General features: G+C 43.5%; 6 protein-coding genes and 1 long non-coding RNA gene across 9 annotated transcripts; 4 read left to right on the top strand and 3 right to left on the bottom strand.

The window, feature by feature from the left end:
• The first annotated feature begins 969 nt into the window (after positions 1 to 969).
• Lrr1 (leucine rich repeat protein 1) lies at positions 970 to 10,772 on the top strand. The gene is made up of 4 exons (XM_021179591.2): positions 970 to 1,189; positions 3,635 to 3,733; positions 6,366 to 7,087; positions 10,445 to 10,772. Exons 1-4 carry the CDS (start codon positions 983 to 985, stop codon positions 10,683 to 10,685), a joined length of 1,269 nt encoding a protein of 422 aa, XP_021035250.1. The 5' UTR covers positions 970 to 982; the 3' UTR covers positions 10,686 to 10,772.
• Positions 10,773 to 14,371: 3,599 nt separating this feature from the next.
• Rpl36al (ribosomal protein L36a like) lies at positions 14,372 to 15,786 on the bottom strand. Its single transcript, XM_021178730.3, has 2 exons — positions 15,617 to 15,786; positions 14,372 to 14,799 (listed from the first exon to the last, which is right to left on the bottom strand). The coding sequence occupies exon 2, from the start codon at positions 14,768 to 14,770 to the stop codon at positions 14,450 to 14,452; it is 321 nt and encodes a 106-aa protein (XP_021034389.1). The 5' UTR covers positions 14,771 to 14,799; positions 15,617 to 15,786; the 3' UTR covers positions 14,372 to 14,449.
• Positions 15,787 to 15,826: 40 nt separating this feature from the next.
• On the top strand, positions 15,827 to 18,403 carry Mgat2 (alpha-1,6-mannosyl-glycoprotein 2-beta-N-acetylglucosaminyltransferase). Its single transcript, XM_021178729.3, has one exon. It carries the CDS (start codon positions 16,288 to 16,290, stop codon positions 17,614 to 17,616), a length of 1,329 nt encoding a protein of 442 aa, XP_021034388.1. The 5' UTR covers positions 15,827 to 16,287; the 3' UTR covers positions 17,617 to 18,403.
• Positions 18,404 to 20,200: 1,797 nt separating this feature from the next.
• On the bottom strand, positions 20,201 to 29,672 carry Dnaaf2 (dynein axonemal assembly factor 2). Its single transcript, XM_021178728.3, has 3 exons — positions 27,879 to 29,672; positions 24,504 to 24,647; positions 20,201 to 22,345 (listed from the first exon to the last, which is right to left on the bottom strand). Exons 1-3 carry the CDS (start codon positions 29,670 to 29,672, stop codon positions 21,854 to 21,856), a joined length of 2,430 nt encoding a protein of 809 aa, XP_021034387.1. The 3' UTR covers positions 20,201 to 21,853.
• LOC147001251 (uncharacterized) lies at positions 29,355 to 33,802 on the top strand. Of its 2 annotated transcripts, XR_015045225.1 has the most exons (4): positions 29,355 to 29,750; positions 30,739 to 30,844; positions 31,042 to 31,119; positions 32,939 to 33,802. It is a non-coding gene; the product is annotated as an uncharacterized LOC147001251 (long non-coding RNA). The 2 variants fall into 2 exon arrangements; XR_015045224.1 differs by having other exon boundaries at positions 29,355 to 30,844.
• A 1,839-nt stretch (positions 33,803 to 35,641) lies between these two features.
• Pole2 (DNA polymerase epsilon 2, accessory subunit) lies at positions 35,642 to 62,572 on the bottom strand. The gene is made up of 19 exons (XM_085830140.1): positions 62,499 to 62,572; positions 60,570 to 60,670; positions 57,329 to 57,404; positions 56,628 to 56,705; positions 56,189 to 56,282; positions 49,371 to 49,445; positions 47,770 to 47,853; positions 46,925 to 46,981; positions 46,179 to 46,227; positions 45,332 to 45,404; positions 43,763 to 43,935; positions 43,258 to 43,347; positions 42,870 to 42,924; positions 41,933 to 41,992; positions 41,770 to 41,847; positions 40,326 to 40,434; positions 38,113 to 38,289; positions 36,895 to 36,962; positions 35,642 to 35,744 (listed from the first exon to the last, which is right to left on the bottom strand). Exons 1-19 carry the CDS (start codon positions 62,564 to 62,566, stop codon positions 35,726 to 35,728), a joined length of 1,584 nt encoding a protein of 527 aa, XP_085686266.1. The 5' UTR covers positions 62,567 to 62,572; the 3' UTR covers positions 35,642 to 35,725.
• Positions 62,573 to 77,610: 15,038 nt separating this feature from the next.
• On the top strand, positions 77,611 to 121,028 carry Klhdc1 (kelch domain containing 1). Of its 2 annotated transcripts, XM_021179040.3 has the most exons (13): positions 77,616 to 77,798; positions 85,860 to 85,930; positions 86,462 to 86,579; positions 87,017 to 87,135; positions 88,801 to 88,879; positions 91,263 to 91,346; positions 93,185 to 93,268; positions 93,730 to 93,788; positions 94,672 to 94,784; positions 98,459 to 98,531; positions 103,274 to 103,358; positions 104,660 to 104,712; positions 119,558 to 121,028. In XM_021179040.3, the coding sequence occupies exons 1-13, from the start codon at positions 77,703 to 77,705 to the stop codon at positions 119,742 to 119,744; spliced, it is 1,221 nt and encodes a 406-aa protein (XP_021034699.1). In that variant the 5' UTR covers positions 77,616 to 77,702; the 3' UTR covers positions 119,745 to 121,028. The 2 variants fall into 2 exon arrangements, with proteins under 2 accessions (XP_085686519.1, XP_021034699.1); XM_085830393.1 differs by lacking the exon at positions 93,185 to 93,268 and having other exon boundaries at positions 77,611 to 77,798.
• Positions 121,029 to 130,561: the final 9,533 nt, after the last annotated feature.

Below are 130,561 nucleotides of genomic sequence, written 5' to 3' on the forward strand. Positions count from 1 at the left end.
ACGGCAAAGGGGGTTCTAATGCACCACTTCACCTTCCCTAGCCCGGGCTAGATAGATAGATAGACAGACAAATAAACAAACAAACAAGTAAGTGTCGCTGAGCAATTTTGTAGCTTTTACTTGAAAGTTGATACCGAGCACATTGAAGGTAAGACAACCAGATGTGTGCAGTGTTGTTTTTGTTTGTTTGTTTTTTGCTTTTAACAAGACTGAACATCCTTTATATATTTCTGATATACATTAATAATCTTATACATTTAACTAAATCTAACAGTGGCAAAGTGTTTTTTTGTTTTGTTTTATTTTTTTATTTCTTTTGTGTTTTTTTTTAATCGTTTTTTTTAACATATTCACTTACATATTACATCCCGCTCACCCCTCCCACAACTCTTCCCCCATCCCCTCACTCCCCTTCTCCTCTGACCCGGTGTGGGGGCCCCCTGGGTATCTCCCACCGCCTCGGGGCTCAGTAAATGAGGCGTGAATGTGGGTCTCCGCCGTCTTTCCAAGGCTGACCATGGCTGCAAAGTAAAGTTTGCAATGCCCAGCAAGAATGCTTTCTCGCTGGGGTGTGGGTCTATAAACAAGGTGACACCAGCCTTCCAGCTATCCCCATCCCCGGGTCCGCTGGCCTCTAGCAGAGGGCGCGGGAAACACCAGGACCAGCAGCACACACCCGCACCTACCACGCCCCCAGCTAAGGACATGGTACCCTCGGCGGCCGCCTGTCCGAAAACAGAGGACAAATCCTCCAGGCGCGACCGAGTACGCAGAGGTTCTGTCATTAAAAGTTAAATAATGCTAAAAAATGGGCATTCCACCATTCTTCGTGGAAACTGGAGTGGGACTCCGAGAGGCCACAAAGCCGATGGGTTTAGGCGCACCATGGACACCTCTATCGCGAGGACCCCCCCGGCAGTCCTGACAGGCGGGAGGCGCCAAGTTTTAAAGCCTGCGGGCCAGCGGGCGACTTAGCTGCAAGATGAGGCTGCCCTGCGAGGTGGAGGTCCGTAGCTGTCATTTGCCAACCTTAGGGCTCAAGAGCCGAGGCAAGGGCGTGCGAGCGGTGGTGAGCCTGTGCCAGGCCCCGGGCAGGAATGAGTTGCAGCCTGAGGCAAGGACAGAGTCCGACAGCCGCGCCTGCCTGCTGGTCTCCACCATGAAGGACAGGCAGGGAACCAGCTACAAGGTAAGCGTCCCCAGCGTCTTGAGCATCCACGCCTCCTTACTTTAGCTGCTGGCTTCTGCGGGTATGAGTTGGTAGACAGCGATCCCGCCGGGGTACAAGCCTCCGACACTGAAGCAGAGCAGCATATGAGGCTTTTGGTTAAATCTCCAGCACACAGAAAATGCATGTAACAATGAATACTATCCAAACTTGAGTTGTTGTTGTTGAAGAGGTTTGCCACATGTATCCTCTCTGTTACTTGTTTAGAAAATGCTTGACCTTCTGGGCGTGGTGGCGCACACCTTTAATCCCAGCACTCGGGAGGCAGAGGCAGGAGGATTTCTGAGTTCGAGGCCAGCCTGGTCTACAAAGTGAGTTCCAGGACAGCCAAGGCTATACAGAGAAACCCTGTCTCAAAAAAAAAAAAAAAAAATGCTTGACCCGACTTAGAGATTTTTTTGTGCCTGTAGTACACGGGTGGCCAACTCCAGTCTAGTCTGTCTGAACCGGAGGTTTGAAAATAAGGTTTATAAAATCCATTTTCCTCCATTACCAGGCACTGCTATTTGGTCAAAACAAGATGTCTTTGTGTCAACTATGAATGGAGATAAGGGAATGAGTCCCTCACCCTGCATCTGATATTTTTTTTAGCGGATGTTATGTTTTCGGGATTCTTTACCTTACATATTATAATTCACAACAAATGCTTAGTTGAGAGAAGAGAGTATTATCTTATTCAAGTTACTTATTTTTATTTATTCATTCATCCATTTAATTTTGGAGTGCTGGGGATGGAGCCCAGGACCTTGTGCATGTTAGGCTAGTAGTGGTAAGGAGGACCTTGACTTCCTGATCCACATGCCTCTACCACCCGCCCAAGTTCTGGGGTTACCACTACACACCTGGTTTGTACTGCTGTGTTGAGGGCAGAACCTAGGGTTTTATGCATGATAGGCAAGATAGGCAAAGATTCTACCATTTTAACAACATCTTCCATCCAGGCATTATCTAAATCCTGCCTGTCTAGGCTATTAAGGAGTCTGGTTCTATGTTGTCTTTTATCCTGTCCTTCTGTCCTTCAGCTAAGTTCAGCTAAGACTTTACACTGCAGTTCTAGGAGAAAAAAAAATTAAATGCATACATGTATGTATTGAGACAAGGTCTTGCTCTGTAACTATGGCTGGTCTGGAACTCACTGTAGACCAGGCAGGCTTCAAACTCATAAATTTCTGCTGTTTCTGTCCCATCTGTCCCAGTTGCTGGGATTAAAGGCATACGCCAGTTCCAAGAGCCAGTTGTTGTTGTTGTTTGTTTTGTTTTTTTTTTTAAAGATTTATTTATTTTTATTATATGTAAGTACACTGTAGCTGTCTTCAGACACACCAGAAGAGACACACACATAGATCTCATTACAGATGGTTGTGAGCCACCATGTGGTTGCTGGGATTTGAACTTCAGACCTTCCGAAGAGCAGTCGGGTGCTCTTACCCACTGAGCCATCTCACCAGCCCTGTTGTTGTTTTTAAAACAGGTTCTTACTATGTGTAGCTCAACTGTCCTGGAACTCTGTAGATCTAGCCTGGAATTCACAAAGATTCATATGGCTGTGAATTCCTGAGTGCTGGGATTAAAAGTGTGAGCTACCACACCTAGCTTTCCAGGAAGAATTTAATGCAGATCTAATTGTTTCTTCAATCCTGTAATGAATTTCACGGTTCTTAAATCTTTTATTTGGTTTTGTTTTGTTTGGTTTGGTTTTTTTTTTTTTTTGGTTTTTTGAGACATGTTTTCTCTGTATAGCCTTGGCTGTCCTGGAACTCACTTTGTAGACCAGGCTGGCCTCAAACTCAGAAATCTACCTGCCTCTGCCTCCCAAGTGCTGGGATTAAAGGCATGTGCCACCACTGCCTGGCCACCATACCATTCTTATTAAATACCGCTCCAAAGTTCTCATTATGCCTGGTACATAACTGCCTCTCAGTAAAGAGTTGTTGAAGTCTAAAGCAGAAAACATGTGTTATGAAAAGTGTTGAGATCAGTTATGCCAGCTGTTGATGTCGTACAGAGGTTAACATGGCAACAAGACAAGCTTTCTGCTCTGGTGGAGCTTGCAGATAATCTAGTGGCAGGCATGGTCTGAGGGACTGAGAGGAAGGTAGGGAGCTACTGCTGGCACTTGTGACCATGGCCATATGACTGGGTTGGAAAAGAGGAAAACATTCTCTAAACAATGAAGGAAAGTCTCTCAGCAGACACAGCAGTAATGCCCAGTGTCGGCTGGCTGGAAGATGTAACTATTCATCTGCTTAAAAAAACAAAAACTTCATAAAACACTGAGACATGGGACTAAAAGCTAAACTAAAACCTGGAAGAAGATTGGCACATTCTACTCTCAGCGAGTGTTACTGAATAGTAATTCTCCTTTTGTGTCCCTCCCTCAACCCCTTCCCCTCTGATTCTAATTAGCTAAGAGAGAACATTGAGCAGCTCTTCACCAAATTTGTGGATGAGGGGAAAGCCACTGTCCGGCTAAAGGAGCCTCCTGTGGACATCTGTCTGAGTAAGGTATGATATTGGAAATAGTAACAAATATGCAAGCCAGGTGCAGCATCAAATGCGTGTGATCCCAACACTCAGAAACCAAAGGCAGGAGGGTTTTTGTAAGCCCAAGGCTAATGTAATCTACAAGTCAAGTTCTTGGCCATCCAGGGATATACAGGGAGACTATATCCCAAAACAAAGATTGTTTGGCTGTTAAAAGCATCTTGACAGGCTGTAGAGATGAGCTTGGGCTACACTGCTGCACGCATGCACCGGCCCAGGAGCTATCTATCTGGATTCGAGAATGGAAGACATGCACACACACACACACACACACACACACACACACACACACACCAGTTAATTTTAAAATGCCTTGGGTACCTCAAAGGCTGGGCACTCCTAAACCTTCCCCTGCTACCTTAGGCCCAATGGGGAAGTGGCCAAATTCTCCCATGGCTAATTTACTTTCTCTCCTGCAGCTCCTGCTTCCCATCCTTGTCCCCCCAAGTCATGGTGATTCTCTGTCTCCCTTTTCCCAGTTCTTAGCCCACTCTAAGGGTCCCGCCCTGTGTCCCTTTGCCCAGCCATTGACTGTTGGCATCTTTATTGATCCCTCAAAAACCAGTTGGGGACAAGGACCTTCAGCATTTGTATGCACTGATTCCCGATTAAATCAAAGCATTAGAACCAATCCCTAACACCTCACCTTTCTGTCCAAAAAAAAAAGGCTCTCAGACATAAACTGAGCATAATTATATATATTCTATATGTATAGGTATATAAATTGTAGAGTATGATATACAATTAACATCCAGCCCATATTTGTCAACTAGATAATGTACTCTACCATCATAACCTAACTAAAGAGCTTAAGCCGCACGGTGGTGGCACATGCCTTTGATCCCAGCACTTGGGAGGCAGGCAGAGGCAGGTGGATTTCTGAGTTCGAAGCCAGCCTGGTCTACACAGTGAGTTCCAGGACAGCCAGGGCTATACAAAGAAACCCTGTCTCGAAAAACAAAACAAAACAAAAAGCTTAAAATTCTATACCTGAATTATGTTTTGATTTTAGCCTGTATTACCATCCGAAAACCATGCTTTCAATTCTATAGCATATCTCTCAATGCTAAACAACTTACATTTGCTTTTTTTGCTGTTTTGGGGTTTTTTTGTTTTGTTTTGTTTTGGTTTGGTTTTTTTTGTTTTGTTTTGTTTTTTTTGTTTTTTGAGACAGGGTTTCTCTGTGCAGCCCTGGCTGTCCTGGAGCTCACTCTGTAGACCAGGCTGGCCTCGAACTCAGAAATCCGCCTGCCTCTGCTTCCCGAGTGCTGGGATTAAAGGTGCGCACCACCATTGCTTGGCTTCTTTTTTTGTTGTTGTTGTTAATGATTTATTTATTTAATGTATATGAGTATACCCTTCAGTGCTTTCTTCAGACACACCAAAAGAGGCCATCAGACCCCATTGCAGATGGTTATGAGCCACTATGTGGTTGCTGGGAACTCAGGACCTCTTGAAGAGCAGTCAGTGCTCTTAACCACTGATCCATCTCTCTGCCCCCCACCCCTAATTTCTTAAAAACATTGGAGCATCTGTCTTCAGTCTTTTGGCCCAGAGCCACCTGGCAGACCCTGAAATGAGACCTGCAATTAGAGACAGATTCTTGCAGGTGTCTATTTTGTTTGCGATAGGATCTGAGACCATGCTGACCTAAAACTGACAGCAATCCTGCCTCAACTTCTCTAGTGCTGGGAAGACAGCCCGAGCCACCACATACTTTCCAAGCTTACACAGCCATCGCTTTCCAAGATTGTTGTTGTTATTGTTATTATTAATGCATTTCAAATTTTATTTTTACGTGTGGCTTAGTCACTGTTCTATTTTCATTAAGAGACACCTTGACCAAGGCAACTTTTATAAAAGAAGTATTTAATTGGGGGCTCCCTTAGTTTCAGAGGCTAGTCTCCATTATCACTGTAGTAAGGAGAAGGGCAACACAAGGATCTGTGCTGGAACAGTGCCTGAGACGTCATTACATCCTTATCTGACCTGTAGGCAGAGACAGACAAACAGACAGTTGTGAGCAGCCTAAGATGGGTGCTGGGACCTGAACCCAGTCCAACCCTTATTGTGTGTATGTGTGTGTGTGTGTGTGTGTACGTGTGTCTGTACATGGGTGGAGGTCTGAGGGAAACCTGCAAGTGTTGGCTCTCTTCTTCCACTCTGTGGGTTCTAGGGATTGAACTCAGGCTGTCATGCTTAGCAACGAGCAGCTTTACCCACCAGCCCTCACAATATCCCCCAAATCTTTCTTTTTTTTTTTTTTTTTTTGTGGTTTTTCGAGACAGGGTTTCTCTGTGTAGCCCTGGCTCTCCTGGAACTCACTTTGTAGACCAGGCTAGCCTCGAACTCAGAAATCCGCCTGCCTCTGCCTCCCGAGTGCTGGGATTAAAGGTGTGCGCCACCACACCCGGCTCCCCCAAATCTTTCAAAGTTGAAATTTAGACCAAATACTAAAATATATTTTACAGTCCATATCAAAACTGATTACATAACCTGTGTGTGAAGCTGTAGGGCTTTAAGGGGAGAACTAGCAAGCATGAAATATTTAAAATGGAATTTATAATTGTGTAACTTGTTTTTATTTATTCAGGCCAATCCTGGCAATTTAAAGACTTTACTTTCAGCTATGAGACTGGCTCATAGAGGCTGTGACGTCAACACACCACTTTCAACACTAAAACCAGTGAAGACTTCAGAATTTGAAAAATATAAAACCAAAATGGTTATCACATCCAAAAAGGATTATCCTCTAAGCAAGAACTTTCCATATTTTCTGGAACACCTTCAGGCTTCTTACTGTAGCCTTGCCCGAGTTGATATGCGTATGCTGTGCTTAAAAAATCTTACGAAGTTAGACCTGAGTCACAACTGTATAAAAAAGCTTCCAGCTACAATTGGAGACCTCACCCACCTTCAAGAGCTTAACCTTAATGACAATCAGCTGGAGACATTTAGTGTGCCCTTGTGTACTTCTACACTCCAGAAGTCACTTCACAGTTTGGATCTCAGCAAGAACAAAATCAAAGCACTCCCTGTGCAGTTTTGTCAATTCCGGGAACTTACTAACTTAAACCTTAATGATAATGAGTTGATTCACCTTCCTTTCAAGATAGGACAGCTAACAAACCTTCGTTTTCTATCAGCAGCTCGAAACAAACTTAGAAATCTCCCTTCTGAATTTAGAATGTTATCCCTGGAGCACTTGGATCTTTTTGGGAATACTTTTGAAAAACCAGAAGTCATTCCAATTATAAAGCTTCAAGTACCATTAACTTTACTGGAATCCTGTGAACAAGCTGTGTTATTCTATAGGTAAGCCCTTCAGTCATGAAGTGTGGTACTTGAATAGCATTCTAACATTCTGAGGAGACTCAGTAATAGTCTGTGGGCTTTTAACCTTTTAGTTATTTAGTGGAATCAGGAATGGTGGGGGCATTTATAATAACAGCATTTGGACAGAGGTCACCTTGTGGGAGTAGGTTCCTTCCTCCCATCATGTTGGTTCTAGGGACTGACCTCAGTTCACCAGGCTTGGCCTCAGCACCTTTACCCAACGAGTTACCTCACCCACTCCAACCGTCAGTCTTAATAACTCCCAATGTTGTGCATAGCCTGACCCTTGCTACAGGGACTTTTTTTTTTTTTTTTTTTTTGGCTTTTCGAGACAGGGTTTCTCTGTGTAGTCGTGGCTGTCCTGGAACTCACTCTGTAGCCCAGGCTGGCCTCGAACTCAGAAATCCGCCTGCCTCTGCCTCCGAGTGCTGGGATTAAAGGCGTGCGCCACCACGCCCGGCCCGCTACAGGGACTTTTAAGAATGGGGACCTGGCTGGGTAGTGGTAGCATACATCCCAGCACTTTGGAGGCAGAGGTAGATGGATCTCTTGAGTTCAAGGGTAGCCTCACAGATGGAGTTCCAGGACAGCCAAGGCTACATAGAAAGACCCGAAAAAAAAAACATAAACAGAGACTGGGATGAGCTGTGTGTTTCAGTTAGATATCTCTGGGTGGTCCTACTGCATGGAGACATTTGATGATTCCAGTCTGGCACAGTGCTGAAGTGTGGTCTGTCAAACCAGGCTTGAATTGGACTACTGGCTTTACCCATTTATATGACTTTAGCATGTTAGTTAACCTCTTAACCTCATTGGAAACTGGGATAATATTTTACAGAATTTTGAGGCAAAATAAGCTAATATCATACCAAAACATTTTGCACATGAAGGACTCAGTAACTGCTGGTTCTCTTGCTCTTAGCTCTGAACACTCCGAGCAGTGGTTTGGTGAGAGTGAGCTCCATTGCCTGGGCTTTGTTTATTCGATAGGTTTTCATTTGATTTTCCTTTATTCATGTTTCTTTCATAGAGATATGGAAGCTAGTAAGTGAACCAGCCTATTAGCATCAACTGTCAACTCGGCAGTCTAGCATTGCCTGGAAAAAAAGTGTCAGTTGACTAATTGTCTTTATCGGGTTGGTCTGTGGCACTGTCTGTGTAGGGTTGTCTTGATTAGCAATTGACACTGGAGGGCCCAGCCCCAATATGGGAACCCCTGTCTCTGAGCAGATAGTCCTAGGCTATATAAGGAAGCTGGCTGAACATTAGCCTGAGCTAGCCACTGAGTAAGTCAACAAGCTGTGTTCGTCTGTGGTTTCTGCTTCCAGCTCAGGCTTGGGTTCCTGCCTGACCTCTCTTACTAATTTGACTATGACCCAGAAGTATAACATAAAATAAACCTGTCTGAGATTAAAGGTGTGTGCCACCACACCCGGTGAAAGATGTTATTTTAAGGAAAAGAGTGTGTATGTATTTATGCTCATACAAGTATTTCTCAAGCATCAAACATCAGCCTCAAGGATTATTCCCTAAGAGCCAACCTTCTTATTAGAGACAGTGTCATTTTATCCTGAACTCATCAAGTAGACTAGGCTGGCCAGCCATAGAGCACATGCAGCTACCCATTTCCGCCTCTTCCACCTTCAGATTACAATGCAGCACTGTCCCGAGACTTTGTATGTGAGTTCTGTGAGTCAAACACAGATCCTCATGCTTACTCCCCAAGGACTTTACCTGCTGGACTTTCTCCCTAACATCTACCTCCCAAAAAGATCATCTTGGTGGATTTGAGACAAATTTTACTATGTAGTTCAGGTTGACCCCAAATGCACAGCCCTCCTGCCTTTACCTCTTTCTTTTTTCGTTTTCTTTTTCTTTTTTTTTTTTTTTTTTTACGATTTATTTATTTATTTAATGTATGTGAGTACAATGTCACTTTCTTCATACACACCAGAAGAGGGCATAAGATCTCATTACAGATGGTTGTGAGCCACCCTGTAGTTGCTGGGAATTGAACTCAGGACCACTGGAAGAGCAGCCAGTGCTGGGATTCATCTGCACATAACTGCACCCACTTCTGCTTTAAAAAAAAAAAAAACTGGAGAGTGAACCTTGGGCTACAATTACCCTTCCGAGGAGTTATATCTTCTACCCAGTCAGACCTTGAATTTAGGATCTTCCTTCTCCAACCTCCAGACTTGAGATTATAAGCCTGTGCCACCAAGGCTTACTTTCTAAGACAGGATTTCATGCATTCAGGTTGACCTCAGCTTGTTTTTGTTTGTTCATGACTTGTCTCCCTGTGTAGGCCTGTCTGGCCTCAACCTCAGTCAGCCTCACCCTCCAGATGTAAGACACCCCCCCCCCCGCCCCCCCCAAGCTGGGCCTCAACTCAAGTACCGCCATGAGCTGGCCAGCACCCCAAGACTCGAGAGAAAACCACACCTGATGCAAACTGCAAGAGGTTTTATTATCAGCTAGCTGAGGATGAAGTCCCTCTGCAGTACAGGGCAGGGGAGTTCAACCGGAGCGGTGACAGTAGGGGGCTTTTAACAGCTAGCTGAGGAATTGGGAGGAGTTGGGAGGAGAGTTCTTCTCTTTCCGATGTCCTTGGTAAAATTACAATTATCGCATCCCTGGCTGTAAGTAAGGCTCAGAAACAAAAAGGCCTTTTTTCTGGCTATAGAGAACAAAGAGCTTCTTTCTGGCTGTATTTTTAGAGATCAGGGAAAACAAGCCAGGGGCTTTACCTTCCAGGGAGAAACACTTTAAGTCAGGTCTCACACAGAGTGCTTCCAGGATTATATACCAAAATCTAGGGGCAGTTTGGTTTGGTTTGGGTTTTGGTTTTTTTTTTCCCATCTATTTGTCTTATTCTTAGCAGTATAAAACAGTTATACTGAGTCCTGAAATAAGAGTAATACTTAATTCTTATTTCATTATACTCTGTGTTCTGATTATTTTGGTTTTTGTTGGTTTCGTTTTGTTTTTCAAGAAGGGGTTTTTCTGTGTAGCCCTGGCTGACCCGGAACTGGATTTGTAGATGAGGCTGGCCTCGACTCACATAGATCTATCTGCCTGCCTCTGTCTCCCAAGTGCTGGGACTAAAGATATGTTCAATGTTCTATTAAGAATCTAGTAGTCCTGCAGTGGTGGCGCACGCCTTTAATCCCAGCACTTGGGAGGCAGAGGCAGGAGGATTTCTGAGTTTGAGGCCAGCCTGGTCTACAGAGTGATCCAGGATATCGAGGGCTATAACAGAGAAACCCTGTCTCGAAAAACCAAAAAAAAAAAACCCAAACCATCTAGTAACAGTGTCTATGTTTTTCCCATTAGGATTCCATATGGCCCTGATATAATTCCTTACCATCTTTGTCAAGATTTGGATACTGCCAAAACCTGTGTCTGTGGAAGATTTTGTCTCCAGTCTTTCATTCAAGGAACGACTACAATGAACCTACACTCTGTTGCGCACACTGTGGTCTTAGTAGATAGTATGGGTAGAACGGAAGCTCCTGTTGTCTCTTACTTTTGTTCTCTCACCTGTTTTGTAAAGTCCTCGGATGTGTTAAACTAGTTAATGTAATAACAGAAAGGTTTCTAGATGTATATCAGTTGAGTATTCATTTGTGCTTTACCAGTAACAAATTAGAGAAAGGAAAGCATTGTATATTTGTATGGCAAGAAAATATATATTATGTTAGCATTTTCAACCTTTGACTCAAATTTTAATTTAATTAAAGCTGAATTTAGTTTTGGAAGTATATCAATGGCTCAGCAGTTAAGAGCACATACCCTCCTGCAGAGGAACAATGCAATGTCTCACAACTGTATGTACCAGGGAATCCAATGCCCTCTTCTGACCTCAGGAACCCCAGACTTGAGTGTGGCACACATACAAATTGCATATGCAGACAAATACTGAATAGATCTTACTGTGAAGTTAACATATGATTGCAGGGTTAGTGTCTGCCCCAAGAATCCAGGATATGGGCTGGAGAGATGGCTCAGTGGTAAAGAGCACGGCTTCCAAAGGTCCTGAGTTCAAATCCCAGCAACCACATGGTGGCTCACAACCATCTGTAAAGAGATCTGATGCCCTCTTCTGGTGTGTGTGTGTCACATACCTCTAATCCTTTCAGATAGGATGACAACAGGTACTTCTCATTGGTTTGGTCTGAAATCTTTGGGGAAACCTTATTTGCATGTGGGAGGTGCCGCTCCTATGTGACTGATGGCCACATACCTCTTGGGGTTGGGGGCTGTGGGAGGCTGTAGTTACATGACAGGAGCCAGGGACCCAGGATATGTAGCTGTCCCGTGCAAGTGGAAGTCACCACCATCGGGTCACTGGGGACCAGGCTGTCTGTGCATAGCCCACTGCTTCACACCACTTTGCTGTTGATGCTTTTGCTTTTTCGAGATGAGTTTCTCTGTTGACTGTCCTGGAACTTGCTTTGTAGAGATCTGCCACATCAGGCCTACATCTTAAATCAAACTAGATACTTATCCTAATCACACAGATGAAAAGAATGTTCTTGGGCTCAGAGGTAAAGGTCCTTCTTGCAAAGCGTGACATCTAAGTACAATTGTTGGCACTCAGGAGGAGAGAACAGATTCTTGCAAGTTGCACACAGGCATACAGAATAACTTTAAAAAAAAATTTAAGAGCACTGGTTGCTCTTGCAGTAGATCCCCAATTCCCAGCACCCATATGGTAGCTCATAACTGCAGTCCCAGGGAATCTGAAACCCTCTTCTGATGCACAGAAATACATTCAGGTAAACACCCATACTCATGTGTAAAATCATTTCTAATGTTATAAAGGCCAGAGAGAGCTTAGTGGTTAGGAGTTAATATTGCTCTTCCGGAGGACCCGAGTTCAGATTGCAGCACCTTTCTTGGGCAGCTTAAAATGCCTGTAACTCTAGCTCTTAAGAGATCCAATCCCTCTTCTGGTCTCCATTCAAAATTCTGAAATCTTTCAAAAACCCAACACTTCTTGCCTTTAATTCCAGCACTTGGAAGGCAGAGGCAGGCGGATTTTTTTTGGGGGGGGTTGTATTTATTGAATTATCTTAAATGCTCCATGTTATGAACATTGTTAAGCTCCACTGTGCTTCTGTTTTGATTCTCCTTGTGGTTTAAGGTAGTGATTGGGTTTTGTCCGTATCAGGACTGGAGGCTTTCTACTGAAGAACATAGAGAGCAACTGAAGGCCAGACCAAGCAAGCAGGGGCTTTGCTTAAACTTCCCATTTTCCCTTAGAACTCTTAGGTTTTACTTCTAAATGTGTATAATCTTTATAAGGTGTTGGTGTTCGTATTTCTCATGTTTATTGCATATTTTGTATGGTGTGTCCACATCAGGAGGACATGCAGTGTTTATCTTGTAAATTCTAAGTTCCCAAATTTACAGTTGTTACAGATGTATGAAGGTGAAGTAGCCGGGCATGGTGGCGCACACCTTTAATCCCAGCACTTGGGAGGCAGGGGCAGGGGGATTTCTGAGTTCAAGGCCAGCCTGGTCTACAAAGTGAGTTCCAGGACAGCCAGGGCTATACAGAGAAACCCTGTACTGATTGTGTTACTTGAGGATCTAGGGGGAAGGAGTATTTGTCACTAAATATTCTAACCGACCCCCCCCCCCCCCACCGCAACCATAAAGTCATGGTGTGATACACATTTAATTCTAGCATTTGGGAGGCAGAGACCGGCAGATCTCTGAGTTCCAGGTCTGAGAGTGAATTGGTTAGGAGGAACAGAGGTGTTAGGGTGTGGCTGTTCAGCCTGGAAAGGAGAACCTCTAGATTTCACCTATAATTCATTTTACTACAACTTTATCATTTGAAACTTTTTTCCTTTTTTAAAGATTCAAATATTTGTATTAAGCATTAGAACACTTTTTTTTTTTTTCTGGTTTTTCAGGACAAGGCTTCTCTGTATAGCATTTAGCACTCCTGGAACTTACTTTCTAGACTAGGCTGGCCTTGAACTCCTGCATCTGCCTCCCAAGTGCTGGGATTATTATGCCACCACTGCCCAGCAGCATTAGAACACTTTTATTAGAACTTTATTCAAGGGGTCAGACATAGTGGTCTACCTTAAAGGAGGCAGAGGGAAGTTAATCTCTGAATTTGAGGCCAGCCTGATCTACATACTTTCAGGACAGCCAAAGCTAGAAACCCTGTCTCCCCAAAATTTTATTTTATTATTTATTTAATGTAAGTACACTGTAGCTGTCTTCAGAAGCACCAGATCTCATTACGGGTGGTTGTGAGCCACCATGTGGTTGCTGGGATTTGAACTTCGGACCTTTGGAAAAGCAGTCGGGTGCTCTTACCCACTGAGCCATCTCACCAGTCCCAAAATTTTATTTCTTAACTAGGTAATGACGGTATAGGTCTGTAATAGAGGACTTCCCTAGTATATACAGGACCCTAAGTTTGACTCCTAGCACCACCACCAATGAAAAAGCTTGCTTCCTTCATTATCTTTACATAGGAGTAAACTTTCTGCCGGGCGTGGTGGCGCACGCCTTTAATCCCAGCACTCGAGGGCAGAGGCAGGCGGATTTCTGAGTTCGAGGCCAGCCTGGTCTACAAAATGAGTGCCAGGACAGCCAAGGCTACACAGAAAAACCCTGTCTCGAAAAACCAAAAAAAAAAAAAAAAAAAAAAGGCAGCCAGGGTTAATAAGCCATCTCTCCAGTCTTAATTGTATTATTTACCCCACCCACCAATGAGTCATTTAAATTCAAATTTTATTCCCCCCTCCCTTTTATGGAATTTTTTTGAATGAGTTACCAAACATGTATCACTGTCCATGGTAAATTAGCCAACATCAACAAGTCTGAAAATACTGGAAAATATCATGAACAATTATTAAATAATAATTTTCATATAAATTGAAAATACCTAATGGAAGATGTGACCAATTTAACGTTAAGTCTCCAAGCCATTCTGAGTGGAAGGATGAGACCTTTGTCACCAGATCTGGGAAATGAATTCTATGACCATCACATATGTTCTGTGCCCATTATTCTGTAGCTATTGGTTATCTGTATAACTTCTGGTAGGGCGCTTAGTATACACTTAGCCTAGCATGCAGAAAGCCCTGGTTCAACCCAACAAAGCACCATAGAAATAGGATATGGTGCAATTCTAATATTTAGGAGGCAGAGATAGACCCAGACTCAAATTATGTTTGAAAACAAAAACCCCTAAATATGCAATGCTACTAAGAATCAAAACACAAGGCTTAGTACCATTAACAGTAACTTTATTCCCTAGCAGGTCATTTCTCTACTGCTTCAGTATTTTCCTCTCAGAGAACACAAGTTTTAGAACTGGATCACTTGGCCCTTCCTCTTCTTGTCGCCTCCCAGTTCAAAATGCTTGCATCTCTTAATGGCCAGCATCCTCTTGGATCTGCAGTTGGGCTCAACACACTCAAGCCTGAGCACAATCTTCTTTGTGGTTTTGGCCTTCTTTCGAAAGATTGGCTTTGTCTGCCCACCATAGCCACTCTGCTTGCGATCGTAGCGCCGCTTTCCTTGGGCGTACAGGGAATCCTTGCCCTTCTTATACTGGGTCACTTTGTGAGGCTGATGCTTGCCACATTTCTTACAGAAAGTCCTTCGGGTTTTTGGTACGTTGACCATGTTTGTAGTAGAAGTGTCTGCGATGAAAACTGTAAGAAAGTTTCAGACATTAAAGAGCTTCAAATTCGAAAGTTTTAAACAGTATACTTTGTAGGAACATATTTAAAAAAACAGTAATGTTCGAAAATTTGTGAACCCACCAAGTACTCATTTCCCACGTGAATAAAAGGCCAACATGCAGCTGAGTGGTTGAGCACTGGTTTAAACACCGGGGTTCAATCCTTATCACTTCAAGCCTATAGAAAAACTGTTTTTTGGTTTTTTAAACTAAAACGAGGCACTAACAGTTAAAAACTCAGACCTGATGGAGTGTATCCTGGGAGGCTGAGGCAGAGGATTGCTAGTTGAGGTCTGCCTTAGCGTCCAAAGGAACTGACACTTGGAGTGGCCATTACAGTTCTCCCCAAACCAGCGTCCAATTTCTTAGGGTTCACTGCAAGGACAACGCAGTGGCGTCCGGGTAGAGTGAAGTTTTGTTCGGACTACCCCGCAGCAATTCGCTCCGTTTTCTAGCTACGAATGGCGTACAACGAAATATAGTCGTTTCTGCAACAACCGGGCTCGTTCCTTCCCCCCAGCCACGTCAGTCTGTTTTGGCTTCACCCTCTCTAAAGCACCGTCACTCGCCAGCGGGCCCGAAGGCTGACGTGTCGTTAGCAGCCAGCACGCCTCGCCGCCCGGTAGCCGCCATGCTGGAGCGGTCTCTTCCAAGAGAGCCGCGGGCTGATCTCAAGCCGCGGCGGGCAGCACCTGCCCCTTTCCCACGCCTCAAAGAGCTCGGTCGGCTCCGGCTTCCAGGCGACCGCGATCCCCAAGGAAGCAGCTACCGGTCTGCTCCAGACTTACCGAGAGGCCGGCCGCCGCGATCCCCGACTCAACCGCACGCGCCGAACAGGAAAGGGATGAACAGAGCGGAAGTCGGAACTGAACCTGAGCGACGGGACTGCGAGCCAATAAGCAGCGGCCTCCTCCGGAGGCTTCTGAGAAGCGCCAATCAGCGCCCGGCGGGGCGGGGCGGGGCGGAGGGTGTGGGCCGAAGGGCCGGGGCGCTCGCAGGCCAGTCGCGGCTTGTCAGAGCGGTCGCTGCCGGAGCGGGGCGAGGCTGCGGCGTACGGTGTCGCCGTTCCGCCGTGCGAGCAAGGATGAGCGCGCAGAGGACGCAGGGCCACGGGGAGCGCAGGTAAAGGAGTCACGGTGTCGGCGACCGCGGCTGGGCTTCTTCCGGGACCCCCGGTTGCTGAATGGAGAGGACTGAGGCGACGCTGAGCCGCGGCTCGTAGCGGCGGGGCGGCTGCCGGAGCTGCAACTGCCAGAGAGGATGCGCGGAGCCCGGGCGGCGCGAGGCAGTTGAGAGCCTTCGGGCCCCAGGACGCCGGAGCCCGGGATGAGTTAGCGAGGGCCGCCGCGGGGGCCAGTTCCTAGGGCTGCAGGCCAAGGCGACGGCGCCGCCCGCCCGCCCCTTCCGTGCAGAGGCCGCCAGCTCCTTTTCCGCGCCCGCGCTCCGGGCCCTGGAGACCATGAGGTTCCGCATCTACAAACGGAAGGTGCTAATCCTGACGCTCGTGGTGGCCGCCTGCGGCTTCGTCCTCTGGAGTAGCAATGGGCGACAAAGGAAGAGCGACGCCCTTGGCCCGCCGCTGCTGGACGCGGATCCCGTACGGGGTGCGGGCCACCTCGCCGTGTCCGTAGGCATCCGCAGGGTCTCAAACGAATCGGCCGCTCCTCTGGTTCCCGCGGTCCCGCGGCCGGAGGTGGACAACCTAACGCTGCGGTACCGGTCCCTGGTGTACCAGTTGAACTTCGATCAGATGCTGAGGAACGTCGGTAATGACGGCACCTGGAGCCCCGGGGAGCTGGTGCTGGTGGTCCAGGTGCATAACAGGCCGGAATACCTCAGGTTGCTGATAGACTCGCTTCGCAAAGCCCAGGGTATTCAGGAAGTCCTAGTCATCTTTAGCCATGACTTCTGGTCCGCAGAGATCAACAGTCTGATCTCCAGGGTGGATTTCTGCCCGGTTCTGCAAGTGTTCTTTCCGTTCAGCATTCAGCTGTACCCGAGTGAGTTTCCGGGTAGTGACCCTAGAGATTGCCCCAGAGACCTAAAGAAGAATGCAGCTCTGAAGTTGGGGTGCATCAATGCCGAATACCCTGACTCCTTCGGCCATTACAGAGAGGCCAAGTTCTCACAAACCAAACACCATTGGTGGTGGAAGCTGCATTTTGTATGGGAAAGAGTCAAAGTTCTTCAAGATTACACTGGCCTTATACTCTTCCTGGAAGAGGACCACTACCTAGCCCCAGACTTTTACCATGTCTTCAAACAGATGTGGAAACTGAAGCAGCAGGAGTGTCCTGGGTGTGACGTCCTCTCTCTAGGGACCTACACCACCATTCGGAGTTTCTATGGCATTGCTGACAAAGTCGATGTGAAAACTTGGAAATCGACAGAGCACAACATGGGGCTAGCCTTGACCCGAGATGCGTATCAGAAGCTTATCGAATGCACGGACACTTTCTGTACTTACGATGATTATAACTGGGACTGGACTCTTCAATATTTGACTCTAGCTTGTCTTCCTAAAATCTGGAAAGTCTTAGTTCCTCAGGCTCCTAGGATTTTTCATGCTGGAGACTGTGGTATGCATCACAAGAAAACATGTAGGCCATCCACCCAGAGTGCCCAAATTGAGTCATTATTAAATAGCAACAAACAATACATGTTTCCGGAAACTCTAGTTATCGGTGAGAAGTTTCCTATGGCAGCCATTTCCCCACCTAGGAAAAACGGAGGGTGGGGAGATATTAGGGACCATGAACTCTGTAAAAGTTATAGAAGACTGCAGTGAGAAAAAAAAATCACAATTGCAAAAGCAAAAGTGACAGTCTTCTATTTTTTATATTTGTCTCAATGGGATATACAATTGAATAAAGGTATAGGAACCGGCCTCTGCTTTAATACATACACTTCTTGTAAAAGGTGTCCAGATACATAGTAACCCTTCAGTTAGGACTGATTAAAATTTCAAACGGAAATTTTCATTTTGGGACTTGGGTTTTAAAATTCAGTCTATCTGCTTAAAAGTAATGATTAGATTATTGATAAAAAAAAGAAAGGGGAAATTTTATTTAAATCACATCTGTTAATCTTTTTATCTAAAACTTTGTAAACTTTTCCACTTTCAAAAGTTATTTTAAGTATATCAAGATTTATTTAAAACTGTCAACAACAGTAAAAAGTATTAAAATGAAATCACTAGAGTATTTCTGGGACAGACCCAGTTTCACTATTGACACAGTTATTAGAAAGGAATCCTTTGGTTCAATAACTCAGAAGTTTTAAGTTTGTTAAGCATCCTGTCGGAAGAGTCATTTTCAGTATTACTGATTCCTGTGCTGTTGTGTTAAGATTTGCCTGTGCTTTCAACATACATATTACATGATTTCCTTTGGAATGTATTTGATTAATAAGGAAGTTGAAGCAATGTTTTCACCTCAATGTAGAAATACAGTGGTTTTGATTTTTTTTCTTCTTAGTGCTGCCAAAATAAAATACTCATTTTTGCATAAAATTCCCTAATCATTTTGCAGAATCTTCTATTTGTATCAATAAAGGCATTCTAGGAGTTTTGAGAATGAGCATCACATCTTAATATTTTCTAGCTATACACTGTATGAGCTTAAAGGAAGCCTGTTCATGACAGTGCATTCTCTTAGGAAGAAATTGTTTGGCTTTCAAATTAGCCAGGCATAGATAATGAGCAGTAAGAAAAGCTGCTGCCTAAGGGAAGTACTGCCTAAATTGTTTTTGAAGGCCAGAAATGATCCAAAGTTCAGTTTTGCCAAAGTACAGCAAAACTGGTGCCAACTGTGACTGAGATACTTTTAAAAGTACAGTCACAGGAGTGAGAAGCAATCTTTAGGCTTACTTTTCCATGATGTATATATAAAAAAAAAAAATTGCAGAGGGCTCATTTCTGTGTGAAGATGACTGTTGATTTTGAACCAGTCTCAAGAATTATTGTTTTCTTCACCACTCTCATACTAGAACTGTGTGTGCATTTTCAAGGGGAAGCACAGTTGCCTGGGTTTTGGCTTTTGAAATGTTTTACCACATTTGTAACCTGTGTGCACATGTGAGTGTGCACGTGTGTTGGTGGTGAATGCTGAAGGTCAGAGGACGTTCAGAGCTCTCTATCCTGTGAGTCTCAGGGACAGAACTCCAGGCACTTTGGTGGCAGGTACCTTTACCACTGAGCTGTCTTACTCTTTGCTTGTTTAAAGATTGGTTTGTGTGCATAGCTCTGGCTGGCCTTGTGTTTATAACCCTTCCACTTCTGCCTTCAGCTGGGATTACAGAGCCCTTTGCATGCAACGCAAGGACTGTACCCCAAGATATATATAGATAGTAGATAGATAGATAGATTCCAAGTGCATAATGTTCAGTGTTGCATAGGGAGAGATGTAAATACCTTCTCCAGGATTCACACCCTGTATAGTATCTTAACCTGATATCACCAGTTCAAAGGACAGAAGAAAGTGGTTTCCAGGAGTGTTCAAAGGCTAGTAGTCATTAGTGGTCTTGTCTGAAACACAACTAGATCAGCTCATGACCTTGGGACTCGTGATGACATCCACAGAGATTTCTTCCATTTATTTATTTATTTATTTATTTATTTTTAAAGAATTATTTATTTATTATATGTAAGTACACTGTAGCTGTCTTCAGACATTCCAGAAGAGGGCGTCAGATCTTGTTGCGGATGGTTGTGAGCCACCATGTGGTTGCTGGGATCCGAACTCTCGACCTTCGGAAGAGCAGTCGGGTGCTCTTACCCACTGAGCCATCTCACCAGCCCCCCATTTATATTTTTTATGTATTTTTTTTTTCATTCTGGTCTAAAATACTTTGTGAGAAAAAAAACCCACAAATCTGTTTGGATCTCCTCTTTGCCTCATTTTAGGAGTTATAAATTGATTTTAAAAATAGTTGGTTTTGATAGAAAAGGCAATTTTTCTGTCAGAACAAAAATGGCCAGGTTTTTTTTTTTTTTTTTTTTTTTTTAAATTCCTGTGCTAAATTTATTGTGTGTGGGCATTTTGTCTGCATGTGTATCTGTGTACCACCTGTGGAGGTCAGAGGGCATTGGCTCCTCTGGGACTGGAGTTAACACATAGTTGTGAGCTGCTAGGTGGGTGCTGGAAATTGAACCAGGATCCTCTCAAAGAGCAGCTACCATTAACTACTGAGCATCTCTCCAACCTCTTTAGAAATTTTAACATTCTTTAAAACCAAAAGATATTTTGGTTTTTTTTTTTCTTTCTTTTTTGTTTTGTTTTTCAAGACAGGATTTCTCTGTATAGCCCTGGCTATCCTGGAACTCACTTTGTAGACCAGGCTGGCCTTGAACTCAGAAATCCGCCTGTCTCTGCCTCCCTCCCGAGTGCTGGGATTAAAGGCGCATGCCACCACGCCCAGCTACCAAAAGATGTTAATACTTTAACTTCCAAGAAATTAGAGTTGGTTTTGAATACTCTTAAAACATTTAAATTTATCTGTATGCATATTGATGTTTTGCCTGCACGTATGCATGCTCACTTGTGCACCTGGTGCCCACGTAGGCTAGAGGGCATCAAATCCTCTGAACCTCGAATTAGGTGGTTATGAGCTATAATGTGGGTGGTAGGGATCGAACCTGGGTCCTCTCAAAAGCAAGGGCTCTGAACTGCTCAGCCACTGTCTCCAGCCCCCAAAAGGGTGAGCGCACTCTCATTTCCCCCAGAGACAGGTTCTCTTTGTAGCCCTAGCTGTCCTGGAACTGTGTAGATCTGGCCTTCAATTTACAGGCCCACCTGCTACTGCAGAGGATTTGGATTAAAGGTATGCACCACCACACCCAACTTGTTAATCTGTGTATGTGTTGTGTGTGTGCACAAGTTTGTGTGCTACCATAGGTGTAGGGGTCAGAAAACACTTGCAGTAGATCCTCTCTTTCCAATGTGTAAGTACCAGGGATTGAACTCAGGTCATCAGGCCTGCCACAGGGACCTTTATTTGCTGAGCTATCCAACTACACCCCAAATTATCTTAAATTATATATGTGACAGACTTTTATGAAAACTGGTGCAAAAGTAGCTAAGTTTCATTTCTACTGGTTTAGATCATTATCTGTTAGGAGAGTTCTTTCCCTTCTTAAAAATGTGAACAAATTTTAGGATTGTATTCCTCCATCATATTCCAGTTAATTGCATTCTTGAGAATGTAGGTAACAAACGTAACTCAGTGAATTTTTATTTTGAAACTTTAATATAAAAACCAAATTGAGCACAAACCCAGGATAAACTTGTAGTACAGCTAAGTATCTTTAACCCAGCATGCTTATGCATGCCTTAGTCCCAGCCTCAGAAACTCAGGCAGGAAGACTTTGAGGGTAGGCCAGGCTACATAGGGAATACAGAACCAACGTAGGTCTCACAAACTAAGGGGCCAGACAGATGGCTTCCCACCAAGGCTGATGACCTGGGTTTAATCCCAGAGACACACTGTCTTCTGCCTTCCATATGCATGTGATGACCCACGTCTCCACATCTCCTTGACCCCAAATAAATGTTTTTTAAGAATACTTTGGCCTTTAATCCCAGCACTCGGGAGGCAGAGGCAGGCGGATTTCTGAGTTCGAGACTAGCCTGGTCTACAGAGTGAGTTCCAGGACAGCCAGGGGTACACAGAGAAACCCTGTCTCAAAAACAAAACAAAACAAAACCAAAGAAAGAATACTTTGAGAAAAATCACAAATATTTTCTCTTATTAAGGAAACTATTCAAGAAAAGTATCTCCAGGGGTTTTTGTTTTTAAAAAGACATGGTCTCATTTAGCCTAGGCTGGCCCCTAATTCATTATGTAGCTGAGCCTGACCTAAACTGCCTGACCATCAGGTTCCCAGTGCTAGGCATTGGGATTGCTGCCAGCTTCCTCACCAAAATCAACTGTAAATGTTTGGTTTTACATCAATTTAAAAAAACAAAGAACCCATCTTAGGTCCCAAATTTTTTTTACTCAATTTTTAAATTTCAAAATTATATACATCAGTCTAAATCATATAGCAAGGGATTCTGAAAGCTGAATGCACAATGAGTCGTGTGGTCTCTAATAACCTGCACACTACCATCCTGCATACTCGTCTCTTTGATAGTGTCAAAGTCAGGTATGTTTTGAACCACAGTTTTGTTCAGTAATAATGAAGATTTTTTCCCCTTAGTTATTACTGGCTCTCCTATAGTTTCCTTTTCCTCAGTCGAGTAGGTAGTACTGCTTTCTCTTATAAACTCAGGATCCATCTTTGCCTCTGGTTGCAGAGGTTTTCCAGACAGTACGTGAGGAACGTCAGGACAGCTGTGTTGCAGGTCCACAGCTGAACCATAAGTGTTTACTTTTAGTGCTTCGACTGCCGCAGCTGAATCAGAAGCAGCTGGAGAGGTAGCGGACTGGTCAGCGGCTTCTGCTTCACTCAGAGGACAGCCTTCTCTGACTCCTTTTCCCTTTGCTTGAAGCCCAGCAGGACCACTACATTCCTGCAACTGTATAAATAGCAAATTAGTAATTGTTTGAAGCAACAGAATTGAATCAACTGAAAAGCAAATGGAATCATAGCGTTTACGTGTGTGTGTGTGTGTGTGTGTGTGTGTGTGTGTGTCGTGGGGAGAGGTGTTCAGAGGTGAGCGTTTTCTGGAGGTAGTTTTCTCTTTCCATGGTTTCAGCAAGCATCTGTATCTACTGAGCCATCTCAACCTCAAACTAAATTCAATTTTCTTTTTTAAAAAAAATTTTTTAAAGATTTATTATGTATATTGATCTGCCTGCATGTATGCCTGCAGGCCAGAAGAGGGCACCAGATCTCAGTATAGATGGTTATAGTGGTATACTATAGTGGTTATACACATAGTGGTTGCTAGGAATTAAACTTAGGAAGGACCTCTAGAAAAGCAGTCAGTGCTCTTAACTTCTGAGCCATCTCTTCAGTCCTTATATTTTGACAGGATCTGGCTTGGAACTAGATCTGCCTGAAATTAAGCCACAATGACTGGTGGCTTTGATTTTCTAATTAAATTTTTTCAGGTAAGACTGGAGAAATGGTTTAGCAGTTAAGAACACCTGCTGGGAAGACCAGGTTCAGTTACTAGCATCCATATGGCAGATTGCTCCGCCCCAGCACACTTATTATAACAACTGTGTATATATACATGCTGACAAAACACTCCTATACACATAAAATAAAAATCTTTAGATGCACATTTCTTTCTCTTCTCTCTGTCTCTCTTTGTCTTTCTCTTTTTAGAATAGAGTTTATTTAGGGCATGGGGAGGGGAGTTAAGAGGGTAGTAGAGACAGAGAAAGGCAGAGAGAAGGAGAGAGTAGAAAAAAAAAAGAAAAATAAAAAAGCTGGGCGTGGTGATGCACGCCTTTAATCCCAGCACTCGGGAGGCAGAGGCAGGTGGATTTCTGAGTTCGAGGCCAGCCTGGTCTACAAAGTGAGTTCCAGGACAGCCAGGGCTACACAGAGAAACCCTGTCTCGAAAATCCAAAAGAAAAAAAAAAAAAGAGAGAGAGAAGTAGAGGCCGGCCATGACGTCGGGGAGAGGGGAAGGGAAGCAGGGAGAGAGCAGGAGGGCTGTCTGTCTGTCTGTCTCTCGAGACAAGGTTTCTCTACAGACCCCTGGCTGTCCTGGAACTCCCTGTGTGTAGATCAGGCTGAGTTTCTCCACTTTCCTTCCCCAGTGTGGAGTGCTAGTTCCTAGGTGGGTTTTGTCCAGTGTTGGCCATGAGCATAACCTAACTTAAGGGTTCAGCTAAAAACAATGAGTAAATTCTATGACATCATTTCTATGGTTGGAAAGCCAAGAGACTTGCTTATCTCTGCAAACTTTCTAAATATATATGCATAACTGGACGAATATTGTGGGATTAAAAAACATCTATCCTTCTAAAAATCAGATTTAAAAATATTTTATTTAGGGGACAGAGAACAGCTCAATGGCTACTCTTCCAGGAGACATGGGCTCAATTCCCAATCCACATGGTGTTCATAGCTGTGTAATTGCACTTCCAAGGGATTTGATGCTCTCTTCTGGCCTCCATGGGCACCAGGCACAAGTGTGGTACACAGACAGACGTGTAGCAAAACACTCATATAAGATAAATGATTTTACTGTCTGTAGGCCCTCATGTGTGACCCGGTACATATACAGAAGTTGCTCTCATATATTTCTTTCTTGGATTATAGCTAACAAAATTGTTCTTTGGTATATTCTTAGCAGTGAGGCCATGATGAATATCTTTTTGCATTGTGTGAGTCTTAAAATGCTTTTGCTGTGGTGCTTTTATAAATGTTACACAGAATATAAGATTCTGGATTTCAAACCACAGCAAGATAAACTGCTAAAATTGTCTAACTGTAAATTTCTGATTCTAAGATTCATTTGCAAGTTCAACTGCTGTTTAGTAACTATTAAATTCATCTGACTTTTTAATCTCTCCGGTGTTTACTCACAGTAAAATGATTTGTAACATGAAAATGAAAATGTATTACACAGTAGACACGCAGACAGAAGTCTTACCACCACACTCGGCCCACCCATTATGTACATGTTATTTCAAATTCTGATGTCAAAAATTGAAGAACTGCAGTCATTTGGCCGTCTGTCAGTCACTATGTTTGACTGCCCTCGAAGCTCTTACCTTTGCATGGATCTGAACCTGCTCATCAGTGGCCTGAAGAACCTCAATCAGCGGTGGGGCCAGAGACCTTGCCTGCTTCAATGGGGAGCAAAGGACCTCTTCAAGAAACCCACTAACATTTTCTTCATTGATAAACAATCTTTCCTAAAGAAGAAGAAGAAAAAAAATCTAGTATTGCCCAGAATATAACTAATATGAAAAACACGTATTCATGAGATCTACCTAAAAAGAGAAAGGAAAGCTGGGCTTGGTGGTGCACACCTTTAATCCCAGCACTCGGGAGGCAGAGTCAGGTGGATTTCTGAATTTGAGGCCAGCCTGGTCTACAGAGTGAGTTCCAGGACAGCCAGGGCTACACAGAGAAACCCTGTCTTGAAAAACCAAAAAAAAAAAAAGAGAGAGAGAGAAAGGAAAAAAGTCTTGGTGCTTTTTCCGAGTTTACTAAAGTAGAGGTGTGCTTTTCCTACGAGGATGAGCTTACAAATAAGCATTTTTCTTTCATTTTTCTCAAATATATAGTGTCAGAGGTAGCCCAGGGGAGCCTCTGTGTACCTGCTGGTGATCCTTCTGTCTCCACCCCCTCTTGCTGGTGCCTCTTGTTATGTCTTAGGAATATTCACTGCAAAGGCTACAAAGGAAACCTAGGTTTTATAGTTCAGTCTTCTATTAATTCCTAATGAACCAGCTAAGAAATATACAGAACTAGATCTGTTCAATATACCTGTTAAAATTCTTGACTGTAAACTGGATGTAGTGGCACAAACCTCTATTCTCTAACACCTGGGAAGTAGAGGCAGGGAGATCGTAAGTTCAGGGTCACTTTCAGTTACACGGGCTAGCTCAGGCTACCTCAGACCTCTGAAACAAAACGAAGTAAAACACAAAGTTCTAAGCCACAAAAGGGCCAATTACAATATTTAAAAGAAATACATTCTATTTATTTTTGATTTTTGAAGCAATGTCAGGGTTTAACAAAAATATTTAGTACTGACTCTAGGAACGCAGATAATGGAAAAATAAGGCACCTCACATCTTTATCACAATACTCAGGAGGCAGAAGACATGGCTAGCCTCGTCTACAAACAGAGTTAGTTCCAGGGCAGCCAAGGGTCTAGAGAGACATTCAGGAAAAGAGCGTGATAACGAAGAGCGGCACTTGGAGAGACACACTCTAGAACATGGGTGTGGGCTTTTCAAAGAAGTCACCATATGTTTTATTTTTAAGAATTGAAATATTTTAGTGTATATAGTTATATAGTATAGAATGAAATATTTTATGTGTATAGATTTATCTAAACTAGTTTTTAAAAAAAATATTTATTTTATTATTATTTTTGAGAATTTCAGAGTTGAATACTGTAATTATATAATTTCCATCCATCCCTCTTTTTTTTTTAAATGGGAACAAGGAAGTCCCCATTGTTTTTGGTTTTGATTTTTAGATTTATTTATTATTATACATAAGTACACTGTAGCTGACTTCAGACTTACCAGAAGAGGGCGTCAAATCTCATTACATGTGGTTGCTGGGATTTGAACCCCGGACTTTCCAAAGAGCAGTCAGTGCTCTTACCCACTGAGCCATCTTGCCAGCCCCCCATCCATCCCTCTTGATCTTCAATTCCCCCTGTGGACACCCCGTTCCTGTAACTTTAATTTTTTTTTAAAGATTTATTTATTTATTATATATAAGTACACTGTAGCTGTCTTCAGACACACCAGAGGAGGGCATCAGATCTCATTACAGATGGTTGTGTGCCACCATGTGGTTGCTGGGATTTGAACGCAGGACCTCTGGAAGAGCAGTCAGTGCTCTTAACCATTGAGCCATCTCTCCAGCCCAACTAAGTAGTTTTAAGACAGTAAAAGATTTCTCAACTATTAATAGAGAATTTAAACATCACTATCACCCAAATCCAAACACCATATAATTTGTTTATATTCAGTCAAGTGAGATTTAGCCATTTAACCATAGTTAAACTAATTTATAAGATTGGTTCAGTGTTACCTCAAATAAAATTATCTTCTGTGCTTCTATTTAAATAATATTGTAATTACAAAGTAAAGATTATTAGGTGGTCCAAAGAGGGGGACAAAAATTAGAGATGTTTCAAGTTATGTTCAATTAAACAATATTTGAATTTGCAAGAGAACAAACGGATTGGAAGAATTTTATATTTAGAGCAATTTGCCTTGCTAACATTTGAGATTCATGGTCTTATATTCATTCATTTATTACCTCTGCTTTATTCTGAAAAAAGATACACCAAATATTTTGAATTCTCAGGAATTCAAGGAAATATCTATATGGAAATGGTAACTACAGAAAATTCATATCTATCCTAATGACTGATTTTATTATAAGAGTGGCTGAATTCACTGGCCCTAAAACTCTTATGAATTCCCCTAGTTACTATTTAGGGTGTAAATATGTATTTAGTACTTTTTATGTGTAAAGTGACAATTCTGGCCTTGAAAGCCACGAGTCTCTCTATGACTAGTTTCATAAAAACATATATAGTAATGAAATTACTGTATGTCTCACTACTCCCAATTTTCTTTTTTTTTTTTTTTTAGGACTGTGTCTCACTATAAAACTGGCCTCAAACTCATAATCCTCCTGCCTCAGGCTCCTGAACGTTAGTTAGTTCAGGTTCGCATCATTATGCCCGATACTTGGGGCTTGATACAGTATAGTATAAAATAAAAGAATGGGTTTTATGATCCCATTAACCCCATCACAGGTGATAATAATTAATGGTATAATTATAATAAATCTACTTAGGTCTTCAAATATGCCTTAATCCCACTGTGATTTAGAAAAACATCTAGAAGAAGTGAACTGTTTTGGCAGGCTGGAGCTCAGGGTCGAATACTCTACAAAGCTATTGTTGTCTATGACAACTTGACTTTCTGGGAGGCTGCAGGCCAGCACTCTGCCACGGAACTACACCTTAGCCTCTTCACTGTTGGAGTTTACATATAACTTTGATATAAACCTCAAACAAAATTACCAAGAGCCCAATCCACACACACATTTGTTTTTTTGAGACAAGATCTTACTAACTATAGTTATAACCTTTTTCTCAGGAGAGACTGAACCCTCAATTTCTTGCATACATTTCCAGAAGTCTAGAAGTCACTAAATCCACTTGTTTTCTAGTCGGTAGACCCCAAGTAAACAGGTGTAATACAGGTCACCCGTGAAGGCTGAAGGGCATCCTTAGGATAGAATATGTGCAATCTTCTCTTTGAGAATGAGCTTAGCCTGCACTACCTGTCATAGTATGAATAGATAGAAAATATCTGTTTATGTGCCTGTAACAAAGAATGTTTAAAGTAAGATACAGTATTTAAAATAGGGAAAACGGCTACCTCCAAAGAATCCTTGTTCAAGCCACAACACCACTCTCGCCAAAGTCCGAGGCTCTCTGGAGATTTTGCCAGTACTATGACTGCATTATTTAAAGAAACGCTAGTCTCGGGTTCTCTGGTACTCAACTTATTCTCTGGAGCAAACTGCAAAGTGCAGGAATAACCCGAGTCTTGCGTAGAGAAGCACAATTCGTAACCGACGGGGCTTAGATTTCCGTGAAGAGTTTGCGGCAGAATCCCAGGCACTTGGATGAGCAAAGTCAAGGAGTCTTCGTCCTGATTACACTGTAAAGGAGGGCACACGGGTGCGATGCTCTCGGTTCCGGGGTCACCCATGGCTGAGCCCGCGGTGTCGTGGCGGGTCCTCTCCTGCTCCTCATTCGTCTGGACACCGGGGTCTCCGCAAAGGGATTCGGCGTCGCCGCCCGGGAAAGCAGAGTAAGGGAGGCTTCGGTCTCCAGGAGGAGTCCCTTTCCCGAGGCCTAGAGGTGCCACCGAGTCCCCTCCGAAGTCCTGCTCCGGCTCGGGAACGAGCTCCCCTTCAGCGTGTGCAGCCCCGGGGTCTGGGGCTCCCACACCGCTCTTCTCCCCGTGGTCAGCTCCGGTTGCATCTGCAAACTCTTCCCGCGCCGCTGCAAAATCGCCCGCGGAAGTGAGGGCTACGTCGTCAGTTCCGGTCTCCTCCGCGGGCTCTTCCGGTGTCGCGGCCGGGGGTTCCTGGCGCGCGTCGGCCAGCGCCACCGGCAGCGTGACCACCAGCTGCCGCCGCGCCTTGTTGTACTGTGCCTTGCCGCGGCCGTCGTCCACCGGGTACGGCAGCGAGAGCCGCAGCCGGTAGTCGGGGTTTCTCGAGTCTAGGCACAGCAGCTTCCCCTTCACCTCCAGCTCCGCCCGCTCGACCGAGCGCAGCAGCGGCAGCTCGATGGTGACCACCAGCTCGTGCGGCACGGTGCTCGGGGCCGCGTCGCGCGAGCAGCGGTAATCCTGGAGGTCTACGTGGTGGCGCTGCACCACGGAGCAGCGCGGCTCCGTGGGCTCTGGGCGCTGCACCGTCTCCGGAGCCCGGGATGCGGGCGAGCGGGCAGTGTTCGCCGCCGCTGCCGCGGGGTAGCGGTATGGGTACGGTGGGTCCGGGAAAAGCCCTGGTGGCTCCCCCTCGGGCTGGGCCGGGACGCCCCCGGGAAGGGGCGTGCGGAGCACTGCGGCCTCGGGCGTCCCCTTGTACTTGATCTTCAGGGTCTTGGCGTTCCTGCGGTCCAGCCTGACGCCGAACTGCTGCTCCACCGCCTCCAGGGCCGTGGCGTCCAGCATTTCGCGGAAGCGCTCGTGGCTCCGGGCCAGCGCCAGCGCATCGGGGTGGAAGACCACGTCGTAGACGGTGTAGCGGGCACCGTTGCGGCCCGCATACTGGCGGCCGGGAGCCAGGCTATAGGGCAGGGACCAGTGGCTGCCAGCTGCCGTGCCGCCGCGCCCCGGGCCCGGCCGGCTGCTGGGTACGCCTACCAGTGAGTTGCTGCACACGTTCACGTAGCAGCGGTGCTCCCCGTCCAGGCTGGTACGCAGCACGTGGCCCGGCTCAGGGTGCACGAACCGCACATCCACACCACGCTCCCGCTCCAGGGCTGTGATCTCCTCCTCGTAGCGCCTCCGGTTCTCGGGGTCCGTGATCTCCGCGGCGTACTCGGAGAACATTCGGCGGAACTCTGGGTCCTGAAAGGCGGAGGTGAACCGCTGCACCTCCTCTCCGCTCAGATCCAAGTCCTCCAGCGCTGAGGACGCCGCCGCCTTGGGCATGGTGACCCACCAGCGTGAATCGAGTGTCTAGGATGCGCTTCAGAGTCTGGCTCATGGAGAACTGACCAGTCCAGGAAGGTAACGGCTGGATTATCAAGGCCCGGCAGCGCGTGCTTTGTTGCCATAGTAACACCTGGGAGGAGGGGCAGTGATCTGGTAGAAAGGCTAGATAGAAATAGGCTCCACTGTTACTTCAAACCAAGTAGACACTACCTGCTACAGGTTTTAAATTACTGTGTCAGGATACTTTGCAGTCTATTGTGGTAACTGTCCTCATTTTCAGCGCTGTGTCTTTCTTATTAACTGTTTAATTTCACGAACAAGAGAGAAGTTTACTAGCTAATTCACAAACCTAACTTTATCTGACTCTCTTTACTTTGTGGAACCAACGTTAGTTAAACCCTTTCCATTTTCAGGTATTCCACCTTATAGTTGTCTCCCAGAAACCCTTGGGGGCAAAAGATGACTCCCCCAAAACAGATCCCAGAGATTAATAAGCACCAAAAAGGTGTTCACTTTTTATAATGTAAATGTAAGCTCTCATAAATCACTTAGCAAAATTACAGCTTGTCCTGATCAATTAATTTCCTTGGGTTGAGAATAGAATTTATAACTGCACTTTTTTTTAAAAGCCAGATATCCTTAGATTGACTCTGTAGTCTCTTAACAGTGCTCCACTAGGAACCAATGCAGCAGATGTAGTAGCTCTATAAGCTTGGTTTTGTTACAGGGCTAGGTGTGGGATCCAGGACTTCCCACCTGTGGCCTGAGCTGTACCACTGAGCCACACCCCCAGGTCTAGGGTGTGGTTATGTATTGATAGCTGGGCAGTCCCAGACCTGTTTTACACGTGCAGCATTTAGCAGTTTATACTGGCATTACTGCAATCACAAGACCTTTCCCGGGCTTCTCTCTTATGCCTCCTTCTTTTGTGGGAGGGAATGTCCACAGAACCACACCCAAGACAAGCATTCTTTCCACCCACCTGCTGAAGTAGACTGTCCCAAGATTGGGATGGCACCTCATCTCCGTTACACCATCTCTTTCACATGCTAAATATATGTAGTCAACTACCATGGTGACTCTTGAGTTCAAGGCCAGCCTGGTCTGCAGAGCAAGTTCCAGAAAAGCCAAGGAACCCAGAGAAGCACTGTCTTGAAAACCCAAAACAAGTAAGTAAATAAAACTCAAATAACCAACTTCTGTTCACATTCTAAGTTTATAGACTCCTCAACTGTCCATCAGATGTCTCCACTTGAGTAATAACTGCCTAAGCCCCAGAGGCCTGAAATGGCTTGACTTCCCTTCCTCTTTCATTTTCAGCATTCCAAATTCTCGTTCTCACCTTTCTTTGCCCTTCCTCTGTCAGCTTCCCTATTCACGGGCTTGCCAGTGCTGCTCATCTTCCCTCTTAAATGTCATCTGTCATTGGATCAGTCTGCGTCAGGTATTTATTGCCTACTCTGCCTGTGTAGAGAAATGATGTACTTTTTGAAATGTTATCATTGTATATGTGCATGCATCCACCATGAACGCATGTGTAGGTCAGAAGTCAACTTCTGGGAGTTCCTCCCTCCCAGTGTGCATCCCAGGAATGGGACTCCGAGGGTTAGGCTTGTGCACAGCAAATGCTTTTATTCACTAAGCCATCCTGCTAACCTGGTAACATAATGTTAAACCACTAGAAGAAAGAAAGAGAGAGAGAGAAACAACTTTGGTAGGGCTGGAGAGATGGCTCAGCAGATAGGAGCAGGCACTGGCTGCTCTCGGAAAGGACCTGGGTTAAATTCCTAGCACCCACATGGCAGGTCAGAACTGTCTGTAACTCCAGTTCCAGGGATCTGACACCCTCACACAGATATACATGCAGGCAAAACACCAACGCACATAAAAACTAAAAATCCTGCTGTAAAGCACACTGGCAGGCACTCCCTTATGTTGGGAAAATATGTTAGAACAATCATTTGGGGAAATTACTGTTGAATATAAACGCATATAATGAAAAAATTCCATTTTGAGGTATACATCCAACAGAAACATCACGTGTGTGCTAGATGTGTTTGTATACACATACACACACTTTAAAGACTTATTGTTAATTGTGTGTATATGTGCACGGGAGTGCAGGTGCCCACCAAGGACAGAGAAGAGTAAGTCATATTCCTTGGTGTTGGATTATAGGTAGTTGTAAGCTATCTACTGTGGTGCTGGGAACTGAACTTGGGTCCTCTGGAAGAGTACTATGCATTCTTATATTTTTGGTTGCGAGCCTAGCCTTTGATGGCTGAGTCATCTCTCTAGCCCGTGTAATATGCATCCTTATCCACTCAACCCCTTAGAGTGTGTATATTTTTAACAGCATTATTGGCAATCCTCAAATACTAGCTAGCTGTCATTCATAGTTAAATGGATAACTAACAGCCTTTGTCCACACATGAGCTATACAGCAACAGTACTAACAAGCACTCCTAATGTAATGTTATAGAGAGGAAACAAGATGCAGGATAGTGAGTATGGTTGGAGTCTGATACATAATCCATAAAACGCGACTAAGGAAGACTCACTGGGGGAAACTAAGCTGTAAAATTATGTCAGTTAAAAAAAAAAACAAAGCGCAGACCGAGTGGTGGTTGTTGTTAGAGAAAGGAGTGCTGTGCCCGGAAAGGAACAAGCCTGAGCTTCCAGGGAGGCCGTTCTCAGTCCTGGCACCCTGTGACACGCGGTGTACGCCTTGTGAGGATTCACTGACGACTATACACTGACAACAAGGGCTTTATAGCTTATATTTTAAAAACCTCAACTGTGGTTCAGAAAAAGAGCTTGAGTCAAGGGTAGCAGTACACGTCTGTAATGTAGCACGTATGAGGGGAGGACAGGAGGTTCAGAATCCAAATTCAGGCCGCTTTAAGAAAATGACGATGCCTTCATAGAGCTTACCTTGGGGTAAAATCGTTGCCAAGATTAGACCTTGTTCCCACCTGACCACTGAGCCCTTGGAGAACCGCGCATCAGTGCCAGCTAGATTTCCTCTCAGTGAAACCCTTCTATCCCCTCAAGCTTGAGTCTCAGGAAATACCACGTTCCCAGCTTTTAAGCTGAAAGCCTGAATACAATCCTTGATTCCCCTTTACTTTATCCTACACTGCCACTCAGCTACCACGTCCTGCCTCGTCCCACTGGGGCTCTAAGATGTGCTTTCCATGTGTGGTCTGAGCTGTCATCTGTCACAGGCTTTTATAAGAAATTGCTTCCTGCCTGGTCTCCAGCCATTTTCTTACAGATTCTCTTCATGCTGCATTCATTTGCGGTGAAACACCAGTAGAAGTCAGGATAACCTGAGGAAGTCCATTTCCTCCTTCAGTAACGTATGGTCCCAGGAGGGGATTCAACTCAAGTTGTCAGGTTCCACACAAGGGCTAAGATGCTCAGCCACCTCACTAGCCCTTGCCTTGGTATCTTTAAATCCAAACTGATTTATATCACTACTATTCTCTCTTAAGTATTGACACTCAAATGTCTCTTAACCTCTAACCTACTCTGCTGTCACCATCTGTCTCCCTCTGGTTTAGCCCAATGGCAGAACACCCTCAACCCCTGGTCCCTCAAGACTTGAGAATTTAAATGTCATCTAAATTCCCACTGACAAGCTCCCACCTTCAAGCGTCCCACCAAAAATGTCCCTGTCAAACGTGGCGTTGTAGGTTCTGTTTGGTACTGCCTCACAGTGGCTTTCAGCATTTGAATGGAAGTTTCATGAAACCCAGAACTCTGCTCTTCTCAGGTGGAACGGGATTCCCTGGAGCCCTGAAGGGATCATGTGATGAATGCATCTGTTACATTGGGAGGGAACACGTGTTTTTTTTTTTTTTTTTTTTTTTGGTTTTTCGAGACAGGGTTTCTCTGTATAGCTCTGGCTGTCCTGGAACTCACTTTGTAGACCAGGCTGGCCTCGAACTCAGAAATCCGCCTGCCTCTGCCTCCCGAGTGCTGGGATTAAAGGCGTGCGCCACCACGCCTGGCTCGAGGGAACACGTTTAACATGTTAAGTCTCATCCCAAAATACTTACGCAGAAGAAAAATCTACACAGTAAAGAAACTGAGATATGTACCCAAATAATAAAAACTCTTTCTTTAAAGATTTATTTTCTTGCCTTTTATTTCAACATTCTGGAGCAGATGAAGCCAAATAACTGAAATTTGAGGCTAGCCTCATCTACAGAGTGGGTTCTAGGACAACCAAGGCTATATAAACCCTGTCTTGAACAAAACAAACAGATTTCTATTTATGGATGTGTGTGTATCTATGTGTATATCTACACATGTGAATGTAGGTGCCTACAGAGGCCAAAAGAGGGTGTTGGAGCCCCTAGAGCTAAAATTGCAGGCAACTGTGGGCCCCTGACATGGGTGCTGGGAACTGAACCCTTGACCATTTACAAGAGCAGCAAGTCCCCTTAACCAGTGAGTCCTCTCTCCAGCCATCTAGAGGTTATTTCTGATGAGATGATAGGTTATAAAAACATTTTTAAGTTTGTCTTATTTGTATTTTCTGGGTTTTGCTATGAATTTGTTTGGAAGTTTTTGGGTTTTGTTTTGGGACAGGGTCTCACTGTAGCTGGCCTAGATCTTGTTATGTAGTCAAGCTGGCTTCAAAGTCACAGAGATTCATTCACCCACCTTTGCCTCTTGAGAACTGAGATAAAAAGCATGTGCCACCCATACCCAGCAGTGATCACATTTTAAAATACCTCTCCTTGAATTTTTATACCTGAGGTCGGCAGGGAGTCCTGGGAGGTCTTCGGAGGATGCGAAAGAATCAGTAAGTCCTCAAGAACTGGTTACCTATTTTAAGTATAGAGCTAAACACCTAGCCCTCTTCCTCCTTTTTGAGACAGGATGTAAGTCCTTATCTTTGCCCTTCTTTCTTGGACCACTCACTCCCAAACCCAGGTTTTTGTTCATAGTAAGTTATCCTGTCTTTGGAATTGTTATAGCAGCACAGAAAAGTGAAACACATGATTCAAAGTAAACTATGGGGCTGGGGCCTAGCAGTTTGTGAGCTCCCGAGTCCTATCCTCAGCATAACAAAGCTAAACGGCAAAAGCCGCATGCTCTGTAAGCTTAAAAACGACAGGAATAGTCAGGTGTTAGTGGCACATGCCTTTAATCCCAGCACCAGGGAGACAAAGTTGGTGGATCTCTGTGAGTTCAAGGCCAGCCTGGTCTACAGAGCAAGTTCTAGGAAGCTAGGACTATATAGTGAAACCCTGTCTTGAAAAGACACATACATACATACCTACCCAGGGCTGCATAGTGAGACCTGTCTTGAAAAACTAGATAGACAGACAGACCTACTGACCCACCTACCCTATGGGAACAGTGGTTAAAAATTTCCACTGTCCAAAGGCAATTATTGGTAATTATGTAGTAAATACATCAATACTCCAAAACCAGATTTTTCTCAACTTTGTAAGAAGAAATTTTGTGACTAAACAATTAAAAATCCTGTTAATATATTACTAGAGTTAACTGTGGTTATGTAGTTATTATATAACCCAAGTTAGATTATAACAATTCACAAAATTTCCAGTACTTACTTTTTTACAATGAACTGGAGTGTAACTAGCATGGAAGGAAACAAGTGCAGATGTGTGAGTAGATTATATCTTAAACATATCTGTAGGTGGCTGGCTAGATGGCTCAGCAGTTAAGAGCACCGACTGCTGTGAAGGTCCTGAGTTCAAATCCCAGCAACCACATGGTGGCTCACAACCATCTGTAATGAGATCTGATGCCCTCTTTTGCAGTGTCTGAAGACAGCTACAGTGAACTTACATATAATAAATAAATCTTTAAAAACAAAAACATGTCTGTATTTTTGAGACTGCAGAGAAAATTTTCTATAAAACTTTCTGAAGTGTAACACAGTACCAAATTTTCATAAAATACAATGTGTAGAACATTCTAAGGTTTATCATAAGTTTATTACAATTTAATATACAAAATACATAAGATAAAAATAAGAAAATTCATTTCACGTATTCTCATCGATCTCAAAAGCCCAGAAGTTTGCTGAAATAGAAAAATAAAGCAGTAAATTATTGCTCATTTCTTAATACTCAGTTGTAGTTATGTTTAGAGACAGGTCAATTAATACATTTACATTATTGCAAATTCAAGAGGAAACACTAAGAATGTATCTCGTGGCCAGCTTGTTCCCCTAAAGAGAGATCCTTATTAAAGTAGTCTGATCAAAAAAGGAAGGAGTGCTCCAAGCCAATGCTCAGAAAAACAAGCATGAGAAACGGAAGCTGAGTGTGATGTGTCACATTTCAGAGACTGAGGTAAGACCGCAAGTTCAGGCACGCCTGTGCTACCCTCAGAAATACAAGGGGTGGGAATATAGCCAGTTGGTAAAATTCTTACCTAGTATGTCCAAGTCCCTGAGTTCAATCTGTAGCAGCGTGGGGTGGGGGTTATGCTTTAAAATTACATACTCCAAAAACAAAGTAGTGTAGGAACTGGCGAGGGAGTTTAAAACCCTGATGTTCTTGCAGAGGACCAGAGTTCAGTTCCCAGCATCCACATCAGGCAGCGCACAACAGCCTGTGACCCCAGATCCAGGAGCGCCGACGCCGCTTCTGGCACCACTCTCAACTGCTGGCCATTTTGTTCTAAGACCTTTGGACCCCATCACTAACACCCAGCTTCTCTACTCGGCTGCTAGTTTACTTCTGCTCTGAGAAACAGCCATGTGGAGGACAGGGCTGACCTACTGCTGGGAGAATATGAATACCTCATGTGGTGTCTCTGTGGGAATAAGACTACACAGCCAGCCAGAGAATCCACTGAAAAAAGTCCTTATCAACAGAAACATGGCAACCAAGATCTTTTTTTTTTTTTTTTTTTTTTTTTTATTTTTGGTTTTTCGAGACAGGGTTTCTCTGTATAGCTCTGGCTGTCCTGGAACTCACTTTGTAGACCAGGCTGGCCTCAAACTCAGAAATCCGCCTGCCTCTGCCTCCCGAGTGCTGGGATTAAAGGCGTGCGCCACCACGCCCGGCCAGCAACCAAGATCTTAACATGACTACTGTTATGCCTAACTCATTCCCAGTAAGCCAATGCAGACACACAAGAAAAATTAAAACATAACTACCAAATGTGACTTTCAGCAACATAAAACCAAGAGAAAGTCCCTGCTGTGTTTGGGGGGCATGCTTACCTGTCTTCTACTGTTTTACTGGAAGGGTAAAAAACTTTGAATGCAAATCCACTTCTTGGAAAGGAGCCCTTTGAAGACAAAAATATCCATAAGTGACTATTTGTCTTGTATAAAGTAATCCCTATTTCTAGAATCACACCTGCCTACCTACCCTCCTTCCTTCCTTTACTTTTTCTCAAGAAAGGATTTGACTGTATAGCCTTGGTTGACTTGGAACTAGCTCTGTAGATCAGGCTGGCCTCTGCCTTCCGAGTGCTGGGATTAAAGGTGTGTGGCAGCACAAGTCATGCAGAACCACGTTTCCTAGTTATAACTTAAAACTACAAGATGTGACAATAAAATAGAGCAGACGCTAGAGTATTCTTTACAGAGAAGGTTACTATAGACTGTCACACTCTAGTAACTTTTTAAGTTGACATCTGCCAATAAACGTCACTGGAAAGGCTTTGGCATGGTTCTACTCAGTGTGGAAGCAAGTGGTATTGTAAAATACTAAACATGCATAGAAGACAGACTCCTGTTCAAGGATACTTCCCTGCCATTCCCGTGAACAAGGGCTGACAGAATCCCAGTGCATCCCCCAGTACTACATGTCTATGATGAAGCGCTAAGGTTAGCACAGAGGCTCTGCTTTTCATTCAGACTTCCAGATACTGAAGCAGCCTGAACATTCTAGAGCAGTTTCAAGGTTCTAGATAAAAAAAATCAAATAGTAAGTCACAATGAAATATCCTTCATCACACTTGGATTCTGGACATTTGGGCAGTTTCTACAAGTCACAATTCTCCAAAGATGAGCAACCATAAAGAAACGGTTATAGGACCTGAAAGCAGTTCCCAAAGAGGAATTACACAGTATGTGACTTTACCACTTTGCAAAGGAAAAACACTCGTTTGGTTTTATAGTTTGGTATGCTTGTTACTTACATACTTTATGATTATATCACATACTGAGAGTTTAAAAATCTCTGTATACCAAATTATATCAGTATCTAACTATATATTTGATCGAAACAATGATTCGCTATAAAAATGTTCTATAGGGTGCAAAGAGGTTCAATAGATAAGGAACTTGCTGCTGAGCCACTTTTGGGACCCACAGAAGAGAACTGAGTCTCACTGTGGTATATAGTCCCCCCTCCCCCCCCAAAGAGACAGCTTTTAAAATTAGAGAAAAAGAAAACTGTGTTATCCTCTTGACCGCCCACAACATCCTTACAGGGTTTATGCAGAGGCAATCGGTGTTGGTCACGGTGAACGGGTCATACTTGTCTGCAATGACCAGCAGGTCGGGCACCGGGTATACTCTCAACGCGTAATCATATGCCCAGTAGACGGGGCACACGTAAAGAGGGAGAGGAGCCAGATGTCCCTGAGATAAGATGGTCTTTACGAACTACAACAGAACACAAAACAAAGTAAACCAGTTCATGTGTGAGGGGAGAAAGCCAAGCGAGTAGTGTCACATGGTTGGTTTCCATGACGACCTAGAATATTTACAAGTCAAGGAAGCCTCGAATCACCACCATCAATAAACATTCTCTTAGAATGAAATCACATATTTAAGGGGGGAAAAGTCTGTTTTCATTTACTGTAACACTGCCTCCCCTTTGTCATTATTTTGAGTCAGCTGTATAGTAAACTCTATTAGCTCAGCTAAAAAAAAAAAAGTCACATAGGTGTGGTAGCCTGTACTACCACCAATCAGGGGCTGAGGCAGGAGTATAGCCATCAATTTGAGGACAGCCTGAGATACAGTGTGAGATCTTGTCCCCCCAAAATTTTTTTTAATAACAACTTGATAGTGCTAGACATGATAGTACATGCCTGTTGCCCAGAGAAGGCTAAGACAAGAGATTGTTTGAGCCTATGAATTTGGGCAGCCTGTAAGACCCATCTCTTTAAAAAGATAAAATAAAACAAACAAAAAAACTTCTTTAAAAATTATTTATTGGAGCCGGGTGTGGTGGCGCACGCCTTTAATCCCAGTACTCGGGAGGCAGAGGCAGGCGGATTTCTGAGTTCGAGGTCAGCCTGGTCTACAAAGTGAGTTCTAGCCAGGGCTATACAGAGAAACCCTGTCTCGAAAAACCAAAAAAATATATATATATTTATTGGGGGTTGGTGAGATGGCTCAGCGGGTAAGAACACTGACTGCTCTTCCAAAGGTCCTGAGTTCAAATCCCAGCAACCACATAGTGGCTCATAACCACCTGCAATGAGATCTGACGCCCTCTTCTGGGGTATCTGAAGATAACTACAGTGTACTTATGTATAATAATAAATAAATCTTTGAGCCGGAGGGAGCAGGGACTGAGCGAGCAGAGGTCCTAAAATTCAATTTCCAACACAACCACGTGAAGGCTTACAACCATCTGTACAGCTACAGTGTACTCATATACATAAAATAAATAAATCTTTTTAAAAATTATTTGTTTATTTTATATATGTGTGTACGTTGTTGCTCTCTTCAGACACCCCAGAAGAGGGCATCAGATCTCATTACAGATGGCTGTGAGCCACCATGTGGTCGCTGGGATTTGAACTCAGGACCTCAGGAAAAGCAGTCAGTGCTCTAACCACTGAGCCATCTCTCCAGCCCCTACAAAAAAAAACCTTCTTATAACAAAGAATAAACATGATTTACTTCACTTTCATACATCTGTAACAACTGTAAATTTGGGAACTTAGAACTTACAAGATAAACACTGCATGTCCTCCTGATGTGGACACACCATACAAAATATGTAATAAACATGAGAAATATGAACACCTTATAAAAATTATACACATATTCAGAAAACCTAAGAGTTCTAAGGGAAAATGGGAAGTTTAAACAAAGCCCCTGCTTGCTTGGTCTGGCCTTCAGTTGCTCTCTATGTTTCTAGTAGAAAGCCTCTAGTCCTGATATGGACAAAACTCAATCATACCTTAAACCATAAGGACAATCAAAACAGAAGCACAGTGGAGCTTAACAATGTTCATAACATGGAACATTTAAGGTAATTCAATAAATAAAAAAAAACCCACAAAAACCCCACAAGAGCCAAAGAGATGGCTCAGTGGTTAGGCAAGCATGCTGCTATATCATGAGACCAGAGTTCAGATCCCAGCCCCCCCTTGCTAGGTACATGTGCAGATACATTCACCAAGATATACATATGTTTAAAACAATATATTTTAAAAGCAGACCAAGGGCTGGAGCACTGGCTCAGTGGTAAATATCGCTGTGGCTCTTGGACAGAACCTGTGTTTCATTCCCAGCATCTACATGGAGGCTCACCACTGTCTGCAACTCCAGTCCTAGGAGATCCAATGCTCTCTTCTAACCTCTGCACGTTAGAGTCCATACATACGTGCAGGTAAGATACCCATATACACAAATTAATGAAATAAATAAAAGACAAAAGGTAGTTTATCAAGTCTACTTACATGAGTAGGAATATCCAAACTGCTGCTAGGAAAACGGACGCAGTTTCTACACATTTTATTCACTAAGTCTTCACGGAAGATAATTATTTCTTGTGTACAATACTGAATTCTGCAACGAAACAGGGGTTGAATATCTGACCTCCTCAGGAAAAAAAAATTAGATAATTTTAAAGGCGAAGTCTTGAGGCTGAAGAGAGCACTGACTGCTCTTCCTAAGATCCTGAGTTCAAATCCCAGCAACCACACAGTGGCTCACAACCATCTGTAATGAAATTGGATGCCCTCTTCTGGTGTGTCTGAGAACAGCTATAGAGTACTTAAAATCTTTCAAAAAAAAAAAAATCAATCAACATAAATAAATAAGGTGCCTTACCAAGGCACCCCCACTGGACTTGTCAATGGTCACTGCAGCAGATTCAACCAGTCGATCTTATCTGTTCCCCAATCTAGTTTTCTTTACTGAATTCTCTTCCCCATCCCACTCCTACTCTCTCCCTCACCCCCAACTCTCCCTCTGTCTCTGTCTGTCTCTGTCTGTCTGTCTCTGTATAAGTATGCACGTGCACAGTGCTAGGATTTGAAGCCCTTTACATTTTTTTCATTAGATATTTTCTTTATTTACATTTCAAATGTTATCCCCTTTCCTCGTCCCTCCCTCCCTCCCCCCACCCCCACCCCCACCCCCGCAGGCACAATGCAGGACCTAAGACTGGATCATGCCTTGCATGCTTGGGGCACAGAGATTGGTGTGAGGGAAGCAACGAGGGAGAGGAAATCAAAGCAGTACCAGGGCACACCATGCAGGCAGGACATGACTATCACTGCCAGGATTGGGCTGTTAACAACAGCACTAGGGACCCCACCTTTCAAGACAGAAGTGACATGATATGCTTTCTTGTGTAAAGAACAGACTCGGGGTGGGGTGGGGGATGGGGGATATTGGGAGGAGAGGGGTTAGAAGCCAGAGACCAGCAGCTAGAGGCTGCTAATTCAGACTAGAGTAGACCTCAGGTCATAGTCGTGAAAGGCAACCGGATTCAGCTGTGTGTAGGGGAAACCTCTATGGTCATGGCCTGAGCAACTGCAAAGACAAGGGTGCCATGAAATGAGATGGGGTTGGTCCCAGGACAGGTGAGCGTGGAGCTCGGGTAGGATCCGAGTGCTCACAGATCTACAGGGCATCCGGAGAGAAAAGACACTGGACATCTGGACCCACAAGGATGGGATTCCTGAGGAAGCTGGAGATACCACTGCCAACACAAAGACCACAGAGTCACTGTTGGTTAAGTATCTGAATATAGTTAAATAGCTTTCAAAGCGTGAGGAATCTAAAATCAAATTTACTTTTTAGATCTACTCTTAGCAGCCAAATTTCAGAAATATATTAGAGTAAATTTTAAATGAACAGAAGTTTAACACAAAATGCTGTTTTTGAGTGACTTACCTGCAAGGATTAGTCGTGAAAACTGAAAATGGGACCCTTTGTCTGAATTCCTGTGTGATGCTTTCAGCGAGTGGAGGCCTAGAAAAACAGCAGGACATAGGATGTATTTATAAACTTTACACAATTCTCTTGACTGTCAAAACAAAATGTGAACAAAGCTTACCTTGGTAAAATGGAACCAAATCCAGGATCCTCTGGGCCAGGCACAAACACAAAACGGCTACTGCATAAAATTCAACACCAGCCATTAAACACATTAAACACAGCAACACGCAACACTGCCAGAAGCCAAAACTAAGTCAGTGCCTCCAACCGAATCCCGGGGGTTTCTGTTTGTTTGAGTAGAGGTCTTGCTATGTAGTCTAGGCTAGCCTTAAATCTGCAATTCTCTTGCTTCGGTCTCTGTAGGGCCATGATGCCTAGCTACATGATGCCTAGTTTTGTTTTTTTTTTTAATTTTATGCATTTTAACACATTGCTAAAAAGTCTCCAGTCCAAATCTTTCTATTAATAATAAGTGTGCTGACCACATGCAAGCAAGCACACATGCATGCACACACGCATGCATTCTATCTTTACAGAGGCTCATGAGGCCGATGATCATACCGAAGGTCCACTTCTGGATAAGCGTGTCACCAGAAACTACGGATAAAACTGTCACTCTCCCTTCTACATTTTGTTCCTCTATAGATCCAGAAAGTAGCGAAATACATGATGATGTGAGGATTTCACCCTGGGCTCAACTTGTTCTCATTCATATTCATTCTCTCTCATTATCAGTCTCTCTCTCTCTCTCTCTCTCTCTCTCTCTCTCTCTCTCTCTCCTTTCTAGATTTTATTTATTTGTTTTCTGTATGAGTGCTGTCTGCATGTACACCTGTGTGCCAGAAGAGGGCATCAGATCACACTATAGATGGTTGTGAGCCAGCATGTGGTTGCTGGGATTTGAACTTAGGACCTCTGGATGAGCAACCAGTGCTCTTAACCGCTGAACCATCTCTCCAGGCCATTGACCTTTTCCTTTCTAAAGGCAATCTCTTTAGAATCATAGATATAAGCCTCATGGTTCATTTTTTTTTAAAAAACAAAACTATTTTTACCTTTGGTGGATACTTGGATATTCACATATTATATCTGCCAAAGATTTTAGGGAATCTGAAAATTATAAAAGATATTTAACCTAATTTGTGATGTCCATAAAGTTACAGTTGATTAAATACAACCCTAGATCTTTAATAAAATTAAAATATTATACATAATTTATCAATAGTTCATGTAAATATAGAAACACTCAATTTTTTGTTTTGTTTTGTTTTTTAAGGCAGGGTTTCTCTGTATAGGCCTGGCTGTCCTGCAACTTACTCTGTAGACCAGGCTAGTCGGAAACTCAGAGTTCTGCCTGCCTCTGCCTCCCGAGTGCTGGGATGAAAGCCATGAACCACCACTGCCGGGATTGGAAACACTCTTAGTTAAAAAGATGCTTAATACCTTTCAAAGCCTGGACTTGATTTTTTCCATATGGTGCAGATGAAAAATTACCACACAGAATAAAGCAGGTTGGCGGTGCTGGTGAGTAACCTAGGGAACAAAAAGACATCACTCTGGGAACTGAGAATTTCGTGTTATCTATCTATCTATCTATCTATCTATCTATCTATCTATCTATCTATCTATTTGATTATTTTTGAGACAGGACCACACTATGTAGCCCTATTGAGACTGGAACTCATAGAGATCCACCTGCCTCTGCCTTCCAAGAGATGGGATTAAAGGCAGGTATCAGCATGTCTGGCTGGCTTTAACTGTGAAAGCTTTGGCTTGGCTTTGTTGTCGCTTTAAAAACAAGGTCTTCCTATGTTGCTCAGACTGACCTCTGATCACGGCTCAATAAATCCCCTGTCTCAGGTTCCCATATAACAGGGCCTACAGAGGCACTCCACCACCACCACATGACAAACATCCCTCAGGACAGTTCAAGAAAGAAAACACGTACCAGAAAACATTACATGAAGCTTCTCCAACACTTGCACTTGGTCCAACCAAACGTCAGACACAATCACAAACATGGCGTCCTTGTTCTCATCTTCCAGCTGTCTCAGTTTTGCATTCATCTTCACTGATGTATTAGAAGGCCCTCCAAAAAAATTAATATTTCCATAGTACGCCCTATGTAATTATAACACAGTTATCTCCTATACCATATTCTGTTCATGGAGAAAGTAAAAATATATCAGATATAGCAACCATGCAACAACACAGTATTCCAGAGATGAAACATGTTGCCTGCAAATTATTTAAAACACACACACACATGACACCGTCTATGAAGGACTATTCAGTATGCGTGCTTCAAAAGCTGTCCTCAGAGCATGGCAGCCACTTCCACTTTAATCAGGTCAGCTATGATTAACTCCAAGCGACTGTCAAGAGATCCCTCCACAAGGTCAGGCCTACTGGCAGTCTCCGCAGACCAAGGCGATGGGGCCAGTTAATAAAACCCCACTGTGAGTCAGGTGTGGTGGCGCACGCCTTTAATCACAGCACTGGGGAGGCAGAGGCAGGCGGATTTCTGAGTTCAAGGCCAGCCTGGTCTACAAAGTGAGTTCCAGGATAGCCAGGGCTACACAGAGAAACCCTGTCTCGAAAAAAAAAAACAAAAAAAACCCAAAGAACCCCACTGCTATATGCTATCCTGCCCCAGCTACACAGTCTAGGGAGGCATACAGGAGTGAACCGGCTCATACAGGAGTGAACCAGGACGGAGCAGGAAGTACAGACTCCCTCTATGCTGTTTTGGGCAAGTCTTGTCCATGCTTGGGTGAGACTTTTAAATGATCCAGCAGTCTTGTGGTCACCTCTGATCCCATGAGCTCAATAAAACCATTGTCCCCCCAGGTAGATGTGAGTAGAACTATTCCTTTGCGCTGCCACTGGTGCCCTAGCTGGGGTGAATAGGCCATTTGTTCAAGTCTGCTCAGGAAAGGTTAAAGCAACAGTGTACTTGAGTGCCAGAGCGCCATTTACATCCTCAGTTGTTCCCCTACCAGGCCCCAGGCAGGGGCTTCCTGCAACTCCCCCTGCTGTATGAACAAGAGGGCAGTGTACTACCCTCTACCTCTCTCACCTGGAGCCGAGAATGCCTGGCAGCCCCAGTGTTTCACAGTGTGCCGCAGTGCTGCACATTTACAGAGATCTAGACTCCATAAATGACGAGGCCCTAACATTTACATAGATACATAAATAAATATAGATATATAAAGCACTGGCTCATTAAATTCATTTTTCTTTTTTATGCCTTTATATTCTTTTTTGCTTTTCACTTTAAAACTTGTATTTATGAATGTGTGTGTCTGTGTGTGAACTTATGCCACATTTGAGTATTGGTGTCTGTAAATCTGTGTGCACCTGTGCAGGCCAGAAGAGGGCATCAGATCTGCTAAAGCAAGTGGGTTTCCACTGCTTTTTCTCATCTGACACCTTGTAGTGACTGAGATAAACTATGTTACATTCACTGCTGCCAATCTACAAATTCGTGAGTCGTTGCAATCAAGCGCTTTAATACCTTGTGGTGCTGGAGGGCTCAGTGGGAGGGAATCCAAAGGCATTGGCGTGAAACAGTTGATCTTCAAACCAACCTAAACAAAGCGACCGGGTAACAAGGCATTATGGTCTGCTCAACTATCCATGTTTGAAAAAGCAAATTCATGTTACATAAGGCAATGAATTAAACTACAAAAATCACTGATCATACTGAGCTATTGAACTCCAGAGCCACGGACAGTGCAAATTTTAGAAGGAAAACAGCATTAAACAAGTGTACCCCATCCCAACTAACTCATATTTTAGGGTGGGGTAGGGTGCTTGCCGGGAGGTGGGGGGCAGTTTATAGCACTTGCTGAAGAACAGAGAGAGCAGCTACCAGCTACACAGAAGGGACCTGACTACGCAGATGAAAACCAAGAGTTTTCCAGTTTTATAAATCCACACCGTCAGTGGGCTTCAGGACCCACAGCTTTCTCCACTGTCTAATCTCAAGGTGCTTTCCTCCGCCCTAAACATTTTCTTTTTCTTTTTAAAGATTTATTTTTATTTATATATGAGTACACTGTAGTTGTCTTCAGACACACACCAGAAGAAGGCATCAGATCTCATTACAGACAGTTGTGAGCCACCATGTGTTTGCTTGAAATTGAACTCAGGATCTCGGGAAGAGCAGTCAGTGCTCTTAACCTCTGAGCCATCTCTCCAGTCCTGAACATTTTCTAATAGGCTGTTTCTTACGCGTCACCGTCTCACAAGGTCACATCCTCATGGTGAATTCCCTCTGGGACGACATCGTAAGGTGTCTTCCCCAAGTGGGAACAGTTTTACTGTCAAGCAAGGACATGAAAAGGGCGCCGCGCACGCACCTTCTGCCAGGACGAAGCACGCCTCAGTGTATAAGCCACTGTGGAACTGGTACAGAGCAGCTGAGGAAGAATTCAAGGATATGCTCGGAACACTAATTGGTCAGTAGACGGTCTGAACCCCAAGGGACTTTTAGCTTTGTTGTTTTAAATTTCTCTTAGTGGGCTGTGGATTAGGCTGTGGATTAGGAGGAAGTCTTATTTACTGCAGGGAAAAGTTGACACATGTAGCCAAGGCTGGCCTTAAAACTCCTAAAACTCCTGCCTCTGCTTCCCACGTGCTAGGATTACAAGTGTGCACCACCACGCCTGGCCTTAAAAGGAGACTTAATAATAAACCGCAGTGTTGTGGCTGCCATGTGGGTGCCGGGAACTTAACCCAGATCCTACAGCAGCCAGTGCTCTAAACTGTTGAGCCACCTCTCCAGCCCCATCTCACCACTGTTTTCAGAGACAGAGTCTTGCTATGTAGACAAGACTGACCTTAAACTTAGAGATCTCCCTGCCTCTGCCTCTGCCTCCCGAGTGCTGGGATTCAAAGTGTGCACCCCCATGCCTGGACAGAATTTTGTTTTGTTTTGTTTTGTTTTTCGAGACAGGGTTTCTCTGTGTAGCCATGGCTGTCCTGGAACTCACTCTGTAGACCAGGCTAGCCTCGAACTCAGAAATCCGCCTGCCTCTGCCTCCCGAGTGCTGGGATTAAAGGCGTGCGCCACCACGCCCAACGAATTTTTTTTTTTAAAGGATATAGCTTTACTAAGGTCCAGTTGTACTGTTCCAGTAGGATCTTCCAGGAAAAACTTCCCCTAAAACAGAATTAAATGAAATATGCTCACATTTGTATAAAAAAAATGAATACTATTATAAATTATTAATATACTATCTAGTCTGACAACAGGATACATTAGAGAGAAGTGGACCTGCAGATAAGAGTAATTCCTAGTCCACACCTTTCTGCTTATTTACTGGCAGCCTCAGACTACTCACTTACCCGAGACTCACTGACACTAAGGAACAACTGCTGCAAACCACAGGGCAGTAAGGAAGGCCCAGGCTGGTTGCCGCTCTGTCTCACCAGATGCCTTTGGCTAGGAGAATAACCGGTACCTCCAGGCCCCCAGGATGTGGTCAGCAGTTTGCTTATTCAGAAACCCAGAGTCAGTTCAAGCAGAGGTCACTAGGGGTCTACCTGGGGGCTATGCAAACCAACACCTGGACAGTCCTTCCCACCAACACCGCAGAACCCGGACACAGGTGACGAGGCTATCGCTGGCTATGTTTTCTGTGAAAAATGTGTTCCTGTGTTTTCTACGAAAAAGCATTACCGCAGCAACGCATCACCAACTTGAGTCCAAAAATAAAAGGCAAAGCTCGTCAAACTTAACTTACCTCTTTTTTTTTTTTTTTGTAAGATTTATTTATTTATTATATGTAAGTACACTGTAGCTGTCTTCAGACACTCCAGAAGAGGGCACCAGATCTTGTTACGGATGGTTGTGAGCCACCATGTGGTTGCTGGGATTTGAACTCAGGACTTCTGGAAGAGCAGTCAGTGCTCTTAACCGCTGAGCCATCTCTCCAGCCCTCAACTTACCTCTTTCAGCTGGGTTATCATCCCCAGGACGATCACATCACCAACTTTGCTTGTGCTACCCAATAAGGTTTCTATAGTTTTAAGCTAAAATAAAACAGAATAAAATCTTAAACACTAAAAGCATATTCTAATTTTCTTAAAAATAAGTGTTGAGTACATATTATATACAGGTGCTTTCGAGTAGAAAGACTAATCAGCAAATTTAATTTTAGCCTATGAAAAGCTAAACTGTCAAATGTATATGAACAGAAATGTAACCAAAGGCAAGCTTGAGAGTTCATGGCTAAGGAGGGAGGAATGCTGTGTGTGGGGCCAGCCTGTGAGGTGCAGGACAGCCAGGACAACTCTGTTAGTGTGTCCTCTTTGTGTGCCACCACTGAACATTAATTTTTGTTAGTTTCTGTTTTTTGCAACAGAGTCCCATGAAGCCAGGCCAGCTTTGGACTGAATATAGCCCTGAAGGTAAGCTTGAATTCTCACTCTCCTGCCTCCAGCTATGTGCTGGGATCATAGGTCCGCACCACCACACTCCCAAGCAGTAGTCTGAACAATACCCAGTATGACTGTTCCAGTCTCTCACATCCGCAGCATAGTGAATTCTGATCTACCAAGGCAGAGAATCTAATGAACACTGTCTAGGAGGGGTCCCTTCAAAATCCATTCAGAGGCTCGGGAAAATGGGGAGGCACAGACAGAAGAAGCAAGGGCTATACTAAGAGGGGTCCTGAGTGCTAGAGAAGAAGACAGAGCCACAGACAGACTGAGAGTGGCCAGGCAGACTGCTGGAACTAAAAGGACAGTGTTGTCTGGGAATCACCTTCCAAACTATGAATGTGGAAGTTTCCATCTCCTCCATTCAAGTTACAAAAACTCTAGGGCCCATCTGCGTTCACGGTCACTGGATTGCTTCCTGAGTACATGGGTGGGGGTGCGGTGGTATTGAAACCAATGCTTCTTTAAGCTTTCCTTACAATGGATATGGCACGTGTTAGTCCAACAGGTCTGTGCTGTATGGTGACCAAGAGAAGGACAGGCAACAGCAGTATTCTGAGCGGGATAACAAGTGGTATTCTGAGCGAGGCACAAAGGATACTGAGAAGCTGCTCAGAGAGCAGAGCAGGACTTGGTCTGGAGGCCAGAAACTGTAGGTGCTTCCCTGGTTCCAGACACCAAAGACGGAGCGTTAGCTTCTGCGGAAGAGCTACAGAGCCCAGGACAGTAGGCATGGCCTCTCCAGCAGCTGTCATGTAGCTGTGCCTACAATCCCAGCATTGAAAGGCAGAGGTGTGTGTGTGTGTGTTCATGTGTTTGGGCCAACTTGTCAATATAGCAAGTTCTAGGCCAGCCACGGTACATACTGTGATCTTGCCTCAAGCAAAAATGGAAAAAAAAAAGTTTATTTATTTATTTTTGAATGAATTAAAAGTGGCCAAGCAGGCAGGACGGCTCACTGGGGAAAGCATTGCCAGGTCCCACCCACATGTTGGAACTGTGTCACATCACGAGAGTACACACTACAGTAAGTGTACAAAAGAGCAGCACTGAATATCACACTTGTATTAGTAGATACACCCCCTCATTAATTAAGACAAGGTCCAAACCTGGAACTTGCTCCCACTTTCTTCAAGGTGTGAGCCTATCACCGGAGGAGTGAACAATTCATGTCTGTGCGTCCTCTGAAACAAAGAGATCCTTATGAATTACTGAATTAGACATTTAAAAGAAAGATTCATTATTAACAGGAGACAAACTCTGCCCTAAGCTCTTACAGTTGCTTATTCTCAACACATTTGAAAATCAGTATTAATAAAACAGCATGCAAAAATCCCTGGCAATCCCTCCACTGCAAACCCAGGGCCCAGCTCCAACTTGGCAACTCTGTCTACCACTGAGCTAAATCCCCAACCCCTACAGCAACTTTTCAAAAAAGAAGCATTTAAAAACCTCAGCACAGAAGCTAGTGAGAGAGAAAAGCCACCATACAACGGCTCTGTGGAGGTGCCTGCACACCAGGCCAGACAGATCATTTAACAAGACCCAAATGATAGAAGACGGTAAGGAAGAGGGTGAGGCAAGACACTCAGGCCAAGAAACGGGGGTGTCCAAAGGAAGGAGGCTATGAATAAAGGAGTATACAGGAAGCTCAATATTAGTTAATTCTCTCATCTAACCCTGCAACCCTGCCTGCAAAAAGGAGCTTACGGGAGGAAGGGTTTTGCTAGGCTCACGGTTGAGAGCCACAGTCCATACAAACTATAAAGAAGTACAGAATGGGGGGCTGGTGAGATGGCTCAGTGGGTAAGAGCACCCGACTGCTCTTCCGAAGGTCCAGAGTTCAAATCCCAGCAACCACATGGTGGCTCACAACCATCCGTAACGAGATCTGGCACCCTCTTCTGGAGTGTCTGAAGACGGCTACAGTGTACTTACATATAAATAAATAAATAAATAAATAAATAAATAAATAAATAAATAAATAAAAAGTGCAGAAGGAATGCTGGGCTCCTCTTCTGGAGTGTCTGAAGACGGCTACAGTGTACTTACATATAAATAAATAAATAAATAAATAAATAAATAAATAAATAAATAAAAAGTGCAGAAGGAATGCTGGGCTCAGCGTTTAGCCTACTTTCTTGTTTTGCTTTGAAATTGGTCCAGTGGCCGGTGCTGTCCACACTGGAGTGAGGAGGGTGGTAAATCCTCTCATGGCCCCAGAAGTGCCCTCACAAACACACTCAGCAGTGTTCTTAAGTATGTCTTGCTCCAGTCAGACTCACAATCAAACGTAACCACCAAGGCAAGCCACTGGGAAAGCACCCAGTCTTGTCAAGACTACCTACCACCCTATACAAAGTTAGTGTGAGTGTGCACAAGGTGGACTGTTAGCTGAGGCACAGCATCCATTTAGGAACCGCCCGCCCCCTCCCATCACTCATGAACTCTGGCAGGCGGATGCCCCTTCCCCCCTCTGAAGACAGCCCAGGCCTGAAAGATGAAAACAGAGATATGGACTGACACGAGGGTGAGCAAGTGAGAGAGGTTCAAGCCTTCTGCCAGGACCACGGGACAAGAGGACTCTTTCTGACTGTCGCCATGGCTACTACTAGCCATTTCTGTCACTCCATAAGGAGAACTTGTTTGAAAGGATAATACTTTTTGCAAAAGAGGTGCACTAGAACTTAAACCTGGCAACACACCAGGGTCAACATGGCTCCTTTCTTTTTGTCCCCGATGCAGGTGGTGACAGGGTTTAATAAAAGGATTTAAAAAAAGGAAGCGGAGATATAGAAAAGTCAGATGTTTTATAATGGTCTCTGAATGAGCACCTGGATCCAGCCAGGCTTAAAACCACAGCCCTCTAGTCTTCCTGGTAACACAGGCCAAACTAATGTATTCCTTCTTTGGTTTTAGTCACTTGGAGTTTTTCACAATCTTAAACTGAAAAAAAAAACAAAAAAACAAAAAACCAAAAAAACAAAAAAAAACGCTTACCACTCCAGAGGCAGAGCAGGAAGATCATAAGTTCAAGGTCACCCTACACAATGAGTTTGGGGCTAGCCCAAGAAGCAAGAGACCCTCTCTGAAAATAAATCTGAAGTGGAATAATGGCAGACTTAAATTGTTACAATGAAAATGTGAGGGCTGGAGAGATGGCTCAGTAGTTAAGAGCGCTGACTGTTCTTCTGAAGGTCATGAGTTCAAATCCCAGCACCCACATGATGGCTCACAACCATCCATAATGAGATCTGATGCCCTCTTCTGGGTGTCTGATGACAGCTACAGCAAGCGAACGAGGCTGAAGCAAGAAGAAAAAATGTCTGAAGACAGCTACAGTGTACTTACTTACATATAATAAATAAATAAATCTTTAAAAAACCAAAAAGAAAAGAAAATGTGAGTGGTCTTCTATCTCACTCAAAACACTGTAGACCGAAATCTATGAGGCGGACCTGGGAATGGTTATACATGCCCCGAATATCAGTACTCGGGACTGGGGCAGGAAGATCTGGAATTGGTCTGTGTGAACTTAAGGTCAACAGTACTTAAGACAAGCAACAGCACTTCTCAGACATGAGAGGGAGAGAAAGAGCGACTGACAGCTGATACCGTCTCTGTAAAGAACATGGAGGCAAATGTTGCAGAGTAAAAAACAAACAGGAACCTGTGGTAGGCAGAGAGGGGTGCACGGGATGAAGGCAAGGCAGGTGGGTTTGAGAAAGTTACATAGGAAAGTACACACTGCTCAGTGGGCTTGATAAGGAACACACTGGAGACCGAGAGAGGCTGCACATGGCACGACACTTCACGGTCGTGGGTTGGCAGCAGGATGAATACTGTAAAAATGGCTATACTACCAAACAACAACCTGTACATTCAATACAATCCCCATCAAAATTCCAGTGGCATTCTGGATAGAAACAGAAACAAACCAACCAAAATAAAACCTACAATTCTTAAGAAAGCGCAAAAGCCCTGAATAGCAAAAAGCAATCCTGAGGGAGAACAATACCTGATTTCAAGCTATGCTACAGAGACATAGTAACAAAACCTGTATGGTGCTGGGACAAAAACAGACATGTCAGCCACGGACCAGAGCCCAGGACCCAGAAATCAATCCATTAGGTCACAGCCACCAAATTTTCAAAAGGTGCCAGAAATACACCTTGAAGAAATGAGAGCCTCTCTGACAACCAAACGGTGCTGGGTACCCAGGCATCCACACACAGAATGAAACCTGCTTTGACTGTCTCATCCTGTACAAGAGGTCAGTTCACAAGGAGACAAAGACCTTAATCTAAGAAATGGGCCTTTGAAACTACTAAGAGGAAACAGAAAAAAAACACTTCAAGACATAGATAGAGTCAACAACTTTCTGAATAGAATGCCAATAGTTGAGGTTACAATAACCACAACCAAAAAATGGGACTGTGTCAAAATAAAAGGCGTGGGAGATGGCCGGTGGTAAGTAGCTGCACAGGAAAGGGGACCCAAGTTCAGATCCCCAGTGCCTACCTGAAAAGCTCAGTAAGGCTGTGCACACCAATAACCCCAATGCCGAGGAAATGGGGGAAATGGTCACGGGGTGAGGGGGGGGGTCCACCGAGACATGCTGGCCACTACCCCAGATGAAAAGCAAGCTCCAGGTTTAGTGAGAGACACTCAACAGGGAATAAGAGAGTCTGAGAGTGAAGGACAACGGGTGTTCTCCTCTTGGTTTTGCACATAAGTGCACAGGTACACACCCTATGCTTGTCCACATACTCAGACGAACACACAAGCAAACAAAAACCACATTCAAAAATGACCAACATCCACCAGGCGGTGGTGGCCCACATCTTTAATCCCAGCACTCAGGAGGCAGAGGCAAGCAGATCTCTATGAGATAGAAGCCAGCCTGGTGGACAGAGTTAATTCCCAGACAGCCAGGGCTACACAGAGAAACCCTGTTTCAAAAAAAAACAACAAAAATCAAAACAAAACAGAATCCATAAAAGAAACGCAAATCAAGAGCTGGCAAGATGTCTCCGGGGGTAAAGGCACCGCCGCTCAAGCCGGCCAGCCTGAGTTCAATCCCATGGAAAGGTGGAAGGGACAACTCGCTCCAAAGAGTTGTCCTATAGCCTCCACAAAAGGGCCATGGCATGTGTGGTCCTCAAACACCATATACATGCATATAGCAATAAATAAAAATTTAGAAAGAAGAAATATAAATAAAAACTACACTGAAGTTGTATCTCAGCCCAGGCAGGTTAGCTATCAAGAAACAGAAGGAGAGATGACCGCATGGTTAAGAATGCTTCCTGCTTTTCCAGAGGACCAGAGTTCATTTCCCAGTACTCACATAGGTACTGAGGTTTGGTTTTGTTATATATTATAATGCTAATACTGACCCCCAAGATCTGGCTGCCCCCAGGGACAAGGAGGTTCTCATATAGACCCATGATGCTATGCAATTTTGCCCCACGTTATCTCTGATTGGTGAATAAAGACGCCTACAGCCTAGAGATGGACAGAAGAGAAAGAGGCAAAGCTTTGGTTCCCAGGCTTGGGGTCTGAGCAGTGACCACGAAGAGAAAAAGGGAGAAGGTGGAGAGAGAAGATGCCATGGGGTAGGTAAGTCATGAAAACATGGCCACGAGGACTGACCAATTGGAGTTAAGAGTGGCCCAGAGGGAACATGGCAAGTCATAACTCAGAGTTATTGATGGGGAAGTAGACTCTAATAGAGTCTACTTAGAGGGGAGATATCTGCCCAGCTCTACTGCTTTAAGGCTTACTATAAATACAAAAGTTGTGTGTCTTTTATCTGGAAACTGAATGATCAAAGGCGGAGTAAAGAACCCCGATTGAGATGAAATATTTACTACAATGCACAGGTGGCTTACAGCTTCCTCCAACACCTGCTCCAGAGGATCTGACACCCTCTCCTGGCATGTGGCAGATACCCACAGAGAGACACACATATACACAAATAAAATTTTTTTAAAAAAGAAAACCAATTTTAGTGATAATGCCAGCTAGGAGGAAGGGACACACAGACCTTCCTTATGCATTGTGGGCAAGAATATCACTCCAGCCACGGAGGGAATCGGCGTGGAGGCTTGACAAAGAGTAAACCAGAACAGGCTGGCTGTGACTCAGTATGAAATCAGGCTGCGCTTGATCCATAGACAGACAGACAGATAGGACACACACGCATCGTGTGACCATGCTGCACAAGGCCTGGTATACACTGGAAGGCAGCAAAGCCAGCAGACACACACAATGGAATATTATTCAGCCACAAAGAACAAACTCATTTTCAGGAGCATGGACAGAGCTAGAGAACATCCCGCGCCAAATAAACCAGCTCGGAAGGGACGAATCACTCACTGAGTGTTCACTCTCACACTCAGAAAGACATGAAAGTAGACAGGGGATCATGAAGAAGATAAGAGAGTGATTGACAGAAGAGAAACGTGATCAAAGCACACATCATAATGAAACCCAATATTTTGCACAATAATAACAAAAGCTTCAAAATGATAGAGGGCTTGAGAGGGGTCTTCCAGAACCGGGGATTTCATAGCGGGTTTCTGGGGTCCGAAGGACAGCCAACAGTATAAGCAAAATGACAGCAACAAAAGAAGGAACAGTTTCTGTCTGCCTCCAGCCAAACAGGAGCAAAGTACAGGTGAGGCCAAAAGCATCCGATGGGAGAACTCAACCACCAGGCCTAACTCCACTCCACAGCAGCAGTCGTCCACAAAAAAGATGCCCACGCAAAGCTGGGCCAGGGTCAGAGCTGCAGCTCAGGGTGACCGTGCATGACAGAAACTGTTGAGAACAGGCATCCTCAGACGGCCTGCGCTACCGCCACACGCCACCATCTCACAGCCCCGGTTCTTCATCCACTGCAGATGCCTCCTAAGCCCTTCTCAGCCCTTCTCCAGATGGCTGCCCTCTGCCCCTGATCTGCATTATTTTGACACAGGGCCTCATTAAGTTGCCCAGGCTACTACCGAACTCACTCTACAGTTTGCATAGACTTTGAACTTGTAATCCTCCTGCTTTAGCCTCCCATGTGGCCGGCACTGTAGGCAACTCACTCCCACACTACCCTTGCTTGTCCAGTATTCCCTGCACAGAGTCCTTTTCCCCTTGCTGTGTTCTTGTTCACACTTACCACGCACATCCACAAGGCCCATATGCTATGCCAGGATGTCCCTCACCCCCTCCCTGGTTCTCCTGTTGAATCCACTGTCTGTGTATCTTTCATAGCACATAACAAAATACTCCCTTGCTTGGAGGGAATATAGTGGGCTTTGGACAGATTAGACAAACTGAGTCTGAATCCTGTCCCAACTCTCTACGTGTGACCTCTGGGAAAGTCGTGAAACCGCTCTAGCCTTCAGGATCCTCACTTGGAAAGCAGGGGTCCAGCATTCATGAATCTGTTCGTGCTAGTGGACTACTGAGGTGAATAATGCATGCAAAATGCCAAACAATGCCTGGCACCTCAACAGCAAATATTAAGTTCTGGCCACGCTCTTTCATTTCATTAAAGGGAATGGTACTCTGTACCTCTGTGCTCTCAGTAGGGTGTCAGTTGCAGAGCCGTGAGCAGTCTACAGAATGGCTTGCTTTCTCTCTTTGTTTGTTTGTTTCTTTCTTTCTCTCTTTCCGTCTTTCTTTCTTTCTTTCTTTCTTTCTTTCTTTCTTTCTTTCTTTCTTTCTTTCTTTCTTTCTTTCTTTTTCAGACAGGGTCCTACTCCTGCCTCTGCGATCTCAAGTATTGGGATAATGGATAGGAGACACCAAACCCGGCCTTGAATGACCAACTTTAATATACAAAAATGAATCCTTTAAATACCCTAGAGATTTTACCAAAGCTCTTTTTCCTCCCCAATTTGCTGATGTTCTCCCATTCCCAACTTACCTGGTGTAAAATGGTGTAGCGTTCAAGATACAGCTCGGCTTTGTCTCTTGCTGTTCCAAATAAGGTTGGTGCAGCATGATTAGTCATGGATAGACTAGAAAAAAAGGAATGCCATTAAAAAAACTATATATGTGTGTGTGTATATATATATATATATATATATAAAATACAAAGGTCAGCAAATTGTAATTAACTTTTTAATCAATCAATAAAAAATGCATAAGTACACTTGTTGCTCTTGCAGAGGTCCTGAGTTCAGTTCCCGGGACTCATATGGTAGCTACAAAGAGCCTGTAATTCCAACTCCAGGGGATCCAGCACCCTCTTCTGAACTCCAGGAACACCAGGCACGCACACAGTATACACTCAAAACACTCATACACATAAAATAAATCTTAAAAATCATCTTCTATCGATAAATGAGACATGGTATACTTACGGAAGAAATTTTTTCCTTTCTGAATTATATATAAAACGTGGAATATCAAAAGCTCCAATGATATTGAAAACATGTTCTCTGAAAAACAACCCATTAAACACAGTTCTGATCTTTAATAAAACTCAAATATTATAAGCATAATTCACATTATCTTTTGCATATAATACCTTGCATATTTTCCCCAAGCCATGTATCACTTTTTCTACTGTGTCACAAATAACAAGAGGATAAAATGTTTAGCTTGACATTCTACGTTTAAGAAAGACAAAGGAGCCAGGAGTAATGGTGCCTCCCACCCTCCTCGGTCACCATCCCCCCACAGACCCCCCCCCCGACTCCCACACTCCCTGCACTAGAAGACAGAAACAGGAAAATCAAAACCCCAAGGCCAGCCTAGCCTGTCTCAAACAACCAATCAGTCAACTATACTTTTGATGTTCAATTTAATTCATTCATAGCACACAGACCATTAAATCAGACTGACTGGAAACACACTATGTCGGTAATATACAAATATTATAATCTCACTAGAAAAAAATAATGAAACAAATCATTTAATAATGAGATTTATAACGAGGGCTGTCCCTCAAAATGAAACAAGCAACGACAACTTCTAGTGGAGAACTGTTGATCACTAGATGTTTTCCCATGAAAATGAGCACTTAGTAACCCCTCCACAGACGTCCCTGTCACCCACGTACATAGTCTCATCCACAGACTGACTGCACTCTTGCACAGCTGCCTCCACAACAGATCGTTCGATCATGTTCGAGGACACTGAAAAAGGAAGTTCAAAATTAAAATGTAAAACAGACCTGAAGACTCAGATATGGGAGCTCCCACCAAGAAGTCCAGCACTCAGAATTGGGAGGCAGGAGAATCAGGAGTTCAAGGCTATCCTGGGCTACATAGGGAATCTGAGGCCAACCTGAGCTACATGAAACCTTGTCCCAAATCAAGGCATAAAAATTAGTTCTTTGGTTGGATATAGTAGCACGCAGCAGTAATCCCACCCACCATGTTCTAAGCTAGCCTGAGTTATAGAGCTACATTCTATTAAAAACAAACAAAACAAAAATAACAAATAGAAAGATGGCCCAGTGTATAAAAGTACCTGATCTACTCTTTTTTTATTAGATAGGGTTTCAATATGTGGCCTCAGCTGGCTTCAAACTCTTAGATCGGGCTGGCCTCAAACTCACAGAGATCTACCTGCTTCTGCCTCTGCCTCTGCTAGGATTAAAGGTGTGCACCACCACACCAGGCAAAAACAAGCATCGTTATTTGTACGCACTTCTGAAAATAACACACAAAGGAGTTTTGCAATAGGTTAAGTATCTCATTCAAAACCATTTGACACCAGTAGAGTTTTGGATTTTGGACTCTTTGCAGATTTTAGAATAACTGTATTCTATACATAAATGAGATTTCTTGGGGATGAGATCTTAAGTCCAAATAAGAAATTCCTTTTCTAAACGATTTATTTATTTATTATTCATGTGTATTTATGTGCACCAGCATAAATTTATATGCCCAGCATGCGTGAAGGAGCCCACAGAAGCCAGAAGCAAACATGGGATCCCCTAGAACTGAGTTCCAGGAGGTTGTGAGCCGCCAGCAGGTGGGTGCTGAGAACTGAGTCTGGGTCCTCTGCAAGGACAGTAAATGCTCATAAACACTGAGCCACCTCTCCAGCCTCTGGAAAGTCTTTCCTATGCCTTTTGATGGGCTTTTTAAACAGGGCTTCCGTATATAGTTCAGGCTGGCCTCCCGCGTGACGGAAGTGCAAACACTTGCCGAACGGCTGGCTTTCTCATGATTTATGTACACCCTGCACACAGCCTTCAGGAAGGGACTTGTCTACAACACCGTGACTCGTCATACCAGGTCAGGTGAGGCGCTTTCTACTTAGGACACTCTTTTTGACACTCAAGATTTGGGAGCATTTCTGATTCTGGATTTTCAGCTTTAGGTTAAACAGGTTCTCTCCTTCTACCGTGTGGGTCTGAAGATCAAACTCGTGTCACCACGAGTGGCAATTCTGTGGCAAGTGCTTTTACCTGCTGAGCTATGTCACTGGCCCTGATCTGATCTGAAAATAGTTAAATCATAAAGGCCACGTGTCAATACCTTATTTTCCCATTGTCAAATACAGCCATAATACCTTAATATATAATAATGAGTCTCTGCTTTCTGAAGATTATTTAGTGACATAAACTCAGTTAGCGTCAGTGAGGTTGGAGGAATGTAACTTATTGGAAACCACTGTGATTCACTGGAACGGTAGAAAGACCATATAAATGACAGCTTTCTTTCACCGCAGACTTGGTAAATGTACCACACCGTCTTTACAAACTTTATTCCATTAGTCAGGTGCTTCATAGCACTCAGATCAATATGCCTGCTTTTTCTGTTTGTTTTGGGTTTATTGAGATGGTCTCAATGTGGAGCCCTGGTTGGCCTGGAACTCACTATGTAGACCAGGTTAGGCTCAAACTCAGAGAGATCTGCCGCCTCTGCCTCCCCGGTGCCAGAATTAGGGTATGCTACCACACCAGCAATTCTTATTGATGCTACCACCCCAGTTCTTATTGATGGGGAGAGCAACTTTTGAGTATCAGCCTAAGAACACAGATAAACAGGCTAGAAAGCAACACAAACTCAGGTGTGATCAGAAAGTGTGTACCCTTAGTCACTGTCTTCAGGCAAAATATGCCATTTGAAATTAATATACGATAATTAATAATAATTATGATTTCCTAAATGTTCATTGTAAAGGAATTTATAAAGAGTGTGTTTAAAATCCCACCTTTAGAAGTGAACGGAGAGCTAGTTCTCCTCTGTATCATGGACCACATGAATTTTTTTAAAAAGATTTATTTATTTTATGTATATGAGTACACTCTAGCTGTACAGATGACTGTGAGCCTTCATGTGGTTGTTGGGGATTTAATTTTTAGGACATCTGCTTGCTCCGGTCAACTCTGCTCTCTCAGTCGCTGCTTGCTCTGGCCCAAAGCTTCATTTATTATTATACATAAGTACACTGTAGCTGACTTCTGACACACCAAAAGAGGGCGTCATATCTCATTACAGATGGTTGTGAGCCACCATGTAGTTGCTGGGATTTGAACTCAGGACCTCAGAAAAGCAGTCACTGCTCTTACCCATTGAGCCATCTCACCAGTCCGGACCACATAAATTTTAACATCACTGAAGATGCTAGCTAGCATCCATACCACATATCAGATTGGGCTAAAACTCCTATTCTGTTGGCGGTAGAAACATTGGTTCATTTCTCCTTGTTAGGCCAGTGCCTGTGGTGGTAGCAGATGAAGAATTTAACTGGCAGAGCAGGAGATTTAGGCCTTCTTACTTTCCTCTTATTCCCTCACACACTTAAGAGTATCTAACTTGATAAGACAGTCACAGGTTTAAAGAGCAAAACAAGACACCATTAGGGATCAGATCAGGGCCAATGGCATAGCTCAGCAGGTAAAAGCACTTGCTTGCCACAGAATTCTAGTGACACAAGTTTGATCTTCAGACCCACACGGTAGAAGGAGAGAACCTGCTCCAAAGCTGTCCTCTGACCTCCACATACCTACACGGAGCGTAAGTGTATACACACATGCAAAATAACAATAGCAATAACAATATACAATAACAGCAGCATAACTCTTTAAAGGGCAACATCAAGTGCAATCGTTAAATACAGAAAAGATGCTGTGGTAACTCCGCCTCTCCAGGAGACTGGGAACTACAAAAGGACCAGGATATCCTGAGGTCGCAACTGAAACTAACCCTTTGGGAAAAGACACTACTGGTGACTATCTCAGATCACTGCACTACGCTAATAATGGAGCCTCAGTATCCTTTTAAATGTGAATCAGAGGACACAACGGTACAACGATTTAAGCGTCACCAGAAAATGTTACTTACAGGGCTGCTTTTCAACTGCATCGATGATCTTTCCTAGGTTCTCCTCTAGCTCCAATTCAGTGACAGACTGGAGAGCTTCAGTCAGATACTTGGTGGCTTCACTAGTGACAGAAAGAAAAGATGAGAACAAGAATTTCTCGGGGGCTTAGGGTGGGGTGGGGGGAAACTTTTACTTAAATCTTATACAACTCAAGTTTTATAAAAAGCTAACATAACAGAAAACTCATTTCTCCCTCTAAAGCCTCAAGTATCCCTCTAAAGTATGAAGGTTTGAAACAGTTAATTAAAAAAATAAGTGAACAGGTAAAATAACAACAAACCCCTGCAGCAGATCTTGGTAAAACACCTTTTAAAAAAAAATCTAGGGCTGGTGAGATGGCTCAGCAGGTAAGAGCACTGACTGCTCTTCCAAAGGTCATGAGTTCACATCCCGGCAACCACATGGTGGCTCACAACCACCCATAGTGAGATCTGACTCCCTCTTCTGGTGTGTTTGAAGACAGCTACAGTGTACTTATGTATAATAATAAATAAACCTTTAAAAAAAAATCTAAATTGGGCTGGAGAGACAGTTCAGTGGTTAAGAGCACTGACTGCTCTTCTGAAGGTCCTGAGTTCAAATCCCAGCAACCACAGCCATCCGAAATGAGATCTGATGCCCTCTTCTGGTGTGTCTGAAGACAACTACAGTGTACTTAGATATAATAATAAATCTTTTTTAAAAAAATCTAAATGAGCTGGGTACACTGGACATGTGAGATGACCCTGTCCTGACTGGAGTGTATGAGACTCAAAGCTGAAACTCTTATTTAAGTTTTTGTTTGATTTTCTAGACAGTTTCTCTGCATAGCCCTGGCTGTCCTGGAACTCACAGAGATTCACCTGCCTCTGCCTCCAGAGTGCTGGGATTAAAGTTGTGCTGCATACCTGGCCCACAGTGAAAGCAGGTATGAGTGCCATTGAGTCTCTAAATCACAGGGTAATCTATTACACAGCACTAGATAACACACTGTCTTCCCACAGGAAAGTCCCATGGCGTTTAATGCCACACACGGTGTTTTGAAGCAAAAAAACTTGAGTGTATATCTCAATGAATCAATTAATGAGCTCCCAACAGCTTTATAATAGTACATTTTAAGTGAAAGGAAAGGAAAAGCTATTTGCTCAATTAATCCTCTCTTCAAATGTCAGGGATTAACCAAATTAAATTCATCACTTTCTCCCTGGGTAGACCCAGGTTGACCCTTGGACACTCCTGGGCAAAACGTAAAGCTAAAAGGTTCATAAAGTTCACAGTTACGAAAACAAAACATTCAAACTCTGACTCAGAAAGCTATACGGATCTCAGCAGGTACTTACACGGAAAGTGTATTATAAAATGTAAATTGTAATAAGAGATTTCTTGGATATGTTCATTTTTAAAGACTGAAAAGACACACTACAGCTAGGAAAACCTCCTTTGGGGGCAAATTGTAAACTAGGAAATCTAAAAAACTAAACTAAAAACACGTTTTAAATCTATCCAAATTTTACTTCTTCAGGCAATAATGAGAATCCCACACAGAGACGGGTTTGGAAGACTCATACTCTACAATATAAATCGCCAACAGACACGCATATGGATTCACCCATGTCTCTCCTTCTCTGACACGTCTCTCTGTAACTTCCAGAAGTAACACTGTAATGATTCCCACCCTGCAGAGGCGGGGACCTCAGCTGATCAGAAGCCAGCACGCCCCCATCTTCCCGGCTCAATTCGGCGTCAGCGCGCAGCTCCGCCCAGCCTGGAAGTAACATTCGCACCCGGCGCCAGGGTCGCGGAAACCCAGGTAGGCTCTGCAACCTCAAATGCATCGGAGAGACATCACCTCTTACGACAGAATGTTCTAGATAGGGCATTGCGGCGGGAGAGGTTACCTCGAGACTCACCTCCTGAGCAGCAAGCCCCGCAGCTTGAAAGCTGAGACTGTGCGGCTCCGCAGCCGCTCCGGCGCCATGTTCGCGATTTGGCGCCACCGCCGACGCCCCGCCCTCTCCCGGAATAGACACACCCCTTGTCCCGCCCTTATATTCTTGGGCTGGTGAGATGGGGTTTTTTTTGGCCTTACTAACTGCAGGGCCTCTGAGAATCTCAGACCCTGCCTAGGGAGTGAAGTAGAAGTGGTCTGAGTGGAAACAAGCTTCCTTTCTCCCAAACGCATTTTCTGAACGCTCAGCTCCCCCGACCCTCAGCTACCCTCTTCTACTCTGACTCTACCCAAGCTTCCAGCACCCAGAGTCTTCCCTTCCAGGGCTAGGAGAGTTGTAGAGCCGTTGTTTCCCCCGTTCTACACAGGTTCTGGAAATACTGTGTTTTCACCATTTTCGATCACTCCGATCCGACCAGTTTTAGTTGAGGGCCTCTCCACGATCCGCTGCCATCATTTAGCAGTCCCACTTTTTTCATGACATACCTTTTTTTTTTTACTGGTGGAGTTTGAGGTGAATTGCCAGTGCGGTGGAGCTGCTCTTGAATTGTTATTCTCAGTCCTACAAGCAGACTCAGTAGAGCACATCTTAAAATGTTCCCTCTTGCTGAGTGTGATGGCACATCCCTTTAATCCAAGAACTCAGAAGGCAGAGGCAGGGGGAATCTCTGTGAACACCTGGGCAACTTGTTCTAGAGAGTGAGTTCCAGGCCAGTCAATGAATCACAGTGAGACCTTATATAAAAATCCATCCATCCATCACACACACACACACACACACACACACACACATACTTGTGCTGGTGAGATGAATAAACAATTGGCTGTTTATAAATAAGCATTCAACTTTACAGGACACAAGGAAGCTCTGGGCATAAGGTCACAGATCTGTAATCCCAGGCCTCAGAACGGGGAGGTGCAAGGATCAGGAGGCAAAGGCCATCTTTGATGTCACAGCAAGTTCAAAGCAAGCCTAAGATACCTGAGGCTTAGTGGGAGGGGGAGAGGCAAATAAGCCAAAAACTTGAATGATTTCTACAACAGTATAAGCAATATCTCTGGGGCATATAGTTAAGATCTTTCTGAAAAGGAAAACAGTAAAAAGAAAGCATGTGTATATTTGCTTGATTTTGCATTTCAAAACTTTTGAAAAGTTAAACTAGACAACAAAGAGAGATCCCAGCTGTGGTGGTTTGAATAAAAATGTCTCCCATAGGCTCTGGTGTGTAAACTCTTGGTTCCCAGTTGGTGGCGCTGTTTGGAGAGATTCAGGTGGTGCAGTTGTGCTGGAGCAGCTGTGGTGGTTTGAATAAGCTTAGCCCAGGGAGGGGCACTATTAGGAGGTGTGGCCTTGTTGGACTATAGGTATGGCCTTGTTGGAGGAAGTGTGTCACTGTGTGGGTGGGCAATGAGACCCTTTTAGCTCCCTGGAAGCCAGTTTTCTATTTGCTTTCAGAACAAGATATAGAACCCTCAGGTCCTCCTGTACCATGCCTGCTTGCACACTGCTATGCTCCTGCTTTGATGATAATGGACTGAACCTTGAACCTGTAAGCCAGCTCCAATTAAATGTTGTCCTTACAAGAGTTGCCTAGGTGATGGTGTCTGTTCTCAGCGGTAAAACTCAACTAAGACAGTAGGCTTTGAGATTGTATAGCATCACCCCACTTCCAGCTCTTTTCTCTGCTTTGTGCTTGCATTTGAAGATAGGAGCTCTCAGCTTCCTGATTCTGCCATTTGTTGCCATCACTCCATAAGAAAAAGTGCTTGCCATGCAAGCCTGAGGACCTGAGTTCTAATCCCCAGAGCCTACATAATTCCATATGTGGTGCTGAGAATCTTCAATCCCAGCATACCTATAGCCTAATAGAAGATAGAGTCAGCAGGAATTTTGGAAGCTCATGGGCCAGCAACAGTGAAAAGCTAAGAGACCCTGTCTGAACTGAATCGAGGTAGACGGCAAGGACAGACTCCAGTGTGCCCTCTGATCTCCACATGTATGCTGTACTGGCACATACAACACAGACACACAGACACTGACACACACACACACACTTAAAAAGATTAAACTTAGCCGGGCGGTGGTATACACACCTTTAATCCCAGCACTCGGGAGGCAGAGGCAGGCAGATTTCAGAGTTCGAGGCCAGCCTGGTCTACAAAGTGAGTTCCAGGACAGCCAGGGCTATACAGAGAAACCCTGTCTCGGAAAAAAAACAAAACAAAACAAAACAAAAAAATAGATTAAACTTGGGGACTGGAGAGATAGCTCAGAGGTTAAGGGCACTGACTGCTCTTCCAGAGGTTCTGAGTTCAATTCCCAGCAACCACATAGTAGCTCACAACCATCTGTAATGGGATCTGATGCCTTCTTCTGGTGTGTCTGAAGGCAGCTACAATGTACTCATATACATAAAATAAATAATTAAAAAAAAGATTAAACTTGCCAGGCATGGTGGCTCATGCCTTTAATTCCAGCACTTGGGAGGCAGAGGCAGGCAGATTTTTGAGTTCAAGGCCAGCCTGGTCTACAGAGTGAGTTCCAGGACAGCCAAGGCTACACAGAGAAACCCTGTCTCAAAAAACCAAAAAAAACCCAAAAAACAAACAAACAAAAAGATTAAACTTGTCCTGGGTGGCGATTATGCCCAGCTCTCTGGGAGGGGGGGGGTGTACTATATGCATTTCTCCACTGCAAGAGAATGTTCTGGGTGAGCATATTACTTGGACATACCCTGCACGCCAGCATTGGAGAGCTGTACTGACAGTGCAAACTGTAAAGGTGGTCCTAGGTGCTTAGGTGAGACAGGAGCCTATAAAGTTGCCTATCTTGACCTGGTCTATGAACGTCAAACAGTACAGACTGCCCAGGGGCTACGATGAAATCACAGAAACCTTTAAACAGCTAGACGGGGTAAAGATGAATGACCCTTTCGAAAGCCAGGGGTCAGGGGAACGGTGAAAAGCCAAGATGGCTCCTGGAGAGTGAGAGTGGATACTAGAGAATTGAGTAGAAGTGACCATTGTACCCCACATCGATCTTTTGACATAGTAGTTGGTACGTGCTGGTATCTCTCTATATTGCATTTGACCTTGCTAATACCCTTTTCAGTAGTCCTTTAGCTGGTGGATCCCAAGGCCAATTCACATTCACTGATATGAAGGATAGCTCACCTCCAGATATCTCCACCAAGGTTATCACCCTAAGAACAGTAAAGACAGATTACCAAAGTACAGAGATGTCATGGTGACCCAGAACCTTGCTTTGTTATCGTGCCTATTTCCACTAAAAAGTTTTCATTATATAGATGAAGTGATGCAAAAAAAAAAAAAAATCACTGTTTTACAGCTTTATAAAAGCACCTGAGAGGCTGAGTGGTGGCTCAGTTGATAAAGGGCCCACCACTCAAACATGAAGACCTGAGTTCTGATCTCTAGCACCCACATCCAAGTTTGGGCGTGGTGGCATACCTGTAGTCCTAGCTCTGGGGTGAGGCAGAGACAGATGGATTCTCAGGACTAGCTGGACACACTGACTAATGCACACACCCACCTGCGTATTTGCCAGAGGCCAACTCCGGCATTCTTGTTCTCTCCTGAAGGTAGCTAAGGGGAAAAAGTGTAGGCAGGGGAGGGGGACAAGACAGTCTTGCAAGATATTAGGTTTGCTTTTATTATAATATAACATTTATTTATCTTAGTTCTATGTTACTTTTGCAATGGTAGCTGACCCACTGTATACTCATATAAATAAATAAATAAATAAATATGAACAAACAAACCTTAAAAAAAGAAATAAGAAATAATCTATTTGTCTATATAGCGTCACTACAAGACAGTATATCTTCATTGATTTACAAAAATCTGCTCAAAAGGGTGGGCTGATAGCTAGTAAGTGTTATATCTATTTAATAATAATAGGAAAAGCATATTAACAGCAGGGATCTCTCCTGTACTGCAGTCTCTTCAGCCTTGCCTGGAAGGCCTCACCCATCCTGCTGTCACGGTCCATGGTGAAACCATCTCAGGAAGATTGCCTGCCAGCTTTTAGCTTCTCCTCCATGGCTCCTGGCACATATTTGCCCATATACACTATATACATACCAAGTTTCAAAAGTCATAATAAAGAGAAAGAAATCTGGAAGACTAGACATTTGTTATCTGTCTCTAGCTTTACAGGTTCATGGAGACTTAAAACTCTTCATTCTTGTGACTAAGTTACCACTGAAGCTTTGTATAGATAAGCCCAGTCAATATTCTGTCTTCTGTCCTTGCACCCACAGTAAATCATTAGTTCCCTTTTATGACCTTTGCTTAAGGTACCTGTTGTACCTAGCAGTGAGGATGAGGATGGGGTTGGTTGTGTACACCTTTAATCCCAGCACTTTGAAGGGAGAGGCAGATGGATCTCTGTGGGTTCAATACCAACCGACTCTGACTCAAAAACAAACTAAACCAACAAAAACTAGCAGCTTGGAGCTGAAGAAACGGCTTATCAGATTCAAACCCACATGGTAACTCACAATCATCTATCATTCCAGTTCTGGTCTCCATGGGCACTGCACACACATGATGCGCATACATAATACATACATACATACATACATACATATATACATACATACAGGCAAAACTATCCATACACATAAAATAAATCTTTTAAAAAATTATGGAGGCCATGCACACCTTTAATCCCAACACTCAGGAGGCAGAAGCAGCTGGTGGAGCTCTGTGAGTTTGAGGCCAGCTTGGTTTATATAACGAATTTCAGGCAGCCAGAGTAACATAATAGGGAGACTCTGTCCCAAAAAGCAAACAAAAATCGCAACAACAAAAATCAAACAAAACACAAAAAAGAAAAAGAATAAAACAAGGAGACAGGAGATCAATCCCTACTAGGTGCGGGGGGGGGGGGCACAATTATAAAATTCTTGGAAGTATTATGGCCTAGAAAGATACCTGTGACTGTAAAACAGGTGTAGGTATTTGCAGAGCTTCTAAGCCATTGATATATTTTCATTTTCCACTTCACCCAAGTTACCCATCTTTTTAATAGCTTGTTTTCTAAGAAGGGAGGGGGCACCCATGGAGCTGGGATAGGAAGGCTTGAGAAGTTTTGATCAGGCTAACATCCTTGTAAAGCAAGCTAAATGGGTATGTACCCCAAGACCTCAGTGACCCTTCATGTTAGAAGGTGCCAGAAGCTCAGAGGGTGGTGATATCTGGACATTATGGCAAAAGCAATCGAAGATCAGAGCAAAAAGCAAACTGTTCCAATGAGGCTTTGGTCCTGAACATGGGAAGGGGAATAGCTGGCACACATTTCTTTTTTGTTTTGTTTTGTTTTGTTTTGTTTTTTAATTAGGTATTTTCCTCAATTACATTTCCAATGCTATCCAAAAAGTCCCCAATACACTCCCCCCCAGTCCCCCACCCACCCACCCCCACCCCTTGGCCCTGGCATTCCCCTGTACTAGGGCATATAAAGTTGGCAAGTCCAATGGGCCTCTCTTTCCAGTGATGGCCGACTAGGCCATCTTTTGATACAAATGCAGCTAGAGTCAAGAGCTCTTGGGTACTGGTTAGTTCATAATAATGTTCCACCTATGGAGTTGCAGTTCCCTTTAACTCCTTGGGTACTTTCTCTAGCTCCTCCATTGGGGGCCCTGTGATCCATCCAATAGCTGACTGTGAACATCCACTCCTGTGTTTGCTAGGCCCCGGCATCGTCTCACAAGAGACAGCTATATCTGGGTCCTTTCAGCAAAATCTTGCTAGTGTATGCAATGGTGTCAGCGTTTGGAAGCTGATTATGGGATGGATCCCTGGATATGGCAGTCTTTAGATGGTCCATCCTTTCTTCACAGCTCCAAACTTTATCTCTGTAACTCTTTCCATGGGTGTTTTGTTCCCAATTCCAAGAAGGGGCACAGTGTCCACACTTTGGTCTTCGTTCTTCTTGAGTTTCATGTGTTTAACAAATTGTATCTTATATCTTGGGTATCCTAAGTTTTTGGGCTAATATCCACTTATCAGTGAGTACATATTGTGTGAGTTCTTTTGTGATTGTGTTACCTCACTCAGGATGATGCCCTCCAGATCCATCCATTTGCCTAGGAATTTCATAAATTCATTCCTTTTAATAGCTGAGTAGTACTCCATTGTGTAAATGTACCACATTTTCTGTATCCATTCCTCTGTTGAGGGGCATCTGGGTTCTTTCCAGCTTCTGGCTATTATAAATAAGGCTGCTATGAACATAGTGGAGCATGTGTCCTTCTTACCGGTTGGAACATCTTCTGGATATATGCCCAGGAGAGGTATTGCTGGATCCTCTGGTAGTATTATGTCCAATTTTCTGAGGAACCGCCAAACTGATTTCCAGAGTGGTTGTACCAGCTTGCAATCCCACCAACAATGAAGGAGTGTTCCTCTTTCTCCACGTCCTCGCCAGCATCTGCTGTCACCTGAATTTTTGATCTTAGCCATTCTGAGTGGTGTGAGGTGGAATCTCAGGGTTGTTTTGAGTTGCATTTCCCTGATGATTAAGGATGTTGAACATTTTTTCAGGTGCTTCTCTGCCATTCGGTATTCCTCAGGTGAGAATTCTTTGTTCAGTTCTGAGCCCCATTTTTTAATGGGGTTATTTGATTTTCTGGAGTCCACCTTCTTGAGTTCTTTATATATATTGGATATTAGTCCCCTATCTGATTTAGGATAGGTAAAGACCCTTTCCCAATCTGTTGGTGGTCTTTTTGTCTTATTGACGGTGTCTTTTGCCTTGCAGAAGCTTTGCAACTTTATGAGGTCCCATTTATCGATTCTCGATCTTACAGCACAAGCCTTTGCTGTTCTAGCTGGCACACATTTCTAAAACAGAATTGCTAGATGTTTTTAAAGCACTGCAGCACGTGAGCCCCAGCGCATGTGCCTTGGTATTATTATATTAGTAAAGACAGATTACCAAAGAACGGATGAACTGAAGACTTCCTAGGCCTCTTTCTGGGTCTAGAAACTCTGTGAATTCATATTTACAACAACGAGGTGTGGTGTCTGTAATCCTGCCATGAATACTATGAGGCTCTCTGCTGGGACCAGGGTCCTTTGAAGCCAGTGTGCCTCCATCAATAACTGAGCCAATAGCCAAGCCAGGAAGGGACCTTCCTTATCCCTGTTAATGTCTGGTCCATGAATGACAACAGCAGGGGGTACCAGACAAAAATGGGTGGCTGGAGCAGAAGCCAATGGGCTAAGAGTAGTGCTGTGCCTTAGTTACTGTAAAAAGACACCATGACCAGAGCGACTCTTATATAAGAAAACATCTTACTGGGAACTTGCTTACAGTTTTAGTCAATGGTTATCATTCAGGAAGCAGACAGGCATAACGCTGGAGCAGTAGCTGAGAGCTTTGCATGCTGGTCTGCAAGCAGTAGGCAGACAGTGACGCTGGACCTGAAACCTCAAAGCCCATTCCCAGTCGCACACTTCCAACAAGGTCATGCTTCCTAATTCTTCCCAAACAGCTCAACGGGAGACTAGGAACTCAAATATAAGAACCTATGGGGCCCATTTTCACTCAAACCACCACAAATGGACATAGACACTGCTCATGAAACTTGGCCTTAGAGAATCTATTCTGGCATATTCAGAGATATATTCACAGAGAAAAGAGAAAATTGACAAGTTCTACCATGGGGGACAATAGATATGGAAAAAATATATTACTGATGTCAGAATCCTGGTGTCTTTCTACACAGTAGCTCATAGTTCATTGAGCTTTCCTAGAAATCAAAAGTTATATCCCGTTATTAAAACATGGACCATCTGCTTTCAAGTATCCTTTGGAGGCTGTTTGCTAGGTTCACATTGATCACAGAGGAACCAATATTGGCTAGAAAATAGCTCACCAAGGTATTTTATATTATTTGTGACTATTGTGAAGGGTGTTGTCCTGAGTGATGTAACCCAATCACAAAAGAACATACATGATATGCACTCACTAATAAGTGGATATTAGCCCAGAAGCTCATGTACAATTCGCAAAACATATGAAACTCAAGAAGGAAGACCAAAGTGTGGATACTTCGATCCTTCTTAGAAGGGGAAAAACAAAACACCCATGGAAGGAGTTACAGAGACAAAGTGTGAAGCAGAGACTGAAGGAATGACCATCCACAGACTGCCCCACCTGGGGATCCATCCCATAAACAACCACCAAACCCATACACTATTGTGGATGCCAACAAGAGCTTGCTGACAAGAGCCTGATATAGCTGTCTCCTGAGAGGCTCTGCCATTGCCTGGCAAATACAGAAGTGAATGCTCACAGCCATCCATTGGACAGAGCACAGGATCCCCAATGAAGAAGCCAGAGAAAGTACCCAAGGAGTTGAAGGGGTTTGCAGCCCTGTAGGAGGAACAATAATATGAACTAACCAGTACCCCCAAAGCTCCCCGGGACTAAACCACCAATCAAAGAAAACACATGGTGGGACTCATGGCTCTAGCTGTATATGTAGCAGAGCATGGCCTAGTCAGTCATGAATTGGAGGAGAGGCCCTTGGTCCTGTGAAGGTTCTATGCCCCAGTATAGGGGAATGCCAGGGCCAGGAAGCGGGGAGTGAATGGATTGGTGAACAGGGGGAGGAAGGAGGGGATGGGGGTTTTCAGAGGGGAAACTAGGAAAGGGGATAACATTTGAAATGTAAATAAAGAAAATATCTGATAAAAAAAGAAAAGAAAAGAAAGGAAAAGAAATGAAAAAAAGAGAAAAGAAAAGAAAAGAAAAGAAAAGAAAAGAAAAGAAAAGAAAAGGAAAGAGAAGAGCTCACACCACTGTCATTCCCATGGAATATCCCAGTATGCTGCAACATGTCCAAACATGCAAGGCTTGTTCTCAGTTATGGCCATGGCATATGAATGTTATATTGAGGCAAATACATAAATGTGCCCATCCTGTATGGGGTTGGCAAATAACCCACACAGGACTTAGGCCTGCTAGGGAGAGATGTTCATCAGATGCCCTTCCCTGTGGACGGCTGCACATCTCTTGCAAATATTTCCAGGAAATAAACATCAGGGAAGGCTTTCACCAAGGGTCTCATCTAACTCAAGGTTGTGTAGAGACAAGAGACACCCTTAGAGCATTGACAGAGACGGGGGCACTCATTTCACAAGCACTGGTGTGCAGAACGGGGCTGAGGACAACCAGATCCGATGGTACTTCCGCCTACCTTACAACCTTACAGGGGCTAAGTGGGCTGAAAAGAAAAATGTGTCACTCAAACAGCAGTTAAAGAATTTGAATGAAGGTAACCTGCAAGGGTAGGGCACACCCAGAAGCCACAGGATATTAAACAAACACTCATCACCTCACGAGCTGTTTGCCAAGGAGGCCCGTGAAGTCCACCCCCCAATATAGACTATTGCCTCTGCTAGAGATTGCTCACCAGAATTAGATGGTGTGATGGCCATTCTTGGTTATTAACTTGACCACACCTGGAATTAGCTAAAATCCAAAACTGGAGGGCACATCTGTGAGGGATTTTTGCTTAGTTTGAAGTAGGAAGATCCACTCCTAAACCAGATCTTGAGAAGACACACTTTTAATCTGGGCACCCCTTCTTCTGGAAGCCTATATAGGGACAAGGAAGAAGGAAGCCTTTTCTCTTTGCTGATTGGAATCTTTGGCAGGCCCTTATAAGTGAATCATAGAAGAGACCATTGGGATTTTGGTACAAGGCTCTATCATCATCTGGAGACAACTATTCTCCCTTTGGGAAACAGCTCTTGGCCTGCTATTGGGCCTTAGTTTGATAATGAACAAAGTTACTGTGAGACCTAAGCTGCCCATAATGAGGTGGACATGAGTGTTATCTGACCCACCAAGTTATAAAGTAGGATGTGCACAGCAGCAATCTATTATCAAGTGGAAGTGATTATATATCTATATCAAGATATAAATATAGATATAGCCGGGCGTGGTGGCACACACCTTTAATCCCAGCACTTGGGAGGCAGAGACAGATGGATTTCTGAGTTCGAGGCCAGCCTGGTCTACAAAGTGAGTTCCAGGACAGCCAGGGCTACACAAAGAAACCCTGTCTCGAAAAACAACAATAACAACAAAATATAGATAGATAGATAGATAGATAGATAGATAGATAGATAGATATAGAGATGTCATTTCCATTTGACAAGAGATTGCTTTATATATATATATAATCAGGCCCAAGCACATGCACGTTACATGAAGAAGTTGCTCAAATGTGTATGGTTTCTAATCCTGTTACAATGCCATCTGCTGTCGAGGATGAACCTATAGCCTCATGGAATGTGCCCTGTGGTGCATTGGCTGAGGAAAAGAAGACTATAGGCTAGTTTACTGATGGTTCTGCATGCATACAGGCACTACCCAGAAGTGGACAGTTGAAGCAGTATAACCCCTTCCTGGGACAACCCTGACAGTAATAAGTGAAGGGAAATCTTCGCAGTGGGCAGAACTATGGGCAGTACACATGGGATTACAGTTTGTTTGGAAGAAGAAATGGTCAGATTGTGCAGTTGTTCACTAATTCATGGGCTGTTGGTTGTTTGTTCAGGGACTTGGTAAGAACATGATTAGAAAATAGGTAAGAAAGACAGTGGGCAGGAAGTATGTGGATAGATCTCACCAAATGGGCTAAGGATGTGAAGACACTTGGCCCCATGTAAATGCTCATTGAAGGGTGACTTCAGCCAGGGAGGCATTCAGTAATCAAGTAGGTAGGATGACCCATTCTGTGGACAGTCAGCTTCTTTCTCCAGCTATCCCTGTCATTGCCCACTGGGCCCATGAACAAACTGGCCGTGGTAGGTTATGCATAGAATCAGCAACACAGACTTCCACTCACCAAGGCTGACCTGGCTGCAGCCACCACTGGGTGCTAGATCTGCCATCAGGAGAGACCAACATGAAGCCCCAGATATTGCAACATTCCCTAGAATGACCAATCAGTGGCCTACCTGGTGGCAGGTTGACCACACTGGACCACTTCACTTTGTTCTTACTGGAGTAGATAATTATTTTGGTTACAGATTTGTCTCTCTGCACACAATGCTTCTCTGACAAAACTGTTATCTGTGGACTTACAGAATGCCTTATTTACTGTCACAGCATTCCACACTGTACTGCTTCTAACCCAGGAACTCACTTCACAGCCAAAGAAGTGTGACAGTGGGCCCACAATAATGGAATCAGCTGGTGTTTCCGTGTTCCTGACCATCTTGAAGCAGCTGTCCTGATAAAAAGATGGAATGGCTTTTTCAAGACGCTCTTACAGCACAGGTTAGGTGGCAGTAGCCTGGCGTGGGGCAGCATTCTCCAGAAGGTGGTATATGCTTTGAATCAAAGTACCACATGTGGTCTGTCTCTCCTATAGCCAGATCTACGGGTCCACAAACCAAGGAGTGGAAAAGGGAATAGTTCCACTGACTATCACCCCTAGTGACTTTCTAAGAAAAATTTTGCTCCTGTGACCTTAATTTCTTTTGGCTTTGAAGTTTAGGTTCCAGAACTGGAAGTGTTCCTGCCAGGAGTCCCAATAAACATTCCATTGAATTAGAAACTCAGACATTTCTCTGGCCTTTTTTTGGGCTTCTGATGCCCTTAAGTCAACAGGCTAAGAAATGAGTAACAGTGTTAGGAGGGGTGATTGATCCAGATTACCATGGAGAAACTGGATTGCTTTTCCAATGGAGGTAGGGAAATTTTTCCCTGGAGAGTAGGAAATCATTAAGGTCGTCTCTCGGTGCTGCCATCTCCAGTGATGAAAGTCAATGGGAAATTACACCAGCATAATCCAGGAAGGATGACAAAGCGCAGAGACCCATCCGGAGTGAAGATGTGGGCCCCTCCTCCAGGAAAAGAGCTGAAGCCTGTTGGGATTCTTGACAAAGGGTAGAGGAAGTACAGAATGGGTAGCAGAGGAAGGTAGGTATAAATACCAGCTAAGGCTGCATCATCAGTTACAGAAACAAGGATTATAGCTGACCTGTTCCTGTTGTAGTTTGTTAAGAATGTATTTGTGGCTGGGCGTGGTGGCACACACCTTTAATCCCAGCACTCGGGAGGCAGAGGCAGGTGGATTTCTGAGTTCGAGGCCAGCCTGGTCTACAAAGTGAGTTCCAGGACAGCCAGGGCTATACAGAGAAACCCTGTCTCGAAAAACAACAACAAAAAGAATGCATTTGTGCAGATATTTGTGTTTTCTTTCCTAAATTTCTTTATTATGTGTTGTAACATCAATTAAGAGAATATCAATGGTTATCATACTTAAGTTTGAGATACTAAAAGAATGTCCCTCAAGGGACATTGCCACCTATTCTAAATTTATAGTACATTTGCGGTTGTGGAATAGTTATGACCTGGTTAAATATTGAATGCATTTGGATGCAATGTGGGATAGTTATACTTAGGCTTTACGTAACATGATTATTGTTTTCATTTGGAGATTCATCACAACAGAAGGTAATATAATTGTGTGTTGACAAGGGTTGGGTTTGTGGTGACTATTTTTGGTTGTCAACTTGGCTACAGCAACAGCAATCAGTCAACAGCAATCAGTTGTCAACAGCAATCAGTTGTCAACAGCAATCAGTTGCTGTTTTCTCCATCAGATGTGCCCAGAGATCTGGTTGCAGTTTCTATCAACTCTGATTGGTTAATAAAGTGCTGATCAGCCAATAGCTGGGCAGAAGAGAATAGGCAGGATTTGAGTCTGGAGGTCCCAGGGAGATGAGAAAGGAGAGGGAAGGAGGGAGGGAGGAGGGAGAGGAAGAAGAAGAGGAGGAAGAGGAGGAAGAGGAAGAGGAGGAGGATGAGGAAGAGGAAGAGGAGGAGAGGTCATTTGGATGGACTAGACCAGGAGGATTCACCATGAGATCGTGATGAGAGGGCAGTCATGAGGACACACATGGACCAGAGCAAGCCAGGGCAAGACCTGATGGCAAGTAACAGGGCATGTGGCTGGGTAGTAGCAGCCTAGTCAGGTTTGAATAGCTCAGAACCTGGCCAGCTTAGGCTTGTTAATAAAAATACTAGGTCTCTGTGTTATTTATTTGGGAGCTAAAATGGGCTAGAGCACCCATAGAAATGCCCTTCAGTTATTAGCAGGCAAAGGGGATGTAAGGAAAAAAAAAAAAAACTCAAGAATTGCTTTTACAGAAGGTTTTGGGTTTTGCCTGCTTGCCCTCTCCTTGCTAGCAAGTCCATTCCTTCACTGGCGTCAGAGCCTACTACTTCAGGATCCAGCACAGAATAAAGACCAGCTGAGACATCCAGCCTTGTGGACCAAGCAACTACTGGATTCTTGGACTTCTAGTTGGACTTCCGGTTCACAGCCAGCCTGTTTTGGATTAGCTGCGCTGCAGCCTGTAAGTCCTTTAAATAAATCCCCTTTCAATATATAGAGATGCATTCTATAATTTCTGTTACTCTAGAGACCAGATTAATACAAGTCTCTACTGCCAAAGACACTACATACTACACATCTTTGTGGAAGAACATGGAAAATCAGAAGGATTGAACTGGTCCTTCCTCCTAGCCAGCTTTCACAGTACTGGGAAGGACTACGCCGGGGAGAGCTGTAACCAATGGCCCCACCTTGCTGGGGATCCTGAAGTCTACAGTATCAACACATCAGGCCTGATGGTCTCACTGGTGAAGAAACTATTATGGGTACAGCCAATTATTTTCTGATTGGATTTGTGGATCGTTCCACAAGAGGGGAATTGGTGCGGTGTTCTGTAAACCCAGTCAAAAGCCCATGGCTGGGGGAAGACCATAGATTTTTGAAAGCTGCTGCTCTTTTGCTAAGTTCTATGTGTCTGTCAAATTGCCTTCTAAATAGTTTTTATACCCGTCCACTAGTGCAGTTGTCATCTTTGGTCAATGAGGTTTCTGTTTTTAAATGGGCAGTCGTTACTGTAGAGACTCAACTGGTTAAAAGTGCTATTGAATGTCCAGCCCTAGAGGGGCATCCTACCCAAGCCTCAGGGACGATCGTGGAAGGTGGCGGGGCAAATGGCAAGAGGTGGAGGGTTGTAGAATTATTACCACGATTTAGGGTTGGGGGAGGGGCTCCCTGCCCTCCGTGGTCTTAAAGGCAGTTAACAGTCGCATGGAAGGGGGGGTGGTTCTCAAGCTCCCACCCCCAGCTTTTGTAGGCAGTTAACAGTTGCTAGGCAGAGACATTTTATTCAGTGGAATAGCTATGGTCATGTAACTGTAATTAAAATCATTGGTTCTTCAACCAAGACTTGAGGTTCGCTCCTCTCCCCAGAGAAAATGTATACAAGTGGGAAATGAAAGATGCAAGACAATAATGTTTCCTTTCGTGTTTAGAAAAGGGGAATTGTGCCTGTGTTCCCACATACATCACCACGAAGAAATAATAGAACACTCAGTGAGTACCTCAGGTACCAACACCTTCTACGGCGAATAGCACGGAAGTACACGTGAAGAAAACCAGGAACACCCAGACCCTACAAAAGCAAAAAAACCCTCAGATGTGTCTTGAAACCATGCATTACCGAGGCTGAAGCAGAACTGGCATTGGAGCACTGCTCGTGTTAAAAAAATGATCTCTAACACACACACACACAGCCAGGAGGATGCTCAGGTCAATAAGCTGACCCAGTTGGGGTTCATAAACCCAATACTTTGTACAGTTGTGAGAAGAAAAAAAAAAGAAAGCTCACTTTCCAAATGAACGCCATGGAGCTAGAGAGATGGCGCAGAGGTTAAGAGCATTTGTTCTTGCAGAGGACCCAGGTTTGATTCCCAGCATCCACATTTCACAACTGCCCATAATTCCAGGTCCAGGATGTACACCATACATACATACATATGAGCAGAACACTCACATACATAAAGTAAGTTCATGAGAAACCATTCTTGATTAATAGAGCCCTAAGAAGCCCAGACAGTGGCTGCAGAGAGGCTTCAGGGAGAGGTTTGCAGTGTCTTCGCAGCGCCCGTGCTCCCGGGAGCGGCCAGGCCCCGGTCCGGGGCGGTGGCCGCGCAGACGCGCAGGTTCCTCGGTTCCGCCTCCGCCAATCTGGACCCTCCTCGCGTTCCGTTCGCGCGTGCGAGCGGGCGCCGAGCTGGCTGGGCCCCGGAGGGCGGATGGCGGACCCGCAGGCGTTCTGCGTGGCCGAGGAGCGCAGCGGCCACTGCGCCGTGGTGGACGGACACTTCCTCTACGTGTGGGGGGGCTACGTGGTAAGGGGAAGGGGCGGGCGCTGGGGCGGCGCGGGAGCGGAGGCAGGGGGATGACGGCCGGCGACGCAGCACTCCCACAGGCTCCCAGGCGAGCCGCCTGCCGTGCTGCCCACGTCGCTCCCGCTCCCAAAGCCACAAAACGGGGTTCCGGGGTGCGTGACCCCTCCAGCCTCCGTGGCTCAGGACTGGAGAGGACCCCAGAACGCCGTGCCGCGTTGTTTGGTATCATTGCCACCGTGCTACTCAAAATAAGGAAGTCACCAAGCAGTTAAATTTATCAGCTATTTTTAGTGGCATTTCTTTGCTAATTAAGTACCTCTGGAGTCTCAAAATAGATTCGTATTCGCAACACTCCACCACAGAGTTTTGTGGCTGAAAATTCGTATTGCCATGACGGTTGGAATGTGTGTTTGTTTTGTTTCTATGATCGTAGGATGATAACAAGGATTATCGAGTTGGAAAAAATAATTCAGGTGTACCTGCCCACCCCGTTTGTTTACAGATTAGAAAATAAGCCCTACGGAATCTCTACTGCAAATAGAAGATAACATCTTCTGACCTCCTCAGTGCCCTTAAATGACAGACCTGTAACACAACGAAATAAAGTGCATACTGTGTGTGTTAAGAATTATCAGGTCCGAGTGGGTTTTGTTGTTTTGTGTGCTTAATCCTAATTTAGTGCAGTATAAGTAAAAAAAAAGAAAAATTGTTTTTTTGTGTGCTAACTATAGCTGGCATGCCCTAATCATATGGGATTATCGACTAGGGTCTAATCTGTAATGTTAATTTTTTGATTTATTTTATTTTATGTACATGAATGTTTTGCATATATACATATAGATACATATACATGTATCTATATGTATGTATAAATACACATGTGTGTGTATGTATGTGTGTGTATATATGTATGTATGTGTGTGTGTGTGTGCATACTGTATGCTTGCTATCCATAGAGGTCAGAAGAGGGTGTTAGGAGCTGGCATTACAGATTGTGTGTGCTGGGAATCTAACCCAGGTCCTCTGCAAGAGCAACCAGTGCTTTTAACTGGTTTTTACAGAGCCATCTTGCGTGTCCCACATCTTCATTTTATAAAGAAAGGCATTGACCCTTTGGTGGTCATGTGACACTGGGGGCTGCTTTCTGGAGCTTTATTTTGCTTTGTTAATTATTTGAGACAGGATCTCAGACTGCAGCTCACACTGTCTGGCCTAGAATTCCATGTGTAGCCCAGGTCAACCTCAGATTCAGGACTAGCATCCTGTTTGTGCCTCTCAGGTGTTGAAACGTCGGAGCATGAGCAACAACTAGCTCTCCCATTCAGAAACAAAACCCAAACCAACCAGACAGACAAAAACGCCAAGATCTCAAGTGCCATGGGCTGGCCCTGAGCGTCTCATCCTCTGGTTTCCAGTTACTCGTGGTTATCTCCTGGCCTGGCTTTGAATTAGTTTTTGTTTTTTGTTTTTGTTTTGTTTATGAAACACTAGTATTAGTTTTTTATGCACATACAGTTTTTTAGTGTTTTTAAGTTCTGCCACTTGAAGATACCGACTTACCAAACTTGATCTGCTGTGTTTATATTGGATTGTGTTGACACTGGTGTAAATTAAATAGAAAAGATTAAAATAATAGCTTTGCAAGGCAGGTTGTCCAGCAGCAACCTGTAAGCCCTGATGTTGGGAGGCAGAAGCAGGAGAAGCAGGAGCTGGAGGGCATTTGCTGTTCTGTAATGAGTTCCAGGATAGCACAAGACATTGTGTCAAAAAATAACAGTAATCTAGTACCTCACCTATCACCTCTATGTGGATTCACTTTAACTCCATACATGAAATAGATCAGTATAGAATTCTTTGGGACCAAAAAGGAAATCTCTGAATGCTTTAAATCTTATTTTACTCTTGAAAATTGTAGCCGGTGAGCGTCCAGTTCTCCAGGGGGCAGCTGCAGAATTTTTCTTTTCCAACTACTTGTTATTCCAAATAGCAGAGGTGTTACAAACACAACCCTGTAATATACAACACAGACTTAAATCCCAGGTCTCTTACTTTTTAAATCCCAGGGATCATCAACAGGTCTGAGAAAAAAATGTCTGAGGTATAAGTGGGAGGGTGAAAAGTGGAAGGCAAAAAAGACAGCATGCCCTATCTCCAGAAAGTTCAGGACCCTTTCCACAGCTGCTCTAGAAAGGCTTCTTGAACAGGGTGTGGCTGAAAGGTCCGGGAAGCTGGAGGGATTCCTGCATCGAGAGTGTTCCAGCTGGTATTGTATGGCTGGTGTTGCCTATTTTATATCCCAAACAACTCTCCTCATTAATACGAACAGTGTGTGTGTGTGTGTGTGTGTGTGTGTGTGTAAGTTGACAGACTTGTGTCCTGAAAACTCAGATACCTGTGTGAAGTACTTCCTGTTAAAGCCCATTTTTAAAAAGTATATTTGAAACAGAGGCCAGTGTACAGTGTAGTTGGTGCTAGAAAATTCTTTTGTTCTCTGCCCTCTATGCCTTCTTCAAATTTCTGACATCTGTACAGTTGCCAGTGCCGCTGGCAGGAATGTCAAATGGGGAAGACTCCCAGATAATTCAAAAGGTCGTCTAGTCTGGTATGTATGGAAGATTGGTTTAGGAAATGTCTGAAAAGATTGGTTTAGGAAATGTCTGAAAAGAGTAAAGAGGGCTTTAGTGCCAGATACTAAAGTATATCACAGCTCTAAAGTAATCCAGTGATCTTGACCCAATAGGTAGCACCATAGACTAAGAAAGAGGTGGCAGAAGCAGACAGGCATATGAGACTGATTTGGTTTGGAAAAGAACTGTTTTGAATGTAAACAATCAAGTATTCAATAAATGGACCTAGGATATTTAGAGGAAAATTATATCAGAGCCTTAGGACTGACAAGTTAAATTCAGGAAAACTAAACTTCACTATGGGGAAAAAGCAGGACATTTAAAAAATCTTAGGTTGAGAAAAGAAGAAATGAGTTAAAATATATACATATAAAGGAAAAAGTTAGCTGATCAAACTTTTGGGGGGAAAAAACCTGCTTTAAAAAGCATCAGAAAATGAGAAACCTAATGGCAAATGAAGAAATATTGGTTATGTGTGTGTTAGACTGAAGTCCTGCAAAAAACAAGAGCAGACGAGAATCTTCCAAGGCCGGAGGGCTCTGCTGTGGAGCCTTCGCCTGGTGTGCAGAAGCCCTGTGGTACACACTTGTAATCCCAGCATGCGGGAGGTGCGGGTGGGAAGATCAGATATTTATGGTCATCTTTGGCTATATAGGGAGTTAAAGCCAGCCTGGGCCAGAGACTCTGTCAAAAAAAAATTTTTTTTTTAAGTAGAAATAAAATAGGAGTAAAAACATAAAAATCTAGGACCTGTAGAAGGGTGTGATACTGGGCCCATGATTGCAGAAGCTCACAATTCCTGCTGTAAGAGGCAGCGGGACAAGCTACCCCTCAGTGTGTGTCAGTCTGCAGACAGTTCTGCAGATGGCCTCAGAGCTCGCTGTCCGCATAGACCAGATCCCGGTTCTCTGGTCTCCCTGATGACTCATGAGCTACTCAATGCCTTTTCCTCAGAGCTTTGAGTTTTCTGTATTTTGTGACATTATTATTTTAAAACATTATTCACTGCCTCTCCCAGCTCTGTTGTAGACGTGGTATTTTGGGGGTTCTCTTTTTAAAGGTGTGTGAGAGAGAGACAGAGAGATACAGAGAGAGACATAGCAAGAACACCAGAGGTGTCAGGTCCCCTGGTTGTGTGTGAGTGGCCAATATAGGTGCTGGGAATGACCCAGGTCCTCTGCAAACACCCTGTGTGCTCTTGACCCCTGGACCATCTCTCCAGCCCTATGATGGAGGTTTTACACTGCTTATCTACCTAAAGCTAGAGGACTGTTCAAGTTTTCCTGTCTTTCTTCTAGATATGGTTCTCCTTGCCACAGTATTATCCATTTCATTTAGGTTTTCGTGTGTACTGGTACAAACAGAACTTGTGTATAATCCCCTCTACTTAATCTTTCTCTCTTTATATGTGTATATATGTTTGTATATAAAACTATACATGTGTCCTCCTTTCTACTCTTAAAATTGCCTGCTGGTAGCTTCCCTTCTCTCTAGGATAATCTTATCAGAGATTTATCAGCCTTCTGAAGAATAAGCTCAATTTACTGGCTCCTCTGTATTTTATTTTTGTTATTAATATCTGGGTTACTACTTCTGGAATTCTGGGATTTATGTAGTGGATTTTTGTTTATTGTTTTGTTTTTGTTTTTTTCAGATGGAGTCTTACTCTGTAGGTCTGGCTGACTTGAAACTTCATATATAGTCAGGCTGTCCTTAAACTGGTCGTTATCCTCCTGCCTCTGCCTCTCGAGAACGAGCTCACAGGCACGAACTCCTCACCCCCAGCTTCCTATGCTTTCGTTCTTGACCTTCTTGGTGTTTGGTTTTTTTTCTCCCCCAGGACTGAGTATTGAACCTAGGATCTCGCTAGCAAGCTCTCGCTTACTGACTTACGTGCCAGGCTCCCTTTGGAGTTATTATTCCGGGGCAGAGTGTCACGCTAGTCACGCTGCTCTTGAATTCACTCTCTAGCCCAGGCAGGCCTTGAACTGACTGCCTTCCTGGTTCAGCTTCTCCAGGGGCTGAGGTTGCAGGCTGCTCCAGCAGGCTCAGCTCTCCTGCTCTGCTGACGCTGGATTCGTAGGTCGCTCCTTTGGAATTTGTTAATATAAATGCTTGAGGCTATACATTTTCTTATAAGTAGTGACAAATTTGGGTAAGCAATATTTTGTCATTTTTGGTTTTGGTTTTTGAGACAGGGCTTCTCTGTGTAGCTCTGGTTGTCCTAGAACTCTCTTGTAGTAATAATATTTTTAGTAAAACCTGACACAGGGTTACTACCTGCCTTAATGGTTTATGTTCCCAAATGAAAGACACACACACACAGCCTTTGTATTGTAATACGCCTTAAGCAGTACAATAGCTGGGCAACTGCCTAACCTCCATGCTGTTAGAATCTACCTCCCACCAATAACTCCAAGTTACTACTTAACTAATTTCTGTGTTGCATCTTGGCTGCCCTTGACCCAATTAAACAGCCTTCTGGGCTGCTTTCTCTTGGCCCCTTTACATGGTGGCTCTGCTTCCCCCTCATGCACATTATTACCCTTCCATGGTAGCCTCCGTGTCTTGTCTCCTCCACACTACATCCTAAGACTTGGTAGATCCTCCTTTGCTCCTGCTCCTCTCAGTCCCAAGCCCAGGAACCCTAAATCCTGCCTCTCTCTCTCTTCTCTCCAGCTATTGGTTGTTGGCATCTTTATTTAACCAGTCAGAATTAACTGGGGACAGGTTCCCAGAAGCTACATGCAGACCCTCACCTGCAAACAGTTTTGGGGGACCCAGTTAGCATTAGACCAGGCTGGCCTTGAACTCAGAGTTTGGCCTGTCTCTGCCCCCTAAATGCTGGGATTAAAGGTGTGTGTCATCAGTGCCCAGCATATTTTTCATTGTTTATTGAACCTATAACTTACATAAGGAAACATTCAAAATTTCTAAACTTAGAATATTCCTTTTAATGTTTATTTGATTATTTTAAATTTTGTGTGTGTGTGTGTGTGTGTGTGTGAGAGAGAGAGAGAGAGAGAGAGAGAGAGAGAGAGAGAGAGAGAGAGGGAGAGGGAGGGAGAGAGAGAGGGAGAGGGAGGGAGAGAGAGAGAGAGAGAGAGAGAGAGAGAGAGAGAGAGAGAGAGAGAGAGAGAGAGAGAGGCGGGCACTTGGGTGAAGGTGCTAGTGGCATCAGGTCTCCTAAAGCTGGAGTCACAGACAGTTGTGAGTCTAATGTGAGTACCAGGGACAGTAATGGGGGCAGGACTCAGGTCCTCTGAAAAAGTAGTACATGTTCTTAACTGCTGAGCCACATCTCCAGCCTCACACACAGTATTCTGTAATGCATTTTGTCTTATTAATTTCTAATGTCACCATGTCCCACCGAGGAAATGTGGTCCTTTAGAATATGCTTAGGCTTTCTCTAGGGACCAGCTGTGGTTATTTCTCATGGATATTCTGTTCATTCTTTTGTTTTGTTTTTTTTTCATTAGTTTATTCATTTTACATCCTAATATCTGCCCCCCTCCTCCCAGTACCCCTCTTCAGCTCCCCACCCCTTCCCCTTCTCCTCTGGGAACGGGGAGGTTCCTCTCTGGGTATCATCTACCTTGGCACATCAGGTCTCCGCAGGACTAGGCACATTCTCTCCCACTGAGGCCAGACAAGGCAGCCCAGTTAGGAGAATGGGATGCACAGACAGGCAGGTAGACAACAGATTCAGAGACAGCCACACTCTGGTTGTTGGGGGACCTGCATCAAGAACAATCAGCTTATTTGCTACATATGTGGGTGGGGGTGTGCCAGGTCTAGCCCATGCTAGCTTTTAAGTTGGTGGTTCAGTCTCTGGGAGCCCCCAGAAATCTATGTTAATTGACTCTTTTGGTCTTCCTGTGGAGCCCCTGTCCTCTTTGGGTCTCTCAATCCTCCCCCTAATTCTTCCACAAGACTCCCCAAGCTCCATCTAATGTTTGGCTTTGCGTCTCTGCATCTGTTTCAATCAGCTGCTTGGTGGAACTTCTCAAGAACAGTTATGCTGGGCTGTTGTGCAAGGACAACAGAGTATCATAAATAGTGTCAGGGATTGGTGCTTGCCCATGCGATGGGTCTCAGACATTGGTTGACCATTCCCTCCGTCTCTGTTCTGTCTTTGTGGTTATTATTTGTGTGACATTTCTTTATCTATCCTATAGTGGACATAGTGTTGTTCTGTTTTATGAAAAATACACTCAGCTAGGGCTCAGTTCTATCCAGCATGTTACTCATTTCACTTAGAGTTTTGCCCAAGTGCCCACCTCTCTCTCTCTCTCTCTCTCTCTCACACACACACACACACACACACACAAATTAAAATAATCAAATAAACATTAAAAAGAATACTCTACTGCATAGCATTTCGTGGGCGGGTTGTTCCATTGTTTTCTGAGATGGGAGCAGTAAGATGGATAGAGGGTGGTCAAGAGAGTGGTTCTTTTGTTGAGGGATCTAGTTGTCAAATCAAGTTGGATGTTCTTAGGAATGACTCAGTGGAAAGGGAGACTTGGTGTGGAAGAGAAGTCATTGGCTTGAAGAGGCATCTATGGTTAAGAGTACTTCCTGCTCCAACAAGGCCAGGATTTGGGTTGCAGGCAGCTCACAACCACCTGTAGCTCCAAGAGATCACATGCCTCTGGCTTCCATGTGACCCTGCACAGACGTGGACATAATTGTTTTAAGCTCCATTTAAGAAGGTATGATGCAGGTGATGGCCCTGAGCAGTTACATCCAACTTCTTTTATTTGTGCTTTGTGTGTGTTTCTATGTCACCCGAGAAAGATTTGTCGTATTGACTACTCATCTAACGTGAAGGTGCGGTCCGTCTTGCAGGGATGAATCTGCTTAGCTATCCAGCGTAAATCCCATTTCCCTTTTATATACAAGGGCACTTGCTGAGGCTCTGGGAAATTAGCTATAACAGCAGACATGACCTCTGCCTTCACAGTGTTGGTGGTAAGTTGCAGGCCAATTGAGCAAAATAGCAAAACAAATGAACGAAAACCAAAGAAATACATTTTTTTAAGGTGTAAAGAGATCTGAGATAAAAAAAAAAAAAAAAAAAAAAAAAAGCTTTTCAGCATGCTGGAGGTAAGTAATCACAGAAGTTTCCCACGTGTCACCAGGACTGTGAGTCAGAAGAGTAAAAGCGCCCTCGGAGGCAGTGTGGTGCACACAGTAGGCACTCAGATGTCCACAGTCTTCTGTGGCGTGTCCTCTCCATGTTCCGCTGGGTCTTTCAGAGGTTTTTTTTTTTTTTTTTCTGTGTGAAAATGAGCTACCCTGAGCCTTTTTTCTTAAGATTCATATATTTCTGCTTTTATTCTAAACATTTATTTCAGCTTTTCTCACTCCAGGGGACAATTTGTTACTATATAATTGAAAAATGGTAATTTTGTACGTTCTTTATTTTTAGTCTATTGAAGACAATGAGGTATATTTGCCAAATGATGAAATGTGGACCTACGATATTGATAGTGGGCTGTGGTAAGTAATTTTAAGTTACAAAATGTCTAGTCTTCTAACTCACAGAGGCCTTAATAGATCACAGGGCATTCACCAGCATCCTTTGAATATCCTACAGCATTTATGACATACCCCTCTCCTTATCTCTCTGTGGTTCGTTCTCTGGCTCCGTTCCTACTCCCTCCCTTCCGCATTCCGCGTCCTCACCGGCTAAGCCCTCTTTGCCTCTGAAGACTGTTTTGCTCAGCTGATTCCCAGTTATGGAAACATGTGTGGAACTTTTGTTGAGTGTCACACCTCCCCCCCCCAGCCCCCCCCCCCCAGCAGGATAAAGAGTCTTTTTATGGATCTCTTTATGCGGGTAACGGCTTACTCTGTAACCCAGACAGGTGTACAGCTCTCCACCCGCTGGCCCCAGTTTCCCCAACACCGGGCGTGCACCAAGGCACCTGGCTGCCATTATGCTTGTTTATGGTTGGCCATGATGCTTTTCATGGGAGCTTTTATCTGTCGTCTGGGAAGCTAAGAGCATCTCTGTGGTCCTTGTTGCAGGAAAATGCACCTAATGGAAGGGGAGCTCCCCCCCTCCATGTCGGGAAGCTGCGGGGCTTGCATCCACGGAAGGCTCTATGTCTTTGGAGGCTATGACGACAAAGGATACAGCAACCGAGTAATCCTTTCTTTTAATTCAGGCGTGTAGCCAACATGTAATCCCTAATGTGTCCTTTCATCACACACATGTGCAAATGGTTTAAAAGGAAGATTACAGGGGTACATCCTAATCTTGTAGTTACTAGGCTTAAAAGACAGATGGAGAACAGAGCGGCCATGGTCTTCCTCCATGTTCCCCCACTCCACCTCAATTAGATGCAGTCTTGGTTGTTACCCATAGGCAAGAGCAGGAGGGGCAGAGGCTTCACAGTATGTTTTACACATCATTTTGCTTCTGGAGTATGTCTTATTTTCGTCAATTCTATAATTTAGATTTTTTAATAGGAGAGGTATTTATTGGAAATAAAAGAAGGGTTGGTTTTTGGCTGGCAGACTCCTGAAACAGACTTTGTTTTCAGATGCCCTGGCTCCTAATAGTATTCTCATCTTTTAAAGCTTTACTTTGTCAATTTACGAACAAGAGATGGAACTTACACCTGGGAAAACATCACCAAGTTTGATGGACAACCACCCACACCACGTGATAAACTTTCCTGCTGGGTATATAACGACAGGTAATGCAGCAGCTGAACGTCATTGCCCTTAGGGTAGGCTGTAGCCTTTGGCCAAGGCGGAGGCAACTCCACGTTTCCCAGCAACTGTAGATTTGTTTTGAAGTCAAAGGCAACAGCAGTCCCAAAACTGCTAAGAACCATGTCATACAAATGAAATCGGAAGAAATGCTATTTGGATTTTTCTCCTTGAATGATTTCTCTATTATTAAGTTTCTAGATCATTAACACTTTGACATGATTAAAAAACTGAAACTCTAATAAAATGTGTACAATGAACCTGGTGGTGGAAGCACACACCTTTAATCCCAACACTCAGAGGCAGAGACAGTCCAATCTTTATGAGTTTGAGACCAGGCTGGTCTACAGAGCTAGTTCTAGGACACAGAGAAACCTCCAAAGTGTTCAAGGAAAGGCCAGCTTCCCCTAGCCACCAAATCCACCTGGGCTTCCTGTTTGTCTCCCATCACAAAGCCCCCCAAAACCTGTATTCCTTTTTTTTCTTCATAATTTTTTTATTTAATTAGGTATTTTCTTCATTTACATTTCAAATGCTATCCCAAAAGTCCCTGTTACCCTCCCCACACACACACTCCCCTACCCACCCACTCCCACTTCTTGGTCCTGGCGATCCCCTGTACTGAGGCTTATAAAGTTTGCAAGTCCAATGGGCCTCTCTTCCCACTGATGGCCGACTAGGTCATCTTTTGATACATATGCAGCTAGAGACACGAACTCTGGGGTACTGGTTAGTTCATATTGTTGTTCCACCTATAAAGTTGGCCTGTATTCCTTTTTGTTCTTAGGACACAGCTCCCACGTGTCTCCCATGGGACACTTCTAAAGCTCTAAACCTCAATAGCCTATTAAAGCATGCCCCTGGTGGGCTGACTTCTCCAAACCCCTCAAATGACCCCAAGGGGCAGCGGATCCAGGCCTGTCCAGCGCTTGGCTCTGGGAGACTTGCTCACAGGTCCTCTTGATTTCCAGCTTCTTTCCCCCTTCATTTCCTCTGATTCGAGCCAGGGCTTCACACAGCTGGGCACGCACTCTGCTGCTAATTATACCATGACCCGTAGGCCAGCTTTTGGTGATGGTACTGACTCTTCCCTCAAGACTGCTGGAAGCCAGGATGTGTGTTGTTGGCCCCGAGGCTGACTTTTTTCTGACTAGTTTGCCATCCCAGCCTCTGCATGACTTCTGTCAGCTTGGGGGCTTTCTTTCCCCACGCCCCTAGTGTGCGACCTCTCCTGCCCTTGCGGAGGTATGAGGACAGAGTCTCTTCTACTGGAGGTTTGTCACCTGCTGGGGTCATTTCCTTTATGGTTCATTGTTCCCTCAGTTCTCTGTTTGTTTGTTTGTTTTTGTTTTTTTTTTTAAGCTATAACTGTGTAGTTTCTTTGGCTTGTTTATGTGGTTAGGGTAAAATAAAGAATATATTTCAAATTCCTTTTGTGTGCGTGGCTTTTGAGGTAGAGTCTCACTCTGGAGCTAGCCTAGAACTCCTTACAGAGCCCAGGCTGACTTGGGAACTCATGAGAATCCTCCGTTCCTGCTTCCTGAGGGCTAGTATTGCAGGCCTGACCCACGGTACCCAGCTATTTCAACTATCTGTGAACAAGCTAGGAGCAAGACTCTGAACGTGTGCCCTTTTTGTTTGTTTTTTAGATTAATATATTTCGGTGGTTATGGGTACAGGAGGCACAGTGAGCTTCAAGAATGTTTTGATGTCCATGATGCATCATGGGTAAGGATGTTATTACTTTTTAACTCAGCATCCTTTTAAGCTTCAGGAATAATGGATCTAATGGTTCTTATTTTAAGTGCTTCCGATTTGCTGTATTAACAATCTTCCTCCCCCCCAAACCATGTATTTTATTCTTTTAAATTTGCATCCAGTTGGCAGATGTCTCACTCAGTGGACTGGCCTTTGTGGTTTCTTCATAACTTAATCAGTAGTCACTTGGCTTCTGACAGACAAGCAGAGGCCTTACACAGCTTGGGAAAATGTGTTTCTATTTGACCAGTGTCTGTTGTAGGCACACACCTCCATGTAGATGAGCCTGCAGTTACTCATAGCTCAGCCTCAGAATTAAAAAGCCATACATTATAATTGTTTTTCCAAGACAGGATCTTACTCTGTAGCCCCGGCTGCCCTGGAACTCACGATGTAGTTCAGGCTGGTCTTGAGTCCAGGTGCTCCGCCTGCCTCAGTCTCTGGAGTGCTGGAATGATAGGTACAAGGCTCCATATTCAGCTGATACAAATGGAGTAATCTTTTAAAAGACTACTCTCACTGGGTGGTGGTGGCACACCTTTAGTCTCAGTGCTTGGGAGGCGGAGGCAGAGGCGGAGGCGGAGGCGGAGGCGGAGGCGGAGGCGGAGGCGGAGGCGGAGGCGGAGTCATGCAGATCTCTGAGAGTTTGAAGCCAGCCTGGTCTACATAGTTTCAGGACAGACAAGGCTACACAGAGAAACTCTGTCTCAAAAACCCCCAAACTGCCGGGCGTGGTGGCGCAAGCCTTTAATCCCAGCACTTGGGAGGCAGAGGCAGGCGGATTTCTGAGTTCGAGGCCAGCCTGGTCTACAAAGTGAGTGCCAGGACAGCCAAGGCTACACAGAGAAACCCTGTCTCAAAAAACCAAAAAAAAAAAAAAAAAAAAAAAAACCAAACTAAAACCTCCCTCTCACTGCAGAGGGACGCAGATACTTCAGTGCCTTCTAGCCCAGGTCATGGGTGTACGTTTTATTGTACTTAAGTCTTATGTATTATTTTATGCATATGTGTGTGCTGTACATTGGTGCAGTACATCCATGCAGTGTCCTCAGAGGCCAGAAGAGGGCGTGAGATCCCCTGGAACTAGAGTTTTAGGTGGTTGTGAGCTAGTTGGCATGGGTGCTGTGAACTAAACCAGTGTCCTTGGAAGAAGAGCATCTCTCTCTCTCTCTCCCACCCCCCCCCCCGAAAATCCATGACAAAGGGCTAACTGAGGTACAATTAACATATCAAAGTGGACTCTGATTGCCAGTATCCCTCAGTCCCACAGAGTCATCCTGACTGGCATAGTCCACTCCGAAAACTCCAGCCCACGGCTGGGCTTCTCTTCTTGCAGCCTCTTTGATCCCTGTAGAACCCTGCCATTTTGGCTACTACAGTCTCTTTGGCTCACTCTTGGCTCCTGCTTCCCTAGTCTCTTAGCTTCTGGCTCTCCCCTCTCCACTCCAGTCTACCATGTTCACTCTGAGCTCTTCCAGCTGCCTCTGCCTCTGCTCTCCCTCACAGCTTCGTTAAACCTCTCCAACTATGCCTAGGAGCAGTCATGGCCTCATTTTTTTTTTTTTTTGATACACACACATACACACGCACACTTCATATATATAACCAAAAAAGAATAAATTTTTAAAATCTCAATTTCTGTGGAGTTGTATTTTGTTTGGAGAGAGAGAGAGAGAGAGAGAGAGAGAGAGAGAGAGAGAGAGAGAGAAGCCCTGGCTGTCCTGGAACTTTCTCTGTAAACCAGGCTGGCCTCCAATTCAGTGATCTGCCTGACTCTGCCTCTCAAGTACAAGGATTAAAGTCGTGCATCACCATGCTTGCCAAACTTAACTTTTTCTTAACCTTTATTTTTATATTATGCATATAGGTGTCCTGCCTGCATATTTGTCTATGCACCATGTGTGTGCAGTGCGCCATCGTGTGGGTGCTGGGAATTGAACCTGGGTCCTCTGGGAGAAGAGTCAGTGCTCTTAAATATTGAACTATGGCTCCAGTTCACTGCTCCGTGGTCCCCACCCCACCCCACCCCACCCCCCTTAAGAACCTTTTTCAGTACAGGAAACAATAGCTCTCTAGATTATTATAGTGAAATTGGTTTGAAAATATAAATATTCACTCTGTTCCGCACAATTGAGGATGTGGCAGGGGAGTCTCAGTGCTGGAGATAGTCTGAAAGTGTCACACTATGTCTGGGACAGCCCAGGGTCCACTGTGAGGTGTGGTGTGTGCCTGACTTTACCATTGGGGCCATGCTGAACCACTTGTATATGGTGCCTGTAACTTTATGAGTAAATACGCAGAGAAACTGCTGACGTCTTAGCTACAAAGTTCTTAGCCATTTTTTCTCTTTTAGGAAGAACAGATATTCTGGGGGTGGCACAATGACGTCCATGTGTTTGACACAAAGACGAGGACGTGGTCTCAACCGGAAATTAAAGTAAGCACTATTAAGTTACCTGGAGGTCTCTGGAGCAGAAGCCCCTCCCCCATCCCCAGCCCTCCCTCCCATCTCTCCTGCTTTCCCTTTCTTAGTCAACTCTTCTCTGTTTCTGGGGGGTGGGGGTGGGAATGTTACTTCTATATTAACTGATATTACAAAATCTCTTTTCTTTCTAAGTTCACTTGATTTTAATTGGGGTTGCAGTTGCATGTAAAAATGGCTCTCCGTCTCTCCCCTCTCCTCTCCTTGCGTTTTGAGAGGGTTTTGCTATGTAGCCTACTCTGGCATCACACTTGCAGCCTCCCGACTTCTCCCTCCCAGCTGCGAGGTTACAGCTGTTGCCCCCACGCTCAGCTGAAGAAGCTCCCTTAAAAACTGCTAACGACGACTGGTTTTCTAGCCATATCCTACAAATAGTATGTCCTAGAAAAAGTATTTTAAAGAGGAGTCATTATTGTTCTTTTCATTTTTGAGAAAGAGTCTCATGTAGCTTAGGTGGGCTAGCCTTGAACTTCTGCCTCTACCTCCCTGGCGCTGGTATTACAGGCATGAGCCAGAGGAGTACATGAGTCAGTGCCTGTGTGAATTATCAGAGTTATTTTTAAAATCCTTTTAAAACAGAGTCCGTGAGCCAGCCAGCCTGCCTGCCTGCCTTCCTTCCTTCCTCCTTTCTTTTCCTTTCTTCCCCCTTCCCCTCTTTCTTTCTTCCTTTCTTCCTTCCTTCCTTCCTTTCTTTCTTTCTTTCTTTCTTTCTTTCTTTCTTTCTTTCTTTCTTTCTTTTCTTCCTTTCTCTCTCTCTCTCTCTCTCTCTCTCTCTCTCTCTCATCCTGAGATCAAACTAGCAGCCTTGTAAGAACTGGTCTAGCACTCCCACTGAGCTGTATCACAGACCCAACACTTGTGTTTTTATATGAGCTACATGCAATTCTAACATGGTAAAATACATTATCAATATTATTTTATTTGCTAGAAACCAAACACAAATTCAGATTTGTGTAAATAGTAGAAAGCAAACAGAATCAGCATCTTTTAAAGATTTGTTTTTAAGTTATGTGTTTGGGTGTTTTGCCTGCATGTATGTATGGGCAACATGTGTGTGTGTTGCCCAACGAGGCTGGATTCCCTGGAACTGGAGTTACAGGAGGTTGTGAGCTGACGTGTGGAAGATGGGAACCGAACCCGGCCCTCTGTAGCCTCTGCAGGAGCGAGCGACCAGTGCTCCTGACCACTGAGCATCCCTCAGCCCTAGGAATCAACCTTTAAAAAAAATGCTTTTCTCTTAATTTAACTATTACAGAGGCAAAGCTTAGTTCATTATTACCAACTAGATTTCAGTTATTCAAGTGAGCCTGAAACATCAGAGCTTCATTCAAGATAAAGTAGAAAGAAGGAGTTTTTTATTCTAAGAATTTTAGGAAATAGGAAACAAACATACAAACAAACCAAAACAACAACACCAAAAGTAAACCAACTTCCGAAATGCAAGAAAGGGTTTTGTCTAGGAAAGAAGGGCTTCTTGGGGTTGCCTTACACTGTCAGCGAAGCTGTTTTGTGAATTTGAGGATTGGGGGGGCCATTAGTAAATTTTTAGCGTCTCTGAGATGCAATATTAGATCTATAGTGTGAGGGGAGGGGAGAGGAGATGAAAATGTTTCAATTTATTTAAGATTTTTATATTTCAGGATGAACTTTCCGCACATTGATTTTGTTGGGTAGTGGGCGTTTCAGGGCGGAGGGGCGCGTCTTTCCTTAAAGAACCGATTTGTGCTTATGCCACAGGATGTGGCTGGTACAGCTGTTTTAAGTCTGCCTTCTGTTCTGATCTCTGCTTGCAGGGTGGAGTCCCACCACAGCCACGAGCCGCGCACTCATGTGCAGTTCTGGGAAATAAGGGTTACGTCTTTGGCGGACGTGTTTTGGTCAGTGTTTTCAATGGAAATGGTATTCTCATGGGTGATGTTTATAAACGCTTGTGTCTGATTCTGTGGAGCAGCTCAACATGCAACTCGCCCAGAGATTAAGCTACACACAGGACTGAGTTTATTTATCTCCTGTTTCTGAAAGAGACGCTCTGCATGCTGCCGCAGATGATGTTAAATCACATTTTAGTGAGGAAAACCCCTCACTTGAGTTCAGTGTCAGGAATGTTTAATTTCTTACCATCCAAGCTCTTTTAGTTTAAATCCATCTTCTTTCCTGCTGAACCCGGGGAGTTCCATGTTGATTTTCTTGATGCTTAGAATTGATGTTCAGTGCTAAGTTTCCAGGGCCAAATAGAAAGAATAGGGCAATCAGTGCTTGATCTGAGCTTGCTTTAGAGCTAACGTTTTATTCCATGAAAGAGTTAAAACCCTGTCCAATTATCCTGCTTTTATTTCAGCAAACCAGGATGAATGACCTACACTATCTAAACCTAGACACCTGGGTCTGGTCTGGAAGGTCAGTCTCAGATCTGGGTTCCAGTTTATAGGGCTGGGTGTGGGCTGATGTGCAGTCTGTCATAATCCAAGCCTGGGTCTCTAACACTGAATTGATATTTTTTCTTTGGGTTATATATCTAAACAAGAAATATGAAATTAAAATTTTCTTCCTTCCTGTCTGCCTGCCTGCCTGCCTTTCTTCCTTCCTTCCTTCCTTCTTTCCTTCCTTCCTACCAAAACAGAATCTCACTGAGTAGCCCAGACTGGCCTTGAACTCTGGTTGTCTTGCCACAGCCTTTCAAGTAAAAGTGACAGCACACATGGTAGAAGAAGTTTTCCTAAGGAGGTCTACAGTATGCTGGATATACACAGTGGAGCAGTGCAGCAGGGCATGCCTTTCTCCCAGCACTCAGGAGGCAGAGCCAGGCAGACCCCATGAGTCTGAGGCCAGTCTGGTCTACTGAGCGACTCTGAGCATCATTTATAACTGAACTATTTCCCTTCCCCTTCCCCTTTCCTCTCCTTTCTTTCTTCTTCCATTCCTACTTCCTATTTCTCTTCCCTCCCCCTCTCCTCTTCTTTTCTTTCCTAGCAAAAATTCTGTATATAGCTCCGACTGATTTTGAAGTCACTGTGTAGCCCGGGCTAGCCTCAAATGCATGGTCTTATTTCAGCCTCTTGGGTGCTGGGATTACAAGTGTGCACCTCCACTCCCCAGCTCAGCTTTTCCTTTAAGATCTGAGATGACTGTAGTGGTGAACACATGGCCCATCATGGCCGAGGCAGGAGCATTGTGACCCAGAGGCCAGCCTGGCTACTGATGAGACTGTTTTGGGAAAATCAAAAATCTTTCATTTTGATTAATTCAAAGTTGCATTTTAATTTTTTCCCCTTTGCTACAGGATTTCTGTTAATGGAGAAAGCCCCAAACACCGGTCATGGCACACTTTAACAGCAATAACTGATGATAAGCTTTTCCTATTTGGTGGACTAAATGCAGATAATATTCCACTAAGTAAGTCCATACGGCTTAGCACACAGTCTTTACCTCCTTACCCAGGCGTCAGGCATCTGGGGAAGGATGTGTGCACGTCCTGAGTGTCTGCTGGGGAGTGTGGGAGCCAAGTGTGGTAGTGGCCTGAGGGGACCTCTTATGGGGAGGGATAGTTAACCACTGTTTTACATTCTTCCTGTTAATGAGTGAGAGTGTGTGCATATATGCATAGATGTTCCACAGTGCATGTGTAGAAGACAGGAGAAGTGAGAGTTGGTCCTCTCCTTCTATGCGGGTCCCAGGGCTGAACCTCAGGTCATCATGCCACCAGGCAGCAGGTGCCTTCCTGCTGAGCCATGGTCTTGCTGGCCCTATTATCTTGGATTGTTTGTTTGATTTTGTTTAATTGAAAATTGATTTAAAAAAATGTTTTACTTTGTACGTGTATGTGTTTTGCCAGCATGTGTGTCTATGCCATGTGTATGCAGTGCCTGTGGAGGCCAGAAGACAGTACTGGATCCCTCAGAACTAGAGTTACTGGTGGTTGTGAGCAGTCTTGCGGGAACTGGGAATCGAACCTGGGTTCTCTGGAGGAGCAGTGGTGCTCTTAACTACTGGGTCATCACTTCTCCAGTCTCTTGTTTTGTGTTGTAGACACAGAGTCTCCGTATGTTGTTTTTGCTGTCTGGAGCTCACTCTGTAGACCAGGCTGAGCTGAAGCTCAGAGATCCATCTGCCTCTGCCTCTGGAGCACTGGGATTAAAGGTGTGCCCACCACACCAACAATTTGATTGATTGTATTTTGTACTTACACTGAAGTCATTCTTTTCTCTCTGTATCCCTAACTACATGCTTACACTGTGACTTGACATGAGAAGTCACAGTTATAGCTCGGGTTATAGCTCACAGGTTGAGTTTTACTTTGCATGTGCAAGGTCATGGCCCTAGGAGAAAGAGAAAAACATCAAAGCTCCTTCCATTCCCACATCCTGTGTTCTGTGTCCTGATTTTTTTGTGTAGATGCTTTTTGTACTGTAAGCTAGACTAAAGGACAGCCTTCCCTGAGGCTGGAAATGCAGCGGTGGAAGGAAGGTCAGTTTTTTCTTTCTCTTCTAGAACTACAAAGCATTCGGCAGGATCTGTAACTCCTCTAGCTGGTATTTTAGTTTGTTTGCTTGTTTTGCATTTATTTATTCACTTATGTACGGATTTTGTGTGTGTGTGAGTGTACACATGCCAGAATCCTGGTGTAGAAATGAGAGGACAACTTTCAGGAGTCAATTCTCTTCGCCCAGGTGTTCCCTGCTCCAGTCTTAGCAGCAGGTACATTTACCTGCTGAGCCATCTTGTGGGCCTTAACAAAAATTTTTCTATGAGAATAGATATTTTTTATTTAGTAATTTTACATACCCTAAAAACTATGTATAATGCTGGGCATGGTGGCTCACGCCTTTAATCCCAGCACTCGGGAGGCAGAGGCAGGCAGATTTCTGAGTTCGAGGCCAGCCTGGTCTACAAAGTGAGTTCCAGGACAGCCAGGGCTACACAGAGAAACCCTGTCTCGAAAAACAAAACAACAACAACAACAAAAAACCACTATGTATAATGCTCATGGGTGGAAGGCCGGGAAGCTGGTGGTGGAAGAGCGTTCGCTGTGCCAGCATGAGCCCTGAACTCCGATCCTGGGCACCCACATTAAAGGCTGGGTGTGGAGGCGTTCGGAATCCCAGTCCTAAGTGAGACAGGAGGGTTCCTGGAGCTCCCTTCCAGAGACTCTGGCAGTCGGTCAGTGAGAGAGAACCTCATAACCGAGTGGAGAGCCCCCTGAGAAAGATGACAGCATTGACCTCTAGCTCTGTTGTATTGAGTCTGAAAGCAGCTGCATTTTCAATAAAAAAAATTTTGAGGGGCTGGCTAGATGGCTCAGTAGGCAGGAGCACTGACTATGCTTCCAAACGTCCTGAGTTCAAATCCCAGCAACCACATGATGGCTCATAACCACCCCTAATGAGATCTGACAACCTCTTCTGGTGTGTCTGAAGTCAGTTATAGTGTACTAATCTATAATAAGAAATAAGTCTTTTTAATCCCAGGACTCAGGAGGCAGAGGCAGGCGGATTTCTGAGTTTGAGGTCAGCCTGGTCTACAAAGTGAGTTCCAGGACAGCCAAGGCTACACAGAGAAACCCTGTCTCCAAAAACCAAAAAAAAAAGAAAAAAAAAAAAAGACTCACGAAATGTAAATGAAGAAAATATCTAATAAAAATTTGAAAAAAAAAAAAAAAAGGACCCAAGGAGCTGAAGGGGTTTGCAGCCCCATAGGAGGAACATCAATATGAACTAACCAGTACCCGCGAGCTCCTTGGAACGAAATCACCAACCAAAGAAAACACATGGTGGGACTCGTGGCTCTAGCTGCATATGTAGCAGAGGATGGCCTAGTTGCTCATCATGGGAGGAGAGGCCCTAGGTCCTGTGAAGGTTCAATGCCCCAGTATAGGGGGATGCCAGGATGAGGAGTAGGAGTGGGTGGGCTGGAGAGCAGGGGGAGAGAAAGGGAATGGGGCTTTCAGAGGGGAAAAACTAGGAAAGGAGATAACATTTGAAATGTAAATAAAGAAAATATCTAATTTTAAAAAAGACTGGCATTTGTACATTTCAATAGAGATTAATATCATAACTTCATGATATATAGTGTTTTTAAATTCATACCTGCTTTTTAAAAAAAGATTTATTTATTTATTTATTTATTTATTTATTTATTTATTATATGGAAGTACACTGTAGTTGCCTTCAGACATTCCAGAAGAAGGAGTCAGATCTCATTACGGATGGTTGTGAGCCACCATGTGGTTGCTGGGATTTGAACTCAGGACCTTCGGAAGAGCAGTCAGTGCTCTTAACCACTGAGCCCCTCATACCTGCTTTTTTAAAAAAAAAAAATTCTATGTGTATGGAAGTTTTGCCTACGGGGACTCTATGCACCACATGTGCAGTGTCCACAGAGACCAGAAGAGGGCATCGGATCTCTCAGAACTGTAGTTACAGATGGGTGTAGTTACCCTGTGGGTGCTAGGAATGGAATCTGGGACCTCTGCAAGAGCAGTCAGTGATCTTAACTGCAGAGCCAGCTCTCCAGCCTCATACTTACTTATTTTGATCATTAGCATATGGGACACTGAGTGAGTTAACCCTTCCTTCACTATAGTCTAAAATTAAGCTTTGTTTGAAACACTATAACATTTTGTTTTGTTGCATAGCCACAGTGTTGAGGCTATATGAAAAGCATCCACACCACTTAGCAACATGTACTGAAGTGTCTGTGGGGAGAATGATATAAGATGTAGGATTTAACAATTCAAAAAGAACCACATAGCACTGACAGCACATGTGGAAAAGTTTGTTTCTTTTGTCTCTTCCTCCTTCCTGTATCTCCCATCTTTCTTCTTTTTGGTGCTGAGATTGAACCAGGGCCTCAGATTTTACTAAAAGCCACAAATCTTGATAGCTGTTATTCTAGGATGTGGGATACTCATATTGTAAATATTTAAATTTTATGATGTATTTAAAATGTTTATGAAAAATATGCAAACTTACTCAAGATAATGATACAAATTAAGATGATAAACCTTGAAAAAAATTAAAATTATATCCCAAAGGCCTAATCATAAATTCTGAACTGTCTTGATATTATAGGTGATGGCTGGATTCATAATATAACAACAAACTGTTGGAAACAACTTAGACATTTACCGTACACCAGGCCCAGGTAAGTCCCAAAGTAAAACGGTTGAGAAATTTAAAGCATTAAGATTTAGAATAGAGTACATAGTGTTTGTAAGGAAACATAAAAGAAACAGAATGTTACTTCTCAAATTAGCCTCATGTTAATTAGCTACATTAATTATTTTGATTATGTTTATTGGAAATGATTTATCTACTTTTTATCCATAGTTGTACAATTGAAAGTGTTACTTTTAACTAAATATGTAAGTTTGCCTAATAAGTATAAAAAAGCACAAAGTAATTTAAAACCTGTTATGAGATCAGCTTTCAATGTTACTATTTTTTTTTTTTTTTTTTTTTTGGTTTTTGGAGACAGGGTTTCTCTTTGTAGCCCTGGCTGTCCTGGCACTCACTTTGTAGATCAGGCTGGCCTCGAACTCAGAAATCCGCCTGCCTCTGCCTCCCGAGTGCCGGGATTAAAGGCGTGCGCCACCACTCAATGTTACTATTTTTAACAAATAGATAGGAATAGGGTTAGCTTTAATCGTGGTGGTTTTTAGAAGACATTTAAAGCAATTTATTGGGATATTTGCAGTCATGTTACTGTAGAGACATGATTTTTTTCCTTATAGCAGTCTGAGCAGGGCATGATGGTCCCTCCGTGTTATCCCAGCTTTGGGAAATACAGGCAAGACAATTAAGACCTTAAGGCCAAACCGGGCAGTGCTGGCTCACGTCTTTAATCCCAGCACTTGGGAGGCAGAGGCAGGAAGAATTCTGAGTTTGAGGCCAGCCTGGTCTACAATGTGAGTTCCAGGGCAGCCAGGGTTATACAAAGAAACTATCTCAAAAAACCAAAAAAAAAAAAAAAAAGGCCATTATTGTCTATTTGTGAATTCAAATGTAGCCTGTGCTACATTGAAACCTTATCTCAAAATAAACAGCAATATGATATATTCATTAATGTGAATATTTTAAAATGCTATTTATTTGATGTATATTATAGAATAAATACTATAGATACAATACGCTACTATTAAAGAAAACCAAATACTTCCATAATAATGTTTTCCAATTTAATTGACTAGTATAATGAATATGTTCTCATAGGAATTTCAGATACAGTGTGCCATAGGGCTGTCTGCACATAGTACACTGTCTCCTGCCATATATTTTAGAAATGACCTTGCTCCAGATTGTTTGCGTTAGTGTAAAGTCAACTTAAGATATATCTTTCTGTTGTTAAATGACAATTGATAGCTTATTTGAGAAAAAGACCTAAGTATTCATATGTACATTGATATATAAATCTATACTAATACTGTTTAGAAACCACCATAGCTGCATATGCTATTCTTATATTTTTATGTCTAAAAATTCATTAGAATATATTAACATGTGTAGCTCATTTGAAAGATATTTGCTGAATTCAAAGAGGTTTTTTATTGAGACAGCTCTCAAGTTCAGCTGCTGCTTAGCTTTTTGCTTTACAAAGTCACGGAGGACATGCGATGCGATGCATGTCTTCATCTGAGACAGGAGGGCACTCCTGGTCTCTTCTTAGGTTTCTTTTTTCCAGTTTTACAAATACATTAATTATGGATGACAGTGGTAGTAAATATGTTTAATTTAAAGCTTTCTGACTTGCATTTCAAGCCTTACTATGTAATTAGAGCAGAACTGTTATCAATACTGTTAGCTGGATCTAGAGCTGTGTGCCACGCTGTCTTTTGCCTGAGCTGACCTGTCCTGTCCATGCTTTGTTAGAATGTTCAGGTCATAAGTGTAGCGCAGCTGAGAGGACAGAACTGTCAGTCTGTAGAGAACGTCAGGTTCCAAGCTAGATGCCACCAAAATCAAGGCAGGAAAGGCTTTCCAGTGTTCTCCGGAGATGAAGTCCAGGCCCGAGTTTCCCTCAGGCAGATAAGACAGAGGCAGATCTGCCTTCAGGTATGAGGTGGAGAAGACCAGATGGGGTAGAGCTGACTGTAAGGAGAACTCTATGTGTGTGTGGTTTGAATGAAAGGGATGAGTGAGGACACATACAATGTGAAATGACAGCTGCCAGTCTCCTCTTAGAGTGCTAGGGGTCCTTGGCCTCAGCACAGTTGACATTTTCAAGGGAACAGCTTGCTGCTGCTGGCATGCCCTGTGCATTGAGATGCCTGGAAGCATCCTGCTTGAGACTCACTGTCCTGTGATGAAGCAATGAACGGAAGCACTTTCCTCTCAGGCCTCACTGTCTGCAGGTCTATGCCTGGTTATGTGACCCTCTGTAGAGCTGCGAGGAATGACTGTATCTGTAAAGATGTCATAGAAAGTGTGGCCTGTAGAGCCCTAAGTCCTGTCAGATCCCTTTAATACTGACAGCGTTACCCATAATTCCCATGGCTTCTCTCCTGGGAATTATCCCAGTCCTTCCCATAACGGAGAATAGTTTTTTTTTTTTTTTTTTTTTTGTCTCCTGTGTCTAACCTCTCTCTAATTCCATGCCCAATTCCTTGACATTATCTGGGTTCCTGCTGAAAATTTATACCAGTCTGAACCCCAGCAGTTGATTCGGAAAACTGGGCAGAGTATTGACCAAACAGCACATCTCATGCTTCATCCTGGGTCACGAGTGCACTGGTCGCTGAGTGTGTGTGGAATTGAAGAACGTGTGCAGAGTCCTACTGTTTGCACTTGTGGGGTTTAAGTAAAAGGGATAAATGTATAAAAATAAATTATTCAGTAGTAAATACATGAAATATATTGTTATTTGGGGTGACTGTTGCTTCTGTAATTCGTTCTGTTAAGAAAAGCACCCTAAACCAGGGATGCCAGGCAGGGGATCTGAGTGCAGTCAGGGATGCACAGCCTGGTCTGAGCCATAAGAAACCCTGCCTCAACAGAAGCGAGGTGTAGCGGAACACACCTGTAATGCAGTGCTTGGGAGGAAGAGGCAGGCATGGCAAGTTCCAGGCTAGCCTGGTCTACAGAGAAAGACACCCCCCCCACCCCGTCCAGTGCTCTATTAAATTCAAAATAATGACTTTGTAAAATTCTAAATTTATCTTATAAAATTGAAATTTTACCTGCATAGCTTTTCTAAGAGCTAGAGCCTGTGGAAATATTGAACTTTATAAAGCAATATAATTGTTTTGGTAAATAATACGAAATTTGAGATAGGTATGGGCTATCTATCCATTTCCCAGAGAACACTAGATGCTCTACTCATTCATGAGAGAATTTGTATATTTAATGACTGAATAAATTAATCTTTTTATGTATTTGTTTTTGCTAATCAAAAGTTTTAGAATACCTGCTGGGTACAGAATACCATACTGTGTGGTTTTTTTGGTAGGGAACATTAGAATATTCAAGTTGCAGCGGTGTACTAGTATGACAGTTACAACCACTCACAAAGGCAGGAACACCTAATGTGTAGCATTTACTGATTTCCAAGGTATAAAAACTCCCACCTTGACCAATACCAAGCTACCAACGTGATGTCACTGAACCTGAGGCTGGAAGGAGATTTACAAAATCGGCTTCAGATAGCCAGTGACCCAGTTCCAGCACACCACTGTGGCCATGTCTGACCTCGCAGATTTCAGGCTTGTAGGGAGCTAGAAGACAAACGTCCAATACCATATAGAGCAGCTGATCTTTAAATGTAAGTTAGGACAGCATAAAGTGGGTGAGCCAATGTCAAGGGTCTGAGCAGAACCAGCTTTCGTGGATGATTTGGAGCATTTCCTGGGGCTGGGCCTGTGAAGGAGCAACCTAAGCATAAGGAAAGGCGAGCAAAAGCCTGGAGCTTTTAAACCTTAGGGTCAGTGGAGTTGGGGTAAAGGAAGGTTCATCCGAGGAAAGGCAGAAACTAAGCTTTGTAGGGAAAAATAGTTGTTGATCAAAAATACTAGACCAGAAGAACCAGCTCTTCTAGCAGAGATATGTCCTGGTCAGGAAGTTCCCAAGACAACAGTGGATTATGACAATTATGACCATAGGACTGGAGTCAGTAGGAGAGGAATTGCCACATACACAGGCCCCGAGTTCAACCCCTATACTGAAACAAAACCAAGCCACTCACAGATCTGCAGTAGATTCCAAAATATTTAGAAGAGACAAGCGTGGAGATCCCTGACACAGAGCTGATAAGTGTTTGGGGGACAGAAGTGCTGGTTGCCCAGGTTAACCACTACACACTTGGGCCAGGCCATTTTACCGTGCGTGCCGTGTGTGTGTGTGTGTGTGTGTGTGTGTGTGTGTGTGTGTGTTTGTGTGTGTGTGTGTGCAAATACTAGGTACCACTTAAAACTTTTTTAATTTAAAAAGTATTATTTAAAAGCTGTCTGAAGTTGGGGAAGATGATAGATGGAAAAAAACGAGGAACCCATTATGGTATTCTGTACCCAGAGTGATGGGTATAAGGTAGAAATATGAGGGGGATTTCATGTGTATTTGTCAGCTGATGGGACCCATAGCAAGAAAGAAAAGGCAAACATGACAGGAAGTGACATAGAGGCCCCCAAAGAGTTGGGACAGGTGCCTGTTGCACCTGAGGGGTCGACCCTTTTATACTCATTTCAGGGATGAGATGTATCAGATAAAGGGCTGACCAAGGCTGGGTTCTGAGGCAGGGTTACTGAGAATCCTCTCTAACTGGCACATGCCATAGTGGGCTGGAGAGAACCATTAGATAGATAGATGCCTTTCAGCGTGTGTGCTGTGGACTCACGTTATGTATGTGCAGGCTCTTCCCTCGCAGTGTCTCACTCTGCTGACGCTTTTCCGTCATAGGTTATGGCACACAGCCTGTTTGGGAAAAGAAAATGAAATAATGGTATTTGGTGGGAGCAAAGACAACTTACTTTTCTTGGATACAGTAAGCAAATTTTATATTTCAACATTTTCTCTAAGTAATTGTGATATGCAAAGAGCTACTCAGTGGTATTGTTGCTATGGTAACTGCAGAGCACAGAAGGACCAGAAGTGTTTTCTGGAAGGACCACCCTTCCAAGTCAGAGGCTTGGGATGCATGTCAGGATGCTTCAGGTTTACCAACCATGATCAGTCTATTCATTTCATTAGCTAACTCATTTTAAAAAGGGCTTTCTCTTTCCAGTGCTGGGGCTTGAACCTAGGGCCTTGCACTCACACACATTGGGCTAGCACTCAACCTCCAAGCCATGTCCCCATCTCCCTTTTCTTTTCCTCTGGGCATTACCACAATATGAGTAGTTTAACTGTATTAAAATGTCTGCATATAAGAATAATAATACATAATCATAGTAATAATCCCCCAGAGAATTAATTTTTAAAATTATTTTTGTTGTTTTGAGTCACACACATATACATTTTACTCTTAAGAATAATTTATTAGTGTTTAAAAGAAAACTCTCAGGGCTGGAGAGATGGCTCAGCAGTTAAGAGCACTGACTGCTCTTCTGAAGGTCCCGAGTTCAAATCCCAGCAACCACATGGTGGCTCACAACCATCCTTAAAAAGATCTAACACCCTCTTCTGGTGTGTCTGAAGACAACTACAGTGTGCTTATATATAATAAATAAATAAATCTTGTAAAAAAAAAAAAAAGGAAACCCTCAGAGCAAGCAAACTATAAATCCCAGAGCAGCAAAGAGGTTGGTCACAGCAGGAGTGGAGCTTTAGAAAAAGTTTGGGGGAGCCCAAAGCAGCTAGAGACTTTAAGAGCATGCTTAGGCTCGGGCCAGCGTGCAGGAAAGGAGGGAGGGAATAGCTCTCCCTTTTCTGAGTCAGGACTCAAAACCCAGGAGTAGACCCAACGGAACCTCTTGGCAGTTCAGAGAGGCTGCCCATGTTAACAAAGACTTCATTTTTTAAAATGTTTAAATATTTTTAAGAAACAAATATTAACTACTTGTGTTACTGTTCTCAGAGAACAAGGTCTGATTTTTAAATTTATAATTATATAGGGTATTGGTTAGGTAAAAGTTTGTTTTCTGAAATTTGATATTCATATACCTCATGTTTTCAAATAGAAAAGTCACATATGTGCATCAGTGTCTGTGGGCATGCACACTTGTATGCATGTGTGTATGTATGTTACTAGTTAACTTTATTCACTATTTTACATTTATACAATAGCATTTTTACAATGTTTTCTTCAAACCTTTGGTAAGACCTTTTTTTTTTTTTTTTGACTAGGGTCACTGTAATGATTTATTGATCTTTCAAACACAGCCCTATTCACTGCTCAGGTAAGTAAATACAGTATTTTTACATATATATACAATGTCACGTATAAATATATGGTGTGTGTGTATTTGGGGGCTGTAAATTTATTTAGTTGATGTTACCTTGTGTTCACAAGGCCCTGGGCACAGTCTGCAGCACTGTATAAACAGAACATGGCAGCTGCTATCTATAATCCCAGCACTATGGAGGGGAAGTGGAGTTCATAGTCACTGTGGAGTGAGCTTGGTTTTATGGGGGTTTATTGTTGTATCGGACATTTGTTTCTGAGAAAGAACTTATAGTTGGATCGGTAGGGAGGGGGAGAGGATCTAGGAGGACTTTGGGGAGAGGAAGACTACGGTCAAGATATATTTAAATTTAAAAACTGTTTTAAATAAGAAAAATTTAAAGAAGGGAAATTCTGACATGAGCTACAAAGGAGTGGAGTGACCTTTAAAATGTGCCCAGTGAGATCTGTCGTTCTCACAGGGACAAACACTGTGTGGTTCCTTGTATCTGAAGTAACTGGAATGGGCACCCTCGTGTGACAAAGGGCAGATGAGAGGTGAGCAGAGGCTCGGCATGCTCTCATGGATCAGGATTCATCTGAGGAGGACGAGGAGACTGTGGGATGGCGAGGGTGATGGTTGCAAACAAGCTTAGGTGCAGAGCCGTCAGCAGGGCAGTTCTTTAACTACACAAAATGTCCGCTAAGCAAAGAAAAAGCAAAGCCTGTGCTATGAACGTATGACAACCTCCTTGCTCCTCCTTTGCGGTGTGTGTGTGTGTGTGTGTGTGTGTGTGTCTTACACTATTTTACAGGTAGTTTATGACTTGACTTCAAGAAAATATTTCCATCTGCCTAAGAATAAAAACTAGATATGAGGCCACAGGTCTTTAACCCCACACTCAGGAGGTGTTGTGTCCGGCCAGCAGATCACAGCCTGGGTTCTAGCCTGGAAAGGCATTTTGGAAACCTGGAAGAGAAGAGGGGCTAGGCGGCGAGAGAAGGGAATGAAGCTAAGACAACATTCTGATCAAAGCTCAATTTTACTATTTCCAGACACTCAGTTATAAAGGAAGGGGGAGGGAACCCGATTTCCCGCCAAACAATCTCGGGGTCCAGTAGCAGGACGAACACGTGTGTGCCTCCAAGCAACAAAGCGGCAGGGTCCAGCAGTAGGCGTGGCAGGACGAATGAGCAGGTAGCTCCACCCTTGAGCAAGCAGGTTCAAGCAGGTGGGGGAAGGGAGACCACATCTCCTCCCATTAGTTAACAAAAAAATAAAAAAAAGAAAAGGCTGGCCTGAGGCAGAAAAATTATCTATGCATAATAGTTCTGCCTGAGTTCTTAGGGCTAAAGAAAAAACCTGTTTCCGTGGGATTCCCTAACTTTTCTAATGGTAAACTGTATCTGGCTAAGACTGTCTTTAAAGCACTAACAGAGTAGTGCTGAGCTGTAGGCTCTGACTTTATAATGCTAATTAGTGCTGAATAGGTAACTTCCTGGTTGCATTTTAAGTAGGGCGTTGGAACCCTGGCTAAGTTTGACTAAACAAATTTGAAATACGCTTTAAGAATAACACTGAGTTGATATTCCTCCGTAATTTTGGATGACAGGCAGGGAAACAGGGAGAAGGGGTAAGACCAGCTCTTTAGTACAAGGCCAGTTGGCTTTTTTATTTGGGTGGGAGGCAGTGAAGGGCTTGCCCTTTCGACAGTATGGTCTCCAACCTCTCTCCCCCCTATTAATAAAGTTTAAATAGGCAACGCTTAATTGAGGTGATCAAATGATTTTCTCATCCGTAGATGAGTGGGCCTTTAACCTTGGCTTGGGTGGACATTGACTTGATTCCTCTCGTGGGCGCTATAACAACCCACATCTGTGGCTCTTGGTATCTTTTGGGGAGGGGAGGCAGAGCCTTAGGTATTTTTGGTTTTTAGCTGGAATCAGATACCAACCTCTTTCAAATCAGGTGTGTCGCACAGGGAACTCAGAAACGGTCAAGCTGGACCTTTCCCCGCAGTAATCTCTTGCGCCAAGCGGTAGCCATACTGTATTCATATGATTATGAATCAGTACGCGCAGTTCTGAGCGCTGCGCGGTCTCTTTAGGAGACTTGTCAACCTCAGATTTAGCAAGGCCTAGACAAGAATTATGTTATTATTAACACCACTAATTGTGGTTAAAATAGGAGCTGGAAGTCTTTTCTCCTCATCCCTGTTATTCCCTTAGCCTGAGGAACTAAGGACACCTTGCAGTAACAGCAAGGGTGAAAAGCCAGAGGCCAGCTATGGGACTAAGCCCGTCTATCAAAATAAGAACTAATCTCTGTAAATATTTGAAATTTCTACTTCTCTAGCTCTCTTGGTAAATCTAAATTGTATCTCAGACTGAAAGCCACGTGCTGGAATGTCCTTGGAAGGAAGATAATAGTCTACCTGTGTGCTCTTGGGGGAGGGGTAGGCACGCCTGCAGGTCTGGCTGGAGAACTTAGATTGACTTACTTGAAAAAAAGAAAGAGATCTAGACAATGAGAGAGTAGCAATGCAAATTTTCTTTTTGGAGAAGTCAAGGTACTTTATTTAGTTGCAAATTTTAAAGCTAAGGCTAGTCTCTGGCCTCCTGTGGGGGAGCCGGCTCAAAGAGTAGCAGGAAAACAGCTTTTTTTGGAGCTTCAGTTTCCAGCTGAATTTTAAGCAAAAGAGGAATTTTAGTCTTCAAGGTGATACTTATAAGAAGATTTGGAATGTGTGTTCATCTGACTAATTAATTTCTCTGGCAGCCACCGTGCTCTATCTTTATCTTTTGAAAAAACACAAACCGAGCCCCTTCCCCAGATTAGAACCGGATCTGTACCCTTCCATTTGTTAGTCAGGGTGTCCTTTTATTTTATTAATGGAATAAGAATTAGAAGTAACTGGATGCCAGTGGCGATTCGCTGCAGACTGACCTTTAATATTAGTTTGTAAAAAGTTTAGGACAAATAAGGCAAGATGAGCCTTTGGTGACCTTGGGGGGATATGCTCTGAATTAAGTTTGTTAGGTAATTTAGAATATAGGAATCTTTAATAATTGAACTGAATATTAGACCAGTCTAAGATTGAGTTAGAATGGCTGGTCACACTGAAGAAAAGTGAAAAATCATTATGACTCTATTAAATGACTAATTTTACTAAGTCTGAATATACAGTCTCTGATGAACTATTGTCATAAAGTTAAAAGGCTAGAAGCTAGTCTAAACTGGAAAAATGACAAGCAAGGATGGATCTAAAACATGAATTTAATCTTTTAGTCCTTTTAATCAGGACACTGAGTTAACTTACCTGTCAGCTTGGCACACGAATTACTAATATGATTCTGTAGCGTTCTGTGGAGAGAACCTGTTTTTCCCTTTCCTAATAAGGTAGCTGTTTTAGGATCAATCTATAAGCCAATAAGTAGACCCTTTTAAGATACTAAAAAGCATTTATTAAATTTGACATTTTAATCTCAAATTTTGAAAATAAAGGTATGTTTTAAATAGTGTGCATGGAAATGCACTAAATAGTATATATGGGGATACAATTTCTCTCTTTTGTCTTTTAAGAGGTTAAAGTTAAAAATTTTACAATATCTAACCTTTTGAATTAATAACTTGTTGGACAAAACATTTAAATATTTGGCTGTAAAGGGGCAGTGACTAATTGCACTTTCAATCATTTTTCTTAAGGAACAGTTGTAACTAGAAAGCTTGAAAAGTTATTAAGAGTCACAAGTGCATAATTTATTTATTTATTAACTAGAAATATGTATAAGCAATTGTAAATTTGAGAATTAATAGTATCTGAGGGATGAACAATTTTAAGTAATTATGAGCTCAGAGATATAGCATTGACTATGATTGTTCAGCATTTTAAAACACCATCTACAGCACACAACTAGATTATTTGTGCTGGGAACAGGGGCAACTGTGTGTCTTAAGACTGCCCCACAGCAGCTAGTTGGGCCCACGTGGGCCAACGATCGGCTGGGAGGATGAGAAAAATGACTTTACAATAATGTTTTTTTTTTGGCCAAAGAATTGTCTTGGGCACAACTAATTTTTAATTACCAATTAACAACAATTATAAAAGCTTTCTTTATTTTTTGTAAAACCTTTTGTAGTAAACTAAAACACTAAATAATAAAAGGATACTGTCTCTGAATCTTTTGGGTGAGAGCAAGGATTTAAGGTAAACTTCCCTTGAGAAGCATTAGTTAATAAAATACTTTCCACTTAGGAAACAATATATACTGAAAGATTAAAACTTTTGGCTTCTTGTAAAGAAGCAGAAACAATAAACATTTTTCTTACATAATGTAAAGCTATATTAGCCATACGTAGAGGCAAAATTTTCTAGTGATTACCAGTTTACTAGAAGCAAAAATCTTTGAATTTAAGCATTATTTTAAACATCTGAATAGATCTGCAACACTGTTAAAAAGAAATTTTCTTGAACACAGGAAAAAATCTTTTTAGGCATTGTTTGCAAAACAAAAGAAAGTCTACAAGCCGCTCTGGGGCTGCCCAGAGCCCTGTATTGACTCAAAGGTAAAATACTTTTTAATCTGAGCATCAATCTTAAATTTGCAATCAAACTGCAAGCTGCAGTCAATGGAACAATGGCAGTTTTAACCATAAATTTTTAAGTTTTTTGTGCAAGGTTAGGATAATACCTACAACTTTGGGAAAGCAAAACCTAAGTTTAAAACAATTTATCACCTTTAAAATCAATATTAGAAGCATTACTATCATATTACGAAGTTTGGATGTCAATTAATACCAATGAATACCTATTAAAGCAAGCTTTGATGCTTTAATAAAGAGGCATTGCTTTAAATCTTATCTTAAATTTTACTATTTAGGATAGGAATCACATTAATCATTATCTAAACTAGAAATATCTTAGAGATCCAGCCTCTAGGGCTGCCTTAGGCCACGTGTCGGAAGGACTCTAAACTTGAGTTATTAAATTTAACATTAACCATCTGTAGCAATGTAACAATTATTAATCTAAACCAACAACTTATGAGCTGAATGCGAAAACATGCAGAACACATTTTTAATAAAAAAAGAACCAAATGAAGCAGTTAATTTTAGACCAATCAGAGAATATTAATTTTTTGTAGCTACAATCATAGAATAAAAAAGCACTTTACCATTGTTAAACACATTAATCATGAACCATTTATTAGATTTGAAACTAAGAGGCTGTGCACTCGCTGCTTTTTCTTAAAACGAACATTTTTTCCATCAGGGGCCCTCCTGCCACATGTCTGGTTTTTGGCTGAAACACGTGGCAGCTCTTGGCTTTGCAGATAAAGTTTTTTATACCATCTTTATTATCCAACATAAAACATAGAACATTCATTCATACAGACTGGACACGAACATACATGAATTGAACACGAGAACAGATTGGTGCACTAGACATTAAACAAGACACAAAAAGGGGGCAGAGTACTCCTGCTATTTGGGACAATTTTCTCCCTCATGATGCAGTTTTTATAACTGTGGCAATCCGCCTGATTATTAATTTTCTTTTAATAAACCCTTTCCTTTCTCACACCTAACAATGTAGCTTTTTCGAGCCACGGCCTACTGCCTGTGCCTAGCTCCTCTTAAGCTTCACTGCTGAACCTAAGTGAACCAGCGCTCGGGCTTAACCCATACCTTCTCCGGTATGAATTTCCTTTATCCTTTAATTATTCCATGGAGCTCCAAACCAGCAGTGTCTCTTCCAAAAATCCTTTGCTGTTTCTCAGTCCCGAGTTGGTTCGCCAAATGTTGTGTCCGGCCAGCAGATCATAGCCTGGGTTCTAGCCTGGAAAGGCATTTTGGAAACCTGGAAGAGAAGAGGGGCTAGGTGGCGAGAGAAGGGAATGAAGCTAAGACAACATTCTGATCAAAGCTCAATTTTACTATTTCCAGACACTCAGTTATAAAGGAAGGGGAAGGGAACCCGATTTCCCGCCAAACAATCTCGGGGTCCAGTAGCAGGACGAACACGTGTGTGCCTCCAAGCAACAAAGCGGCAGGGTCCAGCAGTAGGCGTGGCAGGACGAATGAGCAGGTAGCTCCACCCTTGAGCAAGCAGGTTCAAGCAGGTGGGGGAAGGGAGACCACAAGGAGGTAGAGATAGGCAGACCTTTTGTGAGTTTAGGCCAGCCTGGTCTACATAGCAGGTACTAGGCCATGCTATATAGTGAGACTGTGTCTCAAAAAAGACTAGTGTTGTGTAAATCTCCAACCCAAATATGCCCCGGCAATGAAAACACAACTCAGTTAATATGAATCCATGCTGTGCACCTAGATTGGGCAGATCTACTGCTACACTACTGTCTTCCACATCTATGAGACCCCTAAGAACTTGCAGTTTCTCCAGGCCTGTGCTTCTGCTCCGCTCTTCTTCTTCCTCCTCCTCCATCGTCCTCTCTTCTCTCCCCCCCCACCCTTCTGCTCCACCTTCTCTTTATCTATCCATTTATCAGCTCTCCTTTATTTTATAAATTAAGGTGGGAAGCAGGCTTATAGGAACTCACCTGAGTGCTGACTCATTCCTTGTTTGAAACCCCTCACAGGAGAACAGAATTAACATGAAATATAATTAGCCCCAGGGCTAGCCACAACAGACTAGTATGATTTTTAAAATTAAAATATACAGGATTTTTATAAACTTGTTTATAATTTCTATAGTAATATTTTAAAGATTTATTTGTTTGTTTTATGTATATGAGTACACACTATAGCTATACAGATGGTTATGAGCCTTCATCTGGTTGTTGGGAATTGAATTTAGGACCTCTGCTCACTCTGGTCAACCCTGCTCACTCTGGTTGGCCTCCCTCGCTCCCTCCATTCCAAAGACTTATTATAATATAAATACACTGTAGCTGACTTCAGACACACCAGAAGAAGGTGTCAGATCTCATTACAGGTGTTTGTGAGCCACCATGTGGTTGCTGGGAATTGAATTCAGGACCTTCAGAAGAGCAGTCAGTGCTCTTACCCATTGAGCCATCTCTCCAGCCCTATAATTTATATAGTAATCTTAAAGATAGTGTATATTCAGCCCGAACACAGTGGTGGCTCATGTCTTTAATCTCAGCACTTAGGAGGCAGGGGCTAGATTTCAACTTTCTGGAAATTAGAGTATGTCTGGTAAATATATAGTATGTATATACACATATACACGTAAAATAGAAAATTTTAAGCTGGCCTTGGTGCACACGCCTTTAATCCAGGCATTTGGGAAACAGAGGCTGATGATATGAGTTTGATGCTAACTTTGCTACAGAGTGAGTTCCAGGATAGACAGAACAACCAATAGATAACCAGAGAAACCTGTCTCAAAAAACCCTAATAATAATAATAACAACAATAAAATAATTATAATTATGATAGTAGAAATTTCTTTTAACTCAGAAGCTGTTACTTAGTTGCTGGAACTCATGGGCCTTCTGCCTCCAAGGTGCTGGGATTACACGTGTGTGCCCCACGCCCGAGTGACAAAGTCATGAGGAAGTAGATTTTAGCAATAGAGAAAAACAAGTCGGCATTGGCTGAAGAGGGTACTTTTTAACACAGTAGTGCTCCAGGGTACAGCTCAGTGGGGAAAGGTCTGCAGAGCATACACCTTGGTTTGTTCCCCAAATCACCAGAAAAGTGAATAAAATAGTGGAGAAAAAAGGGAGTCTGAAAACAGAGTGACCAATGTGTTGGTTAGAGCAGGCCATTGAGAAAGCTTTATTGCTAGGGGGTTGTCGGGCGAAGAGAAGAGAAGACGATGTGAGCCTAAGAAGAGTGGGAAGATGTGAGACGTCTCCAGAGCTCACCAGGAACGCACTGGCCAGCTTGTGCAGCAGCACAGTGACACTTGTTGGAGAGAGCTTGATGTCTAGTGGTGTCCTGTCATGTCTGCACAGATGTGGTTTACTTCAGCTTTCAAGGCAGCTAATCCCAGGTGCAGAGAAACTGATGGAGGCTTGGAGTTTGGCCAGGATGATGTGACAGGAAGAGTGGAGAGGGGGATCCTAGCCACTGGCAAGAGAATGCAGTGCAGATGATCTGGACTGGATAGGAAGGGAAGGTAAAGCTGGAGGAGGTTTAATATTGGGAAGACTCGGGGTAAGGGAGACAAGGATGGCACAGTCACCTGAGAGGCTGAGGCAGGAGAGCGAGGCTTCATTCCGTGCCATGTCAGAAGATCTGACATCTTCCTCCTCTGGAACCTGTGGCAACCTGCATACCTGTGATGCACAAAAACACACAGAGGCACACAGAAACACACACAGAGAAACACACACACAGAGACACACACATACATATAATTTTTTGAAAAACAGCTGGGCATGGTAGCACACACGTTTTATCCCAACATACAGGAGGCAGAGTCAGGCAGATCTCTCGGAGTTTAAGGCCAGCCTGGTCTACAGAGTGAGTTCCAAGACAGCCAGGGCTACACAGAGAAACCTTGTCTCAAAAAACAAACAAGGAAAAACATTTATATGAAAAAAAAAATTGAAAAGCTGTCAAAGGCCAGCTTTAATACCACAGGGTAAACTGAGTTAGGCAGCAAGGTGTGGTGTCAGTAATTGTGCTGAAAGCAGCTGACGGGCCGACACTAAGAGAGGCTGACAGGGATCGGGTCCAGAGATTGACTGACAGGGGCTGTTGACTGTGACGGGCAGAGATTAGAGAAAAGGAAAGGGAGGAAATCAGGAAATCACACACACACACACACATACACACACACACCACACACACACAGAGTCACACTCACACACACTTACTCACACTTAAATACTCACACACACTCACATTCACACACACTCATACATACATACACACTCACACACACACACACTTAAATACACACACTCACATTCACACACACTCATACACACACACACACACACACACACACACACACAGAGTGGTTGAAGCAAAAGCAGGCTCCCTTTCTCTTAACCCTTTTATACCCCTTAAGACAAAGTTTTCCTATTTAGAAAGAAAATTACCTCATAGCCACAACTTATACATTTTCTAAAAACATCCACCATAAAAAGATATTCTTCAAAAACAGGTTAAAGAGGAAATTACAATAGGATTATTAATTATGTATTCCTTTTTTGAAACTTATATCTAACTCAACAATGCTTATCTATCTTTCTTTCCACAAGTTCACTGTAACCCCAGAGTAGAACTCATTAGTAGAGTCATTGATTCACAACGTTTAAGCAGGCCAAGTCTGTAGTAGCAAGTTTCTCTCTGTGCTTGGCCGACCACAGTCTGCACTCACTAAGGGATAGGTTAGTCATCACCTGTTCTAGGTTCTAGGCTCTTAGAATAGAGTTGTTCACTCTTTATTCATAACCTTCCTATTTTCTGATGCACAACAAAAACCTCTCACCATATCCCTAAATCACAAAACCAACAAACTCACGCCCAACCTAGAGTGAACGCTTTCATTGATCCTTAACTTGTCCCAAACCTGTTTCTCTTGCTGCTACAATTCTGTGCTTGTAACCAGTGAGCGCTCCCTGTGCTCCAGTCTCTCGCTCATGAAGATCTTGCCAGTCTACTTTAGACTTTCTATCCACTACCCTAACTTTCCAAAATTACTTAAATCAAGTTAATTTCCTAAAACTACTCAAACCAGGACTTCTGTAAGACCGTTAATTCATATAAATAGCATTATCTCAAAAACTTTCATCTTCATGTTGATTGGCAAGAAACTTGCCCAACAGAGAGGCCCATCATCCAGGAAGTAATCACCCAGGCTATAGGCAGTGAGGGTCTCCTGGTATCCACTCACACCAAGCCAAATAAACGAGGAATATGTTGCAGTAAATCTCTCCAATTCATATATGCCCCGGCAATGAAAACACAACACAATTAATATGAATACATGTTGTATGCTTAGATTGGGCAGATCTACCACTACACTACCATCTTCCATATCTATGAGACCCCTTAGAACTTGCAGTTTCCCCAGGCCATGTGCTTCTGCTCCATTTTTCTTCTCCTCCTCCTCTGCGTCCTCTCCCTCTTCCTTTTCTTTCATGACAAACATGAGAAAGCACATCAGTAGCAAGAAGGAATCCTGGGAGAGGTCTCTGGTGTACTGCACCAGAGCTCACCCACTGCAGTTGAGCAGGTCAGTGGGCTGTCTCACTCGCCCACTGTAGCTCCTTCTGCATAGCACCCACCCAAAAAAGAAGCATTTGCACACAGAAACTATTATCAGTAAAGAGACAAGCTTATGGTGAGCTGGCAAATTTCTCAGTGATTGGGCTAGGATGAGCAGACGCACAAATAAGGTGGCCTGGAGGCTGGCTGAGGAGGCCAGCATTGGACCGCCATGTTGGCCTTATACTCAGATAATGCTAAACGTATTTTGATATGTCAAAATTTGAACATAAGGGCTGAGGAGATGGCTCAGTCAGTGAAGTGCTTGCTGTGCAAACATAAGGACCCAAGTTTGAATCCCCAGGACCAGTGTAAAAAGCTGGCCACAACAGTAGGAGACTGTAACCCCAGCACTGGGGAAGTGGAGACTGTCTGGTCTCTGGAGCTGGCTGACCCTGTCTCAAAATCACCATTGACATCATCATCATCATCATCATTTGTTGATAATGACCATCATCTCCACAATATGGAGGGTGACTAAGAAGACTGGGAGACCTCTGGTCTCTTTACAAAATCCCTTGCATAGGCACACACACATGAATATGTGCACTCACATACAGCACATACTCATACACAACAACCTACACACACACACACACACACACACACTCACACACACGCACTTGCATGTGACAGGAACCTGGTGGTTTTTCTGCATGATGCCTGTTCACCACTGTGAATTGTCCTTACTGCACTCAGTGTGATTATTTTAAGTATTAGGTCAAGGTATTTATCATTGGCCATTTTGAAATGCTAGGAGAAAAGAAATAATGAATAAGAAGAAAATATGTATATGAATTGGAAGGCCTAGTAAGAACACACATGTACATATGTGTATATATAGTGGGGCAAATTATGTATGCTTTTTTATAGACTGTTTCACAATACATAGGTATTTCTGTGTATGTATTCAATAATAGGTCTATATCTATGTTAGCTATTAAGGATATATGTATATGATTGACCAGGCTAATGGTAAATATTTAAGATGTCTGTAGTTTGGGGATATTACAGAGACCGAGGCATAAAGTAGTCGTGGGCATCCTCTTTGGTGGGCATGCAGCTCCCTCAGGAGGAATCCCAAGAAGGAACACTGATAGGTCAGAGATGGCTCCCACTGCCCTTGTTCAACCTCTGTCTGTCTGTCTGTCTGCCTGCCTCACGCCTTGCTGTGCCCACTCTGACCTCCAGCTATATTTACCCCCCTGACTGAGTTGCACTTTCTCTACTGAAGCTAATCTTTCGTCTCCAGGGCTTTGGGAGTGTGGCTCTCTTCTGTGTCTTTTGAGGTCCTGGAGTCTCAGCATGGGGGTCCCACTCAGAAAGTCCCCCTGACTTGTGTTGTTGGTTTATTCTCTGATTGCTGCAGAGTCTTTCAGAGCCATAGTCTTACATGGCCCCAGGCTAGCATTTCTATCAGCCAGATGTTCATTTCCTTTGCTAGCTCATGAGCTCCTTGGATGTTGACACAGGCAGGGCTTTTCTGGGTTGGTTTCCTGTTCCTGAGACATGCCCACTGAGAGTTAGCTCTCATAGGCTGGCTCCTCTCAGCTTCTTGCTCTTTCTCCCCATGATAAGGGCACAGGAGCTGGGTACCTGCGTAGTAGCAGAGCTGGGTATATACCTGGGGTGAAGTTCAAATGTTCCTACACTTCTGTACCCAGAACATCTTATCTCTTCTTATTTGGAGTTAGTCATAAAAAGGGAAAACCTCCATGAAAATAAAAGGTAGATGTTTTCCTAGCACAGGGAGGCCCTGGACTCAGACCTGAGAAAATTATAGGGGACATAGTGTTTGTAGAAGTGCTGACTAAAGCAACCACAGGAGGCTGCTGGAGCTCTGGAGCAGAGTATGAGCCACCGTGTTCAGTTTTCTAGCCCTGCAAACACTGAAGAAGAAAGAAAGAAATTCACTCTCTTACTTTTCTTTTAAAAGATCAGAAATGTTTAATTTTTATTTTATAGTTATTTTTTGAAATTGTCAAAACCAAATTTAAGCAGTATAAAGAAAAGAGGAAACAAAGTTAAAGCAAAAAAACTAAAATGACAAAATAGGCAAGTTTTGCCAGATTTTAAAGATAATTAATTCTTTTTTTTTTTTTTTTTGGTTTTTCGAGACAGGGTTTCTCTGTGTAGCCCTGGCTGTCCTGGAACTCACTCTGTAGACCAGGCTGGCCTCGAACTCAGAAATCCGCCTGCCTCTGCCTCCCGAGTGCTGGGATTAAAGGCGTGCGCCACCACGCCCGGCTCAGATAATTAATTCTTATTTTATGTGTAAAATATTTGCCTACATGTATGGCTGTGTGCCATATACATGCCTGATTTCCATGGAGGATGTCAGATGTTGTGAGCCATCATGTGGGTGCTGGGAACTGAACCCAGGTCCTCTGGAAGAGCAGCCAGTGCTCGCTCTTAACTGCTGACCCAGCTCTCAGCTCAGGGCTTTTTTTTTTTTTTTTTTTTTTTTTTTTTTGCTTTGCTTTGCTTTGTTTTGTTTTGTTGAGACAGGGTTTTCCTGCATAGCTTTGGCTGTCCTGAAACTTGATTTGAAAATCAGGCTGGCCTCAAACTCACAGAAATCTGCATGCTTCTGCCTCCTGAGATTGGTCATTACCATCACTGCCTACAAGTTTCATAACTTTTGTTTTGTTTTGATTTTGTTTTCTTTTTTGTTTTTTGGGTTTTTTGTTTTGTTTGTTTGTTTGTTTGTTTTTGAGACAGGGTTTCTCTGTATAGCCCTGGCTGTCCTGGAACTCACTTTGTAGACCAGGCTGGCCTCGAACTCAGAAATCCACCTGCCTCTGCCCCCTGAGTGCTGGGATTAAAGGCGTGCACCACCACGCCCTGCAAGTTTCATAACTTTTAAGACTGACACATATTGACGGTTTATGTCCTCTGGTGTAACATCTTGCACATACATGGCAACATCAGAATTCACACAGGAAGGACTATTCTTATATTTTTAAGTTTTAACTGTTTTTGAGAGTTTCACACACGAGTACACTGTATTTCTATCAGTCCCACCCCTCCCACTCCCTTATTTATAATCATTGCACAAACTAGTTCTGTAAGTCAATGTGTGGCTCACTATCCTACTTATCTACCTTTCTGTCTTCTTTCATGCCACATCCTTTCTATCCCCGAGGACTGAGTTTCACTTCAGCTCTTGGTTTTCCTTTGGGCCTCATGCACATTGACAAGTGTTCTACTATTTAGTGAGATGTCCAGCCCCTGAATCCTTTTTTTTTTTTTAAAGATTTATTTATTTATTATATGTAAGTACACTGTAGCTGTCTTCAGACACACCAGAAGAGGGCATCAGATCTCATTACGGATGGTTGTGAGCCACCATGTGGTTACTGAGATTTGAACTCAGGACCTTCAGAAGAGCAGTCAGTGCTCTTAACCACTGAGCCATCTCACCAGCCCCCCCCCCCGAACCCTTTTAATTAAAGATAATTATGCATGATGAATTGCATTTTCTATTTCCTTGATTTTTGTTCTCTAGTGACAGTTTGGAGTTCTGGTTTCTTTCAAAAACACAGAAATATTAGAAGAATATGATTTAATTTTAATCCCAGGTGTTAGATATGATGCTGCTTCAGACTATCCATAGCAGGTGACTAAGATATGCCTTGTGCTCTAGCAGAGGCGTGTTTTTGCTAGCTGCAAATAGTTTCTGCAAAAGTGTGACATTTAGAATCCTAGGTACTTTTCAGAGGGTATATAAATACCCTGGGAGCTTGGTGGGTTGTTGTTTGGTTGCTGTTGATCGCTATTTATTAAGTAGTCATGTGCAAAGAAGATTAGATATATTGATGGTGAAGATTAAATTTGCCCCAAGGAACTTGATGCCCCTAATCATCAGGATAATGTCTTCCCCTTTCCCCTCTATCTCCTTTTCTTTCCTATCTAGTGTTAGAGAGTTGAAAGGTTGGAAGAAAAGGGGTGGAGAAGGGTGGAAGAAAGAACCCACAAAGTAGCAAACACTGGCTCCATTGCTCAAATGTTGCTATCTAGAGTTTTTACACTGATTTTTTGTGAAAATTAACTGAGAAGGAAAAAAGAATACTTAGCTCGCCGGGTGCCACAGCCACTCCTGTAACCCTGGTACTTGGGGAGGCCATAATGAAAGGATCACCTTCAGTTTTAGCCCAGCCTTAGCTATAGAGTGAGTCCATAACTCACAAATGAGCAAACTAGCTGGAGATGGCTTGTTTGGAACACTTGTTGCTCTCCCTAAGAGCTGGTTTGGTGCTAGCATCCGTGACTCTCCTCCTGTCACCCCAGCTCCAGGAGACATGATGCCCACTTCTGGCCTCTGGGATACTTGTTCTCTCATGTGAATCTCATACATTCACACAGATGCACACACATGTAAATAACATGTAAATAACACAACAAATTTGAAAAACAACAAAACTAGTCCTTGAGATATGGCTTGACCATTAAAAACTAAGGTTTCCAGCCAAAACCACCAAACAGATAAAGACCTGCTTGAATTTGGTGCGGAGGACTAGCTCTGAGTTTTAGTGCTCGCCTGGCATTCAGGCCATCCCTGAGAGTCAGGCTCTAGCCCAGCTCACACAACTTGAGCAGAGGTCCTGTGTAACCTGCGTTCAGGTGCTAACCATTCTCTATGCTTTATTGACAGGTCATGTCTTGACTGCATTGGGAAAAATGCTATCATTTTAAAAAGTCAAATATCTTTATTACCTCCTAAACTTCTGCAGCAAGTCCTCAAAAAAATAACATTTTGGACTGCAGCTAATTACCGAAAGGAGCAAAGAATCCGAAAGGAAGAGACAGAAAATAAGCAGCCGAGAGTCAGTAGCTGCTGAGCCCTCCAGGTCCAGTGTGGCTGCATGTTTGCATCAGACCACACATTCCACCCTCCACTGCAGTGAAGGCTGGATTCAAGGACACAGTGGGAAACACATGTTTTGCTAATGTGATTACATGGTACGGGAAATATGGAAATAAGATGTAGTTAAAGATGTATCTGTGTGTTTGTTTACTGATTTGCTTGTAATAGAATGTGTTCTTCCTGGAAATAAGTACAGTAGCAACAGATCTTAACTTGGTGAGCACACTTTTCTTGAAAGATTATATAAATTTGAAAAACAGAAATAGCTCTAAGATCTTCAGAAATCCTGTAATACAACTGTGGACATAGATATAAAACTATTCCTAATTAACTTCCACATTAAGATCACCTAAGTGTCTCCTTAAATAGAACTTTCCGTCCCCATTGTTGAGCAGGGAAGAGCGTTTAGTGGTTCTGGCTCCGTCCCGCTATGACTGGGCGGAGGTCGGTTTTTCTACCAGCTCTGAAATGTTGGCATGTGGGTTATTAGTAGCTTTTGAGACATGAGAAGATATACTTTGCTTTGGGAAAAGTGTTTCTAAAATATTATTTGTAAGTAATGTGGGGTGGTAATCCAGTATTTTTGACTCACTAACCTCCCCCACCTGCCTGAGCTATGCTGCTCTACAGATGTGATGGCCTCGTGTCCACATGCTGACAACCTCCTGCTGCTCTTGGGGCCAGCCATCCAGAAACGGGAGGTTATACTGTTACATTAGTCAAAACGGTATTAGGCCATTTTGAGACACCTTTCTTCATATTATATGCCTTCCTTCCATTACAGTTAATTACTTTCTTTCCATTACAATGAATTACTAAAGGGTTCAATCTATGACATTACCCCCCTCACTGTTACCATATAAGTTATTTCTGACCTTTACAATTCTGGGAGAGTATATTTCTATAATGTATATAATTTATAGTGAAAACTGTACTTGATTAAACTGTAGATATGTTTTATACATGCTGTATTTTGGATGTGTAAAGCTTCTATTTATGTGTTGGACTACTTTGTGTTTACAATCTATTTATTGAACACAGTATAGATTTATTGCCTCACAGCTTTGTCAGTGTGCATCAGAGTTCATTTCAGTGTGGTGCTGGCAACGTGGCTCAGTGTGCAAAGTGCTAAGCGAGCCCAGTGGACCTGGCTCCATCCTGGCACCAGCATAGGCCAGGGGGAGAGAGCTAACGCCATAAAGACCACTCTCTGACCTTCACATGTGCCCAAACATATGATGCACACAATATAATAATATCAAATAAATAAATAAATAAATAAATAAATAAATAAAACTTAAACTTTTCAGTGTGAATTTTTAATTTTTCTTATCATTTTTAGTATGTATAACAGATCTGGAAAGTGAATTTTATAAATAATATACTTCTTGGGGGGAAATTATTATTATGAACCTAAATACCAGTATTTTATAATTAAGAACACATACACACAATTAGCCCATAAAAGGACAGAACACTATGGCACAGAGGATGTGGGTCACAAATGGACACCAGTCTGCACCTCATTACAGACAAGAAACAGGCCGGACTGGGTGGGGCTCGGTAATGCATTCAGAAGCACACTGCAGTAGCATGCCCCCTAGCAGCTGGGTCCTGCCTCCCAGGTTCCTCCTGGTTCCCACGGATGCTCAAAGTATCATCACCGTCGAACAACCAAGTGTTTTCTTCATTAACCTGTGTGGGACTTCCATTTTAAAACCATAATATTCTATTCCTAGCCCCAAAAGTTCATAGCTATCATGTGCATTTATCTTCTGGAGTCTCTAAGTCTTAACAGTGAGACGAACCTTCAGAAGCCCCAGTTCAAAGTCTCTGACACTCATCTCCTGGCTTTGGGGATGTCTAAGCACCATCCCTGTGGATCGAGCTTACAGCAGAGGAGACAGGACCTTGGACCTGGAGTCTGAGCATGCCCAACTTCTGGGGTATCCCTGTTCCATGCCGTGGACTCTTTCAGTGACCTGTGGTGAATTAAGTTTTTGTTTTATCTTAATGAGTATGGGGTTTGAATGAAAATGGCTCCCATTGGCCCATGGGAGTGGTACTCTTAAGAAGTGTGGCCTTGTTGGAAGAAGTGTGCCACTGGGGTGGGCTTTGAGGTTTCAGATGCTCAAGCCAGGCCCGGTGTCACTTTCTCCCTTCCTGCTGCCTGATGATCTGGATGTAGGAGTCTCAGCTCCTTCTTCAGCACCATGTCTGCCTGCATGCCACCATGCTTTCTGCCAGGAGGATAATGGACTAAACCTCTGAAATGCTTTCTTTGTGAGAGCTGCCATGGCCATGGGGTCTCTTCATAGGAATAAAAGCCTAACTAAGACAATGAGGAAAATCTCTCTTTTTTTAAAAAGATTTATTTATTATATGTAAGTACACTGTAGCTGTCTTCCGATGCACCAGAAGAGGGCGTCAGATCTCATTATTGATAGTTGTAAGCCATCAAGTGGTTGTTGGCATTTGAACTCAGGACCTTCAGAAGAGCAGTCAGTGCTCTTAACCCCTGAGCCATCTATCCAGCTCCCTCTTTTTTTTTTCTTTTTTACATTTATTTATTGAAGTGGGGATATGAGGAGATCAGAGAGGCACACACAAACACTAAAGAAATACAATTTCAAAATTAAAAATAAAACCAATTGAAAGTTAGCATTAATCTAAAAATTCTCATTTAACCTACTTAAATGTAACGAAGAATCCAGCTATGTATTAACATAAGACTTCTTTTTTACTTATTTTTTTGTTTTTGAGGCAGGGTCTCTACATAACCCCAACTATCCTTGAACTCATTATGTAGATCAAATAAACCTCAAATTCTGCCTCCCTAGTAGTGGGATTCAAGGAGTATGCCACCAGCCAACGTAAGACATTTTTTTTAAATGAAAAAATAACCTTGTTTCCAAAAATCAAAATCAGAACAGCAATGGTAGTTTTGCACATTTTTATGGGTATACTTAATAAAAGACAGCTAGGTTCTTTAGCTTGCTCTCTATCCAATGTATTGTTTTTAAAGTACATTATTGCACATGTGTGTATGTCTCTGTGTGTGTGTCTGTGTGTGTGTCTGTGTCCGTATGTGTGTGTGTGTGTCTGTGCGTCTGTGTGTGTGTGTGTGTGTCTGTGTGCGCGTGCTGGAGCTAGTTCTCTTCTTCTACCATATGGGTCCCAGTGATCAAACTCAGGTTATCAGGGCTGGTAGCTTTCCATAATGGTCTCTGTATGCTGCAAAGATGAGCCTTTTTGATAAGGGGTGAAAGCTATGTTTGTCTTTGGGTATAAAGGTAAGTATTTAGAATCTGGTTAGTAATTACACTTGTTTAGAAACATGGTCATGGTGTGTTCTTTTCTAATATTCTGAGCTCACCAGCCACAAGTAGTTGGCTAGGTTTCTAGCAAGCACGATTTCCCCCTGTTAATTTGGCCTTAAGTCCCATTAAGTAGCCTCTTGCGCGCATCCAACTCGACCAGCAAGAACGACACTGCAACAGGATCCTTCTGCACACGTTTATTGGGAGAGCTTGATTGAAGAGGCGAATAGACCCTGAGCCCAGAACTGGTGCTGCTTATATAGGCCTAGGAGAGGCGTGTCTCACACCCGGATTGGTTATGCACTATACCTCATTTGCATGTTCCTCATCTGATTGGCTACTTTCTCTCAGTATCTCACAGAACCTCATTAACATACCTCATTTGCATGTCTCACATCTGATTGGTTATTCTCTCAGTACCTCATTATCATACCTCATTTGCATGTCTCACATCTGATTGGTTATTCTCTTAGTACTTTGCAGAGCCTCATTATCATGCCCGGCCAGGCAGTGCATAAGTAAGCATTGGTTGTTTGCTCAAACTTATGCGTGGTGGCCAGCAGAAGCCTGCGCCACTCTGCAACGGCACATGTGGCTTCCCACAGTAGCCGTTGGTTGCCAATAAGCTATGAATGTCACTACTGGGCCTTTAAGGATATCTTGGGGTCCCTGTCTTTGGTGTGGTCTGTAGTCATCACAGTTGAGCAGGACTCCTGAGTGCTCCCCTCCCTTAGCAGTTTGCCCAGCACCTTCTGGTTCCATGAAAGCTTGTACTCAGGCCTCACAGTCCTGAAGGGCACAGAAAACAGGCAGTTCCCTCCTGTGGGAACAGGACAGAGGATACCAGGTGAGAGGCAACAGACTCACGTGATGAATCCTGGGAGTAAGACTCAGGAGATCAGCATCAGGGTGCAGATTTGAGTTTATTGCCCAGCCCATAAACTTATATACAGTGTTCAAGCCAATCCCAAGGATCTAAATCCTTGGCCAACATATCTCACTACACACTATACCCCGCTGTGCCCCAGTGAAAGCCCTGCCTAATGAGGTAACTCAGAAGGGGGTGTGAGGGTGTCACCTGTGAGGATTTCTGTGAAGAAGCAGGGCAGGGAGGGAGAAGCCACTGCCCTGGTCTCAGTTCCTTTTTGCTGTCTCACTAGTGTTCCCGGAACCATCTTAGATCTAACTTCTTGTTTAGCAGATCAGGACTCTTTGAGGTGACACAAGAGCCTGTCACGCCTCGCTCTCGATCCCACTTTTTCCTTCACAAGGCCGACTTCCGCATCCCCCACACCTTCCCAGATAGAGGTGTGGGAAAGGACTTTCTGACTAGGGCTCAAGGATTTAGGCTACAAGCAGGTCCTCATAAAACTAGAAAACTTCTGAACAGCTAAGGAAACGAAGCGAGGGGGAGCCCAGAAAGAGGGACAGAACTGTGTCAATTATATTCTCTGTCACCAACATTCCTTCCCAGAGGGAGATGCAAAGCAACAGCTACACTTCCCAAGGTCCCCACCACAAACCGAGGCATGAGTCTGACAAATTTCCCTCTAGAGAACCAACGAATTTCCTGGGCTTCATTACAGAGTCTAGGCGAGGGTTTACTGAGATGAGTGGACCTTTGTCACGCAACCAGCCACACCTGAAAAGCTTACTGGGGAGGAATGAGGGTTTGTGTCTCTCTCGGTAATCATGGAGGGAGCTCCGGAAGTCTTCCCTAGTTTATTACACTGTAGGCCCCGCCCCAGGCCGTGTGCGGAGTTGCCAAGTGCTAGGCTCCTCAATTCTTCTCAGGGAGTGTAAACCATCAGTCATGCCGCCCAAGTGGGACGATCTTTTGTAAGGTAGGGTACAGCGGAACTCCCCGAGATGGTGGCTGCTTGCTTCTGAGGACAGTCATTCATATCTGACAGAGGGTTAATAGAATATATAAAGTCAAGAAGCAACGAATAAAGAAAAAAAACCAGTTAAGATGGGTTATAGATCCGAGCAGAGAGTTTTCAAAAGAAGAAATAAAATGACCAAGAAATACCTCAAAAAGTGTTCATCATCGTTAGCAGTTAGGGAAATGAAAATGAAAACAACTTCGAGATGTGATCTCTTAATCCAGACAGCATGACTAAGATCAAGAAAATAACTGACAATCAAAATTGGCGAGGATTCCTCGGGGAAAGGGAAATCCCATTCACCGTAGGTGGGACTGCAAACTGGTGCAGCCACCGTGCAAACCACAGAGAATTCTAGAGAAGCTAAAAATGAATCTCCCATATGACCCAGCTAATAGCACCGTGGTATACGCCCGAAGGACTCAACGTCCTATCCCACAGATTCTGACTCAGCCCGGTTTATCGCTGCTCTAATCACAATAGATAGCTAGGGAATGGGAACGTCTGAAAGTAGTGAACTGCTGGATGGATAATGAAAATGGGCTATGTGTACACCGGGAGACACTATTCCACTGCACAGGAGAAGGAAACCATCAACTTTGTAGGTGATTGGACGGACCTTGAAAATAGTACACTGAATGAAGGAACCCAGGCCCAGAAAGCCAAAGGACACATTTTCTTTCTCACTGTGGTTCCTAGCTCCAACTCTTCAGGTGTGGGTGTCTAACCTCATGTAACCTAGTGAGACCATGGGAGAGCAGGGAGGGAGCGTTAGAGGGACAAACAGCAGGGCAGGGGTGGTATGAGGGAGAAATGGGGAAACGGGAAGGGTACATTTGGGGAAGGACAGTAAGGACAGGGATGTTTGAAACACCACAGGGATCTTACGATTTTACAGACACCTAGATTTAGGTATGATAAATATATGTGTTTGCGTGTGTGTAGTTGAGGCTATTAAATTATATTTAGTTTAAAAAGTTATTTTGTGTAGACCTAAACGTATACGTAACAAATACTTTTGTGTGTGTGTCTGTGTGAAGTAATGAAGTCATAGTTACATCACTTGGGTGATAATGTGTCCCCCCCCCCCCCCAAGACTTATCAACTAACAAATCTCCCAGTGCCAGACATGAAAAACTTTTGAATTATTGCTCAGGAAAGTTCAAAATACTCTCCCGACAATATAGGCTGTTATGGTTGCCTATGGTTGCCTCCAAGAAGTCCTTATTGTGACATTATTTTAAATTTTTTATTTTTGTGCAACATGTGTGTGGGTGCCCACTGAGGCCAGAAGATAGCAGGTCCCCTGGAACTCGTGTTACAGGAGATTCTGTGTGACCTGATGTAGGTGGGGGGAACAACTCAGATCCCCTGGAAGAGCAGTGAATACCCTTAATCTCTGAGCCGCCTCTCCAGCCCCACTGAGCCTATTTTTAATCTTCTTTCTTCTGATCACATTTTCTCACACTAAACAATATGCTTTATTGTCTAATGACTCATTGTACAAGTTCACCAAAAAAAAAAAGCTGCTTTCGTTTTGAAGGAGAAAAGCCCTTGTTTATAACAGACATACTTGTGGTGCTCTTCAGAATGCTGACATTATATGAATAAGTTGTTCTGGCAGCAACACTGAATTGAAAACCTTCAGTATTTGTCTTAGTCAGGGTTTGTATCCCTGCACAAACATCATGACCAAGAAGCAGTTGGGGAGGAAAGGGTTTATTCAGCTTACATTTCCACATTGCTGTTCATCACTGAAAGAAGTCAGGACTGGAACTCAAGCAGGTCAGGAAGCAGTAGCTGATGCAGAGGCCATGGAGGGATGGATGTTCTTTACTGGCTTGCTTCCCCTGGCTTGTTCAGCCTGCTCTCTTTTTTTTTTTTTTTTTTTTTTTTTTTTTTGGTTTTTTTTTTCGAGACAGGGTTTCTCTGTGTAGCCCTGGCTGTCCTGGAACTCACTTTGTAGACCAGGCTGGCCTCGAACTCAGAAATCCGCCTGCCTCTGCCTCCCGAGTGCTGGGATTAAAGGCGTGCGCCACCACGCCCCGGCCAGCCTGCTCTCTTATAGAACCCAAGACTTCCAGCCCAGAGATGGTCCCACCCACAAGGGGCCTTTTCCCCCTTGATCACTAATTGAGAAAATGCCTTACAGTTGGATCTCATGGAGGCATTTCCTCAACTGAAGCTCCTTTCTCTGTGATAACTCCAGCTGTGTCAAGTTGACACAAAACTAGCCAGTACAGTATTCTACCTATTTCTTGATTTTGATTCCAAGATCAAAAGCATGTTGTTATAAATAGGTTTGGTTCTGATGTGAGTCAACTTCTCAGAATCTAAAAATATTCTTGAACATCGACTTTGAGTGGAAATAAAATGTAAACACAAAGAATGGAAATGGTTTTTCTTGGTTCTTATGAAGGGACTGAAGAACTTGCCCATGTGTGTGTGCTTTTGTGTGTGTGTTATACATTTGCATGTGGATGCATACATGTACATGTATGTGGATGTGTCCACCAGGAGATGACATGCGCATTTGCCTCAGTTACTCTCCATCTATTTTTTTGAGACTGTGTCTCTCCATGGAGTTTACCAACGCAGCTAAGGTTGGCTAGGGAATAGGCTCTCAGGATCTGCTCCCCTCTCTTCCTCCTGGTGCCGGGAGCACAGGCATTCGGGTCTTACAGGTTCTAGGATCTGAATTCAAGTCCTTATGCTGGATCAGCACTTCCCCAACTAAACCATCTCCTTGGGAGCTTAATATATACAGATATTTCACAAGATCTCTCTGTAGTCCAAGCTTGCTTCAAACTCATGGCAGTCTTCCTCTCTCAGCCTCTGGAGTGCCGAGGTTGAAAAGAACTATTTCTTCATTTGGAAATTTGATTGCTGTTTAGATAAAATGTCAGTGACTTAGTTATAACTTCCTTCATTTCTCCAAAAATTATGTCAGGGTACAAAAACTCATGTTAAAGATCTCTTAAATTTTATTTTTTAAACAAACTTTATTATTTAAAAAAAAAAAAAAAGTCTTGCAAGTAAATACATCACACACCGAAATAAACCAGACCCAAAGTTTGGACAACTAAATGGACTTATACAGTTCGAGTTGGCAGTCAGAAGGGACGCTGTGAAGCTTCGAATTGAACTTTATGCTTTTGGTATTAAGTGTATTATATTCACTCACCTACCACCCAAACCAAAAAATTCCATGACAAATTAGAACTGGAGAGACGTGTCCGTTGGCTGCATTCAGACCTTCCTCTTCTGTGTACTTCTTTTTCTCTTTTCTTCCCTGAAAAAAAAAAGTTCATCTTCATTTTTCTAAGCACTTCTAAGAGCTAAGAAGTGTAAAACAAAACAAAACAACCAAGGTAGACAGATAGACAGACTCTGTCTCAGCAGGCTGAGACTGCTTTGCTGGAACAAAGCAGTTGAGAGGCCCTAGCCTTTCTATAGGATGAAAGCTGAGCACAGTTAGAGAGGCTGGGACATACACACACACACACACACACACACACATCGACATACACTCATATACAAACACACAGATGCACACAGATGCACATGCACACACAGCAGGAAGTTACAGCTAATTTGGGGGGGGGGTTGACTAGGAGCAGGGTGGGTTCTATTTAATACCCAGGCATACTGCTTCTGCAGATGGAGTGGAATGGTCACGACTGTGGCCATTCTCTCTGGCTAGGGGCTATTGCCCAGTACCGCCTGACTCAGTCCCTCATGACCTGAGACCGTCATCCAACAAGGTAGTATTCCACGTCTTCTGTATACCAAAGTTTCATTACTTATTCATCTGTCGATAGACAACTGGATTGATTCCAATTCTTTGCTATAATGATTAAAGCATAAATAAGTATGGGATGCAAACGTGTCTATGGTAAGATATAGCGTTCCCTGGGTATATGCTCAGGAGGGAAATTGGTGGGTCATACAGTAATTTTATTTTTAATTTTTTTGAGAAATCTCCAAGCTGACTTCTACAATGGCTGCCTTAATTTGCATCTCCACCAACAGTGAACAAAGGCTCCTTTCTCTCTTCATCCTCTCCAACATGCGTTGTCAGATTGGTTGATGGTGGCCATTCTGACTGGGGTGAGACACCATCTCAAAGTAGTTTTAATTTGCATTTCCCTGATGGCTAGGTCAATGGAACACTCTTAAAAATAGCTACTGGCCGAGTGTGTTTCTTTTTATTTTTAACTTGCCTATTTGTTGACTAGCAGTTTTATTTCCTTGGTATTTAATTTCTGCTGTTCTCCATAAATTCTGGATGAGGCGTAGCTGGTACAGATGATGTCCCGGGCTGTGGGCTGTCTGTGCCCTGCTGACCGTTTCCTTTGCTGAGCAGAAACTTGACCTTCCTGTAGACCATGTGCTGATGCTTGGGGCTAGTTCCTGTGCAGTTGGTCCTCCATTTAAAAGGTTCTATATTTCCCAGTATCTTGAAGAGTATCCTCTGTGCTTTCTTCTAGAAGTTTCAGTGTTCCCTGTTTTAAATTAGGCCTTTGATCCATTTTGGATTGGTTTGTGTGCAGATGAAAGATAACGTGTAGGGAGAAGCCCAGCTTTGGCAGCCCTGTTTGTTGAACAGGCTATCTTCTAGCCAGTGCACATTGCCTCCTTCTTTGTCAAAATGTAAGTGAACTCGGCTTTGCAGTTTTATTTCTGAGTCCTCTATTCTTTCCCATTGTTCTGTCTGTCTGATCTCACATCAGTACCAGTCTCTCTCTCTCTCTCTCTGTCACTATAGCTCTACAGTATAATTTGAGACTGGGTATTGTGACACCTCTAGTATTGTTCTTAAGCCGAGGTATTGCTTTGGCTTATTTGTGATTCCATATGAACTCTTGTATTAATCTTTCTAAACCCGTAAAAAAAAACAATATGGGCATTAAAGAGCTTTTACAATCTAGTCTATTTTCCCTATTTTTTCCTTTTACTGCTCTCGAAACCCGTAATCCACAAACACTTTAACTAAACTTTAAAAACATTTAAAACTTATTTTATCCATACAGCTATTTGTCTGAATGTATGTCTGTGCACCAAATGAATGCTTGGTGCCCCTGGAGCTTAGCAGAGGGTAGTGGTCCATGTAGGACTGGTGCTACAGCTGGTTGTGAGCTGCCGTGTAGTTGCTGGGAATTGAACTGGAGTCCTCTGGAAGAGCAGCTAGTGCTCTTAACCTCTGAGCCATCTCCCCAGCCCATTACTTAACATCACTTTTTGTTTTGTAGTCAGCTTTACAGAAGACAACTTGTTAGAAAGGGTGTCAGGGATGTAGCAATTTCCCAAACAGATAGAAGAATGAGTTGCATGTTCAAGGCTCCACGGTTTATCCTTGTCAATGGATAAAACAGGAGTGGTGGCACACACCTGGAATCCTAACACTTGTGAGGTAGAGGCAGGGAGATCAGAGGTTCAACGTCACCTTCAGCTACATGGTTGGTTTGAAGCCAGCCTGGACTTATTTTCCTTTAAGTCTTTTTTTTTTTTTCTTTTTTCAAATCACATGTGGCAGTTCATGCTAGCCCTGAGTCTAACTTTCCTCTGCCCCACCCACTCCTATC

This window comes from Mus caroli, unplaced genomic scaffold, assembly GCF_978045245.1.
Source record: "Mus caroli unplaced genomic scaffold, Mus_caroli_1 scaffold_14, whole genome shotgun sequence".
Lineage (NCBI taxonomy): Eukaryota > Metazoa > Chordata > Mammalia > Rodentia > Muridae > Mus > Mus caroli.

Coding starts and splice junctions, on each gene's coding strand:
- Dnaaf2 (XM_021178728.3), bottom strand. CDS start 29,672: ATGCCCAAGGCGGCGGCGTCCTCAGCGCTGGAGGACTTGGATCTGAGC. Junction 24,648..27,878: donor TGAACAAGGATTCTTTGGAG/GTAGCCGTTTTC, acceptor CTTCTTCTTTAG/GAAAGATTGTTTATCAATGA. Junction 22,346..24,503: donor AGGTTCAGATCCATGCAAAG/GTAAGAGCTTCG, acceptor CTATTTATACAG/TTGCAGGAATGTAGTGGTCC.
- Klhdc1 (XM_021179040.3), top strand. CDS start 77,703: ATGGCGGACCCGCAGGCGTTCTGCGTGGCCGAGGAGCGCAGCGGCCAC. Junction 85,931..86,461: donor GATATTGATAGTGGGCTGTG/GTAAGTAATTTT, acceptor TCCTTGTTGCAG/GAAAATGCACCTAATGGAAG. Junction 93,789..94,671: donor ACCTGGGTCTGGTCTGGAAG/GTCAGTCTCAGA, acceptor CCTTTGCTACAG/GATTTCTGTTAATGGAGAAA.
- Pole2 (XM_085830140.1), bottom strand. CDS start 62,566: ATGGCGCCGGAGCGGCTGCGGAGCCGCACAGTCTCAGCTTTCAAGCTG. Junction 56,283..56,627: donor GAAAGGAAAAAATTTCTTCC/GTAAGTATACCA, acceptor CTTTTTTTCTAG/TCTATCCATGACTAATCATG. Junction 47,854..49,370: donor AAAGTGGGAGCAAGTTCCAG/GTTTGGACCTTG, acceptor GTTTTATTTTAG/CTTAAAACTATAGAAACCTT.
- Lrr1 (XM_021179591.2), top strand. CDS start 983: ATGAGGCTGCCCTGCGAGGTGGAGGTCCGTAGCTGTCATTTGCCAACC. Junction 1,190..3,634: donor GGCAGGGAACCAGCTACAAG/GTAAGCGTCCCC, acceptor GATTCTAATTAG/CTAAGAGAGAACATTGAGCA. Junction 3,734..6,365: donor TGGACATCTGTCTGAGTAAG/GTATGATATTGG, acceptor TTATTTATTCAG/GCCAATCCTGGCAATTTAAA.
- Rpl36al (XM_021178730.3), bottom strand. CDS start 14,770: ATGGTCAACGTACCAAAAACCCGAAGGACTTTCTGTAAGAAATGTGGC.
- Mgat2 (XM_021178729.3), top strand. CDS start 16,288: ATGAGGTTCCGCATCTACAAACGGAAGGTGCTAATCCTGACGCTCGTG.